Source organism: Palaemon carinicauda, chromosome 23, assembly GCF_036898095.1.
Source record: "Palaemon carinicauda isolate YSFRI2023 chromosome 23, ASM3689809v2, whole genome shotgun sequence".
Classification (NCBI taxonomy): domain Eukaryota; kingdom Metazoa; phylum Arthropoda; class Malacostraca; order Decapoda; family Palaemonidae; genus Palaemon; species Palaemon carinicauda.
Window position 1 is genome coordinate 63,710,123 of NC_090747.1, and position 123,468 is coordinate 63,833,590.

Sequence of the window (123,468 nt, forward strand, 5' to 3'; positions counted from 1 at the left end):
TGAGTGTCTTGCCAGAACTGCGTGACTGGGAGGAGTCGTTGTTGTTTTAGGAATGAGCATACAGTAGAGGGGTCGCGTCTTGCTAATATTCGGAGGTACAAACACAAATCCAACGGAAAATAACAAAAAGATAAAGACGTGCTGTAATAACACAATATTATATAATCTAATATAGTAAGCAAAACAACATTTGTAATAACCTGATATCTATTTCATATGGAACACGACTATCTGTTGACTTTTGTAGCTGGGAGTCATAGGCATGGGATTCAGGGTAGTTCTACCCTTGGCCAAAATGTATCAAAATTGGACTTAACCCTTTTACCCCCAAAGGACGTACTGGTATGTTTCACAAATGCCATCCCTTTACCCCCATGGATGTACTGGTACGTCCTTGCAAAAAAATGCTATAAAATATTTTTTTTTTCATATTTTTGATAATTTTTTTGAAAAAATTCAGGCATTTTCCAAGAGAATGAGACCAACCTGACCTCTCTATGACAAAAATTAAGGCTGTTAGAGCAATTTTAAAAAAATATACTGCAAAATGTGCTGGGGAAAAAATAACCCCCTGGGGGTTAAGGGTTGGAAATTTCCAAATAGCCTGGGGGTAAAAGGGTTATCAACAGCTTCTTAGAACCTATCAAGTTTGTAGGATGATGACTTTCTCTCATTCTATTAGGATTCTTATGTTTTTTAAGAAAAGTTAAAATGACTTAATATTTTTTCTGTATAATGTATAGTAGTTTGTGTAACTATAGAAGTGAGATTCATTTCTCCCTCCTTTAGCAGCTGATATTGTGCTGTCTATTCCTACACAAGTACAGCAAAACTGGAAAATTGGCTGTCAAAATTTATAACGAGGTGTTGGTTGTTACTGGCGGATAGCGTAGTAGCCCCGGCTCCTGCCAGCTCATTGAGTAGCCGCTTTGACTGCCGAGTCGCACACACATATGCTCGATGTTACAAACTTGTCTTTTTTTTTCATTATTTTCAGACTTCATTATTTGATTGTTGTGTGCTAGTTTAAACGCTGCTCATGAATGGGAGAGGTAAGGGACAGGACAAAATCCTAGAGGTTGACTATATATACTTATGATCAGCACCCTAGTTCTCCTCTCCACCCAAGTTAGGACCAGGGTAAGCCAGAAAATGGCTGATGATAATTCAGGAGGTAGATCTATAGGTTCCCTGAAACTGCCCATCCCTTGCTGGTGAGGTTGCAGACACTACAAGACATTATCAAGCTCGAATGGGACTCTATTGCCACAACACTAAAGGGGTCCAGTGTGGATATAGACTCCCCTATCTCTGATTAGCTCTCTAGATTTTCAATAGAGTGGTTGAGGTAACCCAAAGACACTTCATTCCGTTGGGCTCCAACATAAACGTGTTAGCCCTTCGGAGGTACAAGCCTTTGCCTCATCACCCAAGGCTTGCATGATAACAAAAGGAGCTTGGAGGCGGGGAAGAGACTTGGATAAGTCTCCTGAGTATCATCGAGGCTTTGTACAGTACTAGGACCATAGAGGAAAACCTCAAGATCTCTCCACCCTTCTCCAAAAGGGGATGACTTCTCCACTTCCAAGAGACTACATCAGCTTTTTGGCTCCTGGCTCAGGCTCCGTCCCCTAGTAGGCAGAAGAGTGAGTGTGAATCAACCTTTGGGGGAAAGTGTTGGTTGTCATTAGTGAAGTTAACGTCCTGGGGGAACCAACCAGAGCACCGAGGAAGGGAAGGAAGTCTCATTGAAAAGCTTTTAGGCACCCTACGGGTGTCAAAACCTGCTCTGGAACTGCCCTGGTTAAATTAAAGCTGGCCAGGGAGGCAGTAGACAAAGCAGATGCGCAAGTCTTCGGCCTGAGGAACTTGGCTCGACAAGGATCTCGATCTTGGTGAGCTACCATATTGAGTAACTATTCTATTTCAAGTGAAGATAGAAGTGCTTTCCCCCGTCCTTCTGACTAGGCTTATAAAGGATAGAAGTGTAAACTCATCACTATATTTTAACTTTTAAGCTGAAGACATCATATCCCTTGGGTTGTAGATTCCTCCATACCTCTTTTAAAGTTAAAAGCTGGTACTGCTAGGGTGCCACAGCCCACCCTCCCCCGTTATCCACCACTGATGAAGCTTCATAATGCTGAATCCCCTACTGCTGCTAATTAAGAGACAGTGACAGGGTCGTAGCTAGCAGGACGAAGCCCTAGAAACAGACCATATATACGCATGATGAGTGGCCAAGCCCGTTTTCCCCCCCCAAGCTAGGACCAGGGAAGGCCAGGCGATGGCGGCTGAAAACTTAGCAGGTAGTCCTATAGGCTCCCCTAAACTCCCCATCCTTAGCTCACAAGGATGGTGAGGTTGCAGACACTACAACAAACTATCAAGCTTGAGCGGGGCTTGAACCCCAGGCAGGGACATTTCCAATAGGCCATCACATACGACTTCCCTAGAGCAATTTCAGGTCATAGCAGGTGGATTTGAGCTGACACACTTGCTCATCCTAAGGTCCTAGTGTTTGACATTTCCTATTAAAAGACGTTTGTATTTGTGTATGAACAAATCACAATTTCTAAAAGTACTTCCTACTGCATCCACTTTGCAAAGGGTCTACTCAGAGAGCTGGCATGGAGTAAGGTTTCTCCTGCTACACATCAATAACTACTGATACCTTTTAGGTTGTAGGTTGGATAAGGCACCAGCCACCCGTTGAGATACTGTCACGTGAGAATTATTGGGTCCTTTTGACTGGCCAGGTAATACTACTTTGGATCCCTCTCTCTGGTTACGACACATTTTTCCTTTGCTTACACATACACAGAATAGACTGGCCTATTCTTTACAAATTTCTTCTCGTTCCTCATACACCTGGCAACATCAATTATTCAGTGGCTACTTTTCTCTGGGTAAGGGTAGAAGAGACTCTTCAACGGTGATAAGTAGCTCTTTTAGAAGGAAACTTCAAAATTAAACCATTGTTCTCTAGTCTTGTGTAGGGCCATAGCCTCTGTACCATGGTCTTCCACTGTCTTGGGGTAGTGCTCTCTTGCTTGAGGATACACTCGGGATCCTATTCTATCTGTTTCCTTATTTCATTTCCTCACTGGGCTATTTACCCCATTGGAGCCTTTGTGCTTATAATATTCTGTTTTTCAAACTAAGGTGTTAGCTTAGCAAGTAATAATAATATAAAAATGAACAACCGATTTTAAATCTTCATTATTATTATTATCATTATTATTAGCTGAGCTATAACCTTGGTTGGAAAAGCATGATGCTATAAGCCCAAGGGCTTGTACCAACCGTGTGTCACACAATTGTACATAATTCCTATTGTATATATTATGCTTGTATCTGCGCTCTTCCCTCGCACTAAAAAGAACCTGAATGATCATGTCGCCGGTTTTGCTCTGAACTTTGTCTGTCCCTCGAACATGCCATGTCCTGTTGCCTTGCCGTTTTGTATATAAAGAAGAGTGTTCCTTAATATATAACTCAGTCGTTTCCAACCTGCCTTTGAGTTCACACATCCTCCCTTCTCCCTCCTTCGTCACATTGGTGGGTCACTCCGGGGTCACCAATGTGACGAAGGAGGAAGAAGGGAGGATGTGTCCTCTCTCGGCCCGTCACATTGGTGACCCCGGAGTGACTCGCTCCTCCCGCCTCCCCATCCCCCCTCCGCCTCTCACCGTTACTATGACGCCGTCAACGCATACCTTCTGCACCAGTACTCGCCGTCGCCAGCCGCCCGTATAGCAACGCCTTTTCAGCTCTCTCAACAACCGTTGGGGGATCAAAGGGCTTCGCTCACCCTCGGGAAAATGACCAGTATCACTCGCCTGCAACCTGCCGCGGACGGCTCTCCTCGTGATGTGAACCCACTTCATGACTTTCAAACCTCCATCAACGCCTCCACTCGTGACGAAGAGGACATCTATTCAACTTCAACCGAAGCTGCCATGAATGCCGTAGGACACACTCGCCTATGAATGCCGTAGGACACACTCGCCTATGAATGCCGTAGGACACACTCGCCTATGAATGCCGTAGGACACACACGCCTATGAATGCCGTAGGACACACTCGCCTACCCCGTGACGAGCCGGAGCGGCAACACAGCCAACCATCATCCACCACTTGCTCGCACCCCAACCAACGACTTCTACAGCCACTCACTGGTGCTCATCGGCGCAGTTGTTACTATTACCTCTCCAGATTCAGGGCACTTATTTAACATGTTCAGTATGTCATTTTTAGAGGGGGAGCCATGTACCAACCGTGTGTCACACAATTGTACATAATTCCTATTGTATATATTATGCTTGTATCTGCGCTCTTCCCTCGCACTAAAAAGAACCTGAATGATCATGTCGCCGGTTTTGCTCTGAACTTTGTCTGTCCCTCGAACATGCCATGTCCTGTTGCCTTGCCGTTTTGTATATAAAGAAGAGTGTTCCTTAATATATAACTCAGTCGTTTCCAACCTGCCTTTGAGTTCACACATCCTCCCTTCTCCCTCCTTCGTCACAGGCTCCAACAAGGAAAAATAGCCCTGAGTGGAAAGGAAACAAGGAAATAAATATACTGATAGAGAAGTAATAACAATCAAAATGGAACATCTGAAGATAATTAACAACATTAAATTAGGTTTGTATAGTTAGGAAAAACAAATCTCTTTAGAATTTGATTTTTTATGTTAATTTCAGAAATCGAACGCAGGTGGCAAGATGACGGAGCACAAGGTATGCCCAGAGGTGTGCTGGGTAGCCTGCGCAAAGTAACGCCCCCGGACGGCTACTTGTCGTTTGAGCGCTTCTGCGCCGGTCTGCAGGTAGGATGAATCTGTAGTCTGTTTGAGTGTCCTAAAGGTACAAATGTGAATCCAACTGAAATTGAAAGTGTCAGATGCTGTATCAGAAATTTGCGTACTCTTTCAATAAAAGGGATTTTAACAAAGGAATAATCTAATTTGGGGTGAGGTAGCCATGTCGTCCTTATTGGAGGAACAAACAATATTATACAATTTAATACTGTAAGCAAAACGACATTTGCAATAACCGGATATTTGTTGACTTTTGTTGTAGAAAATTGGGTTGGGAGTCAAGTTAGGCCTACGCTAGGATAAGATGTAACAAAATTTCGAACCCCATTAAGTTTGTAAGTTGAGGACCTTGTTTAAAAATTCCATCGCATTTGTCTCAAGTTCTATTATATACTTTGAGTAGGCAGGTGTTTAGAGTTCATTCATATGTAAGGGAACTTGTTTTTAGAATAATAAAAATATGAAAGTATTTTTAAGAAGCCCTATACTGTATGGGTACCTTGTAGGCTCTCAAGACAAAAAGAGGAAGCAGATCTTGAGAGAACAGAGATGAGAATGCTGGGGATGATTGTGTATATTGCTTGAGAGATTGGAAAATGAAATAAGAAGAATGGCAGGCTTAGTGAAGATTACAGAGGTGATAAGAGTGTTACGACTGAGATGGTCTGTACATGTGTAGAGGATGGATGATGTGGAGCGAGTGAGGAGGGCTTGGGTGGAACCTGTCTGTGAGAGAAGATCAAGCAGTTGGGAATTAGATGGCAAGATATGGAGAGAAGTAGTTTGGTGGAAGAGGATGCCTTTGATAGAAGGGATTGGAGAGGGCCCATCAGGCAACCGACCCCTTAATGTAGGGATAACAGTGGGGCGGAAGATATGAGGTTTACAAACTGTGAGAGAGAAATTCACGACGCCTCTACTTATTTATGGTGAGAAGATGAAACGTGCAATCCAGTCTACATTGGATAACTTTTTAAAGATATCGTTATCCAGTGCCCTTCAACTGAATTGCTGGTAGAAGAGGAATTGTACCCAGAGTAGCCTTTTTACGCAACATGATATTAGCAAGTATGATTTCTAAAGAAAAATTCATTTGTGAAAACTGTAGTGCAGTGTTGATACTAGGCTAAGGGCATTTTAGTTTCTTTTCTCGCTTACTGATTTGGTAATTATCCTAAATTGTTATTATGCAGTTTTTTTCAGTTGAAGTTTTAGAAAATCTAATATTGAAATTTTACCGACCACCGTTCATTTAGGTGGGCTAGGCTTCACATACATGTGTTAGTACTCACACACATAATATGGTCTAGAAAACGAGCTTGTTGCCTATGCAGATGATGCTACTCTCGTTGCATCAATTCCATCTCCTGAACGTTTCTTCGTTTCTTCTGCTTACAGTGGGGTTTGCTAAATGGAACTTGAAGGCAAATTGCAATGTTGTGAAAAATTTTGTACTGTGTCGAGACAGTAATTGGCAATTAGTTTAACGTGTCATTATAGTGGAAAATAATAATCATCTTGTAATCATTATTATTATTATTACTGTTATTATTTCATGATAAGCTACAACCCATAGCCAAGTGAGTAAAGCATATAAGGAAATAAAGAACCCAAGAGAATTTATGATCAATTAAAATAAAATATTTTAACAGTAACGTAATTAAATTAGATCTTTCATTTATAAAGATTTAAAAACTTAAAAAAGCAAGAGGGAGAGAAATAAAATAGAATAGTGTAACCGAGTGTACCCTCAAACAAGGGTGATCTTATTTTTGTTCTACTTTTCTCCGGTTTGACAGATCAGTTTGTTGCGGAACAAGATGGAAGACAGGACACCCAACAATAATTTTGGCTTCAACATTCCACCCAAACAATCGGGATCGAACGTGGGCCTCCCTCCTCCTCCGCCCCCTGTGAGTAGACCTCCTTCAGCGCCTATTCTAGATCAAGTAAGTGCATTTTGTCCTCTGCGCCAGACCTGAACCACTTAACAGTTTGCCAATTTATTTATCCAGCATAGACGTTAAGGGAAGGGACTCGAGGAAACCTGCTGGCAATCGCCAGATTGAGATTCGAATCCCGCTGAAGCTCGATAGTTTTTTGCAGTGTCTGCAGCTTCACCATCCTTGTGAGCTAAGATTGGGAGTTCGGGTAACCTATAGGTCTACCTGCAGAGTCGTCAGCAGCTGTTTCCTGGCCCTCCCGGGTCCTAGCTTGAGTGGAGAAGGGTTTAGGTGCTGATCATATGTATATATGATCAGTCTCTAGGGCATTGTCCTCCTAGCTCGGGCATTGCCACTTTCCCTTGCCTCTGCCATTCTTGAGCGGCCTTTCAAACTTTAAAACTGTTTTGGAAGTCGAGGAAGTTCAAGGGACTGGTAGTTGAGGGAAAGAAACAGTAACTGAATTCAAAGACGTGTATTGAATGGGTGAAGGATGAATTCGGCTTTTCAGATTGCCCGCTTTATTACAGTTGAAGATAACTTTATTAGAAAAATAAATTCCTAGAAATAATTATTTGTTCTTTTCATTGCATTGATAAAATTAAATTTCACATTTTGTCTTGTCTGATACTATACTGTTATTTAAGTAAAAAGAAATTGATATTCTTTTGTACTTTTTATTATAATAATTCAGAATTTTAAGCTAGCCTCAAATCTTTCTTATGTTCAAAAGGCTGACATATCTCTCTTCATAGTTTATACATGACAGATCAATTTTGCCATTGTAAATGATCTTGAAATATTTTATATTGGTTACATCTCATATAGAGTACATATTTCCTACTCTCCACCTGCCAGGAACCTTTTTTTTACCATCTTATGAGTATAAACAGCCAAAGTCTTACTCCCAATAAGGGAGCTTGGTTTGTATAGTTAAGAGAAACACTTTACTTTTAGAGATTCTATATATATCATGAACAAAATTTATTAATCCATTCTATTTTCAGGACCACCACCCCAAATTAACACGCGCGGTCACCAGCATGCCGTCCTGCAGTCAGGCCAGCGGGGGCGGCTCCCACCACAGCCGCGCGGAGCGCACGATGTCCATGCCGCACTTGGATGAAGTCGTGTCCCATTCGGAACACCCGGCGCACCAACACTACCACCAGTCTGAGTTTCGATCTCACGGCTCTAAAGCGGACATCAAGATGGGCCTCGGAGTCATGTCCCACAGTAAGTCTGTGGGGAATATGGCCGGGCCGCCAAAGCCGCCTCGTGTCATGGACAGGGACCGAGGGACTCAGAGCCTAGATCGCAACATGGAGAATCGTAACGTGGGAGAAGCCGGGAGGATCCCAAGCGACGTCCGCGCGACTCATTCGTTGGAGCGAGAGAGATCCGACAGAAAGTGGGATCTGGAGAGGTCTGATCGGCCACACAGAGATAGGTAAGATGGGTTTTTAGTTTTCCCTTTTCTGTATTTACTTTTAAATGTACCATGTATTATTATTACCTCTGCCAACAAAGTTGAAAAGAGGTTATATTTTACCCCCTATTTGTGTATTGGTTTGTTTGTGAACAGCTTCCTGGTTAGAATTTTAATTGTAGAGTAATGAAACTCAGGGATTAACTGTTATGTCAAAAGCTGTAAGTGATTAAATTTTGGAAGATCAAGCGAAATGTCCAATTCAAGTAATCAGCCATAAGTTTGGGCATCATTGTCACAGAGAATAGGTTCATATTTGAGTATATGAGAATCTACGCCAATTTATACATGTTAAGGTCAAAGGTCAAGGTTGAGAAATAAGCTGCTGCGGCGGAGGTCTGCGCTCTATTGAGTGCCCCTCTAGTTATTATTATTATGACTAGCTAAGCCACAACCCTAGTTGGAAAAGCAAGATGCTATAAGCACAAGGGCTCCAACAGGGAAAAAAGCCCAGTGAGAAAAGGAAATAAGGAAATGAATAAACTGCTAGAGAAGTAATGAACAATTAAGATATATTAAGAACAGTAACAACATAAAATAATTTTCTTCAAGTTTATACTTTGGAAGTTCCACCGATTCAAATACTTGATTAGGAAGATCATTCCATAATCTGGTCACACCTGGAATAGAACACCCTCTTATATCCTAACATGCAAAATGAATAGAAAGAAATTAAATCTTTATATACAGCATACTTATAATGTATTCAAATAAGCCATATATTTGACTCCCTTAATATCTGGATTCTCTCTTATACCTTGGGATCAGAGACCCAAGGCGGAATCAACTCAAAGATAATAGCTTCTGGCCTGCCAGGGAATTGAACCCTAGATCAGGAAGCTGATCCCGGGTTATAAGAGAGAATCCAGATATTAAAGGAGTAAACTATATGGCTTGTTTGAATATGAAAAACATGTATAAATGTGCAAAATTTATCATATATAGAGTTCTCTTGCTTGAGGGTACACTCGGGTACACTGTTCTATTTGGTTTCTCTTCCTCCTGTTTTGTTAAAGTATTTGTAGTTTATATAGGGAATATTTATTTTAATGTTGTTACTCTTTTTAAAATATTTTATTTTTCAATATTAAACTTACCCGATAATCATGTAGCTGTCAACTCCGTTGCCCGACAGAATTCTATGGAGGGATACGCCAGCTATCACAATACTAGAAGGGGGTGTACTTACCAGCGCCACCTGTGGCCAGGTACTCAAGTACTTCTTGTTGACACCTCCTCAATTATTCCTCTGTCGTGCTTCCGGCAAGACGTTCTGGGATACGCTTATGATCTTCGAGTATTTTCACGGCTAATTGGTGAAGTATTCTCTCAGATTTCGGCTGTCGCTTTACTGGAAACCTTCTTATATTAGCTAGATAGCTTTTATATAGTCCTGATTAACGGTTAACGATCTTTTGCTTGATTTTCCTTTGGCTAACTCTTTGGATTCAAGATGTCTGACATTTCGCAAGCCCCCTCCCATAGACGATGTAGGTCTTGCAATAGGCGTATTCCGAAGGCCTCGGTAGATCCTCACACCGCTTGTTCTGACTGTAGGGACAGGCCCTGTCAGTTAGAAAATCGATGTGAGGAATGCGCCGGACTTTCGGAACTGGAATTTGTCCGTCTTTTGAAATATTCAACTAAGTTAGAGAGAGGTAGAGTTAGGAGGAGTTCTTCTCACTCTTCACTTTTTTCCTCACCTCATGATCCCCTACCTTTTCCTACCCCTGTAGTGGCTACCCCCGAACCTACTGTTTGCCCTCCGCCTGATATGTCTGTTGTTTTGCGTGCTATTCAGGCCTTAGGCGATAAAGTAGAGTCAGTGGTAAGTGATCATAAGTCTCTGATGGCCGAAGTCAAGGAACTTAAGGTCAAGAGTGCAGTGGGTGGAATTAGTGCCAGTGCTGTGACGAGTGCTAGTGTCAGTGCAGTGCCAAGTGCTAGTGTCAGTGCCAGTGTGGTGCGTGAGGATACTTCTGTGCGAGCCAGTCGTCCTCCCAGTCCGGGACCTCTTGCAAGCTCCCAAGCCCAGGGGAGAAGCAATGTCGAAGGGCATAAGGGTTCGGCAGGCCTTGTTAGGCGCACAGAAGTATCCTCGGTGGTTGCGGGCGTGTCTTCCAAAGACCGTCACTCCCACCTGCAGACGATTGAGCCCGTCTTTTTCTCGTCCGCTGATCAACTGTCAGGGAAGAAACGTTGGTCTCAGGTCTCGAGACCACTTAAACGCAGAGTCCAGTCCGCGAGTGCTCAGCCAGGTTGCAGTCATTGGCTCAGCTCTGACTCGCCGCAGTCATCTGTCGACTGCACTCCGCCCAAGAGGAGTAAGGTTCTGCCACAACAGAGCTCGACTGTTAAGGCTTTACCTCAGCCTACTGTAGTTTCTGCCGACCCCAAGTGGACTCTTCTACAGTCCATGCAAGCACAGCTTTCGGACTTGATGCGTGAGTGTCGGGCTGAGAGTGTTGCGCCTCCGCCTCCGCCTACACTCCCTCCGCCTGCGCTCGCTCCGCCTGCGCTCGCTCCGCCTGATCGCAGTACCACCTGCCAGGCGTACGATGTTGAGCCTCGTTCTGAGTTTACTGTTCCCAGTGGTGTTCAGCCTCCGCCTTCTTTAAGGCAACCTTTACAATGGGATCAGGAGGATTATACCTCTCTTCCTCCGCCTCCACTTGCTGCTCCACCAGTGGTGCAACACTCGGTTGAGGTACAACAACCTCTCCCGTCCATGAGTCAGTCTCCTCAGCTCTCGCTGCAGCGAGCTCAACCCTCCACAAGGCAAGCACCACTACACCTTAGCCTTGCGCCTCAGGAGCCTCAGCTTGCGAGACATTTACCTTGTTCTGCGCAGCCTCTACCTCATCGCGCTCCGCTCACACCACAGGAACAGGAACTTGCTACTCCGCTTCCGCCAACAGCTCAGCAAGCGCAACCCTTGGGTTCAACCACTCATGCTAGGAGTCAGCCTCCTCCACCCATGCGCCTTCATTCTGCTTCGTCTTTTATTCAGCCTTTGCAGTCTGAGCCTCAGGTTTTCCCTCAACAGTTACTTGAAGAGGAAACCACTAATATTGTTCCTACTCGTTCTGACTCTGCTGTTCAGCATTCTTGTCCGATCTCTTCGCTACACTCTGGTGATGAGGCGTCTGATGATGAGGCGGCACACCTGGATCCCTCGTCAGACGTGGATGAATCCAAGCCTTCTCCACAGTCTATTGACTTTCGTAAGGTCTTGGCTCTGCTTAGGGAGGTTTACCCAGACCACTTTGTCTCTGCTATTCCCCGCTCTCCGCCATCTGAGTTTTCGCTGGGCATACAACAAGCTAAGTCCACCTATACTAAGCTAGTCCTAGCAAGGTCCTCTAAGAGAGCGTTAAGGATCTTAGGGGAGTGGCTGCAGACTAAGCAACACCTTGGCAAAACTTCTTTCATGTTCCCTCCGACTAAGCTCACTTCGAAAGCGAGCGTTTGGTATGCCACAGGAGAAGCACCAGGCTTGGGAGTACCTGCCTCTGCCCAGGCTGACTTCTCAAGTCTGGTAGACTCGCCTCGGAGAACTGCAATGAGGCGCTCTAAGGTTTGCTGGACCTTCTCAGACCTTGATCACTTACTGAAGGGAGTATTTAGAGCATTTGAGATGTTCAACTTTCTAGACTGGTGCCTGGGGGCCCTCAGCAAGAAGACCTCTCCTGCGGACAAGGATTCTGCCATGCTATTAATGTCCTGCATGGATAAGGCCATTAGGGATGGATCTGGTGAGCTTGCGTCGATGTTTGTATCAGGGGTTTTGAAGAAAAGGGAACAGCTGTGTACCTTCCTTTCCTCCAGCATTACACCTTGTCAAAGGTCACAACTCCTTTTTGCTCCGCTCTCGAAGTTCCTCTTCCCCGAAGAGCTGGTTAAGGACTTGTCTGCTGCCCTGATTCAAAAGGACACACACGATCTTGTAGCCTCATCGGCTCGTAAGTCTAAGGTTGCTACCTCAGTCCCCAAGACTTATCGCTCCCCAGTGGCTGATACCCCTGCTACGAGGTTCATACCGCCCTTTCGTGGTAGAGCCCCCAGCCGAGGAAGCTCCCGTCCAGACTCTTTCAGGAGCAAGTCTAGGAAAGGCTCCAAGACATCTAAAGGAAAAAACTGACTCTCCGCATCTCCAGACAGCAGTAGGAGCCAGACTCAAGATCTTCTGGCGAGCCTGGGAGAAGAGAGGTGCAGACGCCCAGTCTGTCAGTTGGCTGAGGGACGGTTACAGGATTCCATTCTGCCTCAAACCACCTCTGACCACATCTCCCATCAACCTCTCTCCCAACTACAAAGAAGAGGACAAGAGGCTAGCATTGCACCAGGAGGTGTCGCTACTTGTGCAGAAGAAGGCAGTGGTTATAGTCCGGGACCATCAATCCCCGGGCTTCTACAACCGTCTCTTTCTTGTGGCCAAGAAGACAGGAGGTTGGAGACCGGTGCTGGACGTCAGCGCGCTCAACGCGTATGTCACCAAGCAGTCGTTCACGATGGAGACGACGAAGTCGGTCCTAGCAGCGGTCAGACAGGAGGACTGGATGGTCTCGTTGGACTTGAAAGATGCCTACTTTCACGTTCCTATTCATCCAGACTCCCAACCTTTCCTGAGATTCGTTTTTGGAAAGGTTGTCTACCAATTCCAAGCCCTGTGTTTTGGCCTAAGCACAGCTCCTATGGTGTTCACTCATCTGATGAGGAATATAGCAAAATTCCTACACTTATCGGACATCAGAGCCTCCCTCTACTTAGACGACTGGCTGTTGAGAGCCTCCACGAGTCGTCGCTGTCTGGAGAATCTCAACTGGACTTTGGACTTAATCAGACAACTGGGTCTGTTAGTCAACATAGAAAAGTCTCAGCTCATTCCCTCCCAATCCATTGTGTACCTGGGAATGGAGATTCGGAGTCAGGATTTTCGGGCTTTTCCATCGGCCCCCAGGATAAGCCAAGCCCTAGAGTGCATCATGAGCATGCTGAAGAGGAGCAGTTGCTCGGTGAGACAGTGGATGAGTCTCACAGGGACCCTTTCATCACTGGCCCTGTTCGTCGAGCTAGGGAGACTCCACCTTCGCCCTCTTCAATTCCATCTTGCAGCTCATTGGGACAAGTGTTCGACTCTCGAAGCAGTCTCTATCCCAATCACCCAAGAGATGAAGACCACTCTTCTGTGGTGGAAGAACAATCTCCTTCTCAGGGAGGGCCTATCGTTGGCTATTCAGATGCATCGGACTCGGGCTGGGGTGCGACCTTGAACGGACGGGAATGCTCGGGAACGTGGAACGAGGAACAGGGATTGCTCCACATCAACTGCAAGGAACTACTAGCAGTTCATTTAGCCCTGCTGAACTTCAAGTCCCTCCTGCTAGGCAAAGTGGTGGAGGTGAACTCAGACAACACCACAGCCTTGGCTTACATCTCCAAGCAAGGAGGGACCCATTCGAGGAGCCTATTCGAGATCGCAAGGGACCTCCTCATTTGGTCAAGAGGTCTAAACCTCACTCTGGTCACGAGGTTCATTCAGGGCAATATGAACGTCTCAGCAGATCGCCTAAGCAGAAGGAATCAGGTCATTCCCACGGAATGGACCCTCCACAAGAGTGTGTGCAACAGACTTTGGACCTTGTGGGGTCAACCTACCATAGATCTGTTTGCCACCTCCATAACCAAGAGACTTCCGCTGTACTGTTCCCCTGTTCCAGACCCTGCAGCAGTTCATGTGGATGCTTTTCTACTGAACTGGTCCCATCTCGACCTTTACTCATTCCCACCGTTCAAGATAATAAACAAAGTTCTGCAGAAATTCATCTCGCACGAAGGGACACGGCTGACGCTGGTTGCTCCCCTTTGGCCTGCAAGAGAATGGTTCACAGAGGTACTTCAAGGGCTAGTCGACATCCCCAGGACTCTACCTCTAAGAGTGGACCTTCTACGTCAACCTCACGTAGACAGGTTGCACCCAAACCTCCACGCTCTTCGGCTGACTGCCTTCAGACTGTCGAAAGATTCGCTAGAGCTAGAGGCTTTTCGAAGGAGGCAGCCAGTGCGATTGCCAGAGCAAGAAGGGTTTCCACTCGTAGAGTCTACCAATCTAAGTGGGAAGTCTTCCGAAGCTGGTGTAGAGCCAATTCAATATCCTCTACCAATACCTCTGTGACCCAAATAGCTGACTTCCTTCTACATCTTAGGAATGAGAGATCCCTTTCAGCCCCTACGATTAAAGGGTATAGGAGTATGTTGGCTTCAGTTCTCCGCCACAGAGGTTTGGACCTTTCTTCCAACAAGGACCTTCAAGACATTCTTAAGCCTTTTGAGACGTCTAAAGAGCGTCGTCTATCCACTCCAGGCTGGAACCTAGACGTAGTCTTAAGGTTCCTTATGTCATCTAGGTTCGAACCTCTCCAGTCAGCTTCCTTCAAGGACCTTACCCTCAAGACTCTTTTTCTCGTCTGCCTTGCAACAGCTAAGAGAGTCAGTGAGGTTCATGCCTTCAGCAAGAACATTGGTTTCACGACCGAATCTGCAACATGTTCTTTTCAGCTCGGATTCCTAGCAAAGAACGAACTTCCTTCACGTCCTTGGCCTAGATCGTTTGAAATACCTAGCCTCTCCAACATGGTAGGTAACGAACTAGAGAGAGTTCTTTGCCCTGTCAGAGCTCTCAAATATTATCTTAAGAGGTCTAAACCTATTCGAGGACAGTCAGAAGCCTTATGGTGTGCCATCAAGAAACCTTCGAGGCCCATGTCCAAGAACGGGGTTTCGTATTATATAAGGCTTCTGATTAGAGAAGCCCATTCTCACTTAAAGGAGGAAGACCTTGCATTGCTGAAGGTAAGGACCCACGAAGTAAGAGCCGTAGCTACTTCGATGGCCTTTAATAAAAACCGTTCTCTGCAGAGCATAATGGATGCAACCTATTGGAGGAGCAAGTCAGTGTTTGCATCATTTTATCTTAAAGATGTCCAGTCTCTTTACGAGAACTGCTACACCCTGGGACCATTCGTAGCAGCGAGTGCAGTAGTAGGTGAGGGCTCAGCCACTACATTCCCTTAATCCCATAACCTTTTTTAACCTTTCTCTTGAATGCTTTTATTGTTGTTTTTATGGTTGTTACGGTAGGCTAAGAAGCCTTCCGCATCCTTTTGATTTGGCGGGTGGTCTATTCATTCTTGAGAAGCGCCTGGGTTAGAGGTTTTGTAGAGGTCCTTTAGTAGGGGTTGCAACCCTATATACTTTAGCACCTTTGGGTTGATTCAGCCTCCAAGAGGAACGCTGCGCTCAGTAAGGAAGACGAACTTAAAAAAGAGGCAGAGTAACGGTTCAATTCGACTTCCTTACCAGGTACTTATTATTTCATTGTTATTTGAGATAACTGTTATATGAAATATGGGATACTTAGCTATCCTTTAATCTTGTACACTGGTTTTCACCCACCCCCCTGGGTGTGAATCAGCTACATGATTATCGGGTAAGTTTAATATTGAAAAATGTTATTTTTTTTAGTAAAATAAATTTTTGAATATACTTACCCGATAATCATGATTTAATCGACCCTCCCTTCCTCCCCATAGAGAACCAGTGGACCGAGGAATAATTGAGGAGGTGTCAACAAGAAGTACTTGAGTACCTGGCCACAGGTGGCGCTGGTAAGTACACCCCCTTCTAGTATTGTGATAGCTGGCGTATCCCTCCATAGAATTCTGTCGGGCAACGGAGTTGACAGCTACATGATTATCGGGTAAGTATATTCAAAAATTTATTTTACTAATAAAAATAACATTTTTCCTTGTTTCCTTTCCTCACTGGGCTATTTTCCCTGTTAGGACCTCTGGGCTTACAGCATCCTGCTTTTCCAACTAGGGTTGTGTCGTCTTCAATTGCACAAAAAATTGTCTTATTGAGAAAGTCTTACAAGATTTTCGGTGATCAATCTATTCTGAAGAAGTGTTTTAATTCTTTCATTCTACCTTGTTTTGAGTATTGTTCTCCTGTCTGGTGTTCAGCTGCTGATTCTCATCTTAATTTGTTGGACAGAAACTTAGGGTCTATTAAATTTCTTATTCCTGATCTAGATTTTAATCTTTGGCACCAGTGTTCAATTAGTTCATTATGCATGTTGCATAAGATTTTTCATAACTCTGACCATCCTTTACATTCAGATCTCCCTGGACAATTCTATCCTGTTCGTAATACTAGGCAGGCAGTTAATTCTAATAGCCAGGCCTTCTCCATCATGAGGCTCAATACTACACAGTATTCCAGAAGTTTTATTCCATCTGTTACCAAGTTGTGGAATGATCTTCCTAATCGGGTAGTTGAATCAGTAGAACTTCAAAAGTTCTAAGTTGGAGCAAATGTTTTCATGTTGACCAGGCTGACATGAGTCTTTTTATAGTTTATATATGACATATCTGTTTTTGTCGTTGTTAATAGTTTATGTAGGACATAACTTTTGACGTTACTGTTTTTAGAATGATTTATTGTTAATTTATTCTCATCATTTATTTATTTCCTTATTTCCTTTCCTCACTGGGCTATTTTTCCCTATTGGAGGCCTGGGGCTGATAGCATCTCGCTTTTCCAACCAGGGTTGATACTCTGTCTATTGTCGACGTTGTGGTGTCAGAGGTATCCAATGCGGTATCTCCTAATACCTCTGCATCTTCTCACCCTGCAGTAGCTGAAGGCTTAGTTTCTCCCGTCCCTGCTCAACCTACGAGGGAGAAACTAAGTCCAACAGTCTCTCCTGCCGGTGATTCTTCCCCTCGGGAGAGTTCACTCACAGAGATTCCTCTTCGGAGGACTGCTGAAGGTCAGCTTGCTGATCCAACGGCCCCTAGAGGGCATATACGTCGCAAGGCTCTCCTTCCTCTTCGGCGGAGAGGCCTTCCTTCACCTTATAAGTTGGTGAGGAGGCGCCTCTTCGGTTCTTCATCGTCATTGCAGTCCGCCGCAGAGGAGCCTCGTCATCGATCACCGACTGTTCCTGCTACGACCTTGGACCTCTGCGAGCGATCCCCTTCGGTGGAAGGTCCTCCTCACGAAGAACACGTCGACCTTCCGCCCGACAGACCTGCTGACCTGCTGTCGCCATTCCTGGCAGCTGATGCGCTGTATGCACCAACGAAATCTGTCTTTAAAAGTCAGGCACTGGTCCCTTCGGGACAAACAAGGGCATACGTGCCATGTAGCGCACTCGTCCCCTACACGCCATGCTAAGCATGCGCGCCAACAATCTCCTGACCTCATTGAGGTTCTTGAGATAGCGCGGCAGCGCTCACCTGCTGCTACTGTTCCTGAGATTGCGCGCCATGTGCGCCAGCGCTTACCAACGCGCTAACGATCTCCTGCGCGCCCACGATCTTCGGATCTGGCTGCGGTAGGGAAGTCTAAGACTTCTCCTACTCGTCAGCACTCGCCAACGCACCGCCTGCTTTCTCCTGCTCGCCATCCTTTACCAGCGCGTGTTCACCTACACGCGTCCACGAGGATGCGCGCTCGCGCCCCGCGCACCCATGCCTATCTCCTACAGGTGCTACTCACCGCCAGCCTGACGTGCGCCCACAAGAGGCTCGCCAACGAACGCAGTTTCTGGCTGCGCGCAAGGGATGTCTCTCCTGCGCGCGCGCCCGACGACATATTCTGGGGCGCACGATCTCTTGTCCGCACACCCACGGGCCCTTCATTTTGATCCTGAGCGCCCACACGCGCACAATCAGCCTCCTGCGCACGCTTCTATGCGCCATCGCTCGCCCGCGCGCGCCCTCGCAATCGGCCTCGCGCGCATCAGCAGTCTTCCGCGCGCGTGCCAGCAGTCTCCCGTGCGCGACTCCGGGTATTCCCCATCACGCGAGTGCCAAGCGCGCGCTCCGCCACGCGATCGTCAATACCCTCCCGCGGGCGAGGCTGCAGGACAACGCACAGCTAGGTCGCCATGCCCCCCCCCCCTGCAAGTGCAGAACGGCGCGCTCGCCGGTAGGGGGAAGGGTCCAGAAAGGTCCAGGGACATTTCTTCTTTTGCTTTACAGGCAAACCCCCCCTATGGAAACTCCTCCCAGGGATCGTTTGATCCCTGTCCCTCCAGAGGGAGTGTCTGATAGCGCAGCCGTCAGCCAGCAGCCTTGGTTTGGGGCACTAATCAGAGCGGTTGTGCAGGCTTTCAAGCCTATTCTTTCTGAATTGGGCCACAAATCCTTGGCTGCATCTACTCCCCTGAAGAGAAAGAGGAGTTTCAGACACGGTTACTTCTCCGAGGACTAAGCTGTCTCCTTGTAGGCCTTCGAGGCAGGCCCCCTCCCCCCCAGACTTTTTCTCCCTCCCTTTCGGACGAGGATTACCCATCCTCAGGGGAGTCATGTGAGGTGAGACGTTCCCCCATCGCACCAATGAGGGAAACCCCACCTCGCGCTGAAAAGTCTTCTCGGGCAGGGACGGAGAAGAGCCTACCTCCGTCGTTGTTGGAGTCCTGCATCCCTCCCAGGAGGGAGTCGAAGGACTCCAAAACAGTACTGAAATCCTCGTCAAGACTTAGAACGGCGCCAGCCAGTCACTCGGAGAACGTCCGCGAGTCTCCCTTTGGGGGCTGGAGACTTCGCTGCAAGTCCATCCGGAGGAGGGCTGCAGGAGTCAGAACATGCATTTTGGCAGGTTCTGACCCATATGAGGACTCTCAATGGGTTTGTTGACCCAGAGATTTCCCCTCGAGAGGGCAAAGACACTGTCTTGGACCGAATATTTGGAAAACCCTCTAAGGCCAGTGCGGCTTTGCCCTGGTCTCAGGGGGTTAAGAGTACCAGGGACAAGATCGCGGTCCAGCTCTCTGAGCTAGCCTCCTCCAGCCGATCCAGTGCTGGCACCAAGCTTCTCCCACCTCCTCGGGTATAGCAGAGGAGGTACTTCGAGATCTTAGAGGAGCCTTGTTTAGCTCTTCCCCTTCACCATTCTTTGGAAGAGCTTACGAGGGGAGTCCCTCTTGAGAGACTCTCCAACCGGCAGGTCTCATTCTCGGCGACTGAGATCCTTAATCAGGAGAAGGTTGCGAATTGTGCTATGCAGGCCACTTCGTGGCTGGATATCTGGTTAGGGACCTTAGGTATCCTGATACGTTCGGTGGATTTCTCCAAGGAACGTACCAGGAAAGCTATGCAGACCTTTCTACTCTCAGGCACTCGCACGATCGAGTTTCTGGCCCACCAAGTCTCGAACTTGTGGGCAAACACCATCCTGAAATGTCGGGATGCGGTGGCTGAGAGGTTCCATCAGAAGGTCCCTAGCACTGAGATAAGCAGGCTCAGACATACTTCCGTGGAGGGAACGAACTTGTTTGAGCCTAAAGATGTGGAGCATGATGCTGAGAGGTGGAGGAATTCCCACCAAGACTCCCTCCTACATAGGGCTTTGACATCCAAGCCCTATAAGAGAGTGGTGTCTTAGCGTTTTCCTGTCAAGGACAGGAAAGGCAAGAAGTCCTCAAGGGGAGGTAAGAATCCTAGAGGGAGCAGCCAAGGCCGCAAACACTAGGATTGGCAGTCCCCCTGCACGTCCACCAGTGGGGGGATGCCTACAAAGTTGCGCAGACAGGTGGCAGCAACTCGGGGTCGATTCCTGGACGATTTCCGTAATCAGTCAGGAATATCGCGTCCCGTTCACAACATCTATACCTCCCCTGACGTCGAATCCAGTGTCATTGAGCTCCCTTGCCATGGGATCAGCATTCGGGCAGGAGTCCAGACCATGTTGAAGAAGGGCGCTCTCCAAGAGGTCCTCGACGGGTCTCCGGGCTTCTTCAGTCGACTCTTTCTTGTAAAGAAGGTGTCTGGAGGCTGAAGACCAGTCATCGACCTCTCGACTCTGAACAAGTTTGTCAAGCAAACTCCGTTCAGCATGGAGACCGCAGATATGGTCAGACTTGCAGTGAGACCGCAAGACTTCGTGTGTATGCTGGATCTGAAGGACGCATACTTCCAGATCCCAGTCCATCCATCTTCAAGGAAGTACTTAAGATTCAGCCTAGACAACAAGGTGTACCAGTTCAGGGTACTGTGTTTCGGTCTCTCCACAGCACCACAGGTTTTCACCAGAGTGTTCACCCTAATATCGTCATGGGCACACAGGATCGGCATCCGTCTCCTCCGTTATCTGGACAACTGGCTGATCCTAGCAGACTCAGAGTTATCCCTTCTTCAACACCGAGACAAACTTCTGGGACTTTGCCAGGATCTGGGGATCATGGTAAATCTCGAGAAGTCCTCTCTGCTTCCCTCTCAAAGACTGGTATACCTAGGCATGATTATAGACACCAATCTCCACAAAGCCTTCCCATCAGACGACAGGATAGCAAGGCTGAGGAAGGTCGCAAGCCCTTTTCTCAGACGAGAAGAACTTCCAGCCCAATCGTGGTTACGTCTCCTCGGTCACCTCTCATCTTTGGCTCTTCTAGTTCCCAACGGTCGCCTCAGGATGAGATCCCTCCTGTGGCGACTCAAGTCCCGGTGAAATCAAGGTTACGATTCCCCGGACGTCATGATCCCTATGGGACCTGCGGAACGGACGGACCTCCAGTGGTGGGTGACAGACGAGAACTTATGAAGAGGAGTGGATCTTCTCGTCCTCCCCCCGGATTTGATGCTGTTTTCGGACGCCTCAAAGAAAGGGTGGGGGTCCCACGTTCTGCACCACAGGACCTCAGGCCTGTGGTCAGAATAAAAAAAGTGCCTCCACATAAATCTTCTAGAGATGAAGGCCGTTTTCTTGGCCCTTCAACAGTTCCAACTATACCTGGCGGGTCACTCTGTGGTGGTGAGGAGCGACAACACCACGATAGTGGCTTACATCAACAAGCAGGGAGGTACCTTTTCACAACAGCTATCCCATCTCGCAGTCGAGATACTGAGATGGACCGAAGTCCACTTGATTCCACTATCGGCATGTTTCATTCCAGGCAAGAGGAATGTGCTCGCCGACAATCTGAGCAGAGCGTCTCAGATAGTGAGTACCGAGTGGTCTTTGGATCGTCTAGTAGCCAACAAAGTCCTGACTTTGTGGGGTTCCCCGACTGTGGATCTGTTCGCGACAGCATTGAATTTCAAGCTTCCGCTATACTGCTCCCCAGTCCCGGATCCCAAGGCACTCTGGCAAGATGCCTTCCAACAACGGTGGGACAACATTGATGTGTACGCCTTTCCCCCGTTCTGTCTGATGAGGAGGGTGCTCAACAAGACCAGAATATCGGTCAATCTTTCAATGACCCTCATAGCTCCGCTATGGCATCACGAGCTACTCAGACAACCACATGTCAACATATTCCACAAAGCCGTAGCTTCGCTACGACTTCACGTCTGGAGACTATCCAGCATCTCCTCGCTAAGAGAGGATTTTCGCAAAAAGTTGCGATTAGGATGTCTGGACATCTGCGAAAATCATCCGCATCTGTCTACCAGGGAAAGTGGAAAGTCTTCTGTGGTTGGTGTCGTGGAAGGGGTATCTCTCCACCCAATGCCACTATTCCAACAATAGCGGAGTTCCTCGTGTATTTGCAGGAAGAAATGCGCCTTTCAGTCTCGGCGGTTAAAGGCTATTGCTCAGCCTTAAGTCAGGCTCAAAGGAATGGACATTTCTTCCTCGCTGCAACTTTCCCTACTCATACGAAGTTATGAACTCACCTGCCCTCAGTCGGAAGTGAGACCTCCTCCATGGAACGTGGTTCGATTTCTCAGGTCTCTTAAGAGACCTCCCTATGAACCTTTACGCCAGGCTTCAGATCGCCACCTATCTTGGAAGACGGTATTCCTACTAGCTTTGGCATCGGCCAAGCGAGTCAGTGAACTTCAAGGTCTCTCTTATGACATCGCCCATTCAAGGGGATGGGGGGAGGTAACGTTCAAATTCGTCCCTGAGTTTATTGCTAAGACTCAGAATCCGGGGGTGGCGGACCCTCGATTCGACTCCTTCCAGATTTCGAGTCTTCGTTCTGTAACAGATGACCCAGACCATCTCCTACTGTGCCCAGTAAGAAGTCTGAGGCTACATCTCAAAAGAACGACTGCAGTCCGTCCTCAGGTGCAAGCATTGTTTGTTAGCACTGGGAGGACTAAGAGGAGGGTCACCAAGAACACCATCTCGGCATGGATTCGTAGGGTGATCCATCTGTCCCTGAATCCAGACCCTCCTCTGTCATGCCGCCTTGGAGCACATGATGTCAGAGGCGTAGCTACGTCCCTGGCCTTCAAGAAGAATTTCTCAGTGACGCAGGTTCTTCAGGCTGGGGTGTGAAAGCGTCAGACGACCTTCACAGCCCACTACCTGCAAGACGTGACCCACAGGAGGCTCGATGCATTCTCTATCGGCCCTGTGGTGGCTGTACAACAGCTGGTTTAAAACCTCAGGCTCCTTAGTGGACAAGTAGCAGAAGGTTGAGGGCATTGTTACCCGGTCTTAGTCTGCATGAATGAAAAGGTTTGTCTGGCCCTTATTCTTTTCTTCATCCTCCCTTCTCTTGGGGAAAGCATCATCCTGGGTTCTCTGCACAGCTGACCTCAAACCACGGCAGGTAAACCATGTTTCCCTGTGTTCCTAGTATTAAGCTAATACTGTTAAGTCCCCATACCCTGACGAGGTGGTATTGGGAGAGTCCTAGCCTAAAGTTTCCATCTAAAGGACTACTGTTCAACTTTCTAGGACGAGTCACACTTTATTATACCTTCACACACAGCTTGCGTAGGCCGCAGTCCTTGCGTAGCAAGGTTCTAGCTAGGTGCAGGGACTCCTTATTGTTGAGTGCTGACACACTCAAATAATGAGTCCCCAGGCAAAGCCAAAAGCCAGTACTGGCTGGGATATTCCACCCTTCCTAATGGGTGAGTCACCCCTATTAAATAGCGTGGTTTGTATGTCAGTTACGGAACAAATGACAAATTCGTAGATAATTTGTATTTTTCCTAACTATACAAACCTTAGCCATTTAATCAAACTTGCCCCCCTGCTCTATCCCCCTTGAAGTCCTACCTCCAAGCAAAGTGAGCTCAAGCACAGGTGCGTGTGAGAGGGGGTGTTAGCGAGCTACCCTTCCTACCCCCCGCTAACAAGCAGTGGGGTAGTAAACCCCCGTTAAAATTCTAATGGCTCGTCGTTTCAGCTACGCCGAAAGTAAGAACCCCTATTAAATAGTTAAGGAAAAATACAAATTATCTACAAATTTGTCATATTTTGCCAGTTGTCTCTATCTTGAGCTTTTAAATCCATACTTCTCCATTCATCATCTACTCTCCATTTATCATCTACTTAACGCTTCATAGTCCTCAGCCATGTGGGCCTGGGTCTTCCATCTCTTCTACTGCCTTGTGGAGACTACTTGAAAGTTTGGTGAACTAATCTCTCTTGGAGAGTGTGAAAAGCATTCCCAGACCATCTCCATCTATCCCTCACCGTGATCTCATCCACATATGGCACTCGAGTAATCTCTCTTATACCTTCATTTCTAATCCTGTCCTGCCACATAACTCTCGATATCTTTCTTAGGGTTTTGTTTTAAAATATACCAAATCTATTGGAGATTATTTCATTGTCATACCATGAGTCCTGTCCATACAGTAACACTGATCTCACTTAAGTGATATACAGCATAGCCTGATCTTTATATGTACCGTATTTCCCGTGTGATAAGATGCTACAAGTGGTAAGACGCACCCCATAATCAGCCAAGGAATTTTTGGAAAAAAAAAAGAAATTGTTGATTTTAAAGCTTACCTACCGACCTTAGTCGGCGACTGCAGTGCGATTCTTTGCACGTTACAGTAAATAGTGTTGACTGTATTTTGGGCGTATTATGAAATATATTAGGTTAATGTTAATTAGCTACAGACCTGTTACCCAAATTCTTTTTACATATTTATATAAAAATCACCAAACCAGTCTTTGTTTCCACTATAATGCTTAACACGCAGCATGTTTACAAAGCGTAACACAGTGTATTTAGCGTTTGTTTACATCCAGCATGTTTGTCTACAAGAAAGCAGTATGAGAAATGTTACTGATCAAATTTCAGTACAGAGTAAAATTCCAGTAATATTTCTCAAATTTTTTATGTAGAAAGTTTCATATAAAACTAATCATTAATCAAATATATAATTCTCTCTGAATTCCAATATTGTATGTAGAATATTGTCCTGCTGTTTTGAGTAATGAATACCATTCTCAAAGTCTAGAGAATTTTTCACTAACCTGGTAACACTCCACTTGCAGTTGTTTTTTCAAGGCCGTGTTCAACGGCTATCTGCAGTATTTATATCATTTCAGAACTCAAGCAAAACTATTTGTATAATTTCAGAACTCGGGCAATAAAGTAATCATCACAATATTTCTTTATTACAAAATAACAAATTTCAGACATCTAATCATCCTCAAATCCTGAAAAATCATCGTTGCTATTGTCACTGTCCGTAGTCAATTCCGGGTCATCCATATCGATGTCACTTTCTTCATAGAGAAATTCATCCTCAGTTCCATTCATCGCATTACTTATTCTGCATTTCTAAAATGATTTTACTACAATCTCTTCCTTGATAGCAGCCCATGACATCTTCACCCATTCACAGACTTGTGTGATAGAAGGTCTCTTGAGTCGTCCTGTTGGTGTTACTTCATTGTTACCAGCAGCCATCCACTTGCTCCACTCCTCGCGCACATAATCTTTAAAGGACTTGTCTAATGGTTGTAGCTGCGACGTTAAACCACCCGGAATCAATGCTTGTTTTGTTTTTAATTGCCGGAGTTTTTTTCTTCGTGGTTTCAGTTTTGTGGGCTCTAAATTGATCCCAAACTAATAATGCTGGTTTCTTAAGCACACCTCCAGGACGTCGTGACCATACCTTTTCAAGCCACAGTTTGACCCCGGCTTCGTCCATCCGTCCTTTAGGGTGAACATGAACAAGTACACCAGCTGGGATTTTATCCTTTGGCTTGGTTTTTCGTTTGAAAATAAGTAGCGGTGGAAGTTTTCTGCCGTCTGCACAGCAGGCCAAAACAACTGTAAAGCGAGATTTTTCATGGCCAGTTGTTTTTATCGTCACAGTCTTCGCTCCTTTCCTTTCCACTCTTCTATTTGTTGGAACATCGAAAGTCAACGGTACTTCATCCATATTGCCGATCTGTCCCATTTCATAATCTATCTCTTTTCTAGTATTGATTACGTTTCTGTGGAATTCTAGCACTTTATCCTCGTATTCTGTAGGCAACTTCTGTGCAATCCTGGTCTTCACTCTCATACACAGACCGTTTCGTTTCATGAAACGGTAGCACCAAGATGATGATCCAGTAAACTCATTTACTGGTATGTTTCTTTCTGCTGCCAGTCTCTATGCTTCTTCCATTATCATCTTCGTTGACAACGCGTATCCTTTGTTTCGCTGTTCTTCTACCCACGTTTTTATTATTTCTTCTAGTTGTGGGAATTTTGCTTCCTTATAGCGTAGGCCATGTTTCTCCTTTCTCATTTTCTTTAATTCCTCTTCTTGCTTCCTCCATCCTCTGATCATTGTTTCAGTTGGTGGCGGTCCGAAGAGCCTCTCAGCTGCTTTGTTGCCGTGTTGTTTTGCATAATCGATAACTTGCAGCTTATAACGTACATTATATGATTGCCTTCTCTGATTTGATGCCATTCTTGGACGAGTGTTGTCTAATGAATAACAGGGAAGACGACGAGGGAGATTGCGTCGTCTGCTCGGATGCTGTTAGTTGGCATGTTTGCGTGTAGGTGGTGTTGAGAGTCATCAGCTGTTCACCAAAACAAACATTTTGGCAAATTCATAACAATCGGTATTGAAAATATATTGTTAACTTAATTAAACAAAATATAATAACAACGTAAATTGATTTATTTATTACATATGAATGATAACTCCAAGCTTATATTTTAGGTCTGATGAGTGCAAGTGCTTGTACAACTTTACCTTTCAGTGTTAAGACGCAGGGTGATTTTTGGGGACAATCTTCGGGAAATAAGGTGCGTCTTATCACACGGGAAATACGGTAATTTTAGGCGATTTGATTTCCAAATTTTACTTATCCTTGCCATTGTCCGATTTCCTTTTATCAATCTTTCATTCAACTAAAAAAACTGGAAGACCAATTAATGATTTTTTTATAGAACTTCTAAAACGTAAAATAATTTTGAATGTGAGAAGAACCCAGAAGCGAGCGAACTGAAAGACAAAGATATATGGTTTACCCCCACTCAATTTTTGTCGTACTGTACCCCGTTGTATAATCTCAATGCCACGCTAGCTGTGTAGGGCTATTATGAATAAGGAAAACAGGAAATTGTTTATTATTGATACTGTATTATTACCAGCTATGATGCAACCCCAGTTGAAAATAGCAATTATAAGCCCATGGACTGCAATAGGGAAAACTAGTCCAGTGAGGAAAGGAAATAAGGAAGTAAACTACAACAAAAGTAATGAACAGTTAAAATAAAATATTTTAAGAATAGTAACAACATTAGAATAAATCTTTCATGTATATAAACTTTAAAAACTTGAGGAAAAAACCAAGAGAAGAGATACAAGATAGAATAACCCTCGAGGAAGAGACAGACGTCGAATGATTAGCAGATTGACAAATTTGCACAATCAGAAGATCAGTCTATGAACGAGCTAAGAAGTAAATAAAACCAATGTCTTAATCCCTCCGGTCACGATCAGGAAGGATAATCAGTATCTCATTCTGCAAGCTGGAAATGAATATTTTAGTCACCTGACAGCTTATCACACTTGCCAGTGGTCAAGGGTAAGTCAGCGTAATTTAATTTTTAAGGGATTTTATACATTACTGTTAGATTGCAGTGTGTGTGTGTGTCATTCCTTAGAGGAGGAAGCAGTATGAATGTTAAGGAGTTTGGAGATAACAACCGTAACGTCACTATTAGAATTCTTTTTTTATTCCAGGGATCGCAACGAACATGCCGATTACCGTCGGGATAGGGGTTCAAGTCTAGAGCGATTGTTGGACCCCGAAGAGAAGGCCAATCACATTCCTCTCGGCAAGGCCGGCATTCGTTCTGCTCTACAGACGTGGCACAAGGAGAGGAGAAAAGGCGAGGTCGGGGACAGCAACAACAACAACAAAAATTTCCAGGAGAAAGAAATTCGCGACTTGAGGTATTTTATAAGTTTCCTGAATATATACGTTTGGAAATCTGTTATTGAGAAAAGACCTTTTTCATAGACAAGTCTCTATCAAAAAGTCCTTAACTTACTAACTTGATAGGTTGCAAGAAGCTGTTTGCAAGTAGAATTGTATGTAAGTAGATTGACATTTCCAGGGGAATTTTGTAGGGAATTCCTCCTATACTGTAGAAAAGTCTATTAATCAAATCAAATTTTAAAAGTAATTTGTATTTTTCCCAACTACAAACCTAAGTCTTTCAAGTTACACTTGCCACTTCAACTACCCTTCAAGTAATGTCACCCTGTCATCCGCTTGGTAACTAGCTCGATTCTATTCCTCACAGTATTCTTATTTCTTTACAAACTATTAACTATAGGGGCACTCAGTAGAGCGTAGGTCTCTGCCACGTTAGCTTATTTCTCAACCTTTTGCTTGACTTTTGACCTTGACCTTCCAAAATTTAATAATTTCCAGCTTTTTACATAAGTTAATCCATGTAAGTTTCATTACTCTACGATTAAAATTGTGGCCAGGAAGCTCTTCACAAACAAACACACATACAAATAGGGGGGTTAACCATAACCTTCCAACTTAATTGATGGAGGTAATTAAACTGCAAATTTGTTATAGAGCAATCAAGTAATTACTTTTGCAAACTTCTACTACGAGCAAGAGACTGTGCTACCATTAGGTCAAATTAATGTCTAAACAATGATAATGACCTTGCCGCCTTCCGCTTAACGCTTGAATTCATAATTTCAAACGTTTCAGAAAAGTTTGATGAATGTAGTGGATCACGATCCGTACAAGGTGACCAAAATCTGACATTACTTACAACTACCTAGTTAACGGTTCAAATTAGCTCAAAACCACTTCGTTCAAGAAGTCTGCAGTGAAGTTGATACCTTGAAAGTAGTATCTAATACTCAAAGTATATTCCATTGAGGAGTTGAGAGAAAAACAATGATAAATCCAGAAGGATTTGTAAGAAAAAGCCCAAATTGAGAATAACGAAAATATGGCGAATAAGTCGAATAATTGAATTTGAAAAAGGGTTATACATATATATGCCTCATGATTCATTCCAGACATGAAATCTGACAAGGAAATTGATATTGCTCCACAAGATACATTATGTTTACTTTTTACTTTACTTTGACAGCTGCTTTTCCGGTCCCATACGGCAGGGGAACCCTACTCTCAACAGGACCTGATTTAGTATGCAATTAGAAGAGGTGACAAATAATTAGAGGAATGGTAGGTGTGGAAGTTGCGAAATGCTGATCAATGGGAAGGTCCTTTGTACTCACAGAAAGTCCACAAGATGTAGGAAACTAGAGAGAAGACGTCATATTTCAAACTCTGTTGAAGAGAAAACCAAAATATTTGACACTTCTATAGATCTTAAAATACTTGAGGTTACACTTAAGCACAACATTCTATCTTAATCATCTTCCTTTTTTTTTATTTTTTGAATATTTTATAGAGTATACATGCATGATGTATTTTAATATTGTTACTGTACTTAAAATATTTTATTTTAATTGTTCATTATTTTTCTTGTAGTTTACTTATTTCTTCATTCCCTTTCTTCACTTGGCAATTTTTTCCTGTTGGAGCCCTTGAGCTTAAAGTTTCCTGCTTTTCCATCTAGTTGGCTAGTTATAACAATAATAATGGAATGGTCTTCTTAAGTAGGTTTAAATTCTCCTTTCAGAGTCTAGCTCAGTCAGTCATATTTTTCTAATGTTTCTGTATTTGACGAGTCCCTTTCTCTCTCTCCACAGGGTACCATTACCGGCCGAGCCTTTGGGTAGAGGTGTAGGAGACGGAGGCGACGGCTCGCGGACGAGCGTCGGAAATCAAGGTGAAAGTCACTCCGCTGCCGCACTATCGACGAATGTTCCTACCTTAGCTCTCACTCACAAAAAGTCAACTAGGAAGAGAGAAGCACGAAGACATACTCTGCAGAATGGAATCGATTATAGTTTGGTATGGAATGGACATCCCCACATCCCTGGAGACTTCCCCATTCCCCTTGGGGATATATCCACATTTCTTGAGAATTTGCCATGCCTTTTGAACCATCCCTACATCCTTGGAGACTTCCCCATGCCCCTTGAGACATCCCCACATCCCTGGAGACTTCTTCATGTCCCCTGGGACATCCTCACATCCCTAGAGAGTTCCCCATTCCCCTTGGGATATCCCCACATCTCTGGAGACTTCCCCATGCCCTTTGGGACATCCTTACATCCTTGGAGACTTCCCCATGCCCCTTGAGACTCCCCACATTCCCTGGAGACTTCATGTCCCCTGGGACATCCCCCACATCCCTAGAGACTTCCCCATTCCCCTTGGGATATCCCCACATCTCTGGAGACTTCCCCATGCCCTTTGGGGCATCCTTACATCCTTGGAGACTTCCCCATGCCCTTTGGGACATCCCTACATCCTTGGAGACTTCCCCATGCCCCCTGAGACTCCCCACATTCCCTGGAGACTTCATGTCCCCTGGGACATCCCCCACATCCCTAGAGACTTCCCCATTCCCCCTGGGACATCCCTGGAGACATTCCCTTGTCCTTCAGAACATCCCCATATCTCTGGAGACATCCCCATGCTCTTTGGGACTTCCCTATGCCCCTTGCGGGATCCCTAAAGACTCCCCCACATCCCTGGAGACTTTCCCATGCCCTTTGGGATATCCCCGCATCCTTGGAGACTTCTCCATGCCCCTTGCGACATCCTCGCGTCCACGAAGACTTCCCCACATCACTAGAGACGTCCCTTTGTCCCTTGGGTTATATGTCCCTTTTTGGATATCTCCTCATCCCTGGGACATCCCCGTGCATTGCATGTTTATTTGAGCAAAGTTTAGATCATATTATGTAACCAAAATTCAATTATTTGTGCTTGCCACTTTTATCGGGTTAAACTTTTGTTCCCAATTTGGGTAAGGGGTTTGGATGAAGTTTACTTTCTCAGAACTTTAGGATTCTTTCGTTTACTTCAATTTCCTTGGTAATAATGTCGAATTTCTGTGAGTATTTTGATAAGTCTAATGCCAGCCCTGCTTAGAAAGCATGGTTTAGTACCTTGGTATCTGTGAGATGTTACAAACATAATCTTTAAATCAAAAGAGCTAGTATTAAAGATTGGGTCTTGATTGATGGAGTGGTATCATAAAAACGTAGATCTTTAATTAATTGTTTTTGCTTTTGTACTTTTTCTTTGCCACATATTTTACTTTTTATTCTTGTACCACAAACGTGTTCACAGGTACGGAGGTTAAAACAGCTAGAAGCGGAGCGGGACATGTTAGTCCAGGGATACGAGGTTGTGGAACGCGCCAGGAATTGGTACAGACAGCAGTTGCAAGCTGTGGCAGAGAGAATACACTACCTACCCCAAGGACCTCCACAAAATGTAAGTTGGATATGTGTTTGTTTCTTTCTTTCTGATGAAGTTTGCCTTTAGCATTGATTGTAAGTTTTCATGGTTTAAAGGTTACTCGTGAATGGCAGAGGTAAGGGAATGACAATGCCCTAGAGACTGACCATATATTATTATTACTACCTAAGCTACAACCCTAGTTGGAGAAGCAGGATGCTATGAGCCCAAGGGTTCCAACGGGGAGAAATAGCCCAGTGAGGAAAGGAAACAAGGAAATAAATAAACTACAAGAGAAGTAATGAACAATTGAAATAGAATATTTTAAGAATGGTAACATTAGAATAGATCTTTCATATATAAAGTATAAAAAGAGACTTATGTCAGGCTGTTCAACATAATACATTCGCTGTAAGTTTGAACTTTGATCAGCACCCAAGCCCCCTCTTTATCCAAGCAATGACCAGGGAAGGCCAGGCAATGGCTGCTGATGAATCAGCAGGTGGACTGATAGGCTCCCCCGAACTCCTCATCCATAGCTCACAGGGATGGTGAGATTTCAGACACTACAAGAAACTGTCGAACTTGAGTGTGTCTTGAACCGCAGACCATGTAATGTAAGGAGAATTGTATAGTTATATGGGGCAGTGTGATATCCATATTATTAAGTAATATAATTACCCTATTTCTCGTGTCATAAGACACTACAAGGGGTAAGACGCACCCTTAAATTTAGAAAAGCAGTTTTTGGAAAAAAATAAATTGAGATTTTACAAACTATCTGAGCACCAATTCCTATTCAGTGTGTTTATGTTAGGCACAGTACATTTTCATATTTTGTTTGTACTATGAAATGTTCAAGTTAATATTAATTTGTTGCATGCTGGTTATCCCAATGTTATTACATTTTCATGTGAGAAACCTCTAAACCTGTCGTAGTTCCACCACAACTACACGTTTAGTGTTTGATCACGATGTTCCAAGTGTTGTTGACATGAACGCAGTGTTGCCAAATGTTCTTAATCAACTAGGTGGAGTGCTTTTGCTAATACATGAGACTCTAGGTCTAGTTACTTATCTTCTAACTTGGGAACACTGCACTTAACTAACTGTGAGATGTCTTTACCAAGGTCATTTTCAACAACTGTTGTACTATTTTGGAACTCGTGCAACAAATTCGTTATCAAAATATTGCTTTATCACAAAATATCAAAATATGAGAAAATAGATAAATACTGCATGAACAACTAACATGGCACAGAATTGTCTGCCAAGACACCACTAGTTGGCATGTTTGCTTGTAGAAAGGGGTTTGAGAGTCATCAGCTGATCACTAAAATAAACAAATGACCTTCTACCGTACTTCATTAAAGGAAGTGTAATTTAAAAATGAATTTATTTATTACATATGAATGATAATGAAAGCTCTGGGTGATAGAAGGATATATGTTAAAGAGGCAAGAGAGCGTACTAGAAATAGGAATGAATGGCAAGTGATTGTGACACAGTTCCTGTAGGCCCTGCTGCTTCCTCCGGTGCCTTGGATGACTGCGGAGGGATTTATATTTCATGTCTGGTGAGAGTGAGTGCTTGTATGTCATAAGTTGGGAGTTTGAGGGTTATCTAACTCCCCTATGCAACTTTTTGTTAGACGCAGGATGATTTTGGGGGACATTTTTCTGGGGAAAAGGCGTGTCTTATGATACGGGAAATACGGTATGTTCTTTTGGGGTTTTCTGCCATATTTTGATGTATGCAGGGCAAGTGTGCAGTTTTCCCCTCTTGTTTAAGAACAGATTCTTTGTCGACTAGATTCCTCTTGCTTGAGGGTACACTCGGGCACACTTTGTTCTTGAAATTTTCATAGGTTATATATGAAAGATCTAGTTTAATTTTGTTACTCTTCTTGAAATATTTTATCTTAATTGTTGTTTACTTTGCTTATAGTTTATTTCCTTATTTCCTTTCCTCACTGCGATATTTAATCCTGTTGCAGCAGTTGGGCTTATAGTATCCTGCTTTTCCAACTACGGTTATAGCATAGCTTATAATAATAATAATAAATTGTGTATAAAAATGACTTAGTAGTTGTGGTAGACTAATGATGATAAAACTGTCTTATTATGAATTTTTAATAGAATAGATTATGAATTTTAATACGTCGCACATGGTTTTATGCCCATAGGAGCCGAGTGTCGAGGCACAGCAGGAAATGTTGCATTTCCAACTTGCTCGCATTACCGAAGTGAATTCTCACCTCCGGGCCCTAATGGAGGCATCGGAACATGGATTACCATCCCATATAAATCTAGCCATCAGACCGACAGTTTCCTCGAGTAATTTCTCCTCCAAGTCCATGGGAACTGACCCTGATGAACAAGGAAGAGTCATAGAGAGATTGAAAGACCAGAATCACATGCTTACTGAGGTATAGTATTACATACAGTGTTGCTGTTTGTTGGGAAATCTTTTATGAAAAACTTCCATGCTGGTGATGTAATGTACTTAATGTTAGCTCTGCTTATAAATCATGGTTTAGTTTCTCTTGATATATGTAAGAGTTGTGTTATGTTGCTTACAACTGCATTGTCCCTGTGAATAAGCTTCACAATGGTTTAAAGGTCGCTCATGAATGGCAGAGGCAAGGGACAGTGACATTGCCCTAGCAATCAGGACAATGCCCTAGAGACTGACCATATATGATCAGCGCCAAAGGCCCCTCTCCACTCAAGCTAGGACCAGGGAGGACCAGGCAATGGCTGCTGATGACTTAGCAGATAGACCTATAGGCTCCCCTAAACCTCTCAACCTTAGCTCACAAGGATGGTAAGGTTGCAAACACTAAAGGGACTAACGAGTCTGAGCGGGACTTTAACCCCCGCCTGGCAAACACCAGGCAGAGACATTACCAATCAGGACAACAACTCATAACAATTTGATTTGAAACAAGTTTTCCTTGCTGGAGAATACCATAAGTCCCTTGTCACCTTTGTGCTTGGTCCTGTTAATAATATTAATATTACTTCCTAAGCTACAACCCTAATTGGAAAATCAGGATGCTATAAGCCCAGAGGCTCCAACAGGGAAAATAGCCCAGTGAGGAAGGGAAACAAGGAAAAATAAAACACTTTAAGAAGAGTAACAACATTAAAATAAATATCTCCTAAATAAACTATAATATCTTTAACAAGACAAAAAGAAAAGAAATAAGATAGTGGCTATACTCAGGTAATTGTGTAACCAGCCCAGCTCCCACACAGGATAATGACGCATCCTATCATTTGGTCCTTTATCTTCTTTGTCAGTGTTGTTGGTCTTTCCCTCTACATAAATGTTTCTCTTGATAAAACCCTTAAAATAAAATAACCAAGATTTGTGGATGATCTCTCCTGACTTCACACTTCTAGTGGTTTGATCTAAAGGGACGAGGTTATTAAAATGTCAGACAAAGTAAAGAAGGCAACCGCGTTGTGTATTTATTGCTGGGAATGAAGAACAGCTATTTTAATAAGTGGATAAATTCTTGTTTTTGCCTTCGCCAATGCAAAGGGTATGTATTCACCCCTGTCTGTTTGTTAGTTTGTTTCTGAGCAACTTTACAGAAAAACTACCTTACCGATTTTGACCAAACTTGGTAGTTGTGTTTGATATAACCCAAGGATGAATCTGGAACATTTTTTGATAAAGTACATCAAAGTAGGCGGCGTCATAAAGAAAAACATTATTTAATTTATTTCAAAGTTCTAAGAAAAATGAAGTAGAACAACATTGGTAGTAACAAAATCATCATATAAAACTAAACTATACACAGATGTGTATATGCGTTCGTTTCTTCGTTATGATCAGAGATAAACGTAAACAAAACATTGGTTGCCGTTTTTTATTGTGCTTTTTGGCGTGTTTAGGAAACGCATGATATAAAATCGCATTTATTTTGATAATTTAGGATTTTCAATGATACAACAAAAGCTAGTCTATCGAGTGATGGTTTTGCTATTCACCAGTTGTCTTATACAATAGATATGACAAACATTAAAATTTGTCTGTATTTTGGGTCGTGTTATAACGGAAATATACATTGTTTACACCCATCCTGGTTGTAATTTTAACCTTTTTTTTAAGATATTAGAACTTTAAAGTATATTAAATGTTTGATTTATTTACAAGAACAATTTGATATTATAAAGAAATACAGAATAGTACATAGAAAGTATTGGAAATATGTAGTAAACACATTTGAATAGGCAAGTTGCTGGGTGCCATGGGCCCAATGGAATTATTTCTGTTAGTTGTGAGTTTCGAAATATGCGATTTTCCATTTATATGAGGTCATTGATCAAGCAAATTCTTGCATAATTTGGGACCCTACTGTATATAGATTTGAAAAACAGTAAGAACAATGAAATAGATCTTTCATATAAAAACTTAAAACTTAAAAATACACAGGAGGAAGAGAAATAAGATAGAATACAGTAGTGCGCCCGAGTGTACCCTCAATCAATTGAATTTGATAAAGATTGCTTTTAAATTTTGTCTACTTTATATAGGTTTGAACACTTGGTATGGGAACAATTACTTAATAATGCCAATGTTTTACTCTTCACAAACAGGAGGTCAGCTTGAAGAGCGAACGAATCACGGGACTCGAACGAGAGAAAGCCGCGTTGCTGAGGGAACTATTCCAGTCTCGATCCACCCAGCAAATGCAGGTCACTTCAGCGGACTCCACATTCATGTGAAGAGTTTCTGTAGGAGATTCTTAGTACAGCAAGTATGCTCTCACATAACATTATTTGAAATTCGTATTTCAACCGTGCAATTTTGCTCTTAATAGCATTCTGTACATAAAACATATTCTCGAGACATTTGCATTTAAAATTTCACAAGAGCAGGGTATTTCCTTCTAATCTTATTTAAAAAAAAAAAAAGAATTATGTGTCATATTGTATTCTATAGTTATGTAGTTGTAAATTTGGTTTTGTGTCACAATTGAGAGTCAAACTTAAGTCAAAAAATTTTAGGTGTTTGTCTATTGTGGTCATTAAGGTCTATGAATTTGTATTCATCGCTGACCTTTCATTTGTATGGAAACTCATTTCTGTCACACTATAAGCAGTTACTATCAGATTTTAGTGTGTATAGTATAGGACCCCTTTTTAGTAGGTTGAGAACAGAACAAAATACTCTTTTGTGCTGTAACTTAAAAGCAACGAGATAATCAACTGATATTTGTTCAGTACTTAAAGACTTTATGGGTTAAACTACTTGAAAATGTAGGTAAAATTAATAGCCCCTACTATTAAGTTTCCTTCTGAAATAGCAAGTAATAGATAAAGATTTATTGGGTCAGCCAAAGAAGTTTTGAATACTAGTGTGTTCTCCATGGAAGAGTGAATTCGTATGAATCCTCATTTTATTAGGACAGTGTGTCATGCCATTTTAATAGTATGCAGTGTGTAACATATCTAACACATTGTGCTCTGAGTTTAAAAAATTGCCAAGTGCCACAGATGTGGCTCATAACTATACTTAGTTGAAATTGATAGGTGGTCATTTGTAGTTGTCATATCTTGTGCCAACATTGTATCCACTGTATAGTAGCCTGGTTACATTTGTAGAGGTCCAAATCAGTGTGTGGTCCATTATTACTTGCTAAGCTACAACCCTAGTTGGAAAAGCAGGAGGCTCCAACAGGGTAAATAACCGAGTGAGGAAAAAAAAAGGAGGAAATTAGAATATTTTAAGAAGAGTGACGACATTGAAATAAATATGTCCTATATAAACTATAAAACCTTTAACAAAACAAGAGGAAGAGAAATAAGATATAATATTGTACTCATGTGTACCCTCAAGTAAGAGAACTCTAACCTAAGACAGTGGAAGACCATGGTACAGAGGCTATGGCACTACCCAAGACTAGAGAACAATGGTTTGATTTTGGAGTGTCCTTCTCCTAGAAGAGCTGCTTACCATAACCAGAGAGGATCCAATGTAGTACCATCTGCCCAGTCAAAAGACCCCAAAACTCTCTAGAGGTAGTATCTCAACGGGTGGCTGGTGCCCTGGCCAGCCTACTGTCCGGATGGTATGGGCACTCGGGAAAGGGTGCCAGACCCCTATTTATGAAGAATGGTTAGTTGAAATTGCTGATTATTTGGCATACGTAATTTATTAATGATGATTAATATATCTCGGGGAAATTTTCATGCACGTGTTTTCGTTGTCTAAAAAGTAGGGCATTTTGTTATTTAATTTAAATTTAAGATTAATTACATGTATACTTCACCATTGTCTGAGTGTAGTACGTGCAATTTGTTATAGAAATACCGTTGATTGTTATTTTAATTATTTTTTATGTATTCACAGAACTTTAGGATTGAGGCAAATCAAAGAAAAGTACGTATTGTATCGGTTATTTTCAACTGTACAGAATTATTTTCGTCTGGGAAATTGTCTTTGGTGGTAAAGCGTAAAATGTTCTTTGGAAATGGAAGATATGAAGTTGATAAGAACATTACACTCCAGCTGAGTTTAAAGTTGAACTTCCACAGTCCGAGTTGGTGTTCATTTGAACAATCAAATGTTATATCAGTTAGTCAATTTATTCATTGAAGTCTTTTCAACAAGTGTGTGGTATAGATACTTAAATTTGCTTAGATGTACTAGTATTGTTCTTCTCTCATGTGCATCATGACTTGGTATTTTCCTTAAAGGTAGCTCATGAAGGGCAGACAAGGGACAGTGACAATCCCCTAGAAACTGATCAAATATACATATGATCAGTGCCCCTCCACCCAAGCTAAGACCAGAGCGTGCTAGGCAATGGTTGCAGATGACTCAGTAGGTAAATCTATAGGCTTCCTACACCCCCCCCCCCTTCCCTTGACTCACAAGGATGACGAGGTTGCAGACACAACGAGAAACTATTGAGCTTGAGCGATTTTCAAACTCCAGTCCAGCAGGTCACAGGCAGGGATGTTTCTAAGGCTGCCAGAAAACTTATTTAACAATCCAAGGAAAATGTAGCAATGTGTTATCTTCAAAAATACATTTTTTGTGTTAATGATGTACTAAATGTGTGGCAGCTAAACATTGATAACTAGAGCTACATGATTAAGAGTTTCATCTGCCCTGTGGATTGAACTAATAGAAATTGAGCCCTGTGACAAGATACTAGGGGCTGGGGGAGATCATTTCGTTACCAAGGTACACATAGTCATGTGCATTGTCATACCACCTTTATTTCATTGTTCACTTTTAAGAGTTTCTTGTACAGGTAGATTTCATCATCCAAAGCTAGATGAGACAAGCTGAAGCTTAGGGACTGTACAAATGCTAGGGACAGAGATTGTTAGTGTCTGCTTTTGGAAGGGTTGATCACTACAGAGGACAGAATAGCCATGCATGAAAGTAGAGGAGCAGTTATAAAACAGAACAACTTAGATACTTGGGATCTACTATAAATCAGGAGGGAGGATGTGAGGCTGAAGTTGAGAACAGGATGAAAGCAGCCTGAGGGAGGTAGCAGGATAAGATAATGCCAATCAAGCTAAAAGTCAAGATCTGTAACACTAATAAGACCACTGTTAATGTATGGATCGGAAACTTGGGCTTTAAGATGAAAAGAGGAGGTAAAGCATGAGAGAACAGCGAGGAGAATGCTGAGGTGGATTATGTAAATATCACTGCTTGAAAGAGTGAAAAATAATGAAATAAGAATGGCAGGCGTAGTAAAGATTAAAGAGGTGACGGGAGTGTCACGACTGAGATGGTGTGGGTATGTGTTGAGCATAGGATGATGGGGAGGGAGTGAGGAGGCACATGTTAGAGGGAGAAGATCAATAGGGAGGCAGAGAATTAGATGGTGAGATAAAGTGAAGGATGATATGGAGAGAAGAGGTTTGGTGAAAGAGGATGCCTTCGATCGAAGGCATTGGAGAGGGCGCATCAGGCAACCGACCCCTCAATGTAGGGATGATGGTGAGAAAACAGCCGTTACACTGTATCAAGATCAAATAGATGGAAGAGAGTAAGAAGTGGTTTTAATGATGTTTCTCAGTGTTTTATTTATGTATTAGGAACAAGGATACAAAAAGTTTGAACAGTGTGCAGATTAATTTTTTACTGCGTGTAGCGATAGGCCGCTAATATAAGATTAAAATTTTATAACGGTAATAATTGAGTTTTCTATTTACAGCTTAAAATGTTTGAAAAACAAAAGTTTATAATTGAAAATACAAGGAAAGAAAAAAAACTTTAGTTTAAGTTTGTTATTGTAATACGCTAATAGATTATTATTATTATTAATAGCTAAACCTAAGTGAGCTTATAGGGGGATTTGATTCAAAAGTAGAAAATTTAATCGTATGTAATTACAAACTAGATGAGCTGGAAGACCCAGGCCTACACGGTTGAGGACTGAACCGTGAAGTAGGAGATGATGAAGGGAGGAGCATCAATTTAAAACCTCAAGATAGAGACGACTGGCGAAATTTTTTAACAGCAGTAGGCCTTAAGTTATAAGGATAGATTAGAGTTGAAGCTTTGAACTAGCTTGATTCTGTTAATTGGGAACTGAAATTAAGCCAAAGAGACAGATGGAGCCATATATATTTTTTCTTTATTAATGATTGTACAGTATTCTTTATTAGTTTGGCTACGATGCTAATAATACTTGTATATTATTTGATCTATTTTGACTTATTAAACTAAAGATATTTATGTGATTCTCATCTTTGCCAATCAATAGCTTACAGGGAATTTTAAGTGTCAAATTGAAAATAGTTTTTAAGATTATATTTCTTTCTGGGTTTAAACAAATTAGGAATATTTTCTCAGCAGTTTACGATAAGTAAATGTTACCAGTGTTATTGTTTGAAAATTATTAGAATATTGATTGGTGTAACTTGGAAAGTATTTTCACAGAGAGGATTCCAGCAACACTCAGACGTGAAGTAAAATAATAAAATAATCGCTGTTTCTACAATACTGTTTGTTGATGTGGGGTCCATAGAATGGTTACTCTATTTTCCTGTCATTTACATAAGAATGCTTCTTTATATATACTTTACATGTGGTAGACAAGTCAAGTTTTTTTACGTGTCTCGTATTTTATAAGAGTTATTTTTCCTTATTACTGTTAGTGGCTAAGCTACAACCCTAGTTGGAAAAGCAGGATGTTATAAGCCCAGGGGTTCCAACTGGGAAAAAATAGCCCAGCGAAGAATGGAAACAAACCACAAGGGAAGTAATGAGAAAATTATATAAAATATTTAAAGAATAGTAACAGTGAAATAAATCTTTGATAAATAAACTATAAGAGAGACACTTATCTCAGCCTGTTCAACATGAAAACATTCACTGTAAGTTTGTTCTTCTGAAGATTCACCGATTCAACTGCCAAATTAGGAAGATCATTCCACAATCTGGTCATAGCGGGAATAAAACTTACTACAGTATTTGGTTGTATTGTCAAATGAATAAATTTGAGGATTTGAAATGAAATTTTTTATTTGTGATTGAAATAATTTTTGAAATCTTGTTTTGCCTTAAGGTGTAATATTTTTTTTAAATTTTAACACTAATTTGAAAATCTGAGTCTTAAACATTAATTTTGTAAACCTTATTTCTTATTTAATGATGCCCCTCAGTCTCCCTTACGCGCTGCCGAGTATAAGAGCCCGTGGCTTCTTCTTCTTCTTCCTCCTCTTTTTTTTTTTTTTTTTTTTTTTTTTTTTGGTGCAAGTTCGTTCTTAAACAAACAATGATGCTGTTCCAAAGAATGGCTCAGAGGTCGAGCAAGACTGGTCTGTCAGTGTAAGGGTTTTGTTCATTGCCAAAGAAAAAGCCATATTTTACAAACTTGAATGCAATGGATCTATAGAAAGTAACTTCTTTTTAAGATAAGTTATTTTAAAATTTCATTACTTCTCTTGTAGTTTATTTATTTCCTCATTTCCTTTCCTCACTGGGTTATTTCTATCTGTTGGAGTCCTTGGCCTTATAAAAGCATTCTGCTTTTACTAATTAGGGTTGTAGCTCAGCTAGTAATAATAATAATAATATTAACCTGTCTACCCACTTTGCAACAGTGGGTAGACACGTTTTTCTTCCATTTCGGCTTAATCTCAGTAAAGATATTAGGTTTCCTGTGATAAATTTATTATATTTACCTTTTTTTATCTGATGTCAGCTTATTAACACAAAAAGATATATACGAACCAACACAGACAAGAAATTTCGCCAGCCTACAATATATATAGTTCATTCACAATGAATCCAATCAGCTGACTACCCCTCCAACAATCCCCCTCACTAACAACGATGATACGTGACCTGACGTTACGTAAACAACTCGTTTCTTCACTAATTATCACTATATTTCCTATTTGCTTTAAACAAATATCTTGATGTTTTCCTCACAATTTCTTTTTTATATCTATATATCCACCCTTTCTAATAATACTGTACTTTTACACTTAACCTTTCAACTATCATACGGTACTATATCAAAAGGGGGCGGCACTAAACACAAGAGCCCGTTTATCTTCGTGTGTCTTCTAACTTCCACACCCTTGGTCCTCAAATTTTGATGGATCAGTAACTTATTCTAAATACTCTTACTAATTAAAATAATTATCCTGATCTGCTAGCGTTTGCTTTTTAGGATAAATTAATTAGGAACAATAACGATATATGTAACTTTTACTGTGAGCCAATACAATGTGTGTCTGCTGAAGTGTGCCATCATGATCTCGGAATAGGATAGGAACGTGAGAGAGAGAGAGAGAGAGAGTTTTACAGTTTTAAGACTGTATTTATTGATATTGTATTTTATTTCATAAGGTTGTAATATTTTAAAAATTTGTATATTATATAGAAAATGGCTTTTATTATATTTATACTTATTGGTGTACCCTGTGTCTATTACAAAACCCTCTCGTAACTTTGTCTTTATGCTCCGCTCAGTACTGCTTTAATTTTAAACCAAATGCTCTATTTATACTTAATGACGGAGTCACACTTACTCGACAGTCACTCTGGCTTGTTTCAGATAACCTTAAACGAAAGAAAAAGGCCACAGTGTATATCTGAATGCTTAGCGTAAATTTATGTATAAATGAAACTAATTTCATAATGTTTATTTACTTGTTTTTAAAATGTAGTATTTTGTAGAACGAGATCGTTGTGCGTCGCAAGTCGGATTTGCATGGTTGCAATACTGACAATCACTGCCTTAACCGTTATACATTTTTCAGGGTATCATGTTATTTATACGTTAAAATTACGCACAGAAGTCCCCCAACTTACAAACTTAATAGAGGTTATTTGTAAGTCAAATTTTGTGAAATTTTGGCCCAGTGGAGGCCTCACCTGAATCCATTGCTTATGATTTCCACCTACATAAATTAACAAATAGATTTCATGTGAAATAGATATCGGGTTATTACAAATACCAGTTTCCTCACTGTATCAAATTATATAATATTGTTTTCTTACAGTATTTCTCTATCTTATCTTTGGTATTTTCAGTCATATTTGTGCTTGTATCTCCGAATGTTTTATTAGTTGGGGGACCTTCTGTTGTACTGTATTTTGTTTATAAAAAGTAGTTTATTTGAAAGTCCAATGAAGTTGTTGCTTACATAAACAGTACATTAAAGCTCTCACACCTTTGTACAAAGCTAGACCTCTTTCATACTATAGCTACCCAACCAATGTGTCAATAATTCATTAAATGCTTTTTTTTATTCTTTTTACTTACTGTTTGATTATACTAAACATTCCATTCAAATATGCCGTCCAATAAACTGTGATTTTTATTCTTTTAGTTTTTATCATCCTTTTCACATTGTTGAGAAAATTAAAAGTAAAAAAAGGAAATAAGCAGTACGTGTTTATCACAGTAGACAGCTTTAGATTTGTTTCAAAGTGCGTAACTGCATACACGACTATACAGGGTATATTCATGCTAAGAAAATTTGTTCCAACACTAATAAAGACCATCATCATCTTCTATTGGATACAGCGAAAGCTGGAACATGGGAGCTCAAAACTTAAAGTATAAACAAATCAGCCGGTAGTTCACTGACCGGCCGTCCTAGCTTGGCGGGCCGCCAGTGCTATCTAGCACTTTGACTTCAGCCATCAGAGAGTGCAGTCATCCTCTCTCTGCTCCAGAAATTTTGTGACAGAATTACTAATCCCTTTGCTGTCTTTCCAGCATGTTTGTGCGAACATGTCTTGGAATACTGACAAATTTCTGCGAGACTTTCATGAATAGTCTTGATGTTGATCCTCATTTAATATGCCAGGTTTGCAGAGGCTGTGTGTGCGTGTGAGGCCTCTCCTTGTAATGAATGCCGGGTGGGATCGCCCTCCCAGTGGGTGAAGTTGGGCAGGAGGAAGAAGAGAAAACGTAAGAGGGATTCTTCGCCTTCTGGGTCTTCTTCTTCCACCGGGACTCTCCATTCTGACTTTTCCTGTGGCTTATTTGAACAAGAGTGGTGGCACTTGAACTGTTGGACAAGTCCAGGGGCAGAGGGGAGTTGTCGTTTTCCCTAGAGAGTTGACAGGTCCTTCTCCTCAGGGGGAGTCTATCTTATAGAAGATGGATACTTTGGGCAAAGGGGGCTTGCCGTCAGAGGATATCTAAAAAGTATAAAAATAAAAATAAATAGCCTCAAATAGAACGAAACAGTACGACCATACTCGTTCCTTCCAAAGACAAAAGGGAAGACCCTTGGACAGAGTGGACAGGGTTTATATAGTATGTGAATAAGGAATGGGGCCATAAAAGACAGAAATCATTACAGTTTCACCCTTTGGTCCTCTGCTGGGTATTAGCAAAATAAGAAAAAACTTTGGAGCAGGTCTCAATTTGACCTCAAAGGTTTCTTATAGTAAATTGGCAATGGCTTCTGGTTGGAATGTCAAAACCTAGGACAGGTCACGACTCTTTAAAAATATCTTCTGTGAGACAGCGAATGAGATGTTTGAATAAAGAACTGCACATTTACTAAAACTAACCAGCGATGCTCTCTGCCTTCATATCTGACGAGAAGTGCAGGAAAATCTTGGAAAGAATTAACAAATTAATGACCCTAGGCATCAACTCCACAATCACCAGGAAGCAAGGCAAAGGCTAAAATCCTGCCAAAGGTTTGCAACAGTGGGTGGACTAGAACCAATCCAGGTAACTGCTCACAGGCTAGAAAAGTGATCAATGGTCATCCAATGAGGCGCTGCCCAGCCCAAACACAGGCCTGCCCAGTGGAACAACCCTCATCTAGGACTAGGTAACCACAAACAGAGCAAGGATGAAAGTAGGCAAAACTGGAGATCTATTTATCTACCTACCATAGCACTTCCCCCAATTGTGGGAGGTAGCCAACATAAAACAAAAAGAATAAAAGAGGATTTTTCTTCTCTTCATTACTCCCAGCCTGATGAAGGATTCAGCCTAGTTTGGTTGGTACTGCTAGGGTGCCACAACCGACCCTCTCCCGTTATGCACCACAAATGAAGCTTCATATGCTGAATCCCCTACTGCTGCTACCTCAGTGGTGATCAAGACAACCAGAGGAAGCAGCAGGGCCTATCAGAAATGCGTCACAATCGCTCAACATTCATTCCTATTTCCTCTCTCACATCTATCCTATCACATGGAGCTTTCTTCGCTCCACCCACCCACCCAAACCTTTGCCACCGCCTTGTACTTTTCTCATCAACTCTTGCATTCACCACCTTCTTCAGCAGAAGGCCATTTTTCATTCTCTCCACAGGCTAAATGACCTCAACATACTCAATCCACTCTAGCTGCTAATTCATTTCTTACACCTGTTCTCACCTTCTCTACTTTGAAAACTAGAGTGCAGGTAGTAGACACTCTTACCCCAGCTCCTCTTCTTTAATATCTCACAGGAAGTAACTATAAACGAGAGGGGATTTCCAGTCCCTTCATCCCGTCCCTTTTAGTCGCCTCTCATGACACGCAGGGATACGTTGGCGCTATTCAAATAGTTGTTATGGCCATGGTGCCACAGGAGATAACGGCCACAAATGGGGATTAGCCACTAACCATGAATGCTCATGTGGGACAACACTATAAGCAATAGACCACATCCCACGATGGTGGCCATTGGGCCCTTACTGCTTAAATCAAGACCTAAGAGAGGCAAACGACAACTCTTTCCTGTGGGTTCGACATCGACACGATAAGATATGATGACGAGCAAAAAACTTTCGCTTTTGGACCCAGTCGGAGATGCTGGAGGCGAGACTTTGGGTTCTTCAGTTGCTGTGGCCTGACTGGTAACGTCTCTGTCTGGTATTTGCCAGACAGGTTCGAGTCCCACTCAGACTCGTTAGTGCCATTAGTGTCTGCAACCTTACCATCCTTGTGAGCTATGGTTGGGGGGTTTGGAGGAGTCTATAGGTCTATCTGCTGAGTCATCAGCAGCCAGTGCCGGGCCCTCCCTGGTCTTGGGTGGAGAGGAGGCTTGGGCGCTGATCATATAATACTATATATGGGTAGTCTCTAGGGCATTGTCCTGATTGCTAGGGCAATGTCACTGTCCCTTGCCTCTGCCATTCATGAGCGACCTTTAAACATTTAAAGGAAGGGATCTGGTCTCCTTTTCAGGAAGATTCCTTTCATAGCAAATTCTCCTATACCCCTTTTAGCGTACTCCCTCAACTCAAAAATCTAGTTCCCTGGGAAGATTGTTCTCAGGACCTACCTCCAAAGAGGGGTCCTATATCATCACATAGACACCTAACATACCAGAATCCTCTCGTGCCAGAGTGATCGCAAGCAGTTTTTCAACCATATTGTTAGTGCAAATGGGTGTTTGAAACTTCAAACTTTCCATAATTGCTTCCAAAGCAAAATCAACTTTTTATCTATACCTATAACAACGAGGCCTGTACTTGTATTGGTAAAAGTCTAGAGGTTTCCTGCCTACCACCTTCTATCTGGAACATATCAGTTTTTCTGTTACCTCACATATGACATAAGTTTCTCTGTTGTGACTATAGAATTATTTTCACTTCAGTACTAAAGCTCAAAGTTTTGGATGTTACCAACAATAGTCATTTAAGGATCTCAGATCATTCTGTATTGTGGAGCCAATTAAGTTAAATTTAGTGTCCTTAAGTACAAGAGGAAGGCCAAGCTTTAGGTGGATGGATGGAGTGAATAAAGCTCTGTGTGATAAGAGGATAGATGTGAGAGAGGTAAGAGAGCGTGCTAGAAATAGGAATGAATGGCGAGCGATTGTGACGCAGTTCCGGTAGGCCATACTGCTTCCTCCGGTGCCTTAGATGACCGCAGAAGGAGCAGCAGTAGGAGATTCAGCGTTATGAAGCTTCATCTGTGGTGGATAATGGGGGAGGGTGGGCTGTGGCACCCTAGCAGTACCAGCCGAACTTGGTTGAGTCCCTCATCAGGCTGGGAGGAATGTAGAGAGGAAAGGTTCCCTTTTTTTTTCATTTGTTTGATGTTGGCTACTCCCCAAAATTGGGGGAAGTGCCTTGGTATATGTATGTAAGTAATTTGGAGGTACTGTGGTCATAAGGTTGACCTCAGAGTTCAGAGATTCTTCCTTTGAAAACTTTTTTTTTTTTGTAGCTGTTGCTTCAGCCAAGACCAAATTAAAAGTGGCATCTTGCAATGTGGACTTTGATGCAGAAAGAGCAATTATATTCTCTATTGTCATCTTTTAGAATCCAGATTTACTTCAAATTTAAGAATCTCACTTAAATATCTGACCAATCTTTCTCTGGATGTTAAGTCATTAAAAGAATATTCATAAGGTCAGCTGTACTATGTTCTTCTGCAATAAGAGTTTAATCATAGTTATTCACTGTAATTTATGATGCAAGAGATTGCGAGAAATCCAATTGAAGCAAAACTTTGTTTTTGCTTCCTCATAATTGATGCAGGAGACATTTTAGATCAAGCAAGCAATCTTTTTATTACTCTTTTTTTGGTATGTTTTATTCTAATTAGGTGATGAAGTTATGAGTAAGGCTAAGAGTTAAGGTACGTAAGGGTGGTTAAGGTCAGTACCTTAATTGTTTTAGCGAGGTTCTTTTGACGAACCCTTGTTTGGTTCTGATTGGTGATAGTCCTTGTTGTGGGGTAATACTCACTGGTGAAAGGAGTCCTTATCTTTGTTAAGTCTTATGACTGTTCTAATGGAATTAGAGATGAACTTATGATGTTTCTACCAACCTTAGATTACCCCAGTACATGAAGTACGGTGGTTGAATCCAGGATGAGTCTTATGGAGTGCTTTTATATATCCACACGTTAAGAGAGTATTACAACAATGTCATCCACTACCAAGCTTCATTGGAACCCCATCCTCCTCCCTACATCTTGAGACAAAATGAGAATGACGGGTTCAAGACGGCGGCATCTAGTGGTCATTTAGTGAAGTTTTAGTACTTTAGGAATAAGATAAGATAGCCAGTCATACATACAAAAATTAGTTCTGTAATTCTGAGCTGTTAAACCAAGCTATGCTTGTAATATGTATAGCAAAATGAATACTGGGTAAGTATTGAATTTTTTTTTTTATCTAAAAATGTAAATCGAGTAGAAAATTTTTTAGAATAATAACAAAATTCGAACATGGAAAATTCTGTCCACGATTTGAAATGAAACTTCAACAGATGTAGAAAATCTTTTCTATACTTACTTATATGAAAGTTACTTGAACATCAAAACATGAAACTTTTCATTAAAGAAATATCTACAAACACTATTTTAAAATCTTGCTGTCTAATATGTAACAATTTACTTACCTTTAGATGGGTTTCTTTTACATTACTGTCCCAAGTATTTACGGCTTTGTTCCTCTACATTCAAAGACTCGTCAGAATATCAATTTCTGTCTTCAATTCAAAATCCCTCGGAACACAGCGCGGGAATAAAACGGACCGAGCGTGCTGCATTAATCTTCGTCCATGGTACTAATAGCCCACAAGCATCTTTGGTAAATATATATATTTTTCGTCATCAGATTAAATGATACAAAAGTATAATCAGGATTAAAAGCCACATTCATAGACACAAAAAGCTAGTCCAATAGATATGTTTTTAAAATGAGGGATGAAAATAAGTGACAATTTGTTCATTAATGAAGGATGAAAATTGAAGAATTAAACAGGAATTGTTCATAAACATAAGATGAAAATTGAAGAACAAATATACTGGAATTACTCATAAACATTGGATGAAAATTGAAGCATGACACAAAACTTGTTTTAAATGAGACATACAAAGCATTTTCTCCCTAGAGGGAATAGTGATGTCAGTACACCTCTTGCAGTGCACTGTAGGAATTAAAAAGGGGTCTTTAAAGCATACGTTGGCACCTGGCTGCAACTACTTATTAGCTTTCTACTTGATCTTCATTCCTCCTTCCTTTTTTCCAGAAACCAAAATACTTTAAGATAGATGACGGATGAAAATGAACAATTAAAAAATTCTGTTCTTAAATGAAGGATGTAGATAGAGAACAACAATTTACACATAAATGAGTAATGAGAATAGGAAAATAATGAAGGATTTGTTCTTAGAGGAGGGATGAGAATGACAAAGGATTTGTTATCAAAGGAGGGATGAGAATGACAAAGGATTTGTTATCAAAGGAGGGATGAGAATGACAAAGGATTTGATCTTGAATGAGGGATGAGAATAAAAATGACAAAGGATTTGTTCTTAAAGGAGGGATTAAAATAATAATAAAGGATTTGTACTCAAAGGAGGGATGAGAATGACAAAGGATTGGTTCTTAAAGGAGGGATGAGAATGACAAAGGACTTGTTTTTAAGGGAGGGATGAGAATAAAAATGACAAAGGATTTGTTCTTAAAGGAGGGATGAGAATAAAAATGACAAAGGATTTGTTCTTAAAGGAGGGATGAGAATGACAAAGGATTGGTTCTTAAAGGAGGGATGAGAATAAAAATGACAAAGGATTTGTTCTCAAAGGAGGGATGAGAATGACAAAGGATTTGTTCTCAAAGGAGGGATGAGAATGACAAAGGACTTGTTTTTAAGGGAGGGATGAGAATAAAAATGACAAAGGATTTGTTCTTAAAGGAGGGATGAGAATAAAAATGACAAAGGATTTGTTCTTAAAGGAGGGATGAGAATGACAAAGGATTGGTTCTTAAAGGAGGGATGAGAATAAAAATGACAAAGGATTTGTTCTCAAAGGAGGGATGAGAATGACAAAGGATTTGTTCTCAAAGGAGGGATGAGAATGACAAAGGATTTGTTCTTAAAGGAGGAATGAGATTAAAAATGACAAAGGATTTGTCCTTAATGGAGGGATGAGAATAAAAATGACAAAAGATTTGTTCTTAAAGGAGGGTTGAGAATAAAAATGACAAAGGATTTGTCCTTAATGGAGGGATGAGAATAAAAATGACAAAAGATTTGTTCTTAAAGGAGGAATGAGAATAAAAATGACAAAGGATTTGTCCTTAATGGAGGGATGAGAATAAAAATGACAAAAGATTTGTTCTTAAAGGAGGAATGAGAATAAAAATGACAAAGGATTTGTCCTTAATGGAGGAATGAGAATAAAAATGACAAAATATTTGTCCTTAACGGAGGGATGAGAATAAAAATGACAAAAGATTTGTTCTTAAAGGAGGAATGAGAATAAAAATGACAAAGGATTTGTCCTTAATGGAGGGATGAGAATAAAAATGACAGGATTTATTCTCAAAGGAGGGATGAGAATGACAAAGGATTTGTTCTTAAAGGAAGGAAGAGAGTGACATATGATTTGTTTTTAAAGGAGGGATGAGAATAACAATAATAAAGGATTTCTTCTTGAAAGACTGATGAGAATAAGAGAATGACAAAGGATTTGTTCTTAAAGGAGGGATTAAAATATCAATAATAAAGGATTTGTTCTTAAAAGAGTGATGAGAATAACAGAATGACAAAGGATTTGTTCTTAAAGGAGGGATTAAAATATCAATAATAAAGGATTTGTTCGTAAAGGAGGGATTAAAATAACAATAATAAAGGATTTGTTCTTAAAAGAGTGATGAGAATAACAGAATGACAAAGGATTTGTTCTTAAAGGAGGGATTAAAATATCAATAATAAAGGATTTGTTCTTAAAAGAGTGATGAGAATAACAGAATGACAAAGGATTTGTTCTTAAAGGAGGGATTAAAATATCAATAATAAAGGATTTGTTCGTAAAGGAGGGATTAAAATAACAATAATAAAGGATTTGTTCTTAAAAGAGTGATGAGAATAACAGAATGACAAAGGATTTGTTCTTAAAGGAGGGATTAAAATATCAATAATAAAGGATTTGTTCTTAAAAGAGTGATGAGAATAACAGAATGACAAAGGATTTGTTCTTAAAGGAGGGATTAAAATATCAATAATAAAGGATTTGTTCTTAAAAGAGTGATGAGAATAAGAGAATGACAAAGGATTTGTTCTTAAAGGAGGGATTAAAATAACAATAATAAAGGATTTGTTCTTAAAAGAGTGATGAGAATAAGAGAATGACAAAGGATTTGTTCTTAAAGGAGGGATTAAAATAACAATAATAAAGGATTTGTTCTTAAAGGAGGGATTAAAATAACAATAATAAAGGATTTGTTCTTAAAGGAGGGCTAAGAATAACAATAATAAAGGCTTTTTTCTTAAAAGAGTGATGAGAATAACAGAATGACAAAGGATTTGTTCTTAAAGGAGGGCTAAGAATAACAATAATAAAGGCTTTTTTCTTAAAGGAGTGATGAGAATAAGAGAATGACAAAGGATTTGTTCTTAAATGAGGGATGAAAATAACATCATACTAAAGAATTTGCGTTTAAATGAGGGATAAGAATGACAAAGGATTTGTTCTTAAATGAAGGATGAGAATAAAAATGACAGGATTGGTTAAATGAGGGATGAGAATAAGAAAATAAAAAAGGAGCTGTTAATACACTTCTCAAATAATAGATAAGAATCAGGAAATGACAATTTTTTCTTAAATGAGAGATAAGAATAGAATGACAAAATATTTGTTCTCAAATGAGGAATGAGAATAAGATGATGACGAAGGATTTGTTCTTAAATAAAGGGTGAGAATAAGTGAATGACAAATGAGGGATGAGAATAGGAAGACACAAAATGTGTTCTTAAATATGGGGTGAGAATAGGAGAATGATAAAGAATTGATTCTTAAACAAGGCATAAAAATATGAGAATTTGTCTTGAAATGAAGGATAAAATCAGAGAATGATCAAATTCAATAAATTTGACACAAAGACACAAAAGTACAGAACAAATTGGAATTGATGAAAAGTAAAATAAAATTAAGGTAATCACTTTGTTTTAGCTCCACGTCACTTCTAAAGCAAACTTGTTTCTTTTAACATACTTAATTAGATCCTTGTAGTCGTTAACAGTTATCTGTTTGCAATCAATGAGTCTTAGAGTGGACATGGGATTTTTCAGATGCATTAGCTCCCAAATGGAAGTCACTGTTATATTGTTACACACTACAAATTGCACCTCTTTAAGTCTTGGGAAGTTAGTCTCGTTTGCGCTTGCGATCAGTACGTCGTCCGTAAGTGTGTCTTGGTCAATTAGAGAAATTTCTTCTATGCAAGGAGATTGAAGGAGAAGTCTGATGCTGTCAGCCGGTATTTGAGTTTTCATGTGCTCATGCAAATTACCTCCAACTTCGTTATTAATAGATACGATTTTCAGGTGTTTGAAACTTGGTTTCACCTTTGAAAGAGAGAAAAGGGCCTCGCCAGGGTTTCTATCGCAGTAATAACTGTTCGCAACAAGTCTGAGAACTCGTAATTCACTGCAAAGACAGGCAACCACTTTCAAATTCACCCTGTGTACGGATCGTAGCTGAAGTTTGCGTAACGCAGGACCAAACTTCATCAGCAGCGGCACGATGTGTTCGTAAAAATCGACCTCTTCCTTCTCTTCAAAATATAGCAGAAGATCATCAACTTCGTCAAGCATTAAAAGTGGTAGTAAACTGTCCCTTCTAACGGAGATTAAATCCCCAAAATTAATGGAGCGGATGAGCGGGCACATTGTCACACCCAAGCTAATCAAACTGGCATCACAGCACATACCAGATGTATGGAAGCCATATTCATCGCACTGCAATTGTCGTAAATTCAAAGTAGGATTTTCCGTTGGTGCGACGTTCCTGTATTCCCTGAACAAACGTAAGTCGACATCAGACGAACTAAGCGTTGCTATGCTAGCCAGCAACTCTGAATGATTCAACTCTTGGAGATTCGGCATGTACACCAACGCAGAGAGAACTCCGTTTGCCGTAACGTGCGATCCGTAAACGTTGAGGTGCGTCAGCTTTCTGGAGAGGGCAGTTGTCTCAAAGGGGTTTACGGTAGGCGGAGGATTATGTCCATATATGAGGCCAGCTATAGCTTTATCCGTTGCTGATGAATCAGATAGGTTAAGGACCCTGGAAATGGAAAATTCTTATTAAATTATTCCTCAGTTTCAAACAATGTTTAACATTCATGATCATAATTAGATGACACAAAAATCATAGAATAAAAAATTCTCAACTTACAAGTTTAATAGGTTTAAAGAAGCTTATCGTAAAGTCAAACTGTTTGAAAGTCGAACTTTGTTAAATGTATTCATGGGTAGACTCCACTTAACTCATATGCCTACAATTTTCAGCTGCAAAAGTCAACGTAAAGTCCCTTTTCATAATGCAAATAACGTCTTGCTTACTGCATTAAACTATATAATATTATTTTATTATGAACTTTGGATACAATATCTGAGATTTATGTTTGTAAGTTCAGGATCTTCTGTACTCTTAAACATACGCTAGTACAGTTATTTACTAAAGACATAAACATAACAAATTTGTAAGTAATTTGTATTTTTCCTAGTATACAAACCTGGAGCTATTTATAGGGTATACTTTCGGCGTAGCTGAAAGACGAGCTATGATAACTTTAGTGAGGGATAACTAGTTAGCGGGTGGGGGGGTGGGGTAGAATGGCTACCACGCTCACTCACACCTCTTGGGTGAGTAACACTTTGCTTTATGGCAGGACAGGGTGGCGGGCCAATTTGTATAAATAGCTACAGGTTTGTATACTGGGAAAAATACAAATTACTTACAAATTTGTTATTTGTTCCGGCGTAGATACAAACCCTCCACTTTTTATAGGGTGACTTACTCTTAGGAGGGAGGAAGTCCTCACCAACTGGCCTTGGTCATGACCAGGGGTCCTCTCTATTTCGATCTGTGATCAATAGTAGAAGGGACCCTACCCTCGCTAAAATCAAGTGCCGATATGAGGTTATGCACTGATAGTGGCCTGCAGAAGCTTGTGTGTGAGTGGAACTAACAGTATGGCTTGTCTTCAACATAGGAACTCTAGTACAAAACCTATTGTTCTTAAAGACTTACCCAATACCCTCCCTCGAAAAAGTATTGGGGACGTAACAAAGAATTCTTCTATACTTGGGAGGCACAAGGGAAATGGGTCTTATCTGCAGTGAGGAGAGGTCAGCTATGCTGAGGCTTGTGGAGCTGTTTTCCCCAGAGGGGAGAAGATGAAAGGAAGAAAGGAGCCAGGCATTCTTACTCATTCACCCCCAGACTTATCCGGGTAGCCTCAGCCCTCAACCCTCTGCTACTTGTCCATCAAGGAGCCTGAGGTGTATAGACCATTTGTTGTGCGACCATCACAGGACCGATGGAAAAGGTCTCCATGTTCTTCTGGGTTACGTCTTTGCAGGTAGTGGGCCGTGAAGGTCGATTGACACTTCTACATGCCCACTTAAAGTATCTGCGCCACGTATTAGTTTCTTGAACGCCAGGGACGTAGCAATGCCACTGACCTTATGAGCTCTGGGTCTTAGGATGGAGGAGAGTCTAGAATGAGAGTAACCTCAATTGCCTTCCGATCCCAGAGGAGAAGGAAATCCTTGAGGTGCCGACACACGGGGAAGAGCTGGTATTGTTCTTTTAAGGTAACCCCACAGACTCCTCACTGGGTAAAACCACAGTTGATGGGTTTTCGGTTACCGAACGAAGACTCTTCATTCGAAATGGGCTGCACCTAGGGTACAGCAGACTCGGATTTTGAGTCTTGGCAATCCACTCAGGGATGCCGCTGAGGATTGCTTTTCCCCATCTCCTAGAGTAGGAGACATCAGAAGATGGATCATACAACACACTAACTCTCTTGGTCAAAAGCCCAAGTGAGTAGAAAGGCCATCTTCCGTGTAAGGAAGCGATCTTCTGCCGGGCATATAGGTTCGTAGAGAGGTGCCTTCAGAGACTCAAGGACCCGAACCGCGTTCCCAGGAGGAGGTTGAGATCCGACAGGGGACAAGTTATCTTACACTTGTATAAGTAAAGGCATCGATGGGAGAAAATCCCCTTCCACTACGTCAGTCACAAAGGACCAAACACTTCGCCTGGAAGACTGACGCTGAAAAGTGTCTGAGGTGCCTAGACATCTTTTCTGCAACTCGTTGCGAAAGGCCTCTCTGAGAGGGGTGGTGTAGGATCATCCCAGGCGTGAAGTCGAAGCAAAGCTACGGCTTAGGAAAGTGTTAGCATGTGGCTGGTTGGAAGATCTTGCCGTGGAGGAAGATCCCTTGGAACTCCGTCAGGAGCTGTAGAAGGTCCGGGAACCATTCTGCGGGTTGCCATAGCAAAGCTATTGGAACTCCGTCAGGGGCTGCAGAAGGTCCGGGAACCATTCTGCGGGATGCCATAGCAAAGCTATTGGAGTCATTGATAAGATCTTGCTTATCCTGACTTGGCTGAGGACTTTTTCACCAGACCGAAAGGGGAAAAAAAAACAAGGCACACCTCTAGGCCGCTCCACCGATCTTGGAATACATCTTGTTTGAGGGCCTGGTGTTCCGGGACTGGGGAACAGTCGAATGGGAGCCTGAAGATCAGGGCCGCTGCGAGCATAACCACAGTCGGGGACCTCACAAAGTTAAGACTTTGTTGGATACAAGATGATTCCAAGACACTAGGAGCCCACTATCTGGGTGGTTTTGCCAGCACATTCCTGTACCAGGAATGACGCAAGCAGATGGGGGCAACTAGTTGTCCTCTGTCCATCTGAGGCTTCATACTGCTAGATGGTTCTCTAAGAGAGGTGAATGCTGATACCTTTCTGAATTGGGCCAACGGACGAGGCTGGAATGGTGCGGCATATGCCCCCCTCTCTCTTTTGATGCATTAAAGAGAGCATCAGATCCAGAGGGAAAACAAGAAGACAGGCCTCTTTGCAGAAGGTCTCGTCTGCCACCCATTATCCGCGGATTGTCCAGCGGTGAGGGGGGGAGTGCATAGCAATAAACACATCTCGAAATGATGTCGAGACGTGTAACTAATTGCATGTTCTCGCAACGAAGGGGAACAGCCTGTTCTCCCTCAATCTGCCACTAATCCAGTGTGGTTGGCCGAATAAGACCAATACCAAACGGTAAACCAGTTAATCAGTACAGCTTATCTTATAACAGCGAATCTCCATAGAGATCGCTTTCCGGACAAGACACTGTACGGTAATCACCGAACGCATCCAACCAAACCCAAGAGGGGATTGAGACGTATCTTCAATTTATTGTTGGGTGGGTAAAGAGCATAAGTCTACTACGGAGTAGTGACTCCGAACTGTGAGCATGACAAGCTTACATGCGTAGTTAGACTTAAAAGTTTTGTCCGGAACTCAGTTGGAGAACGTTGAAAACGTTCGTAACGGAGGTTTCTCCTTCTTAGGACAAAAAGCTTCGTACTTTTCAGTCTCCGATCGGTAAACTAGCCTTTATATTAAATGTTCCATACTAGGGAACAGATATGCTTATGATAAGTTTCCAGCCAAAGCCTTTGTAGGAGACTAAGAATTCCGATCGGGGGAAAGTAAAAAATGCCTATAAGGAGGCAGAACGTAAATGCCGTATGTCTAGTTACAGGAAAGTAGCCAAGTAATGTACTGAATAACCTGGTTTCAATAAGGGGTATAAATATACAACTTAATAGAATGGAGTTCTAATTGCAAGATGTATATAGCACTTATTGGCAGAAAGATTGCTTGCACGCATATATGTACTTGTCCATTTGCGCTAGCGCATGCGTATTCTCTGCCTCCAAGAAACGTTTGCAACGAATTCGGCTGCGGGATATGTGCGACGAATCGCAACATTGTTGCCGAAGGAATTTTGATCGTTGACTAACTGTAATATTTTCTTGAATGAGAGCGAACATGTTTTCAAACAAAATATACAGTTATAGAAGCGATCATTTCCCCTTTGGTTTACCCCTCCTCTTTATGTGAGGGGCTAGCCAGTGTTCATTACACAGAAACGGATGTCTGGTTACCTGTGAGCGGGGTTTGAAACGTTCGTAAACGTAATGAAAAGTTGCCCACACTGTTGCTATCGTTCTTTTAACGTCAGCTAACAATGTTCCTTCGGGAATAATTGTTCGAAACAATAACCCTGTAAGGATAGAATAAAAAGTCTCGGAAGCCTATTGTGTAAAAAGCAAGTCGCTATACCCAGGGTACAATGACGGGGGAGGCTGCCTCCATCAAACGGTAGAAACGAGTTTAAGACAATAACCTCACGGTTTTGTCTTGTCTAGAGCGCATGCTCCGGGACGGTTTACGGCCTTCATGAAATTTTAACAACACCCATTGAAGTTCTGTAAAACTTCTCAGGAAAGAGTCTCCTGAAAAGGGTGAAGTCTCATATGAGGGGGTTTGTTTCAAGAAGGCCAGACATAATTGCCATCGAACGCTTTCTCGCTAGTGAGAAAACTACCGTCTAATTCAGGCAAGGCCTGCCAGGGGAAATGAATTGGAATGTAAAGAATTTTTCATTCCCCGCTCATTTCTGTCTGCTAACCAAACCACTCGAAGTGGGAAGGTGGAGGGAAGATGACGATGGTTCGTTCGAAAACAAAAGGATCGGTGCTGGCGAAACCAGACTAGCTGACATAGTAATCAGCTGGGAGTATAGAGTGACGTATCAAGTCACACCTTTGGAGGACCCATCCCGTGGGGGGGGAGGTCGACCATAGAGTTTTCAGAAAATTTCTGGATCGCAGACACCGAGAGATTCGGATGAGAACCTAGGGGTTCAGAATCTATTTGTGAATTCCTTTCTCACGACCTTAAGGGATGTTGTGCCGAGAACCCACAGGAACTCTCTCGCTGATTCCTGATGGAATTTTCAAGAATCGTGTTATGTGACCAGGACCCAAAGGAACTGTGTCATAGTTACCTGTAGAGATTTGGAAACCCCTAGGCAGCAGGCATCCCTCTGTCATAAGAGTAAAATAAAACTCTTGATGACGATGGGCGCGCATGAACACTTCACGAGACGAGAGTTCAAAAACTCTCTGTCATGAGAGTAAAACTCTTGTGCACTCGTGAACACTTCGCGCAACGAGAGTTCGAAAGGCTCTTTGTCAAAAGAGTTGTTCGCGCACTTCAACTGATTGCGTGCGCCTAGTTGTTCGTGCGCGCCAAGGTGGCCGTGCGCGCCAAGTTGGTCGTGCGCGCCAAGTTGGTCGTGCGTGCCAAGGTGGTCATGCGCGCCAATATAGTTGTGCGTGCAGTTGTGCGTGCAGTTGGTCATGCGCGCTAAATCGGTTGTGCGCGCCACATCAGCGGTGCACGGCAATGTGGTCATGCGCGCCACAGCGGCCGTGCACGCCAAACTGGTCGTGCATGCCAATTTGGTCGTGCGCGCATAAGGTTGGTTGTGCACGCCAATTTGCGCGTGAGAGCTCTCAGTGTGGCGAGAGTACTCACTACTACGTTCACCCAAAGGTTCACGATAGCCTGTGTTGTGTGAGCGTGAACGATCAACACAACGAGAGTCCGCAAACTCTGTCATATGAGTATGGCTATGACAACGAGAACGCAAAGGTTCAGCGTGAAATGCGTTGTGAGACCCCGAAGGGTCAGCGCAAACGAGAAACGGAAGTTTCTCTGTCACGAGACCCCGAAGGATTAGCGTGACGAAGGGCACGAGAGACCAAAGGCCTAACGTAGCCTGTGTTGCGAGACCTCGAAGGGTCAGCGCAACGAGAAACCAAAGTTTCCCTGTCACAAAACACTGAAGTGTCGGAGTGACTAAAGTTACGAGAGCCCAAGGGTTCTGCGTAACTAAGGTTACGAGACCCCGGAGGATCAGCGTAACGAGAAACCGAAGTTTCCCTGTCACAAAACACCGAAGTGTCAGAGTGACTAAAGTTATGAGAGCCCAAGGGTTCTGCGTAACTTACGAGACTCCGAAGGATCAGCGTAACGAGGAACCGAGGTTCCTCTATCACAAGACCCCGAAAGGTCAGCGTGATTGATGGTACAAGTTCCCGAAGGCTCAACGTTACCATCGTTACGAGAGCCCGAAGGTTCAGCGTAACTGAAACCTAAAGGTTTCGAGCTGAGTCAACATGACGAGAGCCCGAAGGCTCAACGATCATGCCAGCCCAAAGGGTTATCGTAACGAGACCCCGAAGGATCAAGGAGAACCAGCAGTTTCAAAGATAACACCTCCGCATTTGAGGTTTGTTCTCCCGAAGGAGAATGTTGCTTAAGACAAGGCTCTCGCTCCGCCCCTGAAGGAGAACCATAAGCGTAACGGGGGACCGCCGATGTCCAGAGGCGGACTTATCTCAAGAACGAGAGACTCGTTCCCCCGAAGGATTAACCTGCTTCGTAGAAAGCTCTGCCACCGCCCCTGGTGGATCAGCAAACTCCTACAAGTTATTTCTCTCGAACGAGAGGAAAGTTCTCCCGAAGGAGATCGCTTAAGACAAGCTTTCTCCCAGCTCTATGGGAATAAAGCATAGGCTTAATAGTATCTCTCTCATGAACTAGAGTGAAGTCCTCCCAAAGAAGGACATCGCCTAAGACAAGCTTTCTCCCAGCTCTATGGGAAAAAAGCGTAGGTGTATTAAACTCTCTCGCGAACGAGAGAGAAGTCCTCCCGCAACAGGACATATTTTGAGTACAGTAAAACTTTCTCCCAGCTCTATGGGAAAAAAGCGTAGACATACAAAAATATCTCTCCCTCTCTCTTGCGAGAGAGATAAGTTCCCCTCGAAGGAGGAACATCAAGTTGAAGGTTGACAGCGAATGCTACCTCATAACGTGGGCAGCTCACGAGCTACCACATGGAGCGCAGGATAACGAACAGGGTGGCCGTAGCAATCGGCCTTGTGTTCTACGTCACTGTTACCTGTGAAATAAAAAGAAGTTGTGATCAATTAAAATTCATGCTCCGATTCAGGGAATAAGTCACCTTCCTAGTAAGATAATTCCTCGAAAGGGAGCTGAACTGTTATACAATTTAATTCAGTAATGAAACAAAGACATGGCAATGTTGAGAACCTGTCGACCATCAGCGCAGGGTAGGGCGGCAATGACAACTCCCTTGCGGCGGAGGCACTCGGATACGTTGTCAACAGTAATTAAAGTTACAAGTATCTAACAACATAAACCTATATTTCCATTTATAAATATATACACTCATATATATATAAGATAAATGAAAACACGAGAAAAAAAAAAAAAACAGAAAAACAACCAAGTCAAGTCTTTGCGGGAGAGAAAGGCAGCATGTCTGTCCTCTACCGAGCCACAAAGTAAAGTGGTTACTCAGCCGAGAGAGTGAGCCGGGTAGCCAATCTACCCCACCCCCCACCCGCTAACTAGTGGATGCGGTAGTTATATCTCACTAAAATTATCCTGGCTCGTCTTTCAGCTACACCGAAAGTACACCCTATAAATAGCGGAGGGTTTGTATCTACGCCGGAACAAATGTCTATTAAACTGATAACGCACCGGTTACTAACTTGCCAAGACAGTTTTCAAGGGAAAAACTTAATTTTTGGGAGGTTCTATGTGTGGTCTCCTACTCTCCAAGGACTTTCCTGTATACTGTAAGGTCAGAACAGGGAATCCAACGCAACATAATTCACCAAAGAAACATTGTTTTTCCTCTGATCTACAGCGCCGTGTAAATAGATCATTCTTCTTCACTACTCCATCAATGGATAAATTCCTACAAAACTCAACTGAAGATTGCGCTATCAAAAACACAAAGTTGTGATGGACTCACAAACAGTATAAAGAAAACATAGGTAAAAAACATTGTTCTATATATCGTGCAATCGCATCTCAGTTGACAAAATCAAAATGAGAGAACTATAGTCAATTCTTTTTAGCGAGGCAGATTTGCACCGACTCGCAGCGGTGCCCTTTTAGCTCGGAAACATTTCCTGATCGCTGATTGGTTGGACAAGATAATTGTAATCAATCAGGTAGCAGGAAACTTTTTTCCGAGCTAAAAGGGCAGCGCTGCGAGTTGGTGCAAATGCGCCTCGTTAAAAAACAATTGAGTATAGTATTGCATTTATATGACTGGCCCTCTTATTATATACCTAAAAAACTTCTACTACACTAAAAGGGCCACTTAAGACCATCCTCTTGAAACCATCATTCTTGTTTTGTCCCCACTAGATAAGGGGAAGAGGTTGGGATCCACTGAATGTTGGATAAGTATTGGAATATAAATCCTAGGCTGATTCCCACACTATACAGAAGATGCATCATCATCATCATCATCATCATCATCATCATCATCATCATTATTATTATTATTATTATTATTAAAAGCTAAGCTACAGCCCAAGTTGGAAAAGCAAGATGCTACAAGCCCAAGGGCTCCAGCAGAGAAAAATAGCCCCTTCAGGAAAGGAAACAAAGAAATAGATAAACTACAATAGAATTAATGAACAATTAAAAACAAAATATTTTAAGAACAGTAACATCAAAATAGATCTTTCATAAATAGACTATAAATAATAAAAAAAAAAAAAAAAAAACAGGAAGAAAGTTAGCTTCCAAAATTCCTTGAAGCTTTCAGTATTAAATTTCTATTCCTACACACTATAAATAAGGGATTTTGACGTAGGAAAAATCTATTTCTGGGCGAGAGACCCGTGCCGCCCAGTGAAATGCTCCTTTTACATCATTTCTAAGGTAAAAACTGCTATGAATTTACCAGAGAAAAAATTGTATAGGAATGCTAGGTTGAACCCAGCTCGCTCACCTAATAAGGTGTCGGTATAAATAACTAGGGCGTGATAAATCATAACCAGAGGTCTCGCACCATTTAGATAACTCCTGTCAACATCCCCGAACAGCGAGGAGCCGTTCAACATCCTAACTCCAATCGCTACTACAAACGAGCCCACCCACGCTAGTGATGTCACTCCTATAGCACCCCAGATTGGGGCCCGGAAGGGAGGGATGGGTGGGTTCACTGGGCGGCACAGGTCTCTCGCCCAGAAATAGATTTTTCCTACGTCAAAATCCCTTTTCTGGGCTCTGACCTGTGCCGCCTAGTGAAATACTACCAGAGAATAAGGACCCAATATGGCTAACTACCTGGTGAGAAAATAACACAAAATAGTAATACATGATGGTATTTAATAACAAACAGGAGGGATAGGAATCCCATAGGCGAGTGATAAACATGGTTATGAGTGGAGAATATCCACTGAAAACAATAATAAAGTAACCCGAAGGTAAGTAATCCACAAGGTAAAAATAGTAATAAATACATGGTAAACAATCCCATATAGGGATGGTAATAAATCAAGCAGAACTGTGAATATAGCAAAATACATAATATCAAAATTAAAATAAAATCAACTCGAGGGATTAAGCACAGATGAAACCAAAACAATTGGTAGAACATATATCAATGAATAATAAAAATAATACACCATAGGGGTGTATGGCAAAGGACAACCAAACCAGGTAGGGACAATAAGAAAGCCAGGCAGGAGGGAAAGAGAACAGAGCAAGACGTTGTGATCAGGACTCAGAGCCTTCAAGAGGAACTATATTCCCAGCTGCTACTGTTGCAAATTTAAGAGCTTCTAAAGGTTTTAGGTAGTGGCATTTAAAGACTAGGGGACTTCTAACCCGTAAATTTTGTGACCTCATCAAATTTCATATGATGAAAGAAGTTAATTGAAGTAGCAACAGCTCGAATATCATGGATGTGTGGGAATGACTCAGGATTAGCTTGTTTAATAAAATAAAGAATTTGTTGTCTAATTCCTTAAAGGGTAATAGTTCCTCCATTCTCTCTAATAAATAAGGGCCCTGTGGAAGTAGTGGAAGTTCTACTTAAGTAGGATTTCAGGGTGGTAACTGGACACAGGGATGGATCCCGAGGAAGTGGAACAATCTTCCAGGGAGACCACCTGTTTAGGGGGTCCTCATTTTTAGCCAGGAACACTTTGTTAGGGGAGAGAAGGACCTCACCCGAAGGGAGAAACTCGATATGACCTGGGTCTCTAGACAGGGCCGACAATTCTGACATTCTAGAGCCAGAGGCGAGGCTCAAAAGAAAAAGTGTCTTTCTTAACAATGCCATATAGTTACAAGATTCATTCAAAGTGTCAGAGGCTAGCTTTAGGACATCGTTCAAGAACCAAGAAACTGCGCTAGGGCGAGTTGATGGTTTCAGTCTGGCACAAGCTCTTGGAATGGAAGAGATGTATGAATCCGTCAGGTCAATGTCAAAACCGACATGGAAGATCTTTTTCAAGGCTGATTTGATCGTGGTAATCGTGTTGGCTGCTAGGCCCGATTCAAAGAGAGTTCTAAAGAATGTCACAGTCAGGTTCATCGTCATTTTCTCAACTTGTGAGTCTTTCAAAAACTTTGCCAGCTTTTTGACGGCTGAGTCATATTGACGGAGAGTGGATTCTCTTTTGTCTGATTCCAGGAATAGGGTATTCAGAGGGTCGATATTTGCACCCTTTTGAGCTGCAAACTTCATGAAGTCCATAAAGTTAGGGCATTCAGAATCCTTGAGGAAGCTAACACATTGCGCGTTTGTACTACTTGTGTTAGAACAGGATTGGGTATCCGCCGGGGGCGGAGGCCTAGCTCTGGTAACAAGGGGAACCATTTGCTTTTGGGCCAGTTGGGGGCTATCAGAGCCACTCGGCCCTTGAAAGATCTGAGCTTGTGCAGTACTTTCAGCAGGAGATTTATCGGAGGAAACAGATAAATCGTCTTCCAAGTGTTCCAGTCTATTGACATAGCGTCCATGGCATAAGGCTGAGGGTCCAGGTTGGGGGCTACATAACATTCTAGTTTGCGATTGGATTCCGTCGCAAACAGATCCACCTGGAGACCCGGGACCTGAGATAAGATCCATTGGAAGGATCGATTGTCCAGTGACCACTCCGACTCCAGCGGGGTCGTCCGGGAAAGTGCATCCGCCACCACATTCCGGACCCCCGCCAGGCGGACTGCTGATAGATGCCACTTGTATGACGTTGCCATGGAGAAAATCGCCAACATAACGTGGTTTATGTGGGCTGACCTGGAGCCTCCTCTGTTGATGCAGTGGACTATGACTGCGCTGTCGAGGACCAGTCTGATATGGAGATTCCAGGCTGGGCTGAGACGTTTTAGGGTAAGCAAGACTGCCATGGCCTCTAGGACATTTATGTGCATTTGTTGAAATATTGGAGACCATAACCCTTGGACTTTCTTGTGTTGAGAGTAACCTCCCCACCCTGTGAGGGAGGCGTCTGTGTGAACGACGAGTCCCGGGGAAGGATATTGCAAGGGAACTGACTTGGAAAGATTCTTGACCTTCATCCAAGGCTGCAGACTTTTCCTCAGGATTGGGGGAAGGCGAGCTCGCTTGTCTCGACGTTTCTTGGTCACTCTGGAGCGCCACACTGTTTATGTCCTTTGGTTTGGACTTTAGGACGATGTCTGTGACGGAGGCGAACTGTAAGGAACTTAGTATTCTCTCCTGGTTCCTTCTGGATGTCAACTTGTCCCTGAGAAACTGTTTCGTGTTCCTCGCTATTTACTTCCTTTTGGCTTTGGGCAGGCACAATGTATGTAAATTGAGGTCCCATTGTAGCCCCAGCCACTGAAACTTGGTCTCTGGGACCAGACGGGATTTCTCGAGGTTGACCTGAAATCCTGAACGTCGAAGGAAGGAGAGGGCCCTATTCGTTGCCGTGTGGCAGTTCCGGACGTTGTTCGACCAGATCAGCCAATCGTCGAGATAAGCCACTATTTGAATCCCTTGGGTTCGAAGTTCCTGAATCACCGTCTCTGCTAGTTTGGTGAAGATTCTGGGCGCTATGTTGAGCCCGAATGGCATCACCTTGAAAGCATAGGCTTGTTTGCCCAGCTTGAAGCCTAAGAAGGGGCGAAAATGCCTTGCTATTGGAACGTGATAGTAGGCATCTGTAAGATCTATGGAGGTGGGGACGGCCCCACGGGGAAGTAGGGTCCGCACCTGCGAGACAGTAAGCATGTGGAAATTTTTGCAACGAATGGAGTTTAGACGAGAAAGGTCCAGGATTACTCTTCGTTTGTCTGAGCATTTCTTTGGCACGCTGAATAAGCGACCTTGAAATTTTAAGCGATGCATGCTTTGGATTGCGTTCTTTTGCAACAGATCCTTTGTAAATGAACGTAGCTCTTCTGTCGGGAATTGGTAGAAACTGTTTGGTGGAGAGGGTCCCTGTAACCAGCTCCACCCCAGACCTTTGGAGATTATGCTGGAAGCCCAGTTGCTGAACTTCCAATGGTCCCGAAATTTGTATAGTCTCCCTCCTACCTGCAACTTCTCAATGGCTTGATGATGATTTGCCGCCTCTGCCTCCGCGGAAAGCCTTGCCTCGGTGGGAACCCCTTCCGCTACCTCGGTTACGAAAGGCACCTCTGGAGCATCTGTGGCGCTGGTAGCCTGGGAAAGAACCCTGAGATTCGTAAGTGGGGTTGAAGGCAGGGGAGGCAGTAAACGAAGTCGATGCGACTTGTGTCTGAGGGACCAACACATACTGCTGTTGGGGTTGGCCCTTAGAGGTAGAAGGCTGGGAGCCCTGCGAAACAGGGGCAGACTGAACCGGGACAGGTTGCACTACCTGAAGAGGCTGTCTGAACTGTGAGGAGTGGAAGGGCCTCAACCTCTTCCTGCCACGAACTGGAGCACCAGGAGATTCATATTTCCTTTTGGGAACTAGACCCCACCTAACTTTGAGGCTTTGGTTAACTCGAGCTGCCTCGCTGAGAACAGTGTTAACCATATCCTCCGGGAAGAGGTCCGGACCCCAGACCAGGGCTTTTAAGAGCCTATTGGGTTCATGACGAATAGTAGCCTCCGACAATACATGTCGTCGGCAACGGAATCTGGCGTTATGGAAGTCATATGCGTCGATCAACAAGGTCTGCAGAAGTGACTTCTTGAGGACCTTAAAGATAGGTTCCTCGTCGTAAGTGGCATCGGTCATCTCCGATAGAGCAGTAGAGTTAATGGATCTACTGAGCCTACACCGGGTCTCTAACTCTATTTTGATTAGGGACTCCGGTAGCTTGGGGAGGCGTTCACTGAACTGCGTCGAAGCACAGTCCGGGCTCAGTTTGCCTACCGTAAAGGTAGACGGGGCGTTCCGCCAGCACTCATGGTCACCAGGGAAGAGAAGGGGAAGTCAATTCTGTCTCCCAAAGCTGAGGTAAGGGCTTCTCTTCCTTGGAAGCCTGATAGGCTATCTCCATGATCTTGGTTGTGCATGGAGTAGGGGTATGCTCGTCTATCACAAACATAGTATACGAGTTCTTATGGGGTGTGAGCATTGTGTTCACACAATCCCACTCGTTGAAGGCGCGGACCAAAACAGACTGGGCCTGTTCCTTGGGGAAGATCACAGTCTCCTTAGGGACTTTATCTAGGCGGATCAGAGCCTCATCAGTCAAGCGAGCGAAGCCGGGAAAAGGAAATTGCAGACCCGGCGGGTAGAACTCGAAGTCTTCAATCGGTCGAGTTCCGAAACCTTCGATGGACAACATGCCATCCGAGAGGGGGGCATGTAGAGCTAACCTCCAGGGGTTACTCTTTGTAAAGGGTGGGAGCTTAGAGGCGTCGGGGATGGCATATTGCTGCTGTTGTGGCAGCCCCGAACGCATGAGTCCCTGGATTAGGTTCTCGACATTAGCAACCCTTTCTTGCTGTTGTTGAAGAGTCACGATGGCTTGCTGAGTGTGTGACGATAACATCATCTCGAAGCGAGAAAACAGCTTCTCTGAGAAATCCACCGGGTTAAATGGTTCCGCCGGAGGGGGAATGGATGCCGAGCCGGAGACCGGTCCTTGAGAAGTCGAGGGCACGGCGACGGAGTCTTTGGGGACTCTAGTGGAGGAAGATTTGGACGACCTAGAAGATTTCGAAGACTTGTGGGTCTTATGCAAAGGCTTGCGGTGAGCCTTAACCTTGGGGATCACAGACCGGAGCTTGAGATCAGCACCGGAAGTCCCCGGAAAACCTTGAAAGGAAGATTGGTTCAAAGTAGAAGAGAAAGTCGGGCTGAGGAGAGGAATCTCAGCCCGGGACCCACCTGACTCGCCTATCTCCCTACCTGTGTCGGGTTCCTCAAGAACCATGGGTTCGACGTCTAGATTAAGGGTTGCGACGTCTTCCGTTATCGTCCCGCTAGTCTCTTCTTGGTTCGGGGCCAAAAGCAGGGACTCAATATTTTCTATGATGGGGTCCGCCAACTCCTTGGGGACCGCAGCAGATGTTTTTGCATGTGGATAAAGGAGGGAACACCATTGTTCCGATAAGATATAAGGTTGCTTAGCCTTTACATTCCGGGCGAATCCACCAATCCAGACCTTGAGGGTTGCTAGAGCCGAAGTCTTAGCAGGCTCGGAGCTCTGAAAGAGAACAGGCTATTAGTGAAGGTAAGGAATTTCATGCCGAAGAGAAAAGAGGAGGGGACCAGGAGCCTCCGAACACGAGGCCCTAGAGGGCATGCGAGGAGCAAAATAAAATAATGCAATCAAAATTAATTAATTGTAATTAATTGTAACTCCACTTACCAAGTCTGTAAAGAACGGCTAAGAAGAATACACTTACCGATTCAGAGGTTAAGGTGGAGGCTAGCTTGTAGCATACTACACAATTGTCCGGATACCAAACAGTGAGGTCATCCACCAGGACAGCACAATGAGCATGAGAGCGACACACGTCGTGGCCGCAGGGTTGGCTAAGGACCGCCGAGCATGCCGTCATCGAACAGCGTACTGCCTGTAAAATAAAAGATACATGAGTATCCCGTGAGTAAGCTGGAGGAGCCCGGAGGCTCTGGGAGCTTAAAATACACCGCTGTAGCGGAAATAATAAATTTAAGCTTGTAAAGTAATATAAATAAGAATAAGTCAAACCGTAATCGTGATCATACCCGGGGGTGGGGGAGTCGAGATCAGGGGATATATATAGATGTGTGTGAATATATAATGAGATTAATCCTAGTGGATTAAGGTCACGCTGGCTCCGGGGAGACAACTGAGAGAGCCCAGGGCTCATGAAAGCCTACCGGAGAAGGCGGACAGGGTAGTCGAGGGTCAAACCCGTCGATGGCACAAGGAATTAATCGAACTCGACATGGGAATAAATGAAGGCTACGTCCGGAGATCCCGTAAGGAATAATAATGTATGTGGAGTCCGTGGAGTGCGGAACACCATATGAGGAGGGGGAAGATGAGGGATCTGTAATGGGTCCGTGAGGTGCGGGACCGGGGGAGTAGCAGGAATAAAATGTGTAAAAGTATGAATATACACAACGTAAAATCCCAGACCGAACCGGATCCCACCCGCCTACCGATGGCCAATCGAGACGGCGGGGAGAAACAGCAACGGAAGGGAAGGGGAAATATGCATAATAATGTATAACAAGCCTCACACACGATCAGGGTCCGCCCGGGAGGGAGAAAGGTGATATCCAGTGTCAACATCCCCGAGGGGATATGAAACAAAAGCTGACTCCGAGCCTCAATATGAGAGCGAGTGAAGACATCCCTGAAGTGGGGGTGTCGGGGCAGAGGGGGGGGAGGGAAGTGACGAGGCTAACGAGTGGGGCAGAAGAACAGGGGTACCAACCTGAACTGAGACCCACGACTAAGATCACGCGGAAAGACTAGGATAATGAACTAATAATAATATTACTGATATGGTAATAAATGAAAAAAGGGAGGCATGCTGGATAATGACAATAATAAACGTAAAATAACCCGAAGGGACGAACAGAGAGGCAGGGGAAGACCAAGCTTAACAGCGCGGGGGAGACCGAGCTAGGCAGGGCTGCCAACATAACAAGGTGTCGGTGAGGTGCCGACAACAAACATAAAATAATAACTGCCTCGCGAAAGTCCCGATGAACTAGAAAACTTGTAAAATAAAGTATACGCTAATATGATCGCTACTACGAACGTGAAAACGTAAAACGAAGTAAAACTAGTAACGCCCGAAGGCGACCAGGCATGCCAACCTAAGTGAACAAAGATATCGTAATATCATAAAATACAGTAACTGTTAATATAATAACAGATAATACCATAGCATAAAATAACACGGGGTGTGAACCGTGGATACCCAGAAAGTTCAGGACGAGAAACAATCAGTATAGAAGACTGATTGCTAAGCGTCAAGAACGAGAGAGAGAGAGAGAGGAGGTAGCCAGCCAGCATGGCGGACCCGATGCGGGGTCGCGTAATATAAAAACAGATAATTAAATAACCAAGGGCAAGACTACCTCCAAAATCTCAAAACTCATAGATCTGGTACTTAACTTAGGTGGAGTAACAGTAGAATCCGACATCCTGGGATAAATCCTGGGTAAACCAAAGGAAATCACACACCAAGAAAAGAATAACAGTATCAAAGCAGGTGCTATGAAAAGGAGTGACGTCACTAGCGTGGGTGGGCTCGTTCGTAGTAGCGATTGGAGTTAGGATGTTGAACGGCTCCTCGCTGTTCGGGGATGTTGACAGGAGTTATCTAAATGGTGCGAGACCTCTGGTTATGATTTATCACGCCCTAGTTATTTATACCGACACCTTATTAGGTGAGCGAGCTGGGTTCAACCTAGCATTCCTATACAATCTTTTCTCTGGTAAATCCATAGCAGTTATTACCTTAGAAATGATGTAAAAGGAGCATTTCACTGGGCGGCACAGGTCAGAGCCCAGAAAATTCTTTTTACTATTATTACTAGCCAAGCTACAACCCTAGTTGGAAAAGTAAGATGCTATAAGCCCAAGGGCTCCAACGGGGAAAAATAGCACAGTGAGGAAAGGAAATACGGAAATAAATAAATGAGAACAAATTCTATAACCAGTAACAACGCCAAAGCAGATATGTCATATATAAACTATAAAAAGACTCATGTCAGCCTGTTCAACATAAAAACATTTGCTGCAACTTAAAACTTTTGAAGTTCTACTGATTCAACTATCCGATTAGGAAGATCATTCCAAAGGAAAAGAGATAAGAGACCTCACGCTTACCTTATGTTTCTGCAATTATCACCCAAAGTAGCCATTGTTGCATCTGCGATGTTTGTTTGGGATAAATCTACAGTTTGCAGATGCTCCAAAGACACAAATACTTTGGTCAACAATCTGTGAGGTAGAGTGCTGCTCCGGAGTCCTAAGTGACGAAGGTTCTGTAAGACAAACGGCATAAAATAATGCGACACTGCTGTATATCGAAACTCATTTCAACGGGCTTAAATATTTAAAGCAACTCATCTAATAATGGAATAGCTGATATGCAATGCATAAAAATTAGATTTAAGGAAATATAATTATAATTATCATAAGTTTTTCAAATTCTATATAAAACAAACTCTTCCAATTTTATAGAATAGCTGATTTATTGTACATAAAAATTAGTTTTAAGGAAATATAATTATAATTATCATAATTTTTTTAAGTTCTATAAACACAAACCCTTTCAATTTCACTTAGGTTGTGATTCTGAAAAAAAGGATATACGAAGGGCTCGGTAACTTCTTAAATTTGGCAAGCAACAGTTGGAAGATTTTCACTTATTAAAGCCTCAACACTAAGTAGAATTTAAAATGTTTATGTTTATAGCACTTAAGAAATCAGAAAAATGACAAATTCGTAGGTAATTTTTATTTTTCCTAACTATACAAACCTTAGCTATTCAATATGGGGTGATTACTTTCGGCGTAGCTGAAATGACGAGACATTAGAATTTTAACGAGGGTTTACTACCCCACCACTAGTTAGCGGGGGTTGGGGAGGGTAGCTTGCTACCCCCCCCCCCCCCCACACACACACACACACCTGTGCTGAGCTCACTTTACTTAGAGGTAGGACTTCACGGGGGATAGGGCTGGCGGGCAAGTTTGATTAAATAGCTAAGGTTTGTATAGTTAGGAAAAATACAAATTACCTACGAATTTGTCATTTGATCCGTAACTGAAATACAAACCCCGCTATTTAATATGAGTGACTCAACCCTTAGGAAGGGTGGTAAGTCCCGGCCAGTACTGGCTTTTGGCTTTGCCCGGGGACTCAGTATCTGAGTGTGTCAGCACTCAACAATAAGGAGTCCCTGCACCTCGCTGGCACCTTGCTGTGCAAGGGCTGCGGCCTACGTAAGCTGTGTGTGAAGGTTTGAAGAGTGACTCGTCCTAGGAAGTTGACCTGAAGTCCTTTAGATGGAAACTTTAGGCTAGGACTCTCCCAATACCACCTCGTCAGGGTATGGGGACGTGCCAGTATTAGCTTAATACTAGGAACACAAGGAGACATGGTTTACCTGCAGTGGTTGGTCAGCTGTGCAGAGAACCCAGGATGCTGCTTTCCCCAAGAGAGGGGAGGATGAAGAAAAGAATAAGGGCCAGACAAACCTTTTCGTTCATGCAGACTAAAACCGTGTAACAATGCCCTCAACCTTCTGCTACTTGTCCAATAAGGAGCCTGAGGTTTAAACCAGCTGTTGTGCAGCCACCACAGGGCCGATAGAGAACGTATCGAGCCTCCTTTGGGTCACGTCTTGCAGGTAGTAGGCTGTGAAGGTCGTCTGACGCTTCCACACCCCTGCTTGTAGAACCTGCGTCACTGAGAAGTTCTTTTTGAAGGCCAGGGACGTAGCTACGCCCGACATCATGTGCTCTAGGGCGACGTGACGGAGGAGGGTCAGGATTAAGGGACAAATGGATTACCCTACGAATCCATGCTGAGATAGTATTCTTGGTAACCCTCCTCTTTGTCCTCCCAGTGCTCACAAACAATGCTTGCACTTGGGGACGAACTGCAGCCGTTCTTTTGAGATATAGCCTCAGACTCCTTACTGGGCACAGTAGGAGATGGTCTGGGTCATCTGTTACATAACGAAGACTCGAAATCTGGAAGGAGTCGAACCGAGGGTCCGGCACTCCTGGATTCTGAGTCTTGGCAACAAACTCAGGGACGAATTTGAACGTTACCTCCCCCCATCCCCTTGAATAGGCGATGTCATACAAGAGACCATGAAGTTCACTGACTCGCTTGGCCAAGGCCAAAGCTAGTAGGAACACCGTCTTCCAAGTTAGGTGGCGATCTGAAGCCTGGCGTAATGGTTCGTAGGGAGGTCTCTTAAGAGACCTGAGAACTCGAACCACGTTCCATGGAGGAGGTTTCACTTCCGACTGAGGGCAGGTAAGTTCATAACTTCGTATGAGTAGGGAAAGTTCCAGCGAAGCAGAGATGTCCACTCCTTTGAGCCTGAAGGCTAGACTTAAGGTCGAGCAACAGCCTTTCACAGCCGAGACTGAAAGGCGCATTTCTTCTCGCAAATACACAAAGAACTCCGCTATTGTTGGAATAGGGGCATCAAGTGGAGAGATACCCCTTCCACGACACCAACCACAGAAAACCCTCCACTTTGCCTGGTAGACCCCTGCGGATGACCTTCGCAGGTGTCCAGACATCCTGTTCGCAACCTGTTGCGGAAATCCTCTCTCTGCGAGGAGATGCTGGATAGTCTCCAGGCGTGAAGTCGAAGCGAAGCTACGGCTTTGTGTAAGATGTTGGCATGTGGTTGTTTGAGTAGCTCGTGTCGTGGAGGGAGTTCTCTCGGAAGTTCCGTTAGGAGTTGCAGAAGGTCTGGAAACCATTCCGCGTGATGCCATAGTGGAGCTATAAGGGTCATAGAGAGATTGACCCATATTCTGGTCTTGTTGAGTACCCTCCTCATCAGACAGAACGGGGGAAAGGCGTATACGTCGATGTTGTCCCACCGTTGTTGGAAGGCATCTTGCCAGAGTGCCTTGGGATCCGGGACTGGGGAGCAGTACAGCGGGAGCTTGAAGTTCAACGCTGTAGCGAACAGATCCACAGTCGGAGAACTCCACAAAATCAGGACTTTGTTGGATACTAGATGATCCAAAGACCACTCGGTACTCACTATCTGAGATGCTCTGTTCAGACTGTCAACGAGCACATTCCTCTTGCCTGGAATGAAGCGAGCCGATAGTGGAATCGAGTGGACTTCGGTCCATCTCAGTATCTCTACTGCGAGATGGGATAGCTGCTCTGAAAAGGTACCTCCCTGCTTGTTGATGTAAGCTACTACTGTGGTGTTGTCCCTCATCACCACCACCACAGAGTGACCCGCCAAGTATTGTTGGAACTGTTGAAGGGCCAGGAATACGGCCTTCATTTTTAGCAGATTTATATGGAGGCACTTTTCTGATTCTGACCACAGGCCTGAGGTCCTGTGGTGCAGAACGTGGGCCCCCCACCCTTTCTTTGAGGCGTCCGAAAACAGCATAAAATCCGAGAGGAGGACGAGAAGATCCACTCCCCTTCGTAGGTTCTCGTCTGTCACCCACCACTGAAGATCCGTCCGTTCCGTAGGACCCATAGGGATCATGACGTCAGGGGAATCGTGTCCTTGATTCCACCGGGACTTGAGTCGCCATTGCAGAGATCTCATTCTGAGGCGACCGTTGGGAACTAGACGAGCCAAGGATGAGAGGTGACCGAGGAGACGTAACCAGATTGGGCTGGAAGCTCTTCTCGTCTGAGGAAAGGACTTGCGACCCTCCTCAGCCTTGCTATCCTGTCGTCTGATGGGAAGGCTTTGTGGAGATTGGTGTCTATGATCATGCCTAGATATACCAGTTTTTGAGTAGGAAGCAGAGAGGACTTCTCGAGATTTACCATGATTCCCAGATCTTGGCAAAGTCCCAGAAGTTTGTCTCGGTGTCAAAGAAGGGCCGACTCCGAGTCTCCTAGGATCAGCCAGTCGTCCAGATAACGGAGAAGATGGATGCCGATCCTGTGTGCCCATGACGATATTAGGGTGAACACTCTGGTGAAAACCTGTGGTGCTGTGGAGACACTGAAACACAGCACCTTGAACTGGTAGATCTTGTTGTCTAGGCTGAATCTTAAGTACTTCCTTGAAGACGGATGGACTGGGATCTGGAAGTACGCGTCATTCAGGTCCAGTGTACACATGAAGTCTTGCGGTCTCACTGCAAGTCTGACCGTGTCTGCCGTCTCCATGCTGAATGGGGTCCGTTTGACAAACCTGTTCAGAGCTGAGAGGTCGATGACTGGTCTCCAGCCTCCAGACGCCTTCTTTACAAGAAAGAGTCGACTGAAGAAGCCTGGGGACCCGTCGACGACCTCTTGGAGAGCGCCCTTCTTCAACATGGTCTCGACTTCTGCCCGAAGGGCTTGCCCCCTTGCCGATCCCATAGCAAGGGAGCTCAACGACACTGGATTCGCTGTCAGGGGAGGTAGAGATGTTATGAACGGGACGCGATATCCTTGACTGATTACGGAAATCGTCCAGGAATCGGCCCCGAGTTGCTGCCACCTGCTTGCGCAATTTTGTAGGCATCCCCCCACTGGTGGATATGCAGGGGGACTGCTAATCCTAGCGTTTGCGGCCTCGGCCACTCCCTCTAGGATTTTTCCCCCCCTGGAGGACTTTTTGCCTTTCTTGTCCTTGACAGGAAAGGGCTTTGACACCGTTTTCTTCGCTGCCGCTGCCAGTTTCGTGGTCTTGGTAGGGCGTGGTTGTTGGGTTGCTTGAGGTTTATAGGGCTTCGATGTTAAAGCCCTATGTAGGAGAGAGTCCTGGTTGGACTTCCTCCACCTCTCAGCCGCCTGCTCCACGTCCTTGGTCTCAAACAAATTCCTCCCCTAAATGGAAGAATGTCTGAGCCTACTAATCTCAGTGCTGCGGACCTTCTGGTGGAATCTCTCAGACTCCGCATCTCGACGCTTCAAGATGGTATTAGCCCACTAGTTCGAGACTTGGTGGGCTAGAAACTCGATGGTACGAGTGCCTGAAAGTAGAAAGGTCTCCATGGCCTTCCTGGTACTCTCTTTGGACAAGTCCTCAGTTCATAACAGGATGCCCAGAGGGGGAGGGAGAGAAAGTCTGGGGGGGGGGAAGTGGCCTTCCTCAAAGACTTTGGAGAAGTCACCACGTCAGCTACTCCTCTCTTCCTCTTCAGGGGAGTCGAAACTGCCACTGATTTGGTGACTGACAGCTGTGCTGTCAGATACTCCCTCTGGAGGGAAGGGGATCGTTCGATCCCTAGGAGGAGTTACCAAAGTAGGGTCGGCCTGAAAAGAAGAAGAAAAGTTCTTGGACCTATCCGGAATTCTCCCTCCCTCCGGCAAGCACGCTGTTCTGCGCTTGCGGGGGTGGGAACGCGATGACGATGACCTGGCCGCGCGTCGTCCTGTAGCCTCGCGCGTGGGATCGCGCTGGGGATCGTGCTGGGGGTCGCGTGATGGAATTTTGCCTGGATCGCGCGTGGGCGATGGCGAGGGCGCGCGTGGGCAAGCGATGGCACGCGGGCGAGCGATGGTGCATGGGCGAGCGATGGCGCGCGGGCGAATGATGGCACGCGGGCGAGCGATGGCACGCAGGCGATCGATGGCGCGCAGGTGATCGATGGCGCGCAGGCGATCGATGGCGCGCAGGGGCGCTTTCCGGTGATTGCAGAGGGCGCGCAGCAAGCTGAATAAGCGCTCGCGCGCGCAAAGGCGATTGTTCGCGCGCGCGGGCGTGCAGGATCCCGAAGAGCCCATGAGGGCGATACCGTTGGGCGCGCGCAGGAGATATATCCCTTGGGCGCGCGTTGGAGACTGCACGCGATGGCGCTTAGGTGAAGGATGGCGAACAGGCGGGGTCCGATGGCGCGTTGGCGTTTGATGGCGCGTTGGAGAGGACTGGAGAGCAGGGGAAGAAGTTAACTTCCCCTTTGCGCCCAGATCAGAGGATCGTGGGCGCGCAGGAGATCGTTGGCGCGCAGGCGAGCGCTGGCGCGCAAGAGAACATGGGAACGCATCAGGCACGCTGGCGAGCAGGTGAGCGTTGGTGCACAGGTGAGCACTGACGCGCAGGTGAGCACTGGCGCGCTATAACAGGAACAGCTGCTGGAGAGCGCTTGTGCGCAATTGAGCGCAGGTGAACGATGGCACGCAGGGGATACCTGGCACGTAAGGGACTTAGATACATTGTGTAAAAGTCCCTTGTGACCCGGAGGGACCATTGCCCGTTTAAAAACAGGGTTCGTGGGCACCCACAGCGCATCAGCGGCCAGGAACGGCGACGGCAGGTCAGCAGGTCTGGCGGGTGGAAGGTCGGCGTGTCCTTTGCAAGGACGACCTTCCACCGAAGGAGATCGCGAACGATCTGCGGAGAGGTCCAGGGATGTAGCTGGAAGGGTCGGCGAACGACGGCGAGGTTCCTCTGCGGCGGACTGCGGAGATGATGAACCGAAGAGGCACCTCTTAACACCCTTGTTAGGTGAAGGAAGGCCTCTACTGCAAAGAAGAAGGCGGGCTTTACGCCTTATACGCCCTCTTGGGGCCGTGGGCTCAGCAGGCTGCCCATCAGCAGTCCTCCGAAGAGGAGTCTGTGTTAGTGAACTCCACCGAGGGGGAGAATCACCGGCAGGAGAGACCGTTGGACTTAGTTCCTCCCTCGAAGGATGTTCGGAGGGGGGAACTAAGCCTCCAGCTACATCAGCAACATCAGGAGCAGAGGTTTGATACAACTCATCAGAAGCCTCTGCCACAACAACGTCGATGATAGACAGGAGATCAACCTCTGCTATAGTCGGCAATTGTTTGACAGCTGCTCCTAATCTGATCATGTCAAACAAGGCTTCTTTGGAGGGGGAACCCTCAAGCCCCAAGGAAGCCCAAAGCAGCAACAAATCATTATTACAGTAGTTACATTGACATTGATATTTAAATTTAAATCCTCCCCCAGGGGAGGAGGAAGAGCTGCCTCGCTATGGAAGGCAACTCCCTCTCCCAAACCCTCAGATCGGTCAACAGAACTGCGGCCTACGCTACCACTCGACAGCTTCTCGGAAGAAACCGATCGAGTGGGAGCTTCGGAGGAGAATTGGGGCACGGAAGAAGAGCCCTTGGGATTTTCTCCTTTCAAAGAAATCTTTGAAGGAGAAATATCCCGCCTGGACTTCTTCTTCCGGCGCCGGGAAAACCTCTCCCACTGGGAGGTAGACCACTCCCTACACTCACCACATACATTACTCTTATCACACCGTTGGCCCCTACAGTAAGGACACAAGGTGTGGGGGGTCCATTTCGACCGCCAACATATAGGTACCACAAGGGCGGTCAGGTAAACCAGGACACTTACGCATGGCAGAGGCCAACTTCACAAACACTCTGTCAAAGAAAAAGCAAACAAAAGATTAGTTAATGGCTGTCAGAGAAGGCGAGGGTGACAGCGGACACGTCCGTCTAGCACCCGAGCCGAGAGCAAAAGTAAGCTCAGCACAGGTGTGTGGGGGGGGGGGGTTTAGCAAGCTACCCTCCCTACCCCCAGCTAACTAGCGGTGGGGTAGTAAACCCTTGTTAAAATTCTAATGGCTCGTCATTTCAGCTACGCCGAAAGTAATTACCCATATTAAATAGCGTGGTTTGTATTTCAGTTACAGAACAATTATCAATATATGAATCAGTGTTAGAAACAATGATAAGGCTCATTTCATAATGAAAAAAGGCTTCGAATCTATTCAGGAGTTTTCAAGGAGTTACACTCAGGCACACTATTCTATTTGTTTCCTTATTTCCTGTTCTCACTGGGCTATTTTCCCTGTTGGAATCATTGGGCTTATAGCATCCTGCTTTTCCAACTATGATTGTAGCTTAAAAGTCTCTCTTCTACCCTTACCCAGAGGAAAGTAGCCACTGAACAGTTACCCGTTTGAACTTCTAATGGTTTCACGTCTTCTTGAACTCTCTCTTCAGAGTCCTTTACAGCTTTCCCTCACGGTACTTGTCAAATATCAGACTCGTGGTATTATTAATTATTAGCGGTAATCATTGTTGTTGTTGTTATTGTTGCACCAGCCACCCATTGAAGAAATACTACTGCTAGAGAGTTATTGGGTCTTTTGACAGGCCAAGTTGTACTACTATGCATCACTTTGAGTGATAACTTGAATGTTTTTCATCATCAAAGGACGTGGCAGTTCTCCAAATAGGAGTTTCATCGTTTCTATTAGCTCTTATTGAGAAAAGACAGTGATTATCTAAAAGGTTCTCTTCAATTAATAGTCTTTTCATAGGAGATTCGCTTGGATTGATCTTAAAGTTACAAGGACTTGAAGTAGTTAGAGTAGGGGTTTGTTACAGTCTTGTTATTATTATCATTACTTGCTAAGCTACCACTCTAGTTGGAAAAATGATATTTTCATAATAAAATGAATTTTTTAATATACTTACCTGCTGGTTATATAAGAATGGCTAAAGTCCCTAGACGCCCGGCAGAAAATCCAAAATCTTGCAGCTATCGCAAATGTGCCAGGTGTACACTAGCGCCCTCACGGTATTCAGGTAGAAATATACCAAACCCTTCAGATCTTCCATGCCCCATGGTCTCTAGAGGGGAGGGTGGGTTTTTAACTTATATAACCAGCGGGACGGTGCTATAACCTATAACATGACAGGACCTCAACTAATACCCTTGTTTCTTGCGCACTCTAGGAACAAATTGACCACCTTACAAAACAAAAGATTGCGGAAGACTGACGACCAATCTCCACATACAACCATAACTTTACAAGTTCCAAGAGACTGAAAAGGGTATTAGGAAAAAAGGGAACGTAGTGGTAGATCATTCACCTACTGTCGCATTCACCACCACGAATGGACCCAACGTATAACAATCCTCATAGAGAGTCTGAATATGTTTTAAATAATGGGATGCGAATACAGACTTACCTCTCCAGAAAGTTGTATCCATCAAACTTTGCAGAGAACGGTTCTGTTTAAAAGCCACTGAAGTCGCTACCGCTCTGACTTCATGCGTCTTCACCTTGAGAAGCCTCTGGTCTGCCTCATCACACTGGGTGTGAGCCTCTCTAATCAGGGCCTTATGAAAAAGGATAAGGCGTTCTTTGACATGGGCAGTGAAGGTTTTCTAACTGCACACCACAGAGCGTCTGAGTCGCCTCTCAAACTCTTAGTTCTGTCCAAATAGAACCTTAATGCTCTTACAGGGCAGAGCACTTTCTCCAACTCCTCTCCCACCACATCATAGAGGTTAGGGATCTCAAAAGACTTCGGCCATGGACGGGAAGGCTTTTCATTCCTGGCCAAAAATCCCAACTGTAAGGAGCATATGGCTTTCCCATCTCGGAAACCAATGTTCCTGCTTAAGGCGTGAACTTCACTAACCCTTTTAGCAGTGGATAAGCTAACCAGAAACAGAGTTTTCAAGAGGCCGAGTGTAAAGGTTCAAATCTGTCACTCATGAGATATTTAAGAACCACGTCTAGGTTCCAGACAAGCGATTCTGGTTGTCTTTTCTTTGAGGTATCAAAAGACTTAACCAGATCCTGCAAGTCCTCATTGTTGGAAAGGTCCAAGTTCCTATGTCTAAAGACCGTTGCCAACATACTTCTGTAACCTTTGATTGTAGAGGACGAGAATTTATGCTTATTTCTGAGGTCTAGAAAGAAATCTGCCATCTGAGTTATAGAGGTACTGGATGAAGAAACCAAATTAGCTCTACACCATTCTCTGAACAATTCCCACTTGGACTGATACACCTTGATGGTAGACGACCTCCTTGCTTTCGCAATAGCCTTGGCTGCCTTCTTCGAAAAGCCTCTAGCTCTAGCGAGTTCTTCGAAAGTCTGAAGGCAGTCAGACGTAGAGCTCGGAGGTTTAGGTAGTTTCGTGCCAAGTGAGGTTGTCTGAGAATATCTGGTCTTAAGGGAAGGCTTCTCGGGACATCTACCATCCATTCCAGTACCTCTGGAAACCAGCTTCTTGACGGCCAGAACGGAGCTATTAGAGTCATCCTGGTTCCATCGTGTGACACGAACTTCTGCATCACCTTGTATAGAATCTTGAACGGTGGGAATACATACACCTCCATGTGTGACCAATTAGTTAGGAAAGTGTCTATGTGCATGGATCCGGTACCGGTGAGCAGTAGCACTCCAGTCTCTTCGTCTTTGCGGTTGCAAAAAGATCTACGAGAGGACGACCCCATAACTGCCACAGACTCTTGCAGACCTCTGGGTGCAACATTCATTCCGTGGGGAGAACCTGAGCTCTCCTGCTGAGTCTGTCCGCACTTACATTCTTGACCCCCTGAATAAAACGAGTCAATAATGTCACTTTCCTTTCCTCTGCCCATACGAGAAGAGGTCTCGCTATCTCGTACAGAGACCATGAGTGGGTCCCGCCTTGCTTCGCTATATAGGCTAGAGCTGTGGTGCTGTCCGCATTGATTTGGACCACTTTGCCCAGGATCTGCTCCTCGAAGCCTTTGAGGGCCAGATGTACTGCCAAAAGCTCTTTTTGGTTTATGGGGAGAGTTTTTTGCTCTACTGTCCACAGACCCGTGAGCGCCTTCTTCCCTAATGTCGCTCCCCACCCCGAGTTTGAGGCGTCGGAAAACAACACGAGGTCTGGGCTCTTCTGATTCAACGACAGGCCTTCCTGCAGTCTGTGTTCGTTGTTCCACCACTGAAGATGTGTTTTTATGGAAGTCGTGATGGGAATGCTTTCCCTGTCTAGACTGTCCCCTTTCTTCCAATGCCAATTGAGGTGAAACTGAAGGGGGGTGTAAACGCAACCTCCCCAGAGACACGAACTTCTCCAATGATGAGAGAGTCCCCAGAAGGCTCATCCATTCCCTCACTGAACTAACGTCCTTCTTTATAAAAGCTTGAAGTTTTAGGAGTGCTGTTTGGATCCTTACAGGCGACGAAAAAGCCTGAAAACTCTGACTCTAAATCTCCATCCCCAAATAATGAATCTTCTGGGATGGAGTCAGCTGCGATTTCTTCGAACTCACTAGGAGTCCCAGTGCCTTGGTCAATTCCAATGTCATTCTCAGGTCCTTCAAACAGTAATCGGCTGAAGTGGTTCTTATAAGCCAATCATCCAGGTACAGGGAGGCCCTGATTCTCCTTGAATGCAGCATGATTGCAACATTCAGCATGATTTTGGTGAACAATAGAGGAGCTGTGCTGAGACCGAAACATAAGGCTCTGAACTGGAAGACCTTGTTTCCGTACATAAACCTCAGATAACGCCTGCAGCTGGGGTGGATTGGAATATGGAAGTAGGAATCTTCTAGATCTAATGAGGCCATCCAATCGCCCTTCCTTACCGCTGCCAGAACTGTCTTCTGTGTTTCCATGGTAAACCTTGTGTTCTGGACGTAGCCATTTAGAACACTTACGTCCAGAACTGGTCTCCATTCTCCTGAACTCTTGGATACTAAGAATAGCCGGTTGTAAAAACCCAGTGATGTTAAATCCTGTACCCTCTCTATTGCTCGATTCTCCAGTAACAGAGACATCTGAAGCCACATGGCCTGCCTCTTTGGCCCCTCCCTGTATCTGGGCGAAAGATCCACCGGATCTGTGACTAGTGGAGGATTTGATAAAAATGGGATTTTGTATCCCTCCTTCAACACTAGGACAGACCAAGGGTCCGCTTCATTCTTCTCCCAGGCCTTCCAGAAGTAATTCAGCCTGGCCTCTACTGCTGTTTGAAGCATAGGGCAGTCAGACTCTACCTCGGCCGGTCTTGGTTCCTCTCTTCTTAGGTTTCCTCCCGTCGGACCTGAAGGAACCCCTTCCGGTAGGCTTACCACGAAAGGGCTGAGAGGGTCGTACCCCAGAAGTACCTTCTTTTGGTTTACGGGACGAAAAAGAAGAAGGCAGAACTTTCCTGGCCGTATTAGCCACTAGATCATGCGTAGCCTTTTGGGTTAGAGCAGTGGCAGTTTCCCCTACCAGCTCTTATGGGAATAGAGTAGAGGACAGTGGAGAGAATAGCTATGCCGATCTCTGGTAAGGGGGAACTCCCGCTGAGAGAAAGGAACATGTAGTGGCCCTCTTCTTAATCACTCCAGCCGTGAAAAGAGCAGCCAACTAGTTAGAGCCATCCCTAACTCCCTTGTCCATACAGGACATCAAATGAATAAGACTGCTAGTGTCCGCGCCTTTCATTTCAGAGACCTTTTTCCCCAGGGCTCCCAAAGACCAATCTAAATAGCTAAAAACTTCAAAGGCCCTGAATATGCCTTTAAGTAGATGATCAAACTGTCATAGACTACCACACTTTCGTTTTCCTCAAGGCCAGACGACGAGAGGAGTCCATAAGGCTCGAGAAATCTCCCTGGGCAGAGGCAGGTACTCCCAAGCCCAGAACTTCCCCTGTCTCATACCAAATGCTTGATTTGGAAGCCAATCTTGCGGGTGGAAAGACAAAGCCCGTTTTGCCAAGAGTCCTCTTTGATTCCATCCAAGTTCCCATCAGTTTCAAGGCTCTTTTAGAAGAGCGTGAGAGCACCATCTTAGTAAAAAGAGGCACTTTAGTAGCCTTCCCCAAGGTAAATTCCAATGGGGGAGAACGTGGAGCCACAGGAGTAAAGTGGTCTGGAAAAATTCCCGTGAAAATCAACATTAATTTTTTGAGATCCACTGAATGTTGAGGATGTTTCTCTTCTTCCTCTTCCGAAATAGCTTCCAACGGTTCGTCCAGGTCAGATACCTCCTCTGGTTCTTCTTCTGGCAGTGCAGCTGTTGCTGCAGCCTGAACCGAGGAGTCAGTGTCGAAATGAGAACGTTTGAGATGTTCAACATCTCCTTCTATCGGGCGATCAAAAGTTTTCCATTTAAAATCGCATTCAGTTTGGGAAACAGCGTCCAACTGAAGAGGGGTGGTCGATGTTGACTGATGTGTGACGCCACGAATGGACTGACACTCGGCGTCAAGGGTCAACAGACGTGAGCCGTCGCGTGGACGCCTAGCGTCCGCTTGCTGTTGACGCTGACGCTCCGTCGCATTATGAGAAGACTGCCAAGAGCCGTCACGGTGACGCGTTGCGTACACTTGCCGCCGCTGCCGTTCCGCATCGCGTTCGTTACCATCCTGTCCTAGATGAACGTCAACGCATTTAGAAGAAAAACGTTCAGAGGTTGATTTTTGTTTAGCAGCAGCTCCCTGACATGACTCATCCAACTCATCCTGCCATTGAACACTGTGATTGGGAGATCGCCTGTGCGATAACACGTCAGCGCCAGAGACAACAGGCCGCCTGTGCGACAACGGGTCCAAAGACTGACGACCAACTGCACTGCTAACCGCAGGTTGATAAAACCGCATCAACGACGAGAGCTGCTTTTTCATACCCAAAAGCATAGACCATTTAGGATCGCTGCTATGTGATACATTAGACTCCTTTTCTAATGGGAAATCGCCTTCTACCTCGCTATCAAATCGCTTCCCACTTTCGGGCGACGAAAGCCAGTCTGATGGAAGCGGCGGTGCATGAACCGTCACATCAGAAACAGGCATCAGTTCTGAATCAGACTGTATCACATCGACATCTACAACAGGACATCTGTCAGAGCATTTCGCAGGCGTGAAACCGTTAGGAGAATGAAAACGCTCAGGCAAATCCCAGGTACTACAGCCTGGTCGACGCGGAGGCGATTCGTGTCGCTGAACGACGGCGTGAGACTTCCTTTTTAGCGTGACGCCAGGTCTCGCTTAACGAACCTTCATCCGAGGAAGGTGATAACGCACCAACCTCATCTTTTCTATGATGAGGGTGAGCAACCTGTGTTAAGACAGCAGGAACGCTCGAGGGGACGTCTGGACGATTGATGAAGCCTCTCGTTCCCTTTTGCCATCCGACATTACTTCTCCCATGGGTTCGGGAGCTTGAAAGAGGTCGTAGGCTGGGTGAACGACAGGATCGTGCAGACGCACCCTCCACAACACTAAACACATTTGAAACACTTTTCACATTTGGTTGGTCGCCCATGCGACCACTTTTCAGCACATTGATCTCGGACAAGATCTGATTTTTGTCCGCAGCTAAAGATTTGACTCTTTCACCGAGAGCATGAATCGTGGTTAACATATCCTTCATAGAAGGTTCCTTCGGTTGTTGATCTACCACTACGGGGGAAGGAATAGGACCAAATGACATTAGGTAAGGACAAATCAACAGAACAATATGAACTGCGCCTAACCCTGTCCCTCTCTAATCTCTTAATGTAACGTTCATATGTTACCTACTCGCTATTGGTTAACGAAATGCATTCATCACACCGATCCCCTAAAGAACAAGACTTTCCCCTACATTTAATACAATTACTATGAGGGTCCACAGAAGCCTTAGGAAGTCGAGTACGCCAACCTTTAACACACTTTCGAATTACAGGGAAGGGGTCGGCCATATTGAATTGGTAAGAGAGAGACCAAAAACATAAACAAAAGTTAAATTACATAAATTAACCCCAAAACAAAAATATTTCAAGAATTAATGAAAAGGAAATTAATAATGTGAAAGCCCAAACTCAAAAAACGGAGTACATCACCAAATAGCCGTCCAAAACAGAGTAAGTTTCAAGAGAATTTCCAATATTTCCCAGCCAGCAATGGCAGCAGAGAAGATCTGAAGGGTTTGATATAGTTCTACCTGAAAACCGCGAGGGCGCTAGTGTACACCTGGCATATCTGGGATAGCCGCAAGATTTTGAATTTTCTGCCGGGAGTTTAGGGACTTTAACCATTCTTATATAACCAGCGGGTAGGATGATATAAGCCCAAGAGCGCCAACGGGGAAAGTAGGGCAGTGAGGGAAGGAAAAATTAAACATAAAATTGTGTGCCTGAGTGTACCCTCAAGCAAGAGAACTCTACCCCAAGACAGTGGAAGACCATGGTACAGAGGCTATGGCACTACCCAAGACTAGAGAACAATGGTTTGATTTTGAAGTGCTCTCCTATGAGAGCTGCTTACAATAGCTAAAGAGTCTCTTCTACCCTTACCAAGTGGAAAGAAGCCACTGAACAATTACAGTGCAGTAGTTAACCCCTTGAGTAAAGAAGAATTTTTCAATTATCTTAGTGTTGTCAGGTGCATGAGGAAAGAGACATCAGCAGCCATTGCTTGGTCCTCCCTGGTCCTAGCTTGAATGGAGAGGGGCTTTTGGTGCTGATCATATGTAGTAGATTGGCCAGGGCACCAGCCACCTGTTGAGATACTACCGCTAGGGAGTTATGGGGTCCTTTTACTGGCCAGACAGTACTACATTGAATCTCTGGTTACGGTTCATTTTCCCTTTGCCTACATATACACCGAATAGTCTGGCCTATTCTTTACAGATTCTCCTCTGTCCTCATACACCGACAACCCAAGGTGTTAACTGCTGCAATGTAACTGTCCAGTGGCTACTTTCCTCTTGGTAAGGGTAAAAGAGACTCTTTAGCTATGGTAAGTAGCTCTTCTAGGAGAAGGACACTCCAAAATCAAACCATTGTTCTCTAGTCTTGGGTAGTGCCATAACCTCTGTACCATGGTCTTCCACTGTCTTGGATTAGAGTTCTCTTGCTTGAAGGTACACTCGAACACACTATTCTATGTTATTTCTCTTGCTCTTGTTTTTTTTAAGTTTTTATTATTTATATAGGAAATATTTATTTTAATGTTATTACTGTTTTTAAAATCTTATATTTTTCCTTGTTTCCTTTCCTCACTGGGCTATTTTCCCTGTTGGAGCCCCTGGGCTTATAGCATCCTGCTTTTCCAACTAGGGTTGTAGCTTAGCAAGTAATAATGATAATAATATAACAAATTTGGAAATAATTTGTATTTTTCCCAACATACAAACCTGAAGCGATTCATTAGGGTATTACTTTCGGCAACGTTGAAAAACAGCCAAGACAATTTTAGTGAGGGATAATTACCCCATCCGCTAGTTAGCGGGTGGGGGTTGGGGTAGACTAGCTACCCCGCTCACTCACGCCTGTCGGTTGAGTAACCACTTTTGCTTTCAGGCAGGACTTCTAGGGGGACAGGGTGGCGGGCCAATTTGTATAAATAGCTTCAGGTTTGTATGTTACGAAAAATACAAATTATTTCCAAATTTGTTATTTGTTCCGATACAGATACAAACCTTCGCTATTTATTAGGGTGACTTACTCTTAGGAGGGAGGAAGTCCTTACCAACTGGCCTTGGTCATGACCCGGGGTCCTCTCTATTTCGATCTGTGATCGATAGTAGAGGGAACCCTACCCTCGCTAAAATCAAAATAGTTACAAGGTAACTCACTGATAGCGGCCTGCAGAAGCTTGTGTGAGAGAGACTCGTGGCTTGTCTTCACGTAGGAACTCGAGGATTCTAAGACATATCCAATACCCTCCCTCAAGAGGTATTGGTGACATAACAAAGTATTTATTCATACTCAGGATGCACAAGGGAAATGATTCTTACCTGCAGAGGGGTGAGGTCAGCTATGCTTCGGTCTTGCGGAGCTATTTCCCCAGGGGGGGAGAAGGAGAACGAATGAATTGAGCCAGACATTCTTTTCATTCACCCTAGACTAACCCGGGTAACCTCAGCCCTCAACCCTCTGCTACTTGTCCATCAAGGAGCCTGAGGCATTAGATCACTTGTTGTGCAACCACCACAGGACCAATGGAGGTTTCCATGCTCCTGTGGGTTACATCTTTCAGGTAGTTGGCTGTGAAGGTCGTCTGACGCTTCCACACGCCCGCTTGCAGTACCTGTGGCACAGAAAATTTTTTCTTGAACGCCAGAGACGTTGCAATGCCTCTGACGTCATGAGCTCTGGGTCGGTTGGACAGAGGAGGATCTGGATATAGAGCGTATTCGATTACTTTCCTTATCCAGGAGGAAATAGTATTCCTTGTGACCCTCCTCTTGACCTTCCCCTGCTGACAAAAAGTGCTCGTACACGGGGGCGAGCTTTTGCTGTTCTTCTTAAGTAACACCTCAGACTCCTCACTGGACATAGTAACAGTTGGTCTGGATCTTCGGTTACAGAACGAAGACTCTCTAACCGAAATGGGCTGAACCTGAAGTCCGGCACACCCGGATTTTGAGTCAGCTACAAGAGTGGGAGACATCAGCAGATAGACCATGAAGTTCGCTGACTCTCTTGGCCGAAGCCAAAGCGAGCAGGAACACCGTCTTCCACGTGAGGTGGCGATCTGAGGCCTGGCGTAGTGGTTCATAGGGGAAGCCCTTCAGAGACCTGAGGACCAGAACCACGTTCGAAAGGGGGAGGTCTTTGCTCTGCCTGGGGACAAGTAAGCTCGTAACTGCGTATGAGCAAAGAAAGTTCCAACGAGGAGGAAATATCGACTCCTTTCAATCTAAAGGTGAGACTCAAGGCTGGGCGGTAGCCTTTGACTGCCGAGACCGAGAAAAGCTTTTCTTCCCAAAGGTATACAAGAAACTCCGCTATGGTTGGAACACAGGCATCGAGGGGAGAGATACCCTTTCCACGACACCAACCACAGAAAACTGACCACTTCGCCTGGTAGACTGCCTCTGTGGATCTCCTGAGGTGTCCAGCCATTCTTTTCGCAACCGGTTGTGAAAAGCCACTCTGTGTGAGGTGCTGGATAGTCTCCAGGCGTGAAGTCGAAGCGAGGCTACGGCTCTGTGAAAGATGTTGGCATGTGGTTGTTTGAGGAGGTCGTGTTGTGGAGGAAGCTCCCTCGGGATCTCCGTGAGGAGATGCAGAAGGTCCGGGATCCATTCTGCGTGATGCCATAGCGGAGCTATGAGGGTCATTTGCAAATTGTTGCTTGCTCGTACCTGGTTGAGGACTTTTCTCATCAGACAGAATGGAGAAAACGCGTAAGCGTCCAGGTTTATCCACCGTTGTTGAAAAGCATCTTGCCAAAGAGCTTGGGGATCCGGGACTGGGGAGTAGTACAACGGGAGCCTGAAATTCAGGGCTGTTGCGAACAGATCCACAGTCGGGGAACCCCACAAAGTCAGGACTTTGTTGGCTATCAGAGGATTCAAAGACCACTCGGTGCCAACTATCTGAGTGGCTCTGCTCAGCTTGTCTGCTAGCACATTCCGCTTGCCTGGAATGAAGCGAGCTGATAGAGTCACCGAGTTGTCTTCTGCCCATCTGAGTATCTCTACTGCAAGATGGCACAGCTGCTGTGAAAAGGTACCGCCCTGTTTGCTTAGATAAGCTGCTACCATGGTGCTGTCGCTCATCAGCACCACGGAGTGCCCTGCCAGGACCTGGTGGAACTCTTTGAGGGCCAGAAAGGCTGCCCTCATCTCTAAGAGATTTATGTGCTGGTACCTTTCTGATTCGGACCATTGGCCGGAGGTGTAATGGTGCAGCACGTGAGCCCCCCACCCTTCTTTTGATGCGTCCGAAAACAGCATCAATTCCGGGGGGGAGATGAGATCGACCCCTTTGCAGAGGTTCGCCTCCGCCACCCACCACCTGAGGTCCGACTGTTCCTCTAGCCCTATGCGGACTAGGTGATCCCAGGAATCGGAGAGCTGTTTCCACTGGGATTTTAGTCGCCACTGGAGGGATCTCATCCTGAGGCAACTGTTGGGGACCAGTCGGGTCAGGGAAGAAAGGTGACCGAGAAAGCGAAGCCAATACTGCACCGGGAGCTCTTCCCGACTGAGGAAGACCTGTGCTATCTCCCTCAGTCTCTGGATCCTTTCATCTGATGGAAACGCTTCAGATCTAGAGTGCAAATGAAGTCCTGGGGTCTTATCGCTTGTCTGACTGTGTCGGCCGTCTCCATCCTGAAAGGTGTCTGTTCGACAAACCTGTTCCGGGCCAAGAGGTTGATGACTGGTCTCCAGCCCCAAGATGCCTTTTTCACAAGAAAGAGTCGACTGTAGAAGCCTGGGGACCCGTCGAGGACCTCCTGGAGAGCGTCCTTCTCCAAAATGGACTGGACTTCTGCCCTGAGGGCAAACTCCTGTGCAGATCCCTTCGCACAGGAGTTCAATGGAATCAGCACTCTAGTCAGGGAGAGAGAGCGTAAACGGGATACGATACCCTGAACGAATCACCTCGATTGTCCAGGGTTCGGCCCCGTGGTAAAGCCACCTCTGCCAGCGGCTTTGCAGGTATCCCCCCCACAGGTGGACAAATGGGAAGATTGCCTGTCTTATTGGGACCGGCCTCAGCCAGATCCCTTCTTACCCTTTACTCCACGGAAGGACTTTTTACTGCGAAAGGCCTGCTTTGCACCCTTTTTATCCTGCTGTTTTGGGTCTCTAGCCCTTTTTGGCTGCGGGTTTTGCTGTGCTTTCTGCTGTGGCTAAGAGGGGTAAGGTCTAGCTGTTAAGACCTTTTGGATGAGGGAGTCCTGACTGGACTTCCTCCACCTCTCTGCCACCTGCTCGACATCCTCGGGATGGAACAAAGAATTGCCCTCGAAAGGAGCATTTCTCAGACTCGCTACTTTGGCCTGAGGGAGATGTCTATAGAGCTTGCCTATAATGGCATCTCTCCTCTTCAGGATAGTGTTGGCCCAAAGGTTCACTACCTGATGAGAGAGGAACTCGATGGCCCGAGTGCCAGACAAAAGGAAAGTCTCCAAAGACTTCCTGGAGGACTCCCGAGACAGGTCTTTAGACTGCATCAGTTGTCCTAAGGATCATAACCAGAAATCCAGCCACGAAGTAGCCTGCATGTCGTACTTCACCACCTTCTCCTGGTTTAGGATTTCAGAGGCCAAAAAGGAGACAGAAAGTCCCATAAGTTTCTCGAATGGGGTGGCTTTCGAGAGCGCCTCTATAGAGTGGTCGAGAGGCAACGTTGGAAGAGCTTCTCCGAGGATCTCGAAGTACCTCCTCTGAAACACATACGGAGGAGGTAAGAGCTTGGAGGATGAGTTGGAGCGGAGAGAAGAGGTGGAACCAGTTGCCTGGGACACAGCCTTCTGTTTGGCACTCTTCAACCCCTTTGACCAGGGTCAAGCTGCACTGGTCCTATGAGGTTTCTGAGTGCCATAGAACTGGTCAAGGACCGTTTCTTTTCCATCTAGAGGGGCTGCCGATGGATCTGGAAGTCCATTGATGGAACGGATGCAGGCTAGGATCTGCCATAAGGCGTGCTCCGATTCCTTCCTCTCATCCTCTGTAAGCTTAGGGCTAGCGGCTGCTGGCAGAGCGTCGTCCTCGAGATCGTTCTGCCCTTCCACGTCCAAGCTCTCATCCATAGGAGCCCGACGTGGGTCGAAGTCGTCAACTGTATAGACTGTGGATAGGGAGACTACCGGGGAAGTGCTTGCTTCCGGCTGCCTGGGAGGCAGTGAGGAAGGAAACCTGGCCGAGGATTTGGGGATGGTGATCCTCTGTCCCCAAGGGCCTAGAGGATTCCGTCGGCTTACGGGTGGAATGTAAGTCCATTGCCTTACGGGGTGAATCCCGTCCAGTTGCAGGTCATGTCTCATTAGACACTATCTCGACCGGTAAAGAAGGGAAGGAGTCTCCATAGTAAATAACCCTATCCTCCTTGGGGGCTGAAGGACGAATCCTTTTCCTTTTCCCCTTTGGCCTGGCCTGTGGCGTCTTAAACTGCGGGGGGCTACCCTAAGGTTCATGACTAATCTCCTCCAGAGGTCTTTTGCGAGGGGATGATCGTCTCCCCTTGCCTGAGGGGCCCGCCTGTGCGAGAACTTCCGACCTCCTCCTAGGATCGGAGGGAGGAGAGGACCCCGGGAAGAGAGGAGGCGACAAGGGAATCCTAGGTGTATCACCTAAGGACTGGGAGCGGGGAACGACTCCCTTCATGGCTTGGCGCATTACATTAAATAAGTTGCTAAGCCACGGGGGGTCACGGGCTCCCGTGGAACTAGGGGGAAGGTCCTTAGGAAAGGACTGCTCCCTGGGTTTAGGAACCTGGGCATGTTCCCTAACCCTCTTGTCCGATGGAGGCTTCTCTACAGGCAAGATTGGCACAGGCCTACCCTTAGGGATAGGATCTGGGCTCGTTGTCTCTGTTGAGGCCCAAGGGGCTCGAGAGACTGAATGTGAGCGCCAAGATGGTCATGCGCTCTTGCGCCGAACTGTTGGTAGGTGGAAGGGAGCTCGCGCGCGCGTCTTTCCCAATTGCGCGCACCTGCCGCGCAGTGTGTTGTTCGTGCATATAAGGTTGTTCGTGCGCATGGCGCGCAATAGGCTGTTCGTGCATATGGCGCGCCATAGGATGAACCTGCGCGCCATGATAGCCATTTTGTTAGCGCGCGCCAAGGCGGTCGTGCGTGCCAAGTCGGTCGTGCGTGCCAAGTCGGTCGTGCACGCCGATTCGGTCGTGCGCGCCAATTTGGCCGTGCGCGCCAACTTAGTCGTGCGCGCCAATTTGGCCGTGCGCGCCAATTTGGCCGTGCGCGCCAATTTGGCCGTGCGCGCCAACTTGATCGTGCGCGCGAGAGCTCTCAGGTTGTTGAGAGAACTCACTGCTACACTCACCCGAAGGTTCACGATAGCTTGTGCTGTGTGAGCGCGAACGATCAACACAACGAGAGTTTAAAAACTCTCTGTCAAAATAAGAATGACTCTGGTCACGAGAACCTGAAAGTTCAACATGAACTGTGTTGTGCAAACTCGAAGGAGCAACGCAACGAGAAACCGGAGTTTCTCTGTCACGAAACACCAAAGTGTTAGCGCAACTAGAGTTACAAGAGCCCAAGGGTTCAGCGTAGCGAGGAATCGAGGTTCCTCTGTCACGAGATCCCAAAGGATCGGCGTAACTGACGATACAAGAACCCGGAGGTTCAACGTTACCGTCGTTACGAGAGCCCGAAGGTTCAGCGCAACGGAGACCGGAAGGACTCCTGCTGTCATGAGAACCCGCGGGATCAACATGACTAGAGCCCAAAGACTCACGATCACACCAGCCCGAAGGGTGATCGTCATGAGACCCCGAAGGGTCAACGTGAGGAGAACCAGTAGGTTCAAAAAGACGTCTCCTCACAGCCCGAGGAGGAGAACGCCCGTGGTGGAGAGGGGTTACCCACCCCTCCACTCTACAAGCCTCCGGAGAGGAACGTACAACAGACTCTGCCCGAGGGGGAGACTGATTAAGATCGACAGATAAATTCTCCGCAGGGGAGGAAAGTTCGCCCGAAGGAGAACTACGCTTATAACAAGGTTCTCTTTCCGCCCCTGGAGGAGAACCTAAAGCGTAAGGAGATTGCCGATGCACAGAGGCAACCTTCTCTCGCGAACGAGAGATATGTTCCCCCGAGGGGGAAGCCCGCCTTGGAGAGAACCCTGCCACCGCCCCTGGTGGGTTAGCTAACTCCTCGGCGTTGCAACCAGACCCAAGGTCTGGCAAGGAACAGGCGCTCCCTGGGGGAAGAAGAGCCGACTCACTAGGGGAGCCGCCACCTTTGTCTATCCCCCAGGGTTGACCTGAAGTCACAAGCCCTGCGCTACTGCTCGACCGTACCCCAGAAGGGCCTGGTCGAGGATTAACTTCGGGCAGAGATTTGGGCGTAGAGGAAGCAGAAGCCCACGATTTCTTCGATTTCGAGGAAGACCCCGAAAGCGAAGATTCGCGTTTAGACTTCTTCTTACTCACAAACCTCTCCCACTGGGAGGCAGGCCACTCCCTACACTCGGAACAGGTGTTGTCTCGCAAACACTGAGTTCCCAGCAAGCCGGGCATAAAGGATGTGGGTCTGTCTCCAAGGACGACATGAAGGTGCCGCTGCGGCGGCCCTCAATCCCAGGACATGTCCGCATAGCAGGACAATAACCATACATACACCGACACACACAAAAGAAAAAGGAAAAGTAACAAAGTCAAGGCAGTTTGTTAACGGGAGAGAGAGACGGCACGTCTACACACTACCGAGCCAAAAGTAAAAGTGGTTACTCAACCGACAGGTGTGAGTGAGCGGGGTAGCTAGTCTACCCCAACCCCTCCCGCTAACTAGCGGATGGGGTAATTATCCCTCACTAAAATTGTCTTGGCTGTTTTTCAGCGTTGCCGAAAGTAATACCCTAATAAATAGCGAACGTTTGTATCTGTGTCGGAACAAATAGTCAGTCTTTATGGCACTGTTCTACTAGCCAGGGCAGTGTCACTGTTCCTTGCCTCTGCCATTCATGAGCAGCCTTTAAACCTTTAAGGGGTTAAATCTGTTCCTTCCAGAAGCTGACTAACACTGAACTTCAGAAAGATTCATTATAAAAATTTTGTTTCATAAGAGCAGCTTACCTTGCAGCGGGATAGTAGCAGCGTGATGGCCTTTTCGAAATCGGTTTCTTTCCTCAGGACGAACCGCTCGAGGTGATAAACTAATAGGATCTGTAAGTGATGTTTTCTTAGCCTTTTGGTATTTACAAGTTCCTCGATTAAGAGCTCTACCACAGTTCCAGCTGTTGAAATGGAAGGAAGAACAATTTCACAACTCTATTCTAAGGAGTATGGTGAGGGGTAGATGGAGACGGTTTAGGGATGCTCTTCACACTCCCCAAGAGAGATTAGTTCACCAAATGTTCAGCTGGGCTCCACAAGGCACTAGAAGAGATGGAAGACCCAGGCCTACATGGCTGAAGACTATGAAATGTGAGGTAAGAGAGAGAGAAGACCGGAGAAATCTAGAGGCCCTTTGCGTCAATAGGCGTAAGAGGAGGAGATGGTGATGATCATGATAAGGTGACTAAGTGACGGTAATATCTGAAAATTATTTCCCTATTTAAAATTTAAAAATTTAAAGGAAAAATAGCAAAAATTTTCGCTATTATTATTCAGTACTGTACTGTATTTACTAGACTACTATTGTCTTTGCAGTGCAAATTCTTGAATAAAAATTTTATTAGAAAATAAAGTTGTACAGTACTTGGAGGATAGGAAAGACCTACCTATCTTTCACAATATCTTAGTTGTTGTTTAATAAAACATCATACATCCATATACCAAGGCCCTTCCCCCTAGTTTGGGGGGTAGCCGACATCAAACAAATGAGAAAAGGGGACCTTTCCTCTCTACGTTCCTCCCAGCCTGACAAGGGACTCAACCGAGTTCAGCTGGTACTGCTAGGGTGCCACAGCCTACCCTCTCCCGTTATCCACCACAGATGAAGCTTCATAACGCTGAATCCCCTACTGCTGCTACCTCCACGGTCATCCAAGGCACCGGAGGAAGCAGCAGGGCCTACCGGAACTGCGTCACAATCGCTCACCATTCATTCCTATTTCTAGTACGCTCTCTTGCCTCTCTCACATCTATCCTCCTATCACCCAGAGCTTTCTTCACTCCATCCATCCACCCAAACCTTGGCCTTCCTCTTGTACTTCTCCCATCAACTCTTGCATTCATCACCTTCTTTAGCAGACAGCCATTTTCCATTCTCTCAACATGTGACTAAACCACCTTAACACATTCATATCCACTCTAGCTGCTAACTTATTTCTTACACCCGTTCTCACTACTTCATTCCTAACCCTACCTACTCGAGATACTCCAGCCATTAATATCAAACTAAGATATGGAGTCGAAATATGTTCCAAGTTATGAAGTAGGTTCCCCATACAACATATGGTAGAAATATGTTATTTTTATTAATAAAATAAATTTTTGAATATACTTACCCGATAATCATGTAGCTGTCAACTCCGTTGCCCGACAGAATTCTATGGAGGGATACGCCAGCTATCACAATACTAGAAGGGGGTGTACTTACCAGCGCCACCTGTGGCCAGGTACTCAAGTACTTCTTGTTGACACCTCCTCAATTATTCCTCGGTCCACTGGTTCTCTCTGGGGAGGAAGGGAGGGTCGATTAAATCATGATTATCGGGTAAGTATATTCAAAAATTTATTTTATTAATAAAAATAACATTTTTCAATATTAAACTTACCCGATAATCATGTAGCTGATTCACACCCAGGGAGGTGGGTGAAAACCAGTGTACAAGATTAAAGGATAGCTAAGTATCCCATATTTCATATAACAGTTATCTCAAATAACAATGAAATAATAAGTACCTGGTAAGGAAGTCGAATAGAACCGTTACTCTGCCTTTTTATTTAAAGTTCGTCTTCCTTACTGAGCGCAGCGTTCCTCTTGGAGGCTGAATCAACCCAAAGGTGCCAAAGTACACGGGGTTGCAACCCCTACTAAAGGACCTCTACCAAACCTTTAACCCAGGCGCTTCTCAAGAATGAATAGACCACCCGCCAAATCCAAGGATGCGGAAGGCTTCTTAGCCTACCGTAACAACCATAAAAACAACAATAAAAGTATTCAAGAGAAAGGTTAAAAAAGGTTATGGGATTAAGGGAATGTAGTGGCTGAGCCCTCACCTACTACTGCACTCGCTGCTACGAATGGTCCCAGGGTGTAGCAGTTCTCGTAAAGAGACTGGACATCTTTCAGATAAAATGATGCAAACACTGACTTGCTCCTCCAATAGGTTGCATCCATTATGCTCTGCAGAGAACGGTTTTTATTAAAGGCCATCGAAGTAGCTACGGCTCTTACTTCGTGGGTCCTTACCTTCAGCAATGCAAGGTCTTCCTCCTTTAAGTGAGAATGTGCTTCTCTGATCAGAAGCCTTATATAATACGAAAGCCCATTCTTGGACATGGGTCTCGAGGGTTTCTTGATGGCACACCATAAGGCTTCTGACTGTCCTCGAATAGGTTTAGACCTCTTAAGATAATATTTGAGAGCTCTGACAGGGCAAAGAACTCTCTCTAGTTCGTTACCTACCATGTTGGAGAGGCTAGGTATTTCGAACGATCTAGGCCAAGGACGTGAAGGAAGCTCGTTCTTTGCTAGGAATCCAAGCTGAAAAGAACATGTTGCAGATTCGGTTGTGAAACCAATGTTCTTGCTGAAGGCATGAACCTCACTGACTCTCTTAGCTGTTGCAAGGCAAACGAGAAAAAGAGTCTTGAGGGTAAGGTCCTTGAAGGAAGCTGACTGGAGAGGTTCGAACCTAGATGTCATAAGGAACCTTAAGACTACGTCTAGATTCCAGCCTGGAGTGGAAAGACGACGTTCTTTAGACGTCTCAAAAGACTTGAGAATGTCTTGAAGGTCCTTGTTGGAAGACAGGTCCAAACCTCTGTGGCGGAGAACTGAAGCCAACATACTCCTATATCCTTTAATCGTAGGTGCTGAAAGGGATCTCTCATTCCTAAGATGTAGAAGGAAGTCAGCTATTTGGATCACAGAGGTATTGGTAGAGGATATTGAATTGGCTCTACACCAGCTTCGGAAGACCTCCCACTTAGACTGGTAGACTCTACGAGTGGAAACCCTTCTAGCTCTGGCAATCGCACTGGCTGCCTCCTTCGAAAAGCCTCTAGCTCTAGCGAATCTTTCGACAGTCTGAAGGCAGTCAGCCGAAGAGCGTGGAGGTTTGGGTGCAACCTGTCTACGTGAGGTTGACGTAGAAGGTCCACTCTTAGAGGTAGAGTCCTGGGGAAGTCGACTAGCCATTGAAGTACCTCTGTGAACCATTCTCTTGCAGGCCAAAGGGGAGCAACCAGCGTCAGCCGTGTCCCTTCGTGCGAGACGAATTTCTGCAGAACTTTGTTTATTATCTTGAACGGAGGGAATGCGTACAGGTCGAGATGGGACCAGTTCAGTAGAAAAGCATCCACATGAACTGCTGCAGGGTCTGGAACAGGGGAACAATACAGCGGAAGTCTCTTGGTTATGGAGGTGGCAAACAGATCTATGGTAGGTTGACCCCACAAGGTCCAAAGTCTGTTGCACACACTCTTGTGGAGGGTCCATTCCGTGGGAATGACCTGATTCCTTCTGCTTAGGCGATCTGCTGAAACGTTCATATCGCCCTGGATGAACCTCGTGACCAGAGTGAGGTTTAGACCTCTTGACCAAATGAGGAGGTCCCTTGCGATCTCGTAAAGGCTCCTCGAATGGGTCCCTCCTTGCTTGGAGATGTAAGCCAAGGCTGTGGTGTTGTCTGAGTTCACCTCCACCACTTTGCCTAGCAGGAGGGACTTGAAGTTCAACAGGGCTAGATGAACTGCTAGCAACTCCTTGCAGTTGATGTGGAGTAATCCTTGTTCCTCGTTCCACATTCCTGAGCATTCCCGTCCGTCCAAGGTTGCACCCCAGCCCGAGTCCGATGCATCTGAGAAGAGATGAAGATTGGGGGTCTGAATGGCCAATGATAGACCCTCCTTGAGAAGGAGGTTGTGCTTCCACCACAGGAGAGTGGTCTTCATCTCTTGGTTGATAGGGATAGAGACTGCTTCTAGAGTCGAACCCTTGTCCCAATGAGCTGCAAGATGGAATTGAAGAGGGCGGAGGTGGAGTCTTCCTAGCTCGACAAACAGGGCCAGTGATGAGAGGGTCCCTGTGAGACTCATCCACTGTCTCACTGAGCAACTGCTCCTCTTCAGCATGCTCATGATGCACTCTAGGGCTTGGCTTATCCTGGGGGCCGATGGAAAAGCCCGAAAATCCTGACTCCGAATCTCCATTCCCAGGTACACAATGGATTGGGAGGGAATGAGTTGAGACTTCTCTATATTGACTAATAGACCTAGGTCTCTGATTAAGTCTAAAGTCCAATTGAGGTTCTCCAGACAACGACGACTCGTGGAGGCTCTCAACAGCCAGTCGTCTAGGTAGAGGGAGGCTCTGATGTTCGACAAGTGTAGGAATTTTGCTACATTCCTCATCAGATGAGTAAAGACCATAGGAGCTGTGCTTAGGCCAAAACACAGGGCTTGGAATTGATAGACAACCTTTCCGAAAACGAATCTCAGGAAAGGTTGGGAGTCTGGATGAATAGGAACGTGAAAGTATGCATCTTTCAAGTCCAACGAGACCATCCAGTCCTCCTGTCTGACCGCTGCTAAGACCGACTTGGTCGTCTCCATCGTGAACGTCTGCTTGGTGACATACTCGTTGAGAGCGCTGACGTCCAGCACCGGTCTCCAACCTCCTGTCTTCTTGGCCACAAGAAAGAGACGGTTGTAGAAGCCCGGGGATTGATGGTCCCGGACTATAACCACTGCCTTCTTCTGCACAAGTAGCGACACCTCCTGTTGCAATGCTAGCCTCTTGTCCTCTTCTTTGTAGTTGGGAGAGAGGTTGATGGGCGATGTGGTCAGAGGTGGTTTGAGGCAGAATGGAATCCTGTAACCGTTCCTCAGCCAACTGACAGACTGTGCGTCTGCACCTCTCTTCTCCCAGGCTCGCCAGAAGATCTTGAGTCTGGCTCCTACTGTTGTCTGGAGAAACGGAGAGTCAGTTTTTTCCTTTAGATGTCCTGGATCCTTTCCTAGACTTGCTCCTGTGAGAGTCTGGACGGGAGCTTCCTCGGCTGGGGGCTCTACCACGAAAGGGCGGTATGAACCTCGTAGCAGGGGTATCCGCCACTGGGGAGCGATAAGTCTTGGGGACTGAGGTGGCAACCTTAGACTTACGAGCCGATGAGGCTACAAGATCGTGCGTATCCTTTTGTATCAGGGCAGCAGACAAGTCCTTAACTAGCTCTTCGGGAAAGAGGAACTTCGAGAGCGGAGCAAAAAGGAGTTGTGACCGTTGGCAAGGTGTAATGCTGGCGGAAAGGAAGGTACACAGTTGTTCCCTTTTCTTCAACACCCCTGATACAAACATCGACGCTAGCTCGCCCGATCCATCTCTGATGGCCTTATCCATGCAGGACATTAATAGCATGGCAGAATCTTTGTCCGCAGGAGAGGTTTTCTTGCTGAGGGCCCCCAGGCACCAGTCGAGAAAGTTGAACATTTCAAATGCTCTGAACATCCCTTTCAGTAAGTGATCCAGGTCTGAGAAGGTCCAACAAACCTTCGAGCGCCTCATAGCAGTTCTCCGAGGCGAGTCTACCAGACTTGAGAAGTCAGCCTGGGCAGAGGCAGGTACTCCCAAGCCTGGTGCTTCCCCTGTGGCATACCAAACGCTCGCTTTCGAAGTGAGCTTCGTTGGAGGGAACATGAAGGAAGTCTTGCCAAGGTGTTGTTTAGACTGCAGCCACTCCCCTAAGATCCTTAAAGCCCTCTTAGAGGATCTAGCTAGGACAAGCTTAGTATAGGTGGACTTAGCTTGTTGTACGCCCAGCGAAAACTCAGATGGCGGAGAGCGGGGAATAGCAGAGACAAAGTGGTCTGGGTAAATCTCCCTGAGTAGAGCCAAGACCTTACGAAAATCAATAGACTGTGGAGAAAGCTTGGATTCGTCCACGTCTGATGAGGGATCAAGGTGTGCCTCCTCATCATCCGACACCTCATCACCAGAGTGTAGCGAAGAGATCGGACAAGAATGCTGAACCGCAGAGTCAGAACGGGTAGGAACAATAACAGTGGTTTCCTCTTCCAGTAACTGTTGAGGGAAAACCTGAGGCTCAGACTGCAAAGGCTGAACAACAGACGAAGCAGAAGGAAGGCGCATGGGTGGAGGAGGTTGACTCCTAGCAAGAGAGGTTGAACCCAAGGATTGCGCTTGCTGAGCGGAGGACGGAGGCGGAGTAGCACGTTCCTGTTCCTGTGATATGAGCGGAGCATGATGAGGTTGAGGCTGCGCAGAACAAGGTAAAGTTCTCGCAAGCTGAGGCTCCTGAGGCGCAAGTCCAGGGTGTAGAGGAGCTTGCCTTGAGGAGGGTTGAGCTCGCTGCAGCGAGAGCTGAGGAGACTGACTCATGGACGGGAGAGGTTGTTGTACCTCAACCGAGAGTTGCACCACTGGTGGAGCAGCAAGGGGAGGCGGAGGAAGAGTGGAATAATCCTCCTGATCCCAAAGTAAAGGTTGCCTTAAAGAAGGCTGAGGCTGAACACCACTGGGAACAGCGAACTCAGAAAGTGGCTCAACATCGTACGCCTGGCAGATGGTGCTGCGACCAGGCGGAGCGAGCGCAGGCGGGGCGAGCGCAGGCGGAGCGAGAACAGGCGGAGGGAGTGTAGGCGGAGGCGGAGGTGCAACACTCTCAGCCCGACACTCACGCATCAAGTCCGAAAGCTGTGCTTGCATGGACTGAAGCAGAGTCCACTTGGGATCGGCAGAAACGATAGTAGACTGAGGTAAAGCCTTAACAGTCGAGCTCTGTTGTGGCAGAACCTTACTCCTCTTGGGCGGAGTACAGTCGACAGATGACTGAGGCGAGTCAGAGCTGAGCCAATGACTGCAACCTGGCTGAGCACTCGCGGACTGGACTCTACGTTTAAGCGGTCTCGAGACCTGAGACCAACGTTTCTTCCCTGACAGTTGATCAGCGGACGAGATAAAGACGGGCTCAATCGTCTGCAGGTGGGAGTGACGGTCTTTGGAAGACACGCCCGCAACCACCGAGGATAGTTCTGTGCGCCTAACAAGGCCTGCCGAACCCTTATGCCCTTCGACATTGCTTCTCCCCTGGGCTTGGGAGCTTGCAAGAGGTCCCGGACTGGGAGGACGACTGGCTCGCACAGAAAAATCCTCACGCACCACACTGGCACTAACACTAGCACTTGGCACTGCACTGACACTAGCACTCGTCACAGCACTGGCACTAACTCCACCCACTGCACTCTTGACCTTCAGTTCTTTAACCTCGGCCATCAGAGACTTATGGTCACTTACCACTGACTCTACTTTATCGCCTAAAGCCTGAATAGCACGCAAAACAACTGACATATCAGGCGGAGGGCACACAGTAGGTTCGGGGGTAGCCACTACAGGGGTAGGAAAAGGTAGGGGATCATGAGGTGAGGAAAACAGTGAAGAGTGAGAAGAACTCCTCCTAACTCTACCTCTCTCTAACTTAGTTGAATATTTCAAAAGACGGACAAATTCCAATTCCGAAAGTCCGGCGCATTCCTCACATCGATTTTCTAACTGACAGGGCCTGTCCCTACAGTCAGAACAAGCGGTGTGAGGATCTACCGAGGCCTTCGGAATACGCCTATTGCAAGACCTACATCGTCTATGGGAGGGGGCTTGCGAAATGTCAGACATCTTGAATCCAAAGAGTTAGCCAAAGGGGGTTCCAAAAACAAGCAAAAAATCGTTAACCGTTAATCAGGACTATATAAAAGCTATCTAGCTAATATAAGAAGGTTTCCAGTAAAGCGACAGCCGTTAATCTGAGAGAATACTTCACCAAATATCCGTGAATAAACTCGAAGACCATAAGCGTATCCCAGAACGTCTTGCCGGAAGCACGACAGAGGAATAATTGAGGAGGTGTCAACAAGAAGTACTTGAGTACCTGGCCACAGGTGGCGCTGGTAAGTACACCCCCTTCTAGTATTGTGATAGCTGGCGTATCCCTCCATAGAATTCTGTCGGGCAACGGAGTTGACAGCTACATGATTATCGGGTAAGTTTAATATTGAAAATTTAAGAATACAAAATCACAAATAAATCTAAAACTTTATTCCTATAACTATATTACTGTATAAACACCTTATCATACACCATTTAAATATACACTACGCAAGTGTTAACAAACTGAACTCTAAAACCATTTAAAAAATCATTTTTAAATTTTTAGACTTCTTCTTAATAGGATCATGATTTTAATTACAGTACAGTACAGTAGTCTCCATTGGCACATGTTCAAGGATGAATAAAGTCAAAACTTGAGGACAATATTATTATTATTATTATTGTTGTTGTTGTTGTTGTTGTTGTTACTTGATAAACTACAACCCCAGTTGGAAAAACAGGATGCTACAAGACCAAGGGCTCCAACATGGAAAAAAAGCCACTGAGGATTATACAACTACACAAATGGTGTAAAATTCTGATACACCAACATCATGGATACTAAATCGTCAGAAATATGGGCACTGACAAGGGGATTGGATTTTGTAGTGCGGCTATGTAGCGTCCAGAGGGTCCTGAAAATACTATTAACTCAAAGACTGACATGGTTTGGACATGTGATGAGAAAGGATGATGACCAGTTAATTGTAAGATTAGTAAGTATGGAAGTGGCAGGATGAAGATACTGTACAGTATGTGGGAATTTCCACAAAATTAGGGGAAGGATTAGAATGAATGAAGACCTCGTGGGAGTTTAGGTATGAAGAGCATATGATAGAAGGAAGTGTAGAAAGCTAATTTCATGTTTACCCCTATTATGGGAAGAAGAGCTGATATGTAAGTGTGTGAAAAAGAACATAAGTACAGTACATAAAGTACTTCTCTGTACAGTATAGTACTTTGCAAATTAAGTACAGTACTGTACAGTGTGTATATGTACAGTAATACTTTCTCTAAAAAACCATAACCTTTGGAAATGAAAAAAAATAAATTGAATATAAATTTCTAAGGGATAAAATTTATCAACAAAAGACTTCATTTCCATGTTTTAACTTACGTAGATCTTCAAACGGGCCTAAGACGAAGGACAGCGTTTTGCTTTGCTCGTGCCAATTTTTCACGTAATCTTTCGCCCACAGCTTGTCCATGTTCCTTCCAATGTTCCGAATACATTGCTGCTTGAGGCTACCTGGAGGCCTGTGTTGTGGCATTTTTGAAGCTGCAAATCAGAATTACATATTAAGAAAAGACCAGTTACAAGATTCTCCTGTAGTAACATACCATTATGATATATGACACACCCTTTAACATCATAAAAACAAGGAGAATTTATGTAAGACTTGATATAATGTATGAGTAGATGATTTTAACATGTAACAACTGAAATAGCGAGTTCTTTACTTTGACCTTCTCCTTAGGACTTGCGGGGTGATTGAGGTAGGAAATGTTACTTGAAGGATTCAGCTTTGTATATTGAAGATAAATACAACTTTCATAAAAATGATATTTTCATAATAAAATAATTTTTTGAACATACTTACCCGGTAGTTATATATATAGCTTTAGTCCCTGACGTCCTGGCAGAATTTCAAAACTCGCGGCAATCGCCGATTGGGTAGCCGGGTGTACCACCGGTGCGCCCTCTAGCAAGGTACCTGGAACCATTCCAGTGATTCCTCAGATCTTCCTTGCCCATAGGTCACTAGAGGGGAGGAGGGGGGAGAATTAAATTACAGGGGGTATATACAGTATAACTACCGGGTAAGTACAGTATGTTCAAAAATTTATCTTATTATGAAAATGTGATTTTTAAACATCTGACTTACCTGGTAGTTATATATATAGCTGATTGACACCTTTGATGGAGGGTCAGAGACAGCCAACGTCATTGGAATTTACCTAAGAGTTAATAAACAAGCTCAAGGGTTCGTACCTGTTAAGGAAGCTGACTTCAATGAATTCCTGCCTCATTATGTCCGCTTTCCTAAAGAGATCCAGCGATCCACCCAGGGGGCTGAAGACCTCAAGGAGCAGTCAAAACTGGTGTATAACCTCTATGTGACAGGACCTCCTCCAATACCCTTGTTCTGGGTGCTCCCAAGGAACAAAACTGACCACCTGACTGCAAATCAATGATTGTGGAAGACTGCGTCCACTCTCCACAAACAACCATAAGAACACAAAAGTTCCAAGGAAAGAAAAAGGGTATTAGGTTATGGGAATGTAGTGGTAGATCCTTCCCCCACTACAACACTCGCTGCTACGAATAGTCCCAGGGTGTAGCAGTCCTCGTAATGAGTCTGAACTTATTTCAGACAGTGTGAGGTAAACACTGATTTGCTCCTCCAGAATGTCGTGTCCATGATGCTCTGCAAGGACCTATTCTGCTTGAAGGCTACAGACGTTGCCACAGCTCTAACCTCATGTGCTTTGACCTTCAAAAGCTTGAGGTCCGTCTCACTACATTGTGAATGAGCCTCCCTTATTAAGAGCCTGATGAAGAAGGATAGCGCATTCTTAGACATTGGTAGCGAAGGCTTTTTGACTGAGCACCAAAGTGCTTCTGACTTACCCCGTAAATCCTGCGTTCTTTCCAGGTAGAACTTCAGGGCTCTTACTGGACACAGGACCTTCTCTAATTCCTCTCCAATCAAATCCGAAAGGTTCGGAATCTCAAAAGCCTTGGGCCAGGGTTGTGAAGGGCGTTCGTGTAGCTGTAATGAGCAGATAGCCTTGTTATCTCTAAAGCCTACATTTTTGTTGAAGGCATGCATTTCACTGACCCTTTTTGCTGTCGCTAAACTGACTAAAAAGAGAGTCTTCAAGGTGATGTCCTTTAACGAGGCTGAATGTAAAGGTTTGAACCTGCTACTCATTAGGAACTTCAGGACTATATCTAGATTCCAAGCTGGAGATTCCTGATGTCCTTCCTTAGTAGTTTCAAAGGATCTGAGAAGGTCCTGAAGATCTTTATTATTAGACAAATCCTAATTCCTATGTCTGAAACCGGCCGCTAACATGCTTCTGTATCCCTTGATGGTTGCAGTCGAAAACTTACACCTCCTTCTAAGGTACAGAAGGAAGTCAGCTATCTGAGTCACACATGTACTGGAAGAGGAAACAGAGTTGTCTCTGCTCTAAAAACCTCCCACTTGGATTGGTACACCTTGATGGTGGAAGACCTCCTTGCTCTCGCAATCGCACTAGCTGCTTCCTTCAAAAAACCTCTAGCTCTCGTGAGTTTTTCGATAGTCTGAAGGCAGTTAGATGTAGAGCTTGGAGGTTTTGATGGTACCTTTCCAAGTGGGGTTGTTTGAGTAGATCTACTCTCAAAGGGAGGCTTCTCGGTGTGTCCACCATCCATTCCAGTACTTCTGTGAACCACTCTTGTGGGCCAAAAGGGGGCCACTAAGGTCAATCTGGTGCCCTCGTGCGACACGAACTTTTGAATCACTTTGTGTACTATCTTGAAAGGTGGAAAAGCGTACACGTCCAGGTGGGACCAGTCCATGAGGAAAGCGTCGATGTGAACTGCTTTGGGATCTGGCAATGGGGAACAGTAAGTCTCCAGTCTCTTCGTCTTCGTAGTTGAAAACAGGTCTATGCAAGGACAACCCCATGTCTGCCACAGGTTCTTGCAGACTTCCTGATGAAGTGTCCATTCTGTAGGCAAGACTTGACCCTTTCTGCCTAGACTGTCTGCCATCACATTCCTCTCCCCCTGAATAAATCTTGTGACTAAACTCACATTCCTTTCTCTTGACCAGTAAAGGAGTTCTCTCGCAGTCTCATACAGAGACCTTGTGTGGGTTCCGCCTTGCTTGTCTATGTAGGCCAACGCCGTAGTATTGTCGGAGTTGACCTGTAACACTCTGTTCAGAACTGCATCTTCAAATCCTTTGAGGGCTAACAAGACTGCCAACAGCTCCTTCTGATTTATATGGAGAATCTCCTGTTCTTTTGTCCAGGAACCCGAGATCTCCAACTTTCCCAGTGTTGCTCCCCACTCCGAGTCCGATGCGTCGGAACACAACACAAGGTCTGGGTTCCTCTGTTCCAGAGAAAGACCCTCTTGAAGCTTGACGGGGTCGTTCCACCACTGAAGACATTGCTTTGTGGATTCTGAAATGGGGATACACTTTCTCTCCAGCTCCATTCCCTTGTTCAAATGAAGATTGAGGTGGAACTGAAGAGGGCGAAGATTCAGTCTTCCCAGGGAAACAAACTGCTCCAACGAGGAAAGGGTCCTCAGAAGGCTCATCCATTCCCTCAAAGAACACTTTCGCTTCCCTAGGAAGCTTTGAAGTTTCACCAGGGCTTGTTCCGTCCTTGAGGCAGATGGAAAAGCCCGAAAAGCTCGACTCCGAATCTCCATCCCCAAATACAGAATCCCTTGGGATGGGGTCAGTTGCGACTTGTCTTTATCAGAAGACCCGGTTCCTCTGATAAATACAACGTCCTCGGCAGATCCTCCAGGCAGCGATCGTAGGAATGAGCTCTGAGGAGCCAGTCGTCCAGATACAGAGAGGCTCTGATACCTCTTGAATGCAGCATTCTCGCTACATTCAACATAAACTTTGTGAAGATTGGAGGCGCAGTGCTTAGGCCGAAACAAAGAGCCCGAAACTGGAAAACTTCCTCTTTGTACATGAACCTCAGGTATTTCTTGAAGTCCGGATGGATGGGGATGTGAAAATACGCATCCTGAAGGTCTAACGAGACCATCCAGTCAGTCCTCCCTGACTGCTGCTAGGACTGATTTTGTTGTTTTCATAGTGAACTTTGTCTTCCGTACGAAGACGTTGAGTGCACTCACATCCAGGACTGGTCTCCATCCCCCCGAGTTCTTGGGAACCAGGAACAAGCGATTGTAAAATCCTAGTGAGGCTAAGTCTCGCACCTTCTCTATTGCCTCCTTCTCTAATAAGAGCGACATTTGCTGTTGCATCGCCTGTATCTTTGATTCTTCTCTGTATCTGGCCGAGAAGTCTATCGGAGTTACTACTAAAGGAGGTTTTCCTAGGAAAGGGATTTTGTATCCCTCCTTGAGTAACTCAACGGACCAAAGGTCTGCTCCTCTCCTCTCCCATACTTGCCAGAAGTTGGTTAGCCTGGCTCCTACTGCTGTCTGAAGGCGAATGCTGTCAGACCCTGCTTCGACCTGGTCTCGAGCCTCTCCTCTTCGCTCTCCTTCCCTCGGTCTGGTACTACCCCTGCCGAATGTTTTCCCCCGAAAGGGCTGAGACAACTGATGGGATGGTGCTTCCTCCTTAGGCTTGCGACTTGAGAAGGATGTAGGCAGAACCTTCCTTGCTGTTTTGGACACAAAATCCTGTGTGGCCTTTTGGGCTAACGTGGAAAAGACTTCTCTGACCAGTTCTTACGGGAAAAGGAGTGAAGAAAGAGGTGCATAAAGTACTACGACTTCTGCATGGGCATAACCCCATTCGCCAGAAAAGCACACATTTGGGCCCATTTCTTAAGGACCCCTGCCGAGAACAGGGCCGCTAACTCGTTGGACCCGTCTCTCAAAGCCTTGTCCATCCAAGACATAATGTGGACAAGGCCTTCTGTGTCCACATCCTTCAATGAATACACCTTTTTCCCCAAGGCTCCCAGAGTCCAGTCGAGGAAATTAAACACCTCGAAGGCTCTGAAAATCCCTTTGAGAAGGTGATCCAACTCCGAAGTCGACCAAAACACTTTAGTTCTCCTCATGGGCGTCCGACGAGGGGCATCCACCAAACTCGAGAAGTCCCCTTGGGCAGAGGCAGGGACTCCCAGGCTGAGAGCTTCTCCAGTCTCGTACCAAACGCTCGATCTGGATGCTAATCTGGCCGGGGGAAAGGTAAAAATAGTTTTTCCCTGGTCCTTCTTAGATTGCATCCAGTCCCCCATCACCTTTAAGGCTCTCTTAGATGAGCGAAACAACACTATCTTCATAAAAAGTGATTCCTTCGAAGCCTTCCCGAGCGTAAATTCTGAAGGCGGTGAACGAGGAGCAGCAGGAACAAAGTTTTCAGGGAAAACTTCAGAAAAAACTCTCATGAGCCTTTTCAAGTCCGCCGACGAATGTTGGTTCTTCGGGTCCTCTTCTTCCGACACCTCCTCTAAGTGATAACTAAGAGAAAGGTGACAGTTGTCGTTCCCTCCTTCTGACAGGTCTCGTATCAAAGTAGAGACGTCCTGTTTCCTCCGCGTCAACTCCTTATTATCATGACTTCTGGCGTCATGGCATCCAATTTCATTTCGCCTGGCGTCACAGTGTTCCAAAACTTGACGCTCGGAGCCATGACGTCCGCGTTCTCGACGTTCGGTTTCATAACGTCCGAGGTTTTGACGCTCGACGTCCCGACGTCCAACTTTTTTGACGCTTGGCGTCATGACTTCCAGCTTCCCGACGCTTGACATGATGTTCAACCACTCGACGGTTGGCTTTCTGACGCTTGGCGTGAAGACTCTTGACGCTCGGCGTCTTGGCGAGCAACTCTTTTCTTGTCCATGGGCTGCCAGACCTTCATGAGGGAGGAGAGTTTCTGCTGCATATCTTGAAGTACGCTCAAGTTCATAGCGACTTGCTGCTGTGGACAAACATGAGACGCTGGTTCCTCAACTAGTTCTCCCTCCACGTCGCTCAAGGAAACTGAAGAACGTTCAGGAGACAAGTACCAATCCGAAGGGGGAGGAGGAGCATGTACAGAGGTCATGCCCTGTTGATTTCCTACCGATGGGGATGGCCGCCTGACATCTTCCAACTTCCTTTTATCTCCTACCGAAGTAGATGACCACTTGGCAGGAGAATTTTCCTCAGAGCAGGAAGGAAAACGCTCCGGACTTTTCTAATGGCTGCAACCTGGCGCCTGAGGCGTCATAACACGACGCTGATCAAAAGCGGAAAATTTCCTCGAGAGGTCTCGATGTAAGACGCCAGCCCCGTCTAGGGGCTGCGTCATCCGACGAAGAAAAAAAACACTTTTACCTCGCCTTTTCCATGGCGAGGGCGAGCGTCCTCAGACGCATCAACAGGTACGCTCGAGGGGACGACTGCTCGGGAGCTAACGCCTCTCGCCTCCCTTCGCCTGTCGACATTCCTTCTCCCATGGGTTGGGGAGCTTGGAAGAGGTCTAGGGCTAGGAGAACGACAGGTCCGAGCAGCCGCACCCTCCACTGCACTGATTTTAGCACTGACGCTTGCACTCTTTAACTCCTTCACATTGGACCATAATTTAGTCCTATCCGCTGCGAGCAACTCCACTCTCTCGCCCAGGACTTGAATGGCCACCATTATGTCCTTAAGACTTGGCTCATTAGATTTAACAGTACTGTAGTGGGATCTGGAACTACCACTACAGGGGAAGGATCAATAGGTTTGTTGACATGGGAAGGGGAACAATCCCTAGAAGAACGAGATAAATTTTAACTTCTCCTGATCCTATCCCTCTCAAGCTTACAAGTGTAGCGGTCATACTCCAACCACTCACTCTCAGTCAAAATTACACATTCATCACAACGATCATCCAACTTGCAACATTTACCTCTGCATTTCCCACAAATGGAGTGGGGATCAACAGAGGATTTAGCAAGCCGGGTCTTACAACCTCTCACACACCTTCTAACACTCGAAGAAGAGTCAGACATTATGAAAAACTGAAAGAGAGATCAAAACAAGCAAGGGTCAAAACAACAATATCTAATCAGGGCCAAGAAAATACCAAAAAACAAATCCAAAACTAGCGAAAGCCAAAGCCAAATTGTACTTCACCAAAATACTGTAACTGCAAATAACACAGGCTACAGCGAGCGAAATTCCAACAATGTCACCGGTGAGGCAGCAAGGAAGATCTGAGGAATAATTGGAATGGTTCCAGGTACCTGGGTAGAAGGCGCACTGGTGGTACACCTGGCTACCCAATCGGCGATTGCCGCGAGTTTTGAAATTCTGCCGTGACATCACAGACTAAGCTATATATATAACTACCAGGTAAGTAAGATGTTTAAAATCATCATGTACCTACCAGGGTACATTAGACAGTCCCATGTTCTTGCTCCAACAAAACCAAAAGGAGGAACACTGATTTCTAACTAGTGACACTTCAGAAACTACTGGAGTGACAGCTGGGGAGCACACCGTGAGACTTGCCTCTGTTAATGAAATATATCTTGTCGACAACGTGCAAATGAGTAAAAGCCTTAGTAATTGTAGAATAAGTCATGAAGGTCTCTGCCTTCGTGGATAACTGACCAAAGTTGTGTATGTGGGTTCAAAGAATCTCTCAGCAATCTTTGAAGAATCCTTCACGCCCTTAAGAGGTAAATGATTCTTCAACAGGGAAAAATACCCCAGTGAGGAAAGAAAATAAAGACATAAATAAACCACAAGAGTAGTAATGAAAAATTGAAATTGAATGTTTTAAGAAAAGTCACATTAAAAATGCTGTTAAGAAATGAACAAGCATCAGATGCCTAATCCAGCACATAACAGTTGTGGCTTCTGCACTCCCAATGAGATGGGAGAGAAACTAAAGGAAAAGCCAGTCATTCTATCTTTCAGTCTGCACTTATGCCATTGCTACCTCTGACAAGATGCCTTCTGTCCCCTGAGAGACCTGGGCTGGCTACCCAACCTGATGAGTACCCACCACACGGCCAAGGATGAAGGCTAACAAGGATTCATGGGTATACTCAGAAAGGATTTGGTGGTCTGACGCTTCTTTCTGAAAGCTACCATCAGACGATAACCGACTCTGTAAGCTCTTGCTCGGGTTGGGCACTCAATCCCCTCTCACCTGTCAATGCATAAGCTCGCTTGATTACTTCATGAAGCCTGATCGTTTGAGTTTGACATTAACGCCTCCTTGTTTTTGCCCGAATTTGCAATCATGATAAACTGGGAAATATTTTACCTCGTAGTCAAAAAGAGGTCTTGATCAACATGGCATCATTGAGATTTTCTCAATCAGCCAATGAATCCAGGTACTCGTCCTTCTCAATCCCCTCCCTCTGAGACCATACTGGCGAGTATCATAAGATGCTATTATGTCCAGTAAAGACCTCGGCACCTCAGGCCAGTGTCATAGGCTGCTCATTAGCACTGGCAGAAATAAGAAGGAAGTGTCGAACAACCCCACATCTATCTCTGGCATAGCAACACAATCAAGCGAAAATATGCATCATCAGCAAATTTCTGGAAACGAGATCAAGAAGAATCTGTCAGTGTATCAGGTGATGAAAGCTGAGGCCTTCTGCTATCTTTGGGACATTTTGCAAAAGTCTTTTGACACGGGGGTAACGCAGGCAGCAAAACTTTTTCTTGCTAGAAAATAGGAGCAATGACATAATGTTGAAATGCGAGCACAGCAATCAATGGCAGAGCAAAACCAAGTGTTAAATTGTATAATCAAAATTACGCCAAAATACTAGCCGTTAGCACAACGCGTATAACAAAACATGTTTCACTTGAACCTAGGAACAATGAGATAATGTTAAATTGCAAGCAAAGCAACCAATGACAAGGCAAATAGCAATACCAGAAGGTCACCAACTTAAAAACATTTGACTTACATACCCAAATCCAACTGAAAATAACAAAGATAAGATATGGAAATACCGTAATAAAACAATATATCATTTATTACAGTAAGCAAAATTACCTTTGTAATAACCTGATATGTTATTTTGATTATAAAATAAATTTTTGAATATACTTACCCGGTGATTATATAGCTGCAACTCTGTTGCTCGACAGACAACTCTACGGTAAAAACTCGCCAGCGATCGCTACACAGGTTGCGGGTGTGCCCAACAGCGCCATCTGTCGTCCAGATACCCAGTTCTCAATGTAAACAAAGACTCAATTTTCTCCTCGTCCCACTGCGTCTCTATTGGGGAGGAAGGGAGGGTCATTTAATTTATAATCACCGGGTAAGTATATTCAAAAATTTATTTTATAATCAAAATAACATTTTTCAATATTTAACTTAGCCGGTGATTATATAGCTGATTCACACCCAGGGGGGTGGGTAGAGACCAGCAATATATGTTTACACTTTTATGAGCTAAGAGTTTTTATTTCATTTTAGAAGTTATCAAAATAACAAAAACAAAATAAATAGGTACCTGGTAAGGAAGTCGACTTGAACAATTACTCTGCCTTTTAAGTACGTCTTCCTTACGGAGCCTCGCGATCCTCTTAGGATGCTGATCGACCCCTAGGATCTGAAGTATCAAGGGTTGCAACCCATACAACAGGACCTCATCAAAACCCCTAATCTAGGCGCTCTCAAGAAATGACTTTGACCACCCGCCAAATCAACCAGGATGCGAAAGGCTTCTTAGCCTTCCGGACAACCCAAAAAACAACAATAAAAACATTTCAAGAGAAAGATTAAAAGGGTATGGAATTAGGGAATTGTAGTGGTTGAGCCCTCACCCACTACTGCACTCGCTGCTACGAATGGTCCCAGTGTGTAGCAGTCCTCGTAAAGAGACTGGACATCCTTTAGATAAAAAGACGCAAACACTGACTTGCTTCTCCAATAGGTTGCGTCCATTATACTTCGCAGAGATCTATTTTGCTTAAAGGCCACGGAAGTTGCGACAGCTCTAACTTCGTGTGTCCTCACCTTAAGCAATGCTTGGTCTTCCTCACTCAGATGTGAATGAGCTTCTCGTATTAACAGTCTGATAAAGTAGGATAAAGCATTCTTTGACATGGGCAAAGATGGTTTCTTAACTGAACACCATAAAGCTTCAGATTGGCCTCGTAAAGGCTTAGTTCGTTTTAAATAGAACTTAAGAGCTCTCACAGGGCATAAGACTTTTTCTAGTTCATTGCCTACCATATTCGATAAGCTGGGAATATCGAACGATTTCGGCCAAGGTCGAGAAGGCAGCTCATTTTTGGCTAGAAAACCAAGTTGTAGCGAACATGTAGCTTTTTCTGACGAAAATCCGATGTTCTTGCTGAAGGCATGAATCTCACTGACTCTTTTAGCTGTGGCTAAGCATACTAGGAAAAGTGTCTTTAAGGTGAGATCTTTCAGGGAGGCTGATTGTAGCGGCTCAAACCTGTCTGACATGAGGAATCTTAGTACCACGTCTAAATTCCAACCAGGTGTAACCAAACAACGCTCCTTCGTGGTCTCAAAAGACTTAAGGAGGTCCTGAAGATCTTTATTGTTGGAAAGATCTAAGCCTCTATGCCGGAAGACCGATGCCAACATGCTTCTGTAGCCCTTGATAGTGGGAGCTGAAAGTGATCGTTCTTTTCTCAGGTATAAGAGAAAGTCAGCTATTTGAGCTACAGAGGTACTGGTCGAGGATACAGATACTGACTTGCACCAGTTTCGGAAGACTTCCCACTTCGATTGGTAGACTCTAAGGGTGGATGTTCTCCTTGCTCTAGCAATCGCACTGGCTGCCTCCTTCGAAAAGCCTCTAGCTCTCGAGAGTCTTTCGATAGTTTGAAGGCAGTCAGACGAAGAGCGTGGAGGCTTTGGTGTACCTTCTTTACGTGTGGCTGACGTAGAAGGTCCACCCTTAGAGGAAGACTTCTGGGAATGTCTACTAGCCATCGAAGTACCTCGGTGAACCATTCTCTCGCGGGCCAGAGGGGAGCAACTAGCGTCAACCTTGTCCCTTCGTGAGAGGCGAACTTCTGCAGTACCTTGTTGACAATCTTGAACGGTGGGAATGCGTATAGATCTAGATGCGACCAATCTAGGAGAAAGGCATCTATATGTATTGCTGCTGGGTCCGGGATTGGTGAGCAATATATTGGGAGCCTCTTGGTCATCGAGGTTGCAAAGAGATCTATGGTTGGTTGGCCCCAAGTGGCCCAAAGTCTCTTGCATACATCCTTGTGGAGGGTCCATTCCGTTGGAATTACTTGCCCCTTCCGACTGAGACAATCTGCCATGACATTCAAGTTGCCTTGGATGAACCTCGTTACTAGTGAAATGTTTTGACCTTTTGACCAGATGAGCAGGTCCCTTGCGATCTCGTACAACGTCAGTGAGTGGGTCCCTCCTTGCTTGGAGATGTACGCCAAGGCAGTGGTGTTGTCCGAGTTCACTTCCACCACTTTGCCTCGAAGGAGAGACCTGAAGCTTTTCAAGGCCAGATGTACTGCCAGTAGCTCCTTGCAGTTGATATGCATGATCCTTTGACTCGAGTTCCACAGTCCCGAACATTCCCGACCGTCTAATGTCGCGCCCCAGCCTACGTCCGATGCGTCCGAGAAGAGAACGTGGTTGGGAGTCTGAACAGCCAGGGGAAGACCCTCTCTTAGGTTGATACTGTCCTTCCACCAAGTCAGGCAAGACTTCATCTTCTCGGAAATGGGGATCGAGACCGCTTCTAGCGTCTTGTCCTTTTTCCAGTGAAAAGCTAGATGCTATTGAAGAGGACGGAGGTGTAGTCTTCCTAATGACACAAATTGTTCCAGGGATGATAGCGTCCCTACCAGACTCATCCACTACCTGACTGAACATTGTTCCTTCTTCAGCATGTTCTGGATGCATAACTGGGCTTGGCTTATTCTGGGGGCCGACGGAAAAGCCCGAAAAGCTAGACTGTGAATCTCCATCCCTAAATACACAATAGTTTGGGATGGGACCAGTTGTGACTTTTCCATATTGACAAGGAGACCCAATTCCTTGGTCAGATCTAGAGTCCACTTTAGATCCTTCAGACAGCGACGACTGGAAGAAGCTCTGAGAAGCCAGTCGTCCAAATAGAGGGAGGCTCGGATGTCCGATAAATGAAGGAATTTGGCTACATTCCTCATCAGCCTCGTAAACACAAGAGGAGCTGTGCTTAGGCCAAAGCACAGGGCTTGAAACTGGTAGACAACCTTTTCGAAAACGAATCTCAGAAAAGGTTGGGAGTCCGGGTGGATGGGGACGTGGAAGTAGGCGTCCCTTAGGTCTAAAGAGACCATCCAGTCTTCCCTTCTGACCGCTGCTAAGACTGACTTTGTGGTCTCCATGGAGAACGTCTGCTTTGTGACAAAGACATTCAGAGCACTGACGTCTAGCACCGGCCTCCACCCTCCTGTCTTCTTTGACACCAAGAAGAGTCGGTTGTAGAATCCCGGAGATTGAAGGTCCGAGACTTTGACCACCGCTCCCTTCTCTAGTAAAAGAGACACTTCCCGTTTCAAGGCTCGTCTCTTGTCTTCCTCTCTGTACCTGGGAGAGAGATCGATGGGAGACGTTGCTAGAGGGGGTTTCCGTACAAAAGAGATCTTGTACCCCTCTCTGAGCAACTTCACAGATTGTGCATCTGCGCCTCTCTTTTCCCAGGTCTGCCAGAAGTTCTTGAGTCTGGCTCCCACTGCTGTCTGAAGATGCGGGCAGTCAGACTCTGCCCTTAAAGGACTTGGATCCTTTCTTCTTTCCTCGTTTCCCTTAGTCACGAGCACCTCCTCTGCTGGAGGCTCTGCCACGAAAGGGCGGAATAAAACGGGACGCTGGAGTGTCCATCCTTGGTCTAGCTGACAAGGTAGGCAAAGGGGTAGCTTTGCGAGCGGAGGACGCAACAAGATCGTGAGTGTCCTTCTGTATCAATGAAGCGGCTATTTCCTTAATCAGGTCTTCTGGAAAAAGGCACTTGGAAAGAGGAGCAAAAAGAAGCTCGGATCTCTGGCACGGTGTAACTCCAGCTGAAAGGAATGAGCATAGGTTTTCACGCTTTTTAAGGACTCCGGACACAAATGATGCAGCAAGCTCATTAGACCCATCACGTACGGCCTTGTCCATGCAGGACATAATGAGCAAGGAAGTCTCTTTCTCTGTCGGAGAGATCTTTCTGCTTAGGGCTCCTAGACACCAGTCTAAGAAGTTAAAAACTTCGAAGGCCCTAAAGATACCTTTCAAAAGGTGGTCCAGGTCCGAAGATGACCAACATATCTTTGAGCGTCTCATGGCAAGGCGGCGGGGAGAGTCTACAAGACTTGAGAAGTCGCCCTGGGCAGAGGCAGGAACTCCCAAGCCGAGAACTTCTCCTGTGGCATACCAGACGCTCGATCTAGAAGAGAGTCTAGCAGGGGTAAACGCAAAGGCTGTCTCCCCTAAACTCTTCTTGGACTGCAACCATTCTCCTATCACCCGCAAAGCTCTCTTGGACGAGCGTGCGAGGACGAGTCTAGTAAAGGCAGGAGTGGTAGACGGCATGCCTAACACAAACTCTGACGGCGGAGAACGAGGAGACACAGAAACAAACTGGTCCGGAAACAGCTCTTTGAAAATGGCCAAAACTTTCCTAAAGTCCAAAGAGGGTTGAGTAGACTTAGGCTCGTCCAAATCTGATTGTGGTTCATCTATGTGTGCAGCAACATCATCATCAGAAAGTCCCTCATCCGATAACTGATGAGGAAACGGCAACGGAGTGGGTAACGGCTGGTTTGCTGAGTCCGGTCGCACGGGTGCATGCGTGACTGAGCCGGACGCAACGTCATGGAACTGCTGCCCAGTCTGTGAGCTGGCAACAACCATGGCAGCGCGGGGACGCACAGCGTCTACTCCAGACTGTCTGGACTGATGTGGGTGCGCAGTGGAAACCACACTGGGTTGCGGAGGTTGACGCACCGCGTCAAAACAAAGCAACTCTGACGGTTGTTGAACCTCCCGAACGTCAACGGCAACCTCCGTGCGTCGCTTAACGTCAACATGCGGCTGGCAGATCACACTGGAACGCATGGGTGGAGGAACTCTCTCAACTGGTGTGCGTGAGAAGGTTACCTCAGCGTCCACAGGACGCACAACCGATCGTGTGGAAGGTTGTAGGCTAGGTACTGCACTAGCTGGTGCGGCAGCAACCTTCTCCGCACGAAAGTCCTGCATTAGAGACGTCAGTTTAGACTGCATGTCTTGCAGTAGAGACCACTTAGGGTCTACGGGAGCAGGTGCGGCGACAGACGGTGTTACTGTCTGAAGCGGTACCGCTTTGCCTCTCTTAGGCGGTGAGCATTCATCGGATGACGGCAGCGAGTCCGAACTGACCCAGTGGCTACAACCGGGCCGTTGGACTTGCGCTGAAGGGACCGACTTGCGTTTTAACGGTCGTGAGACCTTGGTCCAGGGTTTCTTGCGAGAAACACCTTCCGAAGACGAGGTATAAATGGGCTCTCTCGTCTTAGTTAGGTAGGAGCGATCTCGGGTAGATACGCCCGATACCACGGAGGGAACGTCTGTTCGCTGATTAAAGTCTCTCGAACCCATTTGTCGTACGACATTGCTTCTCCCCTGGACTTGGGAGCTTGCAAGAGGTCCCAGACTAGGAGGACGACAGGCACGAACAGACGAACCCTCAAGCGCAACACTATCCACAACACTATCACTCGGCACTTTAGCACTTCCCACTGCACTTTTGCACTTAAGCTCCTTCACATCCGCCATGAGCTGATTACGGTCACTAGCAAGGGACTCAACTCTCTCACCCAGAGCCTGGATGGCACGCATCATATCAGCCATCGAAGGTTCCTGAGTGCCAGGAGGGGGGTTAGGAGCAACCACTACAGGGGAAGGAATAGGTTGTGGGGCATGAGGAGAGGATATATCAATAGAACGAGAAGAACTTCTCCTAACTCTATCTCTCTCTAGCCTACGTGTATACTTTTGAAATTCGATAAAATCGAATTCCGAAAGGCCAACGCACTCCTCACACCGATCTTCCAATTGACAGGTTTTATCCCGACAATTGGAACAAACAGTGTGAGGGTCGATAGAAGCCTTCGGAAGACGCCTTGAACAGTCCCTAGCATTGCACTTCCTAAATTTGGGGACTTGTGAAGGGTCAGCCATTTTGAATTGGTCAAAGGGAAATTCAAAAAACTATCAAAAAGTCATCAACAAAGAATCCGTTATCAAAAAGAGTTCAAGGATTTGTGTGAAGAGAAACCCTGCACAGCGAAAGCTCAAAACTAGAATAAAGTACTTCACCAATTAGATGTGAAAAAACTCCAGTTTAGCCACAGCGAGTAAGTACGTCTTGTCGACACTTCGACAGAGAGAAAATTGAGTCTTTGTTTACATTGAGAACTGGGTATCTGGTCGACAGATGGCGCTGTTGGGCACACCCGCAACCTGTGTAGCGATTGTCTGTCGAGCAACAGAGTTGCAGCTATATAATCACCGGCTAAGTTAAATATTGAAAAATTTATTTTATACGAAAGAGAACCATTTGTTGACTTTTGTATCTGGAACCTATTCAGTTTGTAAGCCAAGGACCTTCCAAATAAATGATTAAATGTTGTTAATAAGGGTTAACAATACACCGGTAAATACACTCAGTCAAACATTAAGGTTTTTGCAGTGCAAAGAACAGGGTTATGAACGAGTACATAGAAAATGGGAAGATACGTGTGTAGATGCTTGGGTCACCGGGCATCCTGTTCGCATAGATAACAAGGATACTTCCGATCTATGTTTGACTTCACCCATACTTCAATATATCTAGGCGCTTGTTGGTTAATGAACTGACGCTACTAAGATTTATATTAGAAAAGTTTTTCCTGACCAGAACTATAATAACACCCTTAGCTCAGCCAAGGCTCGCTTTGTTCGCAAGTGAACATTATTTCATTGCTCCTCTCTTCTGCCAATCAGTATAGGGAACCACGAATTACTGGAATCCCCTTGAAAATTACTGAAATCCCCTACAATATCACTGCAAACCCTTAGAAATCGATAAATGTGTTTTTATTCATTTACATTATTTTTTAGTAAATTAATTAAATAAAATGTGTATTTTAAAGCATTTTTCTATATACCCTTTACACAATATATAAAGGGTACAAAAGGGTACAGAACCTAACAAACCCACCTAACCTAACCTAGTAGTTCTCACGTCACAATCCCTAGTCGGCGGACCCCCTTCCCAGGTCACAAACCTTCCCAGGTCACAAACCTTCCCAGGTCACAACTCCTAGCTGGGGGCAAGACCACGGACCCCCTTCCCAGGTCACAACCCCTAGCTGGGGGAAAGACACCGGACCCCCTTCCCGGGTCACAACCCCTAGCTGGGGGCAAGACACCAGACCCCCTTCCCAGGTCACAACCCCTAGCTGGGGGCAAGACCACGGACCCCCTTCCCAGGTCACAACCCCTAGCTGGGGGAAAGACACCGGACCCCCTTCCCGGGTCACAACCCCTAGCTGGGGGCAAGACACCGGACCCCCTTCCCGGGTCACAACCCCTAGCTGGGGGCAAGACCACGGACACCCTTCCCAGGTCACAACTCCTAGCTGGGGGCAAGACCCCGGACCCCCTTCCCAGGTCACAACCCCTAGCTGGGGCAAGACCCCGGACCCCTTTCCCAGGTCACAACTCCTAGCTGGGGGCAAGACCCCGGACCCCCTTCCCAGGTCACAACCCCTAGCTGGGGCAAGACCCCGGACCCCCTTCCCAGGTCACAACCCCTAGCTAGGGCAAGACCCCGGACCCCCTTCCCAGGTCACAACCCCTAGCCAAGGTTCTACCTGCAAATATATAAAAAATATAAAAGCTAAAAACATAAAAATAACGTATTTTGATAAAAACACATATTTATCGATTTCTAAGGGTTTGCTGTGATATTGTAGGGGATTTTGGTAATTTTCAAGGGGATTCCAGTATTTCCCTGAGGATTCCAGGAAATCCAGGGGATTCCAGTAATTCGAGGTACCGAGCAGTATATATTGCACTATGCGCGTAACACACTACCCAACAAATTAACAAAAAGGGTGCATGTATGATCGCGGCCACCTGTACGTAAAATGATGGCTGACTGAGAATACGACAGTGTAAGGGGGTTTGCAGGGGGGCATTAGCCCCACCCTTGTAGGTAGGAAAGGACATTGCTTTTAGGTTAGGTTAAGGGGGGAAGTTTAGGTTAGTTGGTGTCCATTTTCTATGCACGGTGGAGGAACTGGACGCTGACATACAAAGGCTCCTTAGTAAAACAACAAGATTACGAACGTTATTGATGACGATACCTTGTGGACCAACCCTATCTAAAAAAGAAACTAAAGATCTCTTACCGAAATAATTAATAAAAACGCTTATAAAACCATAAAATACACCAAATAACAGTGTTATTTTCTCAAAATAATATAATGTATTATTCTGTAATTTTACTATACTTACATAGGCCACAGAGATGGGGATATGATTAATCCTCGTTACCCCTGCTCTCTACACTGTAATTAATCCCTGTAGATTAAGCTGTAGGATTATAATATCCTGTAAAATATCATTTTCAGGAGCACAAAGTTAATGGGAGGACATTAAAATAAAATAAAAGATCGAGGAAGTAATCCGATATCCGATTCAGATTTACCTGTAGTAAAAGCAAGATTTTCTTGCCTTTGCATCGGCACCTCATTTCCTAAGTTTTCTTCGTTAGTATGTCTTTGATTTTCTTTTACTTATTTTCCCTATCTAATATATATTTTATCTTATTTTCTTTTGTTTTCCTAATTTAATATATATTTTCTTCTCATTTCTTTTATTCCTTCCATCCTGAATACAATATTTCCTATTACCTTCTTCTTTATTTCTATTTTGATTTTATTTTACTTATTTTCCTTATTTAATATTTATTTTATATTATTTTCTTCTATTCCTTCCACATTGAATACAATATTTCCTATTAATCTCTTCTTTTCCTCTTTATATGGCTTAATGGACTCCAAGTATGGCCATTTATATATATATATATATATATATATATATATATATATATATATATATATATATATATATATATATATATATATATATATATATATGTATATATATATATATATATATATATATATATATATATATATATATATATATATATATATATATATATATATATATATATATATATATATATATATATATATATATATATATATATATATATATATATATATATATATATATATATATATATATATATATGTATATATATATATATATATATATATATATATATATATATATATATATATATATATATATATATATATGTATATATATATATATATATATATATATATATATATATATATATATATATATATATATATATATATATATATATATACTTTTTGTCCTTTTGAATTGAGATAGTTTTTTTCTATAAAATCAGTAAATATGAATTCAAAATTCTCAACCTTATCTTGCAATATATTCAAAATGATAATGATAATGACTATGATAGAAATAATGATGATAAATACATAAATATCATATATGTTTTATCACTTCCTAAAACAAAAGATAAAATCATTATTAATAAAGAGAAATTTGATAATTTTAATATCTAAAAGACGTATATATATATATATATATATATATATATATATATATATATATATATATATATATATATATATATATATATATATATATATATATATATATATATATATACATCAATTTATGTGTATATATATGTATATATATTTTAGCTCAATCTGTTTTTTTCTTTTTTTCTTTTTTAAAGGCTACTCATGAATGGCAGAGGCAAGGGAGAGTGTCAATGTCCTAGACCTAGAGACTGACCCGCTCTCTCTCCACTCGAGCAAAGTTCAGGGAAGGCCAGGCAATGGCTGCTGATATCGTTTATTTACTTTCTTATTTCCTTTCCTCACAGAGCTATTTTTCCCTGTTGGAAACCTTGGGCTTATAGCATCTTTCTTTTCCAACTAGGGTTGTAGCTTAACTAATAATAATAATAATAATAATAATAATAATAATAATAATAATAATAATAATAATAATAATAGACCTATAGGCTCTGGGTGGGGGCTCTTAGTCAGTGACTACTCTAGATAAACGCTTCTCTCGAGAACAATCTTGTTCTAAATAATTAGCCGCCATTTTTGATGGATCGCGTAAACTAATAGGTATATAACACTTAATACAGGAAAGCATTCACAGTGCACCACAAGCACTGCACTGCAGGCATTATTTGAAGTTTTGTAACGTTCCATCTGCCTCAAACTGCACCTACTGAATATCCTTCGACAGCTACTTTACCTCTGTTCCCTCCTGTTTTCCTTATTGCTGTGCAATCTCTTCTGAATGGTCTCACAGGTCCCAACACAGATATATATTCCAAGGGTAGACAAGCAGTACAGTAATGAGTTCAATCCCGCTCAAGTTTGACTATTTCTTTTAGAGTCTGTAACTCACCATCCTTGTAAGCTAAAGAAGGGGGGTTTTGGGGAGCCTATAGGTCTATCATTATTACTTACATATGATCAACTTCCCCAAAACCCCGTCCCTAGCTCATAAGGTTGGCGAGGTTGCAAACACTAAAACTATCGAGCTTTAAAGGGCCTCGAACCCCATTCTGGCAAACTTAATACTTTCTTTAGTCTGCAACTTCACCATCCTTGTGAGCTAAGGAGGGGGGTTTTGCAGAGCCTATAGGTCTACTTGCTGAGTCATCAGCAGCCATTGCCTGGCCCACCCTGGTCCTAGCTTGGGTGGAGAGGAAGTTTGGTGCGTCTATGGCATTGTCATTTATGAGGAACCTTTAAACCTTTAAAGACAATCATGTAATGCATACGTTGCAAAAAGCGAGATGTCACTTGTTGGTAAGCCTTAAGAATGCGTAAACGATTAGCCTCGTAATACGACCAGTAGCCGTAATACAGTATTCTTATCATATCTGTTACCGCTTGATGTCACGTGAGGGTCAGCTTATCTCGGTATCTGGAATAATCTCTCCCACCATCATCCCTACATTAAGGGGTCAGTTGCCTGATGCACCCTCTCCAATGCCTTCCGTCAAAGGCATCCTCTTCCACCAAATATCTTCTCTCCATATCATCCTTCACCTTATCTCTCCATCGAATTCTCTGTCTCCCTCTCTATCTTCTCCCCCAAAACAAGTTTCTCTCAAGCCCTCTTCACTCCTTCCCCACCATCTATCCTCAATACTTGCCCAACCATCCTACCTGTGAAACTCTTATCACCTCAGTAATCTTTACTAGGTCATGCAATAGTATCAGGAGATTCATGTGCAGCACAGGCGACATAAATCAGGAGATTCATACTTTACTTACTCTACTTTGATGGCTGCTTTTCCGATCCCATACAGCAGGGGAACCCCACTCTCTACAGGACCTCCACTGTTGTTTTACCTTGTTCGTTCAGAGTATTTAACATTTCATATCTCATATTGTTCATTTACTGTTGAATCGTCACTGTCAAAAGACTCATGCAATAAGAAAGTCATCAGTTTCCTCTTGAAAGCCTTAATGTCTTCAATCATTCAAATGTTCCGTGGGAGCTCATTATATATCTCGGCGCCGCATATTTAAAGGCTCTAGAGCCTAAAGTAGACATATATATAGGTTCCAACAGTTTGAAGCCATCTGTAACTATTCTCGTGTCGACACGATTTGTTGGCTGAGCAATGTGTAGCAATTCTTTTAAGTATTTTGGACGCCCAGTTCTGATAACTTGGGGGGGGGGGTTATTGTACATATTTTAAATTCAATCCTCATTTTAATTGGCAGCCAGTGTAAATCGATTAGTATAGGGGTGATCCTTTCTCTAGGTAGGATACCTTTTATCAGTCTTGCTCCTCTGTTTATTCTGTTTTGTAATTTCTTAAGTTGCACATTTGGTAAATTGTAGTAGAAAGAGTTCCAGTAGTCAATCCTGGTAATAACTCAGTTTATCACAAGTTTCTTTACAGAATTTTCGTCCAGGTACTTTTTTATAAACGCAATATTTCTTAGATGATAACCAGCAGTTTTTATTACATTATTTATTGGGGCATTTAGAGACAGGTTACAGTCAAGAAATACACCTAGATCTCGAACTTTACTAGTTATCGGCACCGAGTCATTATTTATGTTCATTTGAATATCACCTAAGTTTCTCACGCTGTTTCTCTTGCCCACCACCATGAATTCAGTTTTGTTCTCATTTAATTTTAGTTGTTTAAATGTCATCCATTCTCTAACACTATCAAGGATTCGGTTTAGAGTTTCAGTACCTAACTGTATATCATTTATGGAGAAGTAAAATTGTGTGTCATCTGCAAATAGTTTAAACTTGACGCCATGCCTTTGTAGCATTTTCGATAGACCAATAGTATAGATGTAGAATAAGACTGGGCCAAGTACACTCCCCTGGGATACCCCTCTGTTTAAGGGTTCATATGATGAATGTTGCCAATTTGTACACAGTAATTTCTACCAACCAAGTAGTCTTTCAGGTATTCAAAGGCTTGATCTTCAACACCGATGGACTGTAGATCATTTAGTAGCAGTTCAAGCACCACTGTATCAAAAGCAGCACTGAGATCGAGCAGTATTAAGATACCGCATTCATTTTCATCCATCATTTCTAGCATATCATTTACAACAGAGCAGATGGCTGTCTCCGAAGAGTATAGTTTTCTATAAACAGATTGGTTGTCAGGCAAAGCTTCTATTACTTCTAAGTGGCTGACTAGTTGTTCAAGAATTACTTATTCAAGCACTTTTGAGACAAAGGATAGATTTGAAATAGGTCCATATGAGCTTAATTCCTGGTAGTCCAGTGCATTTTTCATGACTGGTGTGACTATAGCCATTTTCTCAGATTTAGGAAACTTACATTCATCGATGCTTGCATTTGCTATTCTCATTATTATTTCGGCTAGACTAGAAAAGTCTCTCTCTCCAATTACTTTAGATATTGGCATAGGATCGATCGCGCAGTTTGTTTTCTTTGCTCTCTTGATAATTCTGGTGATGTCATCTTGTTTTATGTTGTTAAATCGTATTAATTTTGTCTGTGTGCCCGGTGTATCATTAATCTGATGTTGAGTACAGTATTTACAAATGACCTGGTTATGTTTTCAATTTTGTTTTTAAAGAATACAACATAGGCAACGTAAATCTTAAGGTTAATATGAAATAATACAAAGAGTTGGATGTAATAAATCTATTGCATTTTCATAATAATATAACTAAAAATATTCTTTTCAAGATTTCTAACAATACTGTATGTACAGTACATTATTTATATATAAACTATGAAAATATATGAAACATAGATTTTTTTTAAATACAATATTTACATAAAATAACTTTATATTTTACAGCACACATAAGATGGCCAATGATTGCCCTCGTACCAAAAGGGCTAACCCAACTCGACC

At 44.5% G+C, this 123,468-nt stretch overlaps 3 protein-coding genes across 4 annotated transcripts in view; 1 reads left to right on the plus strand and 2 right to left on the minus strand.

Annotated features, from left to right (window-relative positions):
- LOC137617127 (suppressor APC domain-containing protein 2) overlaps nt 1-35,698 on the plus strand; it is a 41,136-nt gene extending 5,438 nt beyond the window's left edge. Inside the window, exons 3-10 of the mRNA XM_068346976.1 lie at nt 4,710-4,834; nt 6,625-6,774; nt 7,776-8,218; nt 27,220-27,432; nt 29,230-29,434; nt 30,725-30,871; nt 33,021-33,263; nt 35,446-35,698. Coding sequence (XP_068203077.1) covers nt 4,710-4,834; nt 6,625-6,774; nt 7,776-8,218; nt 27,220-27,432; nt 29,230-29,434; nt 30,725-30,871; nt 33,021-33,263; nt 35,446-35,574 — 1,655 coding nt within the window. The 3' untranslated portion in view covers nt 35,575-35,698. The remainder of the gene's footprint in view (nt 1-4,709; nt 4,835-6,624; nt 6,775-7,775; nt 8,219-27,219; nt 27,433-29,229; nt 29,435-30,724; nt 30,872-33,020; nt 33,264-35,445) is intronic.
- A 12,134-nt stretch (nt 35,699-47,832) lies between these two features.
- LOC137617128 (uncharacterized) lies at nt 47,833-118,682 on the minus strand. Of its 2 annotated transcripts, none has more exons than XM_068346977.1 (5): nt 118,648-118,682; nt 101,387-101,548; nt 92,295-92,455; nt 69,262-69,419; nt 47,833-52,325 (listed from the first exon to the last, which is right to left on the minus strand). In XM_068346977.1, the coding sequence occupies exons 1-5, from the start codon at nt 118,679-118,681 to the stop codon at nt 51,206-51,208; spliced, it is 1,635 nt and encodes a 544-aa protein (XP_068203078.1). In that variant the 5' UTR covers nt 118,682; the 3' UTR covers nt 47,833-51,205. The 2 variants fall into 2 exon arrangements, with proteins under 2 accessions (XP_068203078.1, XP_068203079.1); XM_068346978.1 differs by lacking the exon at nt 118,648-118,682 and adding an exon at nt 118,455-118,641.
- On the minus strand, nt 62,719-63,824 carry LOC137617129 (uncharacterized). Its single transcript, XM_068346979.1, has 2 exons — nt 63,638-63,824; nt 62,719-63,596 (listed from the first exon to the last, which is right to left on the minus strand). The coding sequence occupies exons 1-2, from the start codon at nt 63,822-63,824 to the stop codon at nt 62,719-62,721; spliced, it is 1,065 nt and encodes a 354-aa protein (XP_068203080.1).
- Nucleotides 118,683-123,468: the final 4,786 nt, after the last annotated feature.

Bases quoted from the DNA above. Each gene is read 5' to 3' on its own strand.
- LOC137617129 (XM_068346979.1), bottom strand. From the start codon at position 63,824: ATGGGACCTCAATTTACATACATTGTGCCTGCCCAAAGCCAAAAGGAA. The intron at 63,597-63,637 runs GTGGCGCTCCAG...GAGACAAGCGAG, and splicing joins AACCAAAGGACATAAACAGT to CTCGCCTTCCCCCAATCCTG.
- LOC137617128 (XM_068346977.1), bottom strand. From the start codon at position 118,681: ATGCAAAGGCAAGAAAATCTTGCTTTTACTACAG. The intron at 69,420-92,294 runs GTAAGCTGCTCT...TTTGTCTTACAG, and splicing joins TGCTACTATCCCGCTGCAAG to AACCTTCGTCACTTAGGACT. The intron at 52,326-69,261 runs GTAAGCGTGAGG...TTCCATTTCCAG, and splicing joins GATAATTGCAGAAACATAAG to GGTCCTTAACCTATCTGATT.